At 39.8% G+C, this 131,202-nt stretch overlaps 1 protein-coding gene across 4 annotated transcripts; it reads left to right on the top strand.

The window, feature by feature from the left end:
- The first annotated feature begins 62,398 nt into the window (after positions 1-62,398).
- Positions 62,399-123,987, top strand: SNX7 (sorting nexin 7). Of its 4 annotated transcripts, XM_073356954.2 has the most exons (9): positions 62,399-62,635; positions 77,527-77,709; positions 81,158-81,268; positions 81,682-81,846; positions 82,882-83,086; positions 87,513-87,712; positions 89,969-90,055; positions 113,426-113,578; positions 123,625-123,986. In XM_073356954.2, the coding sequence occupies exons 1-9, from the start codon at positions 62,453-62,455 to the stop codon at positions 123,703-123,705; spliced, it is 1,368 nt and encodes a 455-aa protein (XP_073213055.2). In that variant the 5' UTR covers positions 62,399-62,452; the 3' UTR covers positions 123,706-123,986. The 4 variants fall into 4 exon arrangements, with proteins under 4 accessions (XP_073213055.2, XP_073213056.2, XP_073213058.2 ...); XM_073356955.2 differs by lacking the exon at positions 81,158-81,268 and having other exon boundaries at positions 123,625-123,987; XM_073356957.2 differs by lacking the exons at positions 113,426-113,578; positions 123,625-123,986 and adding an exon at positions 97,666-97,976.
- The last annotated feature ends 7,215 nt before the right edge of the window (positions 123,988-131,202 follow it).

Raw genomic sequence — 131,202 nt, 5'->3', positions numbered from 1 at the left:
ATGATCTTGCCAAAACCCTGATGAATCTTAATGTAACCCTTCTGCCAGGCCGAGTTGATAGCAGCAAGGGCCGGGTTCAGCACACAGGGGTTCCCTCTCAACAAAGCAAATTCAAAACGGCTTGAGCCCCCACCCAGTGACCTGGGAAAATCTTACCCACACCCCTGGGTGCCTCAAAGAGGCAATACGTCCCCTCTCACAAGCACAGAGTCTTGGTGTAGCAGAAAATCTTTAATAACATCAGCATTAAATTGGGAAAACACCACAACTAGGTTCATCAACCAAACCATGAGCAAAGACCCACCCCAGCAGATTGGGCCATGTCCTTTCCCTCTGGTTCTTGAGTCCAGCAACCCAAAGATCACCCGAAGTCCCAAAAGTCCAACAACCCAAAAGCCCAGCCCCAGAGTTCAAAAATTCATCTTCAGAATGTTACTCCCCAGTCTGGGTAAAAATGTGTGTGTGTGTGTAAGAGGTAAGGGGCACCTTACATGATCCGAAGCTGACTGCCCCGCCACTCCATAGGGCTTCACTCCGATCCACTCCACCAACTACTCGGCTCCGCCAGCTGTCCCGCGAGCCACTCCGCTCTGCCCCACTCCACCAGCCGTCCCACAAGCAGCTCCCGCCGTCCCGTGAACTGCTCCACCAGCCGGTCCATGGGCCGCTCCAGCCGGCCCACAAACTGCTCCGCTCCGCTCACCATCCCACAAACTGCTCCGCTATGCTCACTGTCCAGCAATATATCTTCAGGCTCCCCACTACTTAACACATTGCTCAGTAATTTTAGCTCTTTAGTGATTTCAGCTTGTAGTAGTGGGAGCCTCAGTGCTGGTGCACCACAAGTCTAAAGCAAATTCAGCTCAGCACCAGTAGCTAGACTCCTAATAGACCCAAAATTAGCTCTGATATTCCACAGTGGAGAGAGAAAGAGGTGCAACTGATGTTTCAGGCCCTCACAAAAGACCCACACCACCAGGTACTAATACTTGTCCCCAATCTTTCTCAATTCACTGGGTTTTGGAACCCATGTCCCTTGCCTAGCGAGTGCTACTTAGTTGATGGAGAGTCCCTCCATCATAACAAAAGGCCGAGTACAGTTCCACTGTCCTTGATTCACATAATCAGGATAATAACAATTTATTCTTCCTGCCCCAATAACAGAGACACTGGAGATCCCACAGCAGCCAAAGTGACCATTTGGGCAGCTATGGGCTCATGCTAGGTGGGGTGGGTGTGTCTATGCAAATGAGATCAGCCCCTGAGGTTCTTTTCCACAACTTGCCACAACACACCACTAGATGTCAGGGTGGAGCTCGTCCTGACTCTGCATACATTAAAATTCTTGTATATGGGTCCTAGATAATCTGTGTTTTGATGAAATGTAATTAAACAAATGAAATTAGATGCGAATGCATTAGAAAGAGTAAGAGCAAGAGAGATGTTACATTCTTGTCTGTCCATCCTCTGAAAAGCTGGGCACAGATTCTTTCCTCATGCATATTCCCTTTGTAATACGTTTGCCACAAGGATTCTTCCTACTCCCATCTGGCATATAGATATTGTTTCCAAATTTGTCATTCTTTATGTTCCAAAACCTATTTTACTTCAGATGCTTTCATGATGAAACAGCAAAAGCCTGCCATTACTTGATATATGGAGCAGAAATCACATCTGTGCCATGCTGTTTTCTAATCAGACAGAGCACTGCATACCTGCAGTGCTTGTTCTTCTGGCCTTCTGACTAGGCGTACCTGAGTGACTTCTGATGTTACCATTTTAGCTCTTGTAACACAATTGTACTATTAGAATACAAAGGACTGTACTGCATTTTAGCTTTCGGCTAATTTCATGGTTTAAGGCCAGGAGAATTAAAATCATCTAGTCTGACCTCCTGGAAAATGCAGGTTAACATAACACGCAGTGATTCCTGTATGGAGCCCAACAACCTGTGGTTGAACTAGAGCATGTCTTTGAGAAAGACATCTAATCTTAATCAATTTTCTTTGTAGGCTTCATGTTTGCAGCCTACAATGTGTCATGCCACTCAGGCTAATGAGCTCAGTCATTTACTATGGAGGAACCTACTGAAGGGGGAGACAGAGCTGTGAAATTCCATAAGTTTGCCCTTGTGAAGTTTCCATAAAATCATCCTACTAGGAGGATGGAGTTTGGGCAATGGGCACAGAACAGGGAGGAGGCATGAAATCCAGATCTCAGGAATCATAGGAATCCTTCGGAGAGGAGCCTCATTTGATAAGAAAAACAGTCAAATGGAGGAGCTCCCTCTTTGCACTGCTCCTTCACCTGCACCCTGGGAGCACTGTATTGTCACAGGAACCATGTTACCATTGGCTGAGTCCTCTGCAGCTGCACAGCCGTAGCTCTAGGTGGAACTCCATGGGAGTTAATGTCGCTCAAGGTCACACCAGTTTCCAAAAGGCTGTGCCCAGTCCTTGTGGTGAGCCCCAGGAGGGGCTGTTTTGGGATCCCAGACACAGAGATGAGGGACCCAGTGTGGCCCTCCCCCATTCTGAATGCCCAGGGAAATTCCAGGCCTACTATGAATCTCCTCTGCTCAAAATAAACTGAAGGGATAATCTGGGGCATTGATCTTAATATTAAAAAAAAAAAAAGTTTGCTGTGATTTTGAGCCATCCACTGAAGAAATCATTTTCAATGTTTAGAACGTAAGCTTATTTATTTCTGTATATTCCAGAGCAAGTGTTACAGAGTGTAACCATTGCCTCCTTCAAAGACACCAAAAGTCACTGAATGAACAACACTACTTTTATAGCCCTGGTGTCTATCGCTATGCTGATAAATTTTGGCTCTGTGTTTGAATACAAAGGCATCAGCAGTTGGGATCAAGCAGTTCTGGAAATCACTAAAGAAAATGCCTCTGAAACATAATATTTTGTAGTATTTAATTGCTGACAATAGTAAGCACTTAATGAACAGAACCTATCTTTATACTGGGTGTGACTCAGAAATAAGAGGTGTACAGTGCTTGCTGTCTCTTATCCCTGGAGCCCACCTTGTAATATTGCCGGTATCCGTGTGTAACTGATAGTGTTGTGCACTGGGCTGGAAGATAATAAATAGATGGGAGATGATGATTTACAGAAGGGTGCTTGGAACTCCTTGAACCACTAGGGAAAGAAAATGGTGCTGGTACAAGGCTGTGCTATCAACCTGGCAATAGTTTTCCCTCTCTCCTGAGGGCAATTTCTCCAAGATGTAACTTGCTTCCTGTCGTATCATCTGGAAATTCACAAGTCGGGCAAACTGTGGCTCATTACTAAAATGGCTGATCCACAGTTTCTTAGCTGTCAGAGGCTTTTTTTTATTGTTTTTGTCTAAAAGGATTTCTCTTAAGTGATGAAATAACTCACACTAATGCAGATTGCAAAGAGAAGACTATTATGATTATTTCCAGTTGCTTTAAAGAATTGCTTATTTAAAATGTATTAGTTTCTTAATGTGAAGGCGGTTATATTTCTCCAAACAGAGTGAATGAATTTAGACCTAACATGTTCATAACTAAGGATCAATGCATATTCAAGCTAACAATGTCATCTCTGATCATACAGTAGTTAAGTTATAAAATGTAGTGATTTATATTACTAACAGTTTGAAGCTGCATATCTGCTCGGGTGTGGCGTTCTCAATCAATCAGAAACTAGACTTTTTCAGCAATGGGATGATTAAAGTAGTCACTAAAAAAGCATGAAATAGTATAATTAACAATGGAAGCAGAATTGCTATTTGCACAGTGTTATAATGCAGTATAGTATTGAACCACATATAAACTATATTACAGTTTCTAAATGGCACACTCAGACATCCACTTGTCTTAAAGTGTTTAGTATGTATGTTCTTGATCTTCATATGAAGTGTATTTGCACAATAGCTATATAATACAGGTACTATATTAGTCTTTTAAATATTAAATAAACTATTTAAATCATGCTGCCTCTCCAGTTTATTCCAAGTTTTTTATATTAATAAAAAAGAGACAAATAGAAAGAAAAAAATATCATAAGTAGTTTTAAAGGGTAAATTTCTGAGACCTCACTAGTATTATTAATAGTGCATGTGTTGTGATTTAACAACAAATGGCAGACATAGACAGGCATAAAAGTGGGCTAGTACAGTTGAACTGTATTAATCAAACAAAAGAAAAAAAGTTTAATTAACTGCATATTTTATAAAAGCCACATTTCATTACTGTTTGTTTGGTAGATGGAGGCATGCACTGGAAACACTAATTCTAATTATTGCTTCAAGTGGGAGTTTTTGGCCCAAGGTCAAGGAATGATAGAAGAATGTGTGAATCTGCACTATACAGCAGCAGTAAGACTAATCATTCGAATAAAGCCAGTTGTTTTTTTCTTGGACTGTCTGTGTGCTGTTCAATGTTCTGGATGAATCTAACACAATCAGTCTGTTCTCTGGTGTATAGCCACTTCCTGCTGACTCAGGGCAACCTGCTTCTTCTGTCATTTATTAAAATGAAACATTCATATTAAAATTCAGTTTTTCAGAGAAATGACCAAATAGACATTAGTAGTGACATTATTAAAACTATTTTATTTAAAATGAGCTGCCATACTTCCATGTTGCAAAGCAGCATAGACAAATCTATCTCATTTACTTTGAGGCTGTTTTAAAGAGTTGGATTCCTCCCGCGGTATTGCAGAGGGTGATTTCATGTGTGTCTTAGAAAAGAGACAGCTTTTATGGCCACTAACATATATATATATTTCTACTACTCTACATAGCAAATAATATGCAATTAATGGTTTTTCATTAACATGCAAATGTTAGCCACGCTCTCCTAGGCTTGCATCTACTAATAATCTATTATTTATTTTTTTAAAGTAAAGAATAATAACTATTTTGTCTGTGTAACATTTACACAGATTTTGCCATGTTTTCTCAGATTGCTGTATGTGTCCATAGAACTAAGAAACTGTATTGAAATTATTGAGTAACCTATGTTTACAAAATAAATATTTGCTGAATACTAGGTCACATTGTGCAATACTTTCTGATTCTGTAATGAAAGGACCTATTATAATGAGATACCACTGAACAGCTTCACGCTTTGGAAATGTTGGTCCAGATTTAAACTCTGTGGCTAGCTTCTAAGCTTTATTTTAATAGAATGAACTAAACTCCTGATTCAACCCCCAATGGAACTTTAAAAAAATACAGGTTTCAATATGAACTTTGCTGATTAGACCCATCTCTGAATTTCATGGATATGACAAGGAGTTGAATTAAGTTTGCTGTGTGCTCCTTAATACAGAAGTTCAAAGTGAGTTAGGTGCGTAAGCGCTTTTAAAATCCCAGTAGGTGCCCATCTTTTTAGACACCTACATACCTTTTGAAATTTAGCCCAAAGTGATTTACACATGACTAGCCTGAGTAAGGGTGGCACAATCTGAGATTAAAGACTAATGTTCTTTACTATGCAACCATCAGATGTGCATGTACATGCAATAGATTAACTTAGAGTACTCAGACTTTTTTCAGTTTTCCGTATAAGACTAGAGGATGAGGCAAGATTTTATTTCTAACCTAATATTGTCTGGCATTTTGGGATCAGATACAGTACACTTACGTTATTTTAACTGAAGCCTTACAATGGACAGTTTAGAAAAATCAAAACCTGATATTTCTATCTATTGTTAGAGTAACTTTTATAACAACAGTGACAGTCAGATAGCAGTGGGTTTTGTGTTTTTATATTAAAAGTATTAACTGCTCACATGTTTACTTGCATTTCCTCTTACTCTCCCCTTTGCTATCTTCCCTTTGCACAGGCCTCCTTGCTTACCCATTCTTTTTTTTTTTCTTCTCCCATTCTCATCTTTGTGCCTTTTTCTGTGTGGCTCCCATTCCTGTGTGCCAGTCACTCGCCCTTCCCCTGCTCTGATCTCACTTCTTCTCTGAACCTTTTCCACCAATTATTTACATTTTATATTTATTAAAAAGCATGCAAATAGAAACAAACAATGGGCATAAGCTGCTCTTTGGGAAAACAATGCTGTTATGTGACTAATAAATCATTTTAATCAACTAGTGGAAGGAATCTCCTGCAAATGACAGCTTTGGTGATTTTGATATCATCCAACAATCGATGGACACTACTGCAGAACAGAGTCAAGGCTCTTCTAGCCAGTGCTTCAGAGAAGTAGCATCCATTCTTTCACCAACCTCACTCATAAAGTATGTGGAGACTGAGCCTGTGACTGGAGCAGAAATGGACATGAAGTAGAAGTATGGTTATCCTCACATAGCTACATAATGATGTGTGCCATGAATCTGAGATCTGAACCTGACCCTTTGAAGAGAATTTGGAAGAGACAGAGTCACCCTGTGCATGAGATCCCTCTGCAATAAATTCAAGTGATGATAATCTTAAATGTATTCTCCCAAGTCAGGAATGCTGATAGTTAAAGAACGAACAAATAAAAGTTGTCTGCATAAAGATCTGATTATAGATACAAAAAAAATTAGCAATTTCAATAGCCACGTTAAACGAGTGACAAACAAGTTCTTATTGTCCCCATGCTTCTGTGTGTGACTTTATGAACATGAGCCAAGTTCTATTATGTACTACTGGAAGGCTTTCAGATACTACAGTGATAAGGGTGGAATAAGCTATATAGACTAGACTAGAATAGGCCAAGTTACTCTTAAATTCTACATTTTTTAATTCATTCTGGTTAACAGTTTTCATTTTAATATAGAAGGAATATTTGCATGAATTGAGAAAATAGGTACAATTATGTAGGTCAAAACCATCAGGTGCTATATAAGGAGATGGTCTATTCAGCCCAAGAGCTTTGCTAGACATGTTGTGTTTCACATGGAAGCAAATAATTTTCCTTAATAACAAAGAAAATATGAAAAAGTGCTTGTGATAATACAGGAATAAGCAGAAATTTAAAGTCTGTGCTTGAAGTGAATGATAATGTGGATGCTTGTGAATTCAGGAAAAGATTTTACATATAGAATGTGTACTGACATTTTGATTATTAAGGAATGAGACAACCTTAAAACATTGTTTCATAGTGAGCATATTCCTTCATGTCCCCACACTTTATCCCTTCTACTTACTGCAGGCTGACATGTATTAATTATTAATTATTATTATGATTAATTATTAATTGTGTTGTGCTAGACCTAGGAGCCCCAGTCATGGACCAGGTCCTTGTTTTGCAAGGTGCTGTACAAACACAAAATAATGCTCTATTTCATACAAAATTACATGGCTTGTGTCATAACCATACAGCTAAGGGTAGCCTAGAATTCCTCCTTACCTGTAATGGGTTAAGAAGCTCAAATAACCTGGTTGGCACCTGACCAAAAGGACCAATGGGGAAAGAAGATACTTTCAAATCTTGGGGTGGGGGAAGGCTTTGTGTGTGTGTTCGCTTGGGAAGCAGAGAAGCATCAGGTCAGAAAACTCCTTCTCCTATAAACCATCCTAAAAGTCTCTCACATGACAAAAAATGTAAGTAAAAGCCAGGCCAGGTGTGTTAGATTATCTTTTGTTCTGCTTGTGAATTTTTCCTTTGCTGGAGGGAGGTTTAGTCCTGTTTTTTGTAACTTTGAAACTAAGTCTAGAGGAATTTCTGATGTGTTTTTGAATCTTTTGTTACCCTGTAAAGTTATTTTCCATCCTGATTTTACAGAGGTGATTGTCACCTTTTTTTTAAAAAATAAAATCCTTCTTTTAGGAACCTGACTGATTTCTCTGTTGTCCTAAGACCCAGGGGTTTGGGTCTGTGATCACTTTGTAACCACTTGGTTAGGATATTATTCTCAAGCCCCCCCAGGAAAGGGGGGGTAAGGGCTTGGGGGGATATTTTGGGAGAACAGGAACTCCAAGTGGTCCTTTCCCTGATTCCTTATTAAATCACTTTGTGGTGGCAGCGTACCGTTCAAGGGCAAAGAATTTGTGCCTTTAATCTAAGCTGGTAGAAATAAGCTTAGGGGGTCTTTCATGCAGGTCCCCACATCTGTACCCTAGAGTTCAGAGTGGGGAGGGAACCCTGACAGCTTGTATTGCCTTCTCTCAGCCTTCTTGCCTTTTTGCTCTATGTTCTCTCCTCCCTATCTTTTAGATTTCTCTTTGCCCCAGTTCTAGAGGGTATTATCCCCATTTAGTGCTGCACCCACTATTTACAGCAAATATTTTAGACTAGTTTAGCCCCATTCCTGTCTGAAATTCTGATTTTATTGTTTAGAATTAGTCAATGAACAGTTTATGTTAATATAATGCAATCTATGAACAATTTACCATGGTTACAGGTTTGATTATTTGCTAGCTCTGCTGTTTGATTGGCCACCTAAGTCACATGATGTTGTTTATGCTCCCTGAGTAAATATGTCCCAAACTCACAAAGAGCTTTCAAGATGGCTGCTAAAAATTCTGAGACGAACACATGAGCATTTGCAATGTCAAGACTTTTTCTCTTCATGAAAATCTTTTCAGAAATATTTAGTTCTATAAATGTTTGCAGAAAGTAAACAAAAGAAATCACAGAAACTAATGAAATGAATTCATGTTTTTATTGTAAAATATACATATATAATTTATACATTTATAATTTTATTTATACATATATAATTTTTGCAATTTTTTTCTGGGGGTCTTTCTGTATACTCTTGGTCATCTCCAAATGCTAAGTATGTCCCTAGTTATTGATACTGCTGAAGAGACTTGCTCTGCTTCTTCCAGATGTTTTCCAGATGTCTGTGGTAAATCCCATCAATTACTGTTAGTGTAGCATTTGATGGTACTTATGCCTCTATGTAGTTATTGCTTCAACTTAGAGCGCTGCCATCATCAAAAAACGAAGGGGCAAAACAAATATATAAACAGAATTTTTCTAGTGGTTCTATTCTATCAGGCCTACGATGCTTGTGTGGGTCCAATATGTACATGAAAATATTCTCTCATCAATTAGAGTTAAAAAGAGTATATAAGCATAAGTTCATTGTTTGGACAACAATGCATGGATCTAAAATGATTCTCATATAAAAGGATGCTTAATAGGCAAATGATTCGATTCAAGGTTACCTAGTCTATGTCCCTCTTTTCCCATCCATAAGAGCGTGTGCAAAGCAGAATGGCAGTGCAATCCTAGCATTCATAGACACAAATAGCAGTTTTCAGTTATATTGTGCTACACAATTCTTTATGTCTCTGTGCTCTACAACAAACAAGTAATGTAGCTGAGCATGTGCTGAGCAATAGTTGGTATATGTCCACTTTATGAACCAAATTGTCTGCTATTAAGGATTTTCCACAGGTAGGGAAATGGCAGATTGAGCACTTATACAGTTTCTGTCTAATGTGTCCATTGGGTAGTGTGGTTGGACTCTCACATAAGGAACTGGCAGGAGATTTGGCCCCTGAAATCTGAGGATCTTGGGAGATTTCCCTGGACATTCTATTGTCTTCATTGACCTCCCATCTCTCAGTAGCTTCCATGGCAGCCTGACTGCTGCAAGAGATGTGCTAACATGTATTTCCGGCTTGCCAGTTCTCCCAACCCCTCAGTCCCCCATCAGAAGGAACTGAAAGTGTGGCAGGGGAACCAGCACATCCTATCTGTTATTGCAAGTGCTAAATTATACCAAGATGTTCATTCAGTGCCACAGAGATCAGTTGTTCCTCCCCATCTGCAGAACCTGCTGTCCCCAGAAGGACTTCCTTGGGTTGTGGGATAGGCGAACATGTTCTGGAATTCCTTTCCACCCCTTTAATTTGCACCTTTGTGCTCCTCTTTGTAATTTTGGAGTCAGTGGATATTGACTTGTGCCATGTGACATCAATATTAACATTTTGTTACCTATTTCAGAGAACTGGGGCCAGAAAATAAGGTAATGCTTTTATCCACACTCTTGTATGTAACTCCTTTATTACATCCTTTCACTCTTCAAAATGGAGGGGAACATTTGTTCTCACATATTTGTAATCTGTTTCAGAAGTGAGAGCTGTTCTGAGCCTAAAAAAAAACCACCAGGAAAGCTGCATCTGTATAAAGTTAGAGAGCTATTCAGTGTGTCCATCAGGAGGTAGGAGAATCCAAAAATAATTTTTAGTTAGATACATTGACTCATAGAATTATAAGATCATATATTAATTTTTTGGAAGAGGTGGCCTGACATTATAAATAAACAAAACAAAACCATGATGAAAGTGTGACTTTTGCACAACAAAAAGCTTTTTGGTATGAAATCATGCCTGAAAGTTTGCAACTGATTTCTTTAATTAGATGAATGTAACAAGTTAATTAGACTTTATAAGCTTTGAGAAAAGTCAGATTCACTTATACTGAGAAGTTGGACTCAGAATGTAAATTATTCACAGTTGATTAGACCAAGACAAGCATTTCTCAAACATTTCTCAATGCTTTAGAAAAAGCAACATATTGAATTCTATTTTACTGTGAGGCTCAAAATGGCAACTAACAGTCTTAAGCTGCATATAAAACCCAATATGAACCACATTTATGAGAACATTGCATGTGAATTAAATTATGTTAGCTTTGGTTTGAAGAACATAAAAATAATTGCCAGTAAGTATTCCTGTATAGGACCAATTTTCTGAAACAAGTTATTTTAATTACTACTAGTGTCAGGAGTATGTGTGGCTGATTTATTTAGATTTAATGTGTTTAGTGAAGCTCCCTAACTGTAGCTGATGAAGTATATAGTAAGTATTTTTATTTTTAAGTGAAAGTCCAACTTTCAATACTTCTGACATTTTTATTAGTGGAAATTGGTATGAAGTAATGATGTGAGAGTGTATTACGATTTAAGGACACATGGGCCTGTTTCTTATTTATACTACAGCCCCATTATATCACTCTGACATTGCAAAGGGGTCTTAATGTGGACACAAATGTAAAGGGCTGTAATTACATTTATACTCACTTTAAGATCCCTTTACTCTGCCAGTGTGGTGTTAAGGGCCCTTAATATAAAGGTGATTGAGGCCCATATATAGAGATTAAAGGGATCTTAAAGTGAGTATAAATCTAATATATATATATATATATATATATATATATATATATATATATATATATATGAGAGAGAGAGAGAGAGAGAGATGCACACAATTGCGGTGAATGTCTTACTTCTACTATGATATAGCCATGCTGTTTTTAAATGACTTAATTAAACCACATCTCTATTTCTATCTATTTTGCTCCCACTTGAATTATAATAACCAATCAGAAATGCCCAAGTCTGGAACTCAGCCCTCTTAAAATCCTTAGTATTCCAGCAGTTCTAAAACAAATAGCAACAGAAATATCACTGAATGCCCGTAACAAAGAAGGGTATTTGGAGATGTACACAAGTCAGATTGTAAGAAATATGTCAAGCCGCCCTTAAAGTCATACAACTTTATTGATTTGTCTCATTTTTTTTTTGTAAGTACCAATCCATGCTCTGGGTGCATTTATACAGTTTTAAAATTTAAAACATTAAAACAATATTCAAAATCCATATAATAGATTGTAAATCCCAATGTGTGTTCTGTTTTGAAAACAAAAGAGGTGCACTGTACAGGTTTTAGATATCTAGCAAAAGATTTAGTTCATTGTAACTGTTAGGTCCTTCCTTACTCAGGGCTAGAAAGAGCCTTAACAGGACTACTCAAGAAGCAATTTGGCACTAGGTAACAATAAATGTTTTATCTCAGCCCAACCCCTTCGGTAATCTCATTTGTTAATATACAATATCTTGAAAATGTCAAACCATATGAAGATTTTACCGCTATCTGTAAACATTTGTATTTCCAGGAACAGGACGAGAAGAGAATATATTTATACTTAGGTATTTTCCTGATCTCCTATAAATTAAGTTAGCTAGTTTCACTTCCACAGCAATTCCACATTCAAAGAGCTCTTGGTGTGTACAACAACATCAATGTTTTTGAAATAGAAAAAGTGAATTGCAGTTATAAAATAAATCTCTAAAAAGAGAAGAGAAAAGAGACGAATGTTCTAATCTTACCTTCATCATAATCTTATTAGCATTTCTCAGTGAGTAGTTCAAGTATCAGTCTATACTCTTATGAATCTGTCTCATAAATATGTCAACTGCAAAGTACAGTTATTTTAATAGTCTGTGTTGGTGGGCCATCATGGATTTAATTAAGAGACAACTAGTATATGAAATATGACACAAAAAAGCACCAGACTAAATGGAGAAATGTTTTACTGCAGATTTAAATCAGGGCTACAGAATTAATGGTGATCTGGTCTCAGAAATCCTACTTAAATTTAATTAATACAAACTAGTGCAAACCTGTTCATATACGAACAAAAATAGAGACGTAAAAGAATTAATGATGTAACCTACATTGTGTTCTTTATAAAGATATCTACATTAATTTCAGCTGTGTTGTATTGTTTATAAAGATATCTTGGCTTGTGTTAGTTTTGACTTATTGGTTTTTAATTTATTATATAACATTTGAAATGTGAGCTCAATAAAAATCTTTAAAATGTTACTTGCAGCTGTCTTTCCTCTGCTGAACTGGTCACAAAATAATTAAGTAATTTTGATCTTAAATTAATAAGTAATTCTGATCTAAAATTAAATGCATCCTTGTAAGGATGAGACTGAAAAGCCTTGAATTCCTCTTTGTCTGATTCTCCTACTTCTCCATCTCTCCCTCTCTATCTCTTGCTATTATTTGGAAAGGAAGAGCACTGTCATAGTTAGTTCCATAGTCGTTATTCAGGCAAAACTCCCATTGACTTTAACGTCTAGACTTCATGGGAGCTTTGGCTGAGCAAGGACTGCTGGTTTTCAGATTGTGTTGAGATTCATATTTTTCAGAAGTGATAAAAATGCACAAATCTTGGAATTTTCCTTATGGCTTATACACTTTTTCGTATAAATTAAATAATCCTGCAATCACTTGGGACTACTCCATCAGCTTAATCCAATGCCCACTGAAGTCACCAGAAAGATTCCCATTGACCTCACTTGTGTTGAAGGTGGCACCAAGGACCTGCTTTACCACTGACATCCACAGGAGCAGGAGCAGATTTCCAGTCTGAAAAGTCAACCAGGTGCATCAATATTTGCAGGGCTGATGCCTAAATCTATAGTAGAATCTGGCTTCCTAAATGATTTTCATGTCTGAGTCCTTACAATAACTAATGCCTATTGGGGCAGATTAATAATATGTACGTCAACTATCTCAATTTGAGTGGCTTCCAATAATTTAGATTGGATAACCTTTAATGGGGTTGGTTGCTTTAGAAGGCAGCTAAACAAAGTATGAATACATTTTATTAAGCTTTTATTAACAAAAGGGGGGAAAAAAGCAGTGGCAGCAGAATCTCAGCAGCCAGAAAACCATCCTCATGGTCTGAAAACCCAGAACCATGGGCTCTAGTTCTTCTCAAAATACAGTAATTTGGGCTGCCAGAAAGGAAATAAAAATGGCAAACTGATACAAAAATAAAAGTGCTTTTGAGAAATAAATTCATAACTACTTTTATTTTTTGGTGAAAAAGACATCAAAGGGTTGCAATTCAGCCTGTAAGGCGAAAAAGGGATAAAAGGATAGAGCCTATAGTTTCAAAATATTTTTCCCTTTAATGAACACAGTTGAAAATATCCATAAATCGCTCCCAAAATAGTTATGTTTAAAAAGCAGTCAGGTCTTTTATGCCTGACATGTTTCTAGTCAATCCAGTAATGTAATCAAGGGAAAGCATCTGAAGAAGTGAGCTGTAGCTCACGAAAGCTCATGCTCAAATAAATTGGTTAGTCTCTAAGGTGCCACAAGTCCTCCTTTTCTTTTTGCGAATACAGACTAACATGGCTGTTACTCTGAAACATGGGTAAACATAGTTTACCGTTTCTCATTTGGGGAATATGGAGTTTAATTTACCCACTTCTTTTTTTTTTTTACCACTACACCACTGACTAAATCTATTATCTGCCCAGAAATTCAGATAATTAACTGAAATAACCAGACTTTTGGTGACTAACAAGAGCAAACATAGCCTTATTGAGCTAAATTTACACAACTATGTTTAATGTTGCGTGAGATAATCTTAACAAAATGAATTATAGCAGTGTATTTAATGTATAAATTTAGGCAGTTAACGACAAAGTTACAAATAGTATACGATAAAATATCAGGCATGATCACATGGTCACAAACAAGTATTTATAAGGATACCTACCTCATCAAATACTATTGCTAGTGGTGCTACATGAATTATTATTACCTGGATTTATTATACCTTTGCCACATTCTTATAATAGTAAAAATTATAGTGCAGAAGCACAATGTCAAACCTAATCTTTCACCTCCTTTCTCAATTAAAGAGTAATATATTATAAACACAAAGAAAAGACTATGGAAAAAGTACTGTGGTGTAGATGGAACCTGAAATGGATTGATTTACATTTCTTCTGAGGCAGAGCTGCCGTGAGGAGAGAGGAGAGCTGCAGTGTAAGAATGCATTATTTCTTTCTATTGTCTAATGCAGGGATTCTCAACCTTTTTCTTTCTGAGGCCCCCCAGCGTGCTCTAAAAACTCCACAGCCCACTTGTGCCACAATAACTGGTTTTCTGCATATAAAAACTGGGGCCGCCATTAGGGGGTAGCAAGCGGGGCAATTGCCTGGAGTCCCATGCCACAGGAGGCCCCATGAAGCTACATTGCTCAGGGCCCCAGGCTTCAGCCCCATGAGGTGGGGGTTCAGCTTTCTGCCCTGGATCCTAGCAAGTCTGGCCCTGCTTGGTGGACCCCCTGAAACCTGCTCACAGCCTCCCAGGGGGCCCCGGACCTCTGGTTGAGAACCTCTGGTCTAATGGATGCAGGGGAGCACAGTGAACTGCGAGATCTGCTGCACCTTTAAAGAGATGCATCTTTCTCCTCTCCCTCAAGTATTCTGCCAGCACATTGGTGTACAAAGTTGTTGGGCCATGACCTTCCTCTGAGGCCGTGAGGACTGGAGGTAGTACTGGCTGTCATATACCCTATTGTGCTCCCCAGTACCTGCAGCCAAATAATGGCTACCCCGTGCATACATTTTCCAAATGGAAATTCCTTTCACTTTCTCCCCCTCATAATACACCTGCACAGACCCAGACATATTTTAACTCTGTGTGTTTATATAAAACTGCACTGGCAACTTAAGGTGCTCAGCATGTTGCAGGAGGTGCTCAGGACTTTACTAGTTCAGGTCCAGGACGGGAACGCTGAGCTTTGATCTTTCTCAGCAAATACTCTCCAGTTCAAAAGCCTTCTTTCAGGGATAATTCGAGCCACTTTGTGCAGTATTATAATTAGAGCCTAGTATAAACACTGAAACATAGCTCACTTTATCTTATTTTGATTGTACAATATGCATTAGATAAGAAGAGGGCCTGAAGATCTGCCCCTGTATTTGCGGAATAACTAAAATAATAAAAAAAAATGCAGAGTACTTGTGGCACCTTAGAGACTAACAAATATATTTGAGCAAAAGCTTTTGTGGGCTAAAACCCACTGCATGTTAGTCTCTAAGGTGCCACAAGTACTCCCCGGTTTTTTTGCTGATACAGACTAACACAGCTACCACTCTGAAAGTAATCAAGTGTCACAGGGATAAGAAATAGTCACCTCTCAGTACCACAACTAAGGAAGTGGGAAGGACTGAGGTTTTTTCAACCCATATTGTTGTGGAAAACAAACTTGAACGTAAGTAGATGGAAACTTACACCCACACACATATACATTTTGGAGAATGAACATTTATTTGATTTACAGCATACCACATCCCTTGTCCGCTAGCATATCTTCCATGATTGCAATGTCCATGGCAGCTAAAGTTCTCATGGTGCTATATGAAGTTCAATAATGCTAATATAAAATGGTCTTCCAAGAACTTTTATCATATAATTTTACATTGAGTGGGATGCCATCCATGGCTCAGTATCAAAAGCAATCTGTGGGTATTAAAATTTTCCACACAGTTTTTTATAGTAAAAAACAAGTTGGAGAGCTGCATTAATTCAATTAGTGAGCTAGTTAGCATTTAGTATAATATTTAAATTAAATACTGTTGAAAATTCTGTTTTAGCTTCATTTCTTTCATGTTCGAATTAACAGATAAGGTGCCACCACATTTCTAGAGATGGCATATTACCTAGCAATAACAGACAAATATGCTGAAGTGTCTGTACGCACTGTTCTTAGAAAATTTTGCAACTCACTTGCAGTGCTGCAGCTCTAAATTCCTCTTGCTCTCAGGGGATTTACTGCCTTATAGGGTGAATGCCATTGAATACTGCTGAAATCTTGTATCCAAGACACTCCTTCCCTACAGAACAGGTGTGATTTTAAGGGTCCAAGACTGTAGACAGACCTTTACTATTAATAAAGGAATAAAGGGATACTTAATGCTTTATACTGAACTCAGTCCACACCTGATGCAACTTGCATTAACAATACAGTTGACTGACAGTAGCCTCGCTGAATGTCCCTGCCTGAAATTTCCTCTGACTGGTGTAAATGAAGTTATTCAACATCTACCCTAATGTAACTGAGAGAAAAATCTGTTTCAATGATCAGCATATACATAATAAAGAATTTTCAGACTTTTAGAAGTAATTCAAATACTTTAGCAAGTTTTAAAAAACTATTCAGGAATTCTCCAAACAGTGACAATGACACATTCCATTCCTATGCCGTTACACAAGGTTACATCTCTTTTCACAAAAGTGGTACTGAGAATGTTCAACTTGCACGACTGGCTGGTGCTTCTAATAGAGAACTCACACAGCAAAGTACATATTTCATAATGCTCATCCAGCTATGTATTCAGTAACAAAGTCAGAATTGTTGCATATAGTTTTCACTTTAAAAGCTGAGTGTGTTTTGCCTAGCAACCTTGTGTGTCTACAATAAATGGCCTAAATTAAAACCCAGAACCAAACACTCTAAACTCTGAGATGAAGATTAGTTAGAGTCTAAACCCAGATCTGTATCTGAATTGACTACTTGTCCCAATCTCTGCAATGGACTTAACACCCAAACATCACCAGCCCACCAAATTTGGGATGGTCAGCATCTCGGTCTGAACTTGGCAGCTTGTACGTATTTCTATTATTACAACCATCCAAGCAACTTGTACTTTTTTCCCCCTCTGGAAAATACAGTGTATGTTGCTCAGTAAAAAACTCTGGATTACTATTTTAGCACTGTGCAATGTAGTACCAGCTAAAAGTTTAGTAGACCATGTATTACTCTGCCATGTGTAAGAGCCAGTTTCATTTCATGCTAAATTTGGGACTCTTGCAAATTGGCAGACAGTGGCTAGAACTCATGTTCTCATCCTTTGGGGAAGCATATGTGCTTCATTGCTAATGAACACACCCGAACAGTTACCTGAGAGCAGCATTACATTTTCTGAGGCGTGTGTCAGCTCTTTGAGCTGTCAATTCAGATGTCATAAGGTAGGGTAGCAGTGGCATGTATATACTGAGGAGGGACACAGAAGACCAAAATGGCAGTTCTGAATGAAATGGACAGAGAAGAGAGGACCCCGTATGGCAAGGTGAGAGCGCAAATGGAACTCTCCAGGACAAACCAGCCCAGGCTGGCTCTGTATGATGTAGGAATTCCCGTATGCCGATGTAAGCAGAGACAGGGTGGGCTCCACCCTGACATCTGGTGGTGAGGTGTGGCAAGTTGTGGAAAAGAACTTCAGGGGCTGATCTCATTTGCATAGGCACACCCACCCCGCCTAGAATGAGGCCATAACTGCCCAAATCGTCACTTTGGCTGCTGTGGGATCCCCAGTGTCTCTGTTATTGGGGCGGGAAGAATAAATTGTTAGTACCCTGATTATGGGAACTGTGCTTGGAACTGTACTTGGCCTTTTTGTTATGATGGAGGACTCACCATCAACTGAGTAGCACTCACTAGGCAAGGGACATGGGTTCCAAAACTCTGTGAATTGAGAGAGACTTGAGACAGGTATTAGTGCCTGGTGGTGTAGGCCCCTTTGTGAGGGCATGAAGCACCGATTGCACCTCTGTCTCTCTCCACTGTGGAATGTCAGAGCTAATTTTGGGTCTATTAAGAGTTTTGTTATAGGTACTGTGCTGAATTCACTTCAGCCTTATAGTGCACCAGCACTAAGGCTCCCACTACTATGAGCTGAAATCACTGAGAGCTGAAATCACTGAGCACTGTGTCAAGTAGTGGGGAGCCGGTAGATCTAGTGTGCAGTGGAGCCGGTCGTGAGACAGCGGTGTGTTTGTGAGACGGCGAGCTGAGCGGAGCCGGTCGTGAGACAGCGGTGTGTTCGTGAGACGGCGAGCTGTCCGGAGCCGGTCGTGAGACAGCGGTGTGTTCGTGAGACGGCGAGCTGAGCGGAGCCGGTCGTGAGACAGCGGTGTGTTCGTGAGACGGCGAGCTGAGCGGAGCCGGTCGTGAGACAGCGGTGTGTTCGTGAGACGGCGAGCTGTCCGGAGCCGGTCGTGAGACAGCGGTGTGTTCGTGAGACGGCGAGCTGAGCGGAGCCGGTCGTGAGACGGTGAGCTGTGCAGAGCGGAGCCGGTCGTGGTGGAGCGGAGCAGAGCCCTGTGGGGCAGTCAGCTTCAGGACACGTAAGGTGCCCCTTACCTCTTTCCCCCACACCCAGGCACATTTTAGCCAGATTGGGGAGTAACACTCTGCAGGTGAACTTTTGAACTCCGGGGCTGGACTTTTTTTTTGGACTTTGGGTGATTTGTGGATTGCTGGACTCAAGAGACGTTTGGGTTCTGGGACTCAAGAGCCTGAGGGAAAGGATGTGGCCCAATTTTTCTGGGGTGGGTCAGTGTTCATGGTTTGGTTAATGAACACTAGTTGTGGTGTTTCCCCAATTTAATGCTGATGTTGTTTGCCTCATGTTATTAAAGATTCTCTACTACACCAAGACTCTGTGCTTGCGAGAGGGGAAGTATTGCCTCCTTGAGGCACCCAGGGGGTGTGTAAGATTTTCCCAGGTCACTGGGTGGGGGCTCGAGCCAGTTTTGCATTTGCTTTAATGAGAGGGAACCCCTGTGTATTGAACCCGGCCCTTGCTGCTATCAACTTGGCCTGGCAGAAGGGTTACACCAATATAGTCTCTTTGCATTGCCAGCCTGACACAAGTAAGTGGCAAAAGGACTAAAATCTGCCCCCTTTGCCCCAAAGAATATCATCATGCTATTTTCAATAATGTAAACAAATGTATTTTTATTATATGTCAGTGGTTATTATTCCCTTACAGTGAAAGGATATGTTCTCACTGTTAATTTTCATCTTTTTTTCTTTCCTTATACTAGCTTTGTGCCTGATCCTGCAATACATACATGAAGAACCCCACTGATTTCAGTGAAACTACTCCAGAGAGTAAATGTTACACAATCAGGTCCAATTTGTATATCTCCTTGTTTCAATTTGACACACAGTAATAAAGCTTTAATTGGAAAAGGAAATCAGAATAATTGCTTTCAAGGGCAAAAGGAAGCAATGACTGTAAGGGACAGCTGGATAAAGTATTTTATGTCAAATTTTCTCCTGCTGCCATTTTGCTGAACAAAAGGATAGCTCTTGAAACCGTACCACTATGTATAAAAATGTATTTATATGTACTGTTATGACTATAAAAATCAATATTTTGAGATATAAGGATAGCATTTTAACTAGAACTAGTCAAAACATCTGGTTTCCAGGTTATGCAATATTTCCAGTAAAAAAGAAAAAAAATGTAGACTAGTTTAAAAAACGGAAAAAGTGGTTTCTGAATGTTTTTATAGTGTTTAGTTCTACTTGGTTTTGTTTCCTTTTATTGCCAAGCCATCACTTTCCATTTGTTCAGTCATTTTGCTATAACGTTGCAAAAGATTCACTTTTTGCCAACAGCAACTGGTCTCCACAGATAAGAAAACACACCAAAAAAGGGCACCAATGAAAATAATTGTGTTTTTCAAAGATTGAAAATCAGAATTTGCCATTTTCACTTGCCACATGAAACACTTCAGCTAGTTTAGTTCCTTATTTTCTTATTGGTTTTTCATGCTCCAACAACAACAAAATTATATATGTCCCTATCCCATGCAAATATTGGTATAGACTGATTTTATTTCTATTTTATCTTGATGGCAAACACAATGACACAGATTTTTCATACTCCATTCTCAGAATTTGCACCAGTAGTCAAAGTAACTGATTTTTGAATGGCTGTCAGATACCAAACCAGTCACACTTTGCACAATTACCATGATTACACATTTAATCATGGTAATTGTGCTTGCAAATTATGCATGTACAATTCTGAAATTCTGGCCCTGTGTTATTGAAATCAATGACATATTTAATTCTGCCATGGACTTCAACAGAGGCAGGATCAACCCGCCCGAATCTTCAGGGCCATTTTTCAAATATCCAGACATAAATGTGAGGCGAGGATCCTAGGTCTCAAGCATTTTATGAAACCTTATGAAAATGGACTGGAGAAATAGCCCTAGGAATACTTAGGAATATTGCCACTAATTAGTAGGTTCTCCCTTTTAGGAGACGTTTATGGGGAAATGGTCTGTGTAGGTCTGATTCAAAATCCATTAAGATCAACTGAAAGACTGAGCTTTGTATCAGGCCTTGTTTCCTTTATGCTCACCATTTACTTGAGGTGTATAGAGCATGTGTATATTTATTTCAGTCATAGTCAAATCCTTAGGTTTGGACTATCATTGCTTTCAAGCATAAAAATGAGACTTGTTAGTGTCTGTGCTGTTTCTATGATATGGTAAGTATGATATCTTTAAAGGCCATGCAGTATTTCATGTCTAGTCTTTGTCCATGTTCTAACAATGTGCATTGAATGTCTTACTATTGTCTCTTTTTCAGATTAGTTTACAGCCTTGTGGTTCCAGCTGTTTTATTCTGAAACTCTAAAACCCTATCACTAGGGAGTTCTGTGTAATTGCCCATAATATGCACCACATTATCCATTTCAGGAACTGCGCTGAAAGACAGCAGCAATAAGGGGTATTCTAACGGCAGTCTGGTTTACACTAATGGACCTAACAGGAAGGAAATGCAATTTGAAAGAAGCTGATGCATATGTTCTATTGTTGAATATAATGTTTGATTTAATTATTAACTGTCAGTGATGGAAAAGCAGATCCCGCTCAGTTCTGCTTAGCATTTGGTGCTCTGCTACCAGTAAAAATAGACAAGTCTCATCCTTAGAATTCAGGAGTTCCTCATAGAATGTTAACTGTGTTTTAAAAACATTTTCAGTTGAATAACCTCTGGTGCACGTTTCTTTCACTTGAGTCTTTAAAGGTTTTCCTTCCTTTACCAAATCCAAACATAAACAGATAGATACTGCTTCTCCTCTCTCTTTCACTGGTGTAAATCAGGAGAAATGCCATTAAAGTCAATGAACTCATGTTAAATTGTAATAAGTAATATCTGATTTAAGTTCATATTCCAGATTCTTAATAAAATATTAGGGTATTTTTTTGCCCTTCATGTCATACACATGGCTTTGCATTCTGCCTACATACCACCAGGAAAGTACACAACATGCAGAAATGAAGTTTTAGTGAAGGAGCTAAAATATACAGGCATGTTTTTGTCTCTCTCTCTTTTACTGGGGATAGATGATTTGGCAGCCAATTTCAGTCCAATTCTATAATTGGTGTTTTGTGATTTCTTGTAAATTGCAGCATTGTGTTTCAAAGGTCCATAATTCTGTGTGTGGGTGTCAACAAGATGTAAGAAATGAATTCATTATGAAGAACTCTTACCTGAAATTCCATTATTCTTTCCTCACCATGGTGATTTCTATCAAACTCACTGGTACAACATAATTTGGAAAGAAATAGGTATTGATACTAAACTACTGCATTTCAAAGGAATTTAAAGGGTAAAACCATAGCTCTCTTGAATCATTCAGATAGAAACCTGTGGTTTAACACCACTAGTAAACAGAATAATTGAGCTATGTAATTTTAGTTGTGTATTTTGTATCTGCCTGGTGAAATCATTATCTTTGACACTAGCCTAGGCAGAGGCAGGACTGGAGTTGAAATTAAACCATAGTAATGATATTTGGAGTTTATCCAAAACGTTCTTCATCGTTTATGAAAGTGGCTTCGACATCATTATTTGATCCATAATTTCTCATCTTTCATTACTCATACGTTTCTGCATATAACACACACAGCATCAGCTCAGTGGGATGCATTTTCCTTTTCCTTTACAATTTCAAAAGGATATGGTTATTTTTGTTATGTGGATAATAGAAAGCCATGAAGCTTCCTGGAAATACACCACCACAACTCAAATGCCAAATTGATTTAGACAGATTAAGGAAAAATAGAGGGCCTATCTGCCGTGCATTTCCTTTCTTGGTGTTAGAGTCAGAAATGTCTCGTACAGCAGTTTTCAATCAGACAGCAGGCTCTACTAACTGCAGTGTGATCCATCTTAGATCTCGGATTAAACTGGAGATTTCTGATTGTAAACTGTTCTCAGTTTTAACAAATTATGAAGATTGTTTTCTCAAGAAAATATTTGGAGGTTTTTTAAAAAATGTACTGATGGGCAAAGCTCAATTTTTTCGGATGTTTTTATTTCAGAGGAGCATTCAAAAATCCAGATGCATATCAAAATATATCCAGACTCTTTTAGTCTGTATATCTCACAAGGTCGGGTTTATGCTGGGTATTTGCTGGGCCAGGAATATCGTAGGAACAGTTTTTCTGTTGTAGTATTTCAGGATGCATGCCATCAGCCTTGCCAGAAATCAAGAAATGCAGAGGTGTGCAATTTTTTTTAGGTTAACTGAACTTCCCAACATGTTTACATTTGAGTTCAGCTGGCTGCTAGTATTGGCCATAGATTCAGGGGGTTTGCTTATTTTAGTGGTACCATTTCTTCTACTCATAATTAGAGTTCATTGGAGCACTTTGCAAACTCCAGATATGGAACATATTGAAGAAGCAATAGCTTGAGCAGAAAAAAACCTCTCAATTTTGAAAATTGAAAGCGCAGACTACGCATGTGCCCTGTGCAGAACAGCAAAGCATCTAGCAAACCCTGGCTCACCCCGTGAATTACATCACGCACCCACACATATGTAGGTAATCCATCTGAATCATGTCATAAAACATATGATTGAGACCAAACCTTACTCTATGCAATGGGGGTCTGCTGGAGTGGGGTAGAGAGGGAAAGAGCAAAGGGAGTCTCTTCCCCCTGTTCATGCAGGATCTCTCCGTAGCATGCAAGGGAGCACAAAGATGAGGATCCAGACATGGCTGGTAGCCAGCTCACTGCAGCTTTGAGGGGAGATGGCCCCGGACGTGGTGTTCATAGCTAAGCTCCAAGCTGTCCAGCACGTACACTGCAGCATGGAGCATTTGCAAGTCAGAGTGCACACTTTTCAACACTGGTCCTGGCAATGCATCCTCCTACCCACCAACACAGTAGCGCTTCTACCATAAGACCACTCCATATTATCTCCCCACTCTTCTCTACTTTGCACACTTCTGGTAAGATTTCACCCTTTCACCTTAGCATGTATGAAGTATACTAAAAATATAGATGTGTGTTTATAAGGCCATGCAAGTCAGCGAAATAGGGCTGAAAAGATATCAGTGGATATTTGTATAACCTTGGCATCATAAAGAGAAAAAATTGGCTCATGCAGGTGTTTCTTCATTTCTAATGTGATTCCTCTAGGCAGCAAACCAGGTGTGTTTGCTGCATGCTAATGAGTAAAAGGAACATATGAAATATGCATCTGCACAGCAGCATCTGTGCAGAGACTGTCCAGACCAATTCTTGAGTGCATTTTCTTCCTGTGTGGGCCTCTTTTGCACTTCTTAGTGCCAAGAGGCTTATTTTGCCTATGTGGAAAGACCCATATCCCCTAACCATCCGGGATTGCTATTAATGAACAGCATCTTGAATGCATCTGCTGAATGACAAGCTGGCTGAATCTGAGACGATGTGGTCCAAGTTTATGTCTCTCCTGTAAAAGCCAACAAGCTCCTTACCAAATTCCCTGCCAAATTTTGCATGAGGGAGGGAAAGGGAGAATATGTAACCCATGCTCTTGTTCTTCTATCTTCTGTATTTCTTATTCATTCTCAGTCCTGTTCTTCCTCTAGTTACAGGGCTAGTTACTGAAGATGATCACTGGAGAGATATATATGGCATGCTGTTTAACTGCTAAGGTACGGTCTCACAGATGGGTCCATATAAAAGATACATAGAGAGTAGACTGGAGAATTTAGCTTGTGAGACTAGTTAGAAATATTTATGAGACATTTTAAGGTTACAAGATATGCAATATTTTGTAGATGCATAGATTTTGCATTCAGATGTCATGCTAAATAGCTGTGTGATAATGAGTTAGGTGCCTAAATATAGATTTGTGCCTAAGTTTGAAAAAGTTGGCTCTACTTCCTTTAGCTATATAAGGTAACTGCACAAGAGCTAATGTAGAGCTAGACTGTTAACGTAAACTACTGCCTGAGCAGTTGAGGGAGAATACCATTACACCGCTGCATGGCCTACCTAGATCTTGTTCCAGGCAAGCAAGTGTAAGTGGGTGCTGCTTACTCCTCCACAGAGCGGGGGAGTGGAGAATGGGCATAGCTTTGACACTTTTCCACCCCAAAACATGCTGATCCAGTGTGAGTGTGGGTGTCCTATTTGCTGCTGGTATAGGCCAGCAACATATTACTAACCCCTAGAACAAGGGAGAAGCAAGAAGGGAACTGTGCTCAGAGTGATGTCATTGGAGTACAGTAACCCACAGGGCCACTCTTGCGGTAGAGCAGTTCACACACCACTCCTTGCTCAGGGCTGTGTTTTAAGGCACAGTGTAACATGTAGAATGTACGCGATAGGTCTCACTAACATGCAATGGAAGAATACAGAAACCTACTCATGTAACTGATAGCTCAGAATATTCTGTCTGCCTCCTATCTATGTAACAAAAAGAATCAGAGTAACAGACACTTAAAACGTAGTGCAGTGCATCAGTGTCCACTGATAGAATAAAAGAAACAGAGGAACTCTAGCCAGCTCCAGCCCACAGCCAGCCTCACACTGTGGGCACTTTAAATAATCTCTACCACCATAATGCTCCCTGAGATGGCAACAAAATCTAACAGGCACAGACAACTGAAAGAAAACTACACACCTCAGAAGTGTCCCTTGATGGGATTCTTTTCAACCTGTGCTGCTGGGGCAGGGTTTAGCTCCAGACTGCTGAGGAGATTTGGAAAACAGTGTCCATACCGTCAGCTCTCATTCTCATTGTCCCTGTCCATAGGAGAGCTAGTAGCCCATCATCTTCCTACCAGAATCTCCCTTGCAATGAAGGAAGAAGCAGATCATATACTGCCCTCTTTCCTAGAGCCTGGTCTGGTTGGCTCGGAGAGAGAGAAGCCAATCCTATACTACCAGGCCCTGGTCCCAGGCCCCAAATAGAACAGTGTTTTAATTCAGACACCAATTGTTACCCTGGGATCACTTCCAGTATCTGCCTTTGTCATTCTCTATGTCTCTGTCTGAAGTTGAACTCCTGGAATGGGTTAAATTGGCTCCTGAGACTTTCTGCTCTGCCTTAAAGAGCTAGTATACTCTAGTATACTAGTTACACACTCAGACATATAGTAGTCTTCACAGAAATTTCATATTGTCTATATTGGCTCCAAAACCAATGTTTTTGTAATTTAAAAAGTAGATGGAACAATAAAACATGTTTGCATGATGTTTGTGCCTAATACACCTGAGATCATGCTCATGAAGAGATCATTCTTAACAGTAAAAATTAACCTTTATATTGAAAGCAGAGTTAGTGCCTTTTGCAGAAAATGTTAACGTTTGATAATCTTTTGCAGAGAAGACTTCTGTGCAAAACTAAAGGCAATTTCAGTAAGATTAATTTGCTAACTTGACATTTAAAAAAATCTTTTTGCATTCTTCATTTATGAATTTTCATACTTTCTTCTTGCAGTAGGCTGCACTTGATATTCTTTTCATTTTCTGACCCCTTTTTGAATTGCTTCAACTGCCACCTTTGACAGTTTCTAGCCACAGGTCCTAATGTTCACTGAATAATCCATTTAAATGTACTGTATGTTGTGTTTTTTTCCCAGTCATATGGGAGCTGTATCTTGTCATACTTTTTTCCTTTGTCTGAGATCAAAGTCCTTGTCTTTATGGTATAGATGACGTAGTTTCATACTTAAGAAAAAACTCCCTCTGAGTCAGGGGCATATAGCCTGTGTAAAAGCTGTAAGGTCAGTCCCAATAAAGGAACATCAGGTTCTGTTAAGGTGCCAAAACTGTGACCAAATATGCTGCATTTAGTTTCAGAAGAAATCAATTTGCTATGGTTTGGGGACTGAGGTGGGGCAAATATAACCTTAGATTATTTTATTTTTATGATCTTAAAGAGAAACCAAACATAAAGATACCAATTTTTATTATGCCATTTAAATTATGTCTTTCTGTTCTTAAAACTCTGACATGTGACTATCGTAACATTTACAAGAGATATAAAAATGCTCATAAAATGGATAATCTGTTAAAAGGATTTTCTCTGCTCATACAGTAGGTGCTAGCAGCAAACTCTTATTTGTGTTTTACAAATGGGAAATGTTGATTCTTTATCGGCTTGCCCCACACCGGTACCGAAGAGATTTGCTAGGGCAGTAAGAATCTTCTGGTTGATTTAAATGCTCAGGTCCACCTTCCCCCTTGTTTGGTGCATACAACTCTCACTGAAGTCAATGGGAATTTTGTGTACAGACTGATGCAGGATTGTGACCCTAACCTGAAAAGAAAACAAGGGCTTTGAATCATACAGCAAGGGATTTATCACAGAAAGAGAAATGAAATCATTGTATATCAATTATTTTGTGGGCTTCATTGAGATGATTCAGGATTTTAGGACACAGGGACTTCCATATTGAATCAGACTCAAGGCCCATCTAGTCCAGATACTTCTGAGGAAGATTGATGAACCTCACAGCAGGCAGATGTGGGATAATCTGTCTCCCATAGGAGTCTCATCCAGATCTCTAGAGATTAGCTTAAACCAGGAAGCATGAGGTTTAATATCTGTTTTAAAATCTTTGCTGCCATTAATTATGGCTACTTGGGATATTCTTGAAATCCATATAAATGTACAGTCCCTTTTTAAAGCTTGTTGAATTTTGATGGCTTTACAGCAGTGGATTGAAATGGCATTTTTATCTCCTCATTCAGTTAAAACATGCCAACTCTAGCCTTCTGCTCGGCTATCCCCTCGTACAGAACTGTTTGAATGCCATATACATATGTCCAGTTTAATGGCAGTAGATAGACTCCGGTTAGCCTACTTAGGGAGTCCTCTGATGTCATTACAAGGGGGAATGATTTTTCCCAGTGCTGTCTCTCAGCAAGACAGCTGCAGATTTCCTTCAAGTAATAGATGTCTGAAAATAGAAGAGTATTGACTGAGGCTATCTTGCCTATGACAGAAAACAAAATGACCCAGCAGGTATTGTGCAAGGTTAGTTTGTAGCAAAACATGTCTTTGTTTCTGGGTACCAGAGGGTACAGGTATTCTTGACTTTTATCTGAGACTAATGTATGGGAATAAAAGTTTTGCAAGATACAAACTGCCATGACCCATGGGCCTTGAACCCAGGTCCATAGGAGCAGCCATGCTTCAACCCTCCACTTAGCAGCCTGCTGACAACTGCTGACATAGGACCCATGAAACACACTCCAAGTTGAAGCTCCACCCCTGATGTCCTACTGGCAGAATCCCTGAGCAGCCCATTGGCCTGCTAGCCCTGCTTAAGCCAACAACAGGAACAGGAAGCTTTCTGAACAACTGGGATCCCCCTTGCTCTGGATGGGGTACCTTTTGCTTCCAGTGCCTACAGCTTGATTGCCCAGCATCTCGATCTGGCTTGGCTCCTGACCTCTGAATCTCTAGTATCCTGACCCTGCCTGACTCTTGATTCCTGACTGTGGACTCTGGCTCTGACCACTCTGGCTCTCTACAGCCTGGCCTTGACACAATGACAGTAAGGGCACATTCACTGGAGTTTTCCATCCCGATATGCATTTTGGGGGAGGTATCCATAAAACCAACATAAATTGGTTCCACAGCCAAACTTAGCATCTACTAGGAATAGAAGAGTAACTGCCACTAGACAAATACTGAGCTGTTTAGCTCAGGAGTTTTACTGAGTGCAGAGGCCCCATCTGGGACCTTTTGCAGGTTTAATTAGGCCTGGTTGAGCAATCCTTAGTTATGCTGGTGAGCACTTACATGTTGGTAAGCACTTAGGGCTTGATCCACAGCCTACAGAAGACAATGAAAAGAGAAGACCATTTTCTGGGGTGCTGGCACAATTTGTATAGTGGGGGTGCTGCGGAAAGCCATTGAACCAAACTGTAAACACGGCATGGAATGGAATCCACTTCAAGCCAGGGAGTGTGACAGCCCTAGTTCCAGGCTGCTTTGACACTCTAGTGATACCAACTCTATAGCCTTCCATGCTATCCATCTACTTGTGCAATCCTTACTCACTTGGGGATCAGTTCTGCCATTCAAATTCAGGTAGAGTAGTACCTTACTCTGCAAGTAGGTCCCGCTGAACTGAATAGAGCCACCTGTGGAACAAAGTAATACATGTTGAGCATGACATAACAGGGCCCCAAGTGAATAAAGTTTGCACAAAGAAAAGGAGGACTTGTGGCACCTTAGAGACTAACCCATTTATTTGAGCATGAGCTTTCGTGAGCTACAGCTCACTTCATCGGATGCATGCCGTGGCATTCCACGGCATGCATCCGATGAAGTGAGCTGTAGCTCACGAAAGCTCATGCTCAAATAAATTTGTTAGTCTCTAAGGTGCCACAAGTCCTCCTTTTCTTTTTGCGAATACAGACTAACACGGCTGCTACTCTGAAACCTGTCAAAGTTTGCACAGTTGGGTCCACAGTATGTAAGGAGACAGAGCTTGTGTGTCTGATGGAGCTTGAAGCAATTAAAAAAAAAATTAAGACCCACAGAAAAAGAGTCCTTTAATAGCCCTATACAGTTCTTGCCATGCGTTGTGTTTACTGAGCAAGTGACCTTTACAAGATTATTGTTTATGATCTTTCAGTGTGTGCCAGAATAGGAGAAAAGCATATTCCAATTTATTTCAAAGGTTACATATCAAAACTGAATATGCAGTACAACTGCATTATCATATTGTCTAGCTTTTAATATAGATCAGAGCCCGAGCCTTATATGCCTTCAAGGCATTTTTTTCATTCCTGTAGTATAGGGACTAGAGGTGAGTGAATAATTTGTAACAAATTATGCATTCAATACATTTCACCATTTTTCCTTGATTGTAAATAGTCCACAAACAGATTGGGAAATTCTCAAATCTATTCGATATTTTTAATGATTCACCAAATTTCTTCAGTGAAATAATTTTTGGTTTGCAGATTGTTTGAAAACAGTTGGGAATACTCACTGTTTGCATGCTCTGTTGGTTAGTTGCACTCAGATCACTATGAGCTGAAAATGCTCAGCACCTCTGAAAAGTGGACTACTTCAATTATATGTTAAAAATGGATTTAGTTGCTTAACTTAAAGAAACTCAGTTTGAATATTTGACCTTGTGTTTTGAGATGGTTTAAAAACATAAATATTTTCCTAATATTTTCCGGATGAGCAATTGTTGGGCTTGCCAGAGGAGGTTGCATGAGCACGAATGGGAGGGGAGGTTGGTCCAGGAGACATACTCTGTGTTAAGATGTCTTCCACAGTATAAAAACCTTTGGAAACCCCTGATGTAGAAAGTTGAAATTCACAATCTGTTGCTTAGTTACAGGAGTCTTGTGGTATTGTTTCTGTTCTCAGATTGGAGGACAACTGTTCAGCATTAATGGACCCATACGGAAGTCAGTGGGGCTCCACACATGTGCAGCAACATGCTCATGTGGAATAGCTTGCACTATCAGCACTTTGAAGTTCACTAGCAACATAGATCTCAATGCTCAAACTTAATATTTGCTTCTCGCAAATATTCATGCTAGTAATTCTCGAGTGTTTGGATATTCACAGAAAATGAACACAAAGGGTTATAAACATGACCAAATTGGAATTCATTTCTGAATTAATAGGAATATTCATAGACAAATTTTTGCACTATTCCTTCATCTCTGATACAGTCACATTCTCCTCTGATTTACACTGGTGTAAGTGAGGAGTAAATCTACTGCAGTCAATAGTTACACTGGTCTAAAAATTGTGTAAGTGAGAGGAAGTCCATCATTTCTTATCTTCAAAATGGAATAACTCTAAAATTTCCTGTTTATTATTAAAATTGAGGAATAACTTATTAGCTAAAAAGAAATTGGGGTTTTTTTTAGGTTCCTTGGACTTATTGCAAAAAACAAAAAAACCTTTATGAACCATTAGTGAAAAAGGTCCATTGCAGAGGGAAGCAGGAGCTGGTTCCAAACAGTTAGGAAGCTGATCTTTAACGAGTCGGTCATGTGACAAAAATTGGATGCTAACAAGAGAAAAGGTACAGATAGGCTATGTTTACTTTTAGCTTTTAGCAACATGGCTGTGCCAGTACAAGGTGCGCAATGTAGCTGCTGTTTGTCGGCAGGAGAGAGCTCTCCTGCCCACAAAAAACTTCCATCCCAACAAGCGGCATTAACTTTGTCATCAGGAAAGCGCTCCTGCTGACAAAGCGCGGTTCACACCGGTGCTTGTCATCAGCAAAACTTTTGTCTTTCAGGGGGGTGCTTTTTTAACACCTCAGAATGACAAAAGTTTTGTCTTTCACTTGCCAGGATAGACAAAACCATAATTTGGAGACCACAGATTCCTAAGGTTGTGATTCAGCAAAGTACTTAAGCAGGTGTCAACTTTAAATACACAAGTGGTCCTGTTGACTTTAATAAGATTACTCATATGCTTAAAGTTAGTCGCCATCTTAAATACCTTGCTGGATTTCAGCCATTACACAGTAAAACCCACTTATCTGCATCCTTTTAACCTGAAAATCCCTTTTATCCAAATCTAGATTGTCTCCTTTTCCCAATTTGAATTAGTTGCCCAATAATTACCCATTTTATCTGAATGCTCTTGGATAATTCATGTATCATTTTGAATAAATGGGGTTGCACTGTATTTACTAGGGGTCATTTAGAAATAATCAGCTAAGAGACTGGGAGCCCAAGTCCCACTTTCAAAAGTGACTTAGACACTTAGGAGCCTAAACATCATTGAAAGTCAATAAAACTAAGCGTATGTGTACACTAGAAACACTACAGTGTAGATGCTTACTAAGCAGTGGAAGAATCCCTTCCATTGCTGTAGTAAATCCAGGAGGTAGTTAGTTGATGGAAGAATTATTCTGTCGATATAGCAGTGCCTATGTGCGGGCTTAAGCTGACCTAACTATGTCTCTCCGGAGAGTTAATTTTTCATGCCGCTGAGTGACATAGCTAGATTTCCCTAACTTTGTTGTGCAGGCCAGTCCATAGACTCCTAGATCTCTTGAACATTTTACCCTAGGTCCCAATTTACTAGTTTGCCAGAGCAATGTACAAAGTCACGCTGTGACTTACATCATCAAAGCCAACAAACTTGCTTACATTAGCGTCATTGATGGCTAGTTGACAGTTTTAGGAAAAGCCAATGGTTGCCAACATGGCTGCCTATCCTTTTTCTGAAGACTGACCCAAACTGGTTTTCATCTAGCTTCCTAGATTATCCAGGGAGTAGCAAGTAGCATTCGCTCTTAATGGTACCTCTTCTTGTCCCTTAGCTCTGCATCAATGAAGTCCAACAGTTTTAGATGGATTTAATCTCGGCTACCCTACTTATTTATATAGCGCCAATCGTTTTACCACAGAAGTCTCCTGTTTTGATTGATATGGGTGACAGAGCCAAAAGGCTATGTAAAACATATCATGAAGAAAAGAAAGGCTTTGGTATGCTTTTTAGGAAAGCATTTTCTCAGGTTATCCTTATATCTAAAGTAAGTAATCTTTTCCAGTTTGTTTTCTTCAGTACCCAGCCTCTGGTTATGTTTTATACAAGGCAAAGTGAAGATCTGGTTTTGAAGTCCCAGAAAACTCATTGGCCAGGTGCATCAGCAATTCACAGAGGTACACATGAATGAACACAGCAGAGAATTGGTACAGATCAGAGGAAACTACACAAGCTGCTATATCAATGCAGCTTCATTTATTAAAAGGAATTGCCAAGACACTCTGTACTGGACTCTCCGTTATCACTTACAGAACAGTAGGTCAAACTCTACGAGAAATCTCTGCTCTTGTCTTTTGTGGATGCAGAACTCTTAATCAGAGGTTGAATACCAATCCCTTTTCAGATCAGAAAATCTGATCCCATCTGGCCTGACTGTCATGTATGTCCCATTTGTCCCCATTTCTCATATCTTATTCACCATTGTTGCAATAATCTCTAATGACATAAAACTCAGAAAATACTATTGTAACCTGACATATGTATTCAGAAAATTTCCATTTAGGGTTGGAGCATTTTCTGACATGAAGCACACCTCTCAACTAGCTGATTAGCTAAAGCATGTCTCAGCTAAAGAAAACAGTGTGACACATTTTTCAATTCATGCAGCAAAATTCTGCAATGTTCTCTCACAATCTGTATGAGTTATTTCCATTGTGATTATCTCTACTTCTTCATTCTATCCATATCTTCTCTCTCAAACATGGTGTTCTGAAAGTTATATCAGGTGATAGCATACAAGAAGAAGCTATTACATTCACACAAATATTCCATGTAAATCATCTGTCTCTATAGGTTAATTTGTATTTTAATGACTTAGGTGATAGGGAATTCCTTATATCAAGGCATTAACATTCAATAGTAGATCTTTTTGATGTTTTTTGCCAAAATTTTTAATTCTCAAAACAATTTCACCCAGCTCTGCTCAATAATGAGATATGTTTTGCAGAATACGCCTACTCTCCATAATTAAGATTGTGATTTTATCCTGCTATAATATCCTCAAGAAGGGAAATGTCCACATCATATTTTGCATGTGAACAGACAGAAAATGTTGCACAAATGTGAGATATTTTAGAAAAGTCACATTTGAGATATTGGGTAAATCATGTTTTGAAAATTCTTCTGACATTGTTTTGCAATGTAGTGTTGCAAAAATTGCTTGTTCTAGGAACTTTAATCTGTATTTGAGAGATCATGGCAATATTTAGTACTCAGGGCCAATTCTGAAAATCATATCTGGTGCAAGTTTAAGATATCTGCAGCAATGGACCAATGGAAATACTCACAAAAGTAAAATTGGAAGTGTTTGCAGAATCAAGGCTTAAATGAGGAATATCTTCCATATTAATCTGTCACAAATGTGAAAACAATACAAATGGGTAAACATAATCCTTTAATTGGCTTATAGAGACAAAATTCTCTATGCTCTGTCACGAATTCCTATGATAAACTGAATTCAGGCACAAATGAAATGCCTGTGGAAAGCAATGTGAGCTGTGTCCATTTAGGCCAGTGATGAATTATATCTGTACACTTTAGCTTTTCCATTAGAATGTGAGTTAGGGGAAATATGTGTAAAAAAAATAACATAAATCAGTTGTTTCTCAAATGTGGCTTTCAGCACTGGTGCATTAATCAGGGATCACTGACTATTTGAAAGACTGCAGTGTCATGGCAGAGCTATAGTCCTGTGCAGAGGCTGTTGCTGGCCCTTTAAATAGATTACTTCAGTTTTTGATGCTAAGAATGTGCAGATCTAAGATCAGAATCACTAGGATAAGGGAGAGACAGAGAGAGATTAAGCAAGAGATATTACTGCCAAAGCTAGCACAATAAAAACAATGGCCGTAAAACCATAGTGACAACACAATCATTTATGTGATTCCAATTTGAAAGAACATCAGTTTAAAATTTGTAATCATATCAATTTATTGTAAGAACTAAAAAATGAAAACTATGAGAGCAGACATAAATGTAGCTTTTGCCATATTTTAAACTGGTAGCATCACTCTACCCAGTTAAGTCCAGCTTATCGGATGTAACCAGTTGGATTTGTTAAACTTACTTTATTTTAAAAGAAAAGATATTGCCAATATCTAATTATATACATATATGTTCCCAAGGTAAATTGTTCAAGCCATTATCCTGAACATGCCCTTATACAACAGTGTCATCTAGTGGACACTGCTCAAACTAGTTGCCTAACAGGAAGATGGATACTGGGAGAAAATGTCCTTTTACAATAAAAAAAAGAAATGTGCTTTATTGAATTTCATAAACTAAAACAATTTAAAGTAATAACTTCTAATGTTATACATCACTGTAACATCAGATCTTTTGTCATAGTAGCAGAAAAAATAAAATAGTTAGTAGTGACACCAATATGACACTTAATCAAGTGTGGACTTTGGGAGAAATAAAGTAAAGCTGTAGTCGTATATAACAGTTATTAAGCCCTCAGTCCTTGAACCCTTCTCCTCCCATGTGTATGCACCAGGAACTGGCCAGAATTTGTGTGTGTTAGTTTTGAAGTCTCTAGGAATCTAAAGAGGCAATCAGTTAACAGTTAGTAGGTTTCCTTATCATAGTCACATAAAGTCCTGGTCTTTGCTATGTATCTCAGGGATTTCATTAGTCTACATTCACATGTATTCCAAAGAGCTGTAGCCACTTCCATCCAGCATGAGAAACTTCATCACATTGGCCACTATAAAATATATTTCAACCTTTGCTTACATTTCTCAACACTTAGATGATTGCTACTGGTAAGTATTTTCTTCTTATTACTTTATAGTGGCTGAAAGTGTTCGAGGTGCTCTATGGAACACATGAAAATACATTGTCAGTAAGCATTTCTTTTCTAAGTGATTCTGAAGCAGTCAGTTTCTCTCCTTTAGAAAAACATTGAGCTCATTGCTGATTTTTTCCTTAAATGGCCAATATGGTCTCAGTTTAGATTCTAGGGGCTGCAGGTATGTATATCTACTGGTCAAGATATATAGATATTTATTTAAAATATAAGAACTTTGTTTTCTAGCACCAACTGAAACTTCTGGCTGGCAATATCAGTGGTACATGGCCTGAACAGATTTGAGATCAGGACTTAGCCACAACATTTGGTAAACATCATCATATAGTGATGCCTGTCCAACGATGGACATGACCCTGGGACAAAGTAATAACAAAAGGAAAGAGTAAAATATCTATGAAAGCAGCCAACAGTGAACAGCTTTGAGATGTTCATCCCAAGACTTGGTCAATCACAAGACTGCCAAGATTTGAACCTATGAGATTCAAATTCAGTTCAGATGTTAAATTCCTGTGACATCAGTAGGTTTGTAAAACCTTTTGCCAAAGTGATCACCTAGCCCTAAACCACCTTTTGTTAACTCTTAGCCCTCATCATCTTCTTGACGGATCCAGTGTGGCTATACCTAAGGTTTTCTTATTAAAAGCACTATCTAGTATGACCCTTTGTCTAAGATATTTCAAGAGAAAGTGAAAATTCTTGTCTATACCATTAGAAATATTTAATCAGACTCCATTGGTTTCTATTGGTCTCTGTCATTTTTTGCTGGAGGAACGGTAGACTCAGGAAACCAATAGGCCAGTTATTGAGTCCTGAAATGCAGGCCCTCAGTTATTATTGTTTATCTAATACCCAATAATTTGCTATGCACTTTACAGAGCAAAGATACAAGGTCTCTGCCCAGAAGAGTTTGTAATCTAATTTTGGGTGTGATATAACAAGTGAGAGTAACAAGCAATAGCAGGAGTTTGTGTTCAAGAAGAAAAAAGGTTACAATTATTATAAGATTATATGGTCACCCTATTTTGGGATGTGCACATCTTGATAAGATTTGCTTTTTTAATGTTATACACTAAATCTTGTTGGTCACATAGAAATATCAGATCCCGCATCCAATCAGGAAACAGAAACAGCAGTGAAGAGACCAGTTGAACAGCATAAAAAGGATTATGAATAACAAATATTCTAAGCATTAGCCACAGCAGGTAGTTCACTAGGAAATTATAGTGAATTATGCCAGCAAATTGAAGCCTGTCTCCCTTGGTTGTATATGGCCCATATTCATTGACCTTCAGAGCACATTGCAAAGCTCATCTCCCAAGCTATTGAGAAGGAAAAGCATAAATTGAGGGCTGAGATTTATGCATCAAGGACTGATCTCTGATTAGAGAGAGGTTTTTTTCACCCCTTTCTTGAATTTGTGAAGGTTCCTGTATTTTACCAGGTTTTGGAGAATCCAGCATTTCCAGGAAGGGCCTCACCGAGTCAGCAACTTTCTGCAGTGGCCAATAAAGAAACAATGTGGATTTATTTATAGAGCAGCAATGTAGCACTGCAAGAGTTAGTCCTACGCTGGAAATGATCCACAATCCCTGTGTGAAAGAATGCACATGAGCAGTCTGGTGGGCAAAACAGCAGTACACTAGCTCTTTGGCTTTGGTCTTCCCCCAAAGGGGAAGTACTTGTGCTCAGTGTGAACGCTCAGTGATTAATTGCTCATGTGAAAAGAAGGACCTTGCTTACTTCCCTGGGTGTTTATCAGGTTGCCAACCTGGCTTCCATTCCAGATTTTTCCACTGTCTTGCTCTGTGACTTTGGGCTGGATTGATGTTATTTTCCTTGTCCTGGTTTTATGGAGGCTTCTACATGTATTCCTAATATTTTTGTTTCTATTAGTTTGGTTGTAGTTTTGCTACACCTAGATCCCTGGTGTCGTGCATGCTGTATATAAATCTGAGTACCTGAATAAAGAATGAACTATTGAATAATTTCAAATAATGAATAAATCCATAGAAATTGTAGGCTGTTCCTGGACAGTTTGTGAACAGAAAAAAGTAAAGTCACGAAGTACATTTTTTCAATATTAATCATTTACTCTGCTCTAATCATATTGTTGGCAAACTGAACTACCCCTCCCCCCATTTCCATTTGTGAAGGGGTGGCAGTGAGTCTTAAACCTCCAGCAACACATCCCACTCCCGCCTCTCCCACAGCAGAGACATCAACCTACACTTCATGACCACTCACCAGTAAACTACAGAACCCCCAGAATTCTCTTTAAGGGAGTATAATGGGCCTTTCCCCTTGCTAATAATGCCTGAACTGAGTGGCAGCCTTCTGGTGTCTTTGTTAATGGTCCTAGGGATGGAGCCTCATAATGTAAAATGATGGCTTTAATGAATATCTACACTATGCAAAAGTCCTTCCACAAAGTCTATAACTCAAATTCAGCGGGTTCGTTTGTTGTGAATATTTCACACAGCTTTTTATGTGCACTACCACACAGTACTGCATGTCAGATGTACTGTAATGTTTATCAGCTTGTGATTATCTTATCTTTTAATAACTGGCCTGGCTAACAAAGATTTTCTTTTAGATCAAATTTGACAGGTCTATAGTTTTCTGACCATAGGAGGCAACATTGTACTGGTTAGGGCACCAGACTGGAACTAAGAGAACCTGGTTTCCATTCCAGATTCTTCCACTGTGCTGCTCTTTGACTTTGGGCAAGTCACATAACTGATCCGTGCCTCAGTTTCCCCATCTTTAAAATATGAATAATAATGCTTCCCTACCACTGTCAAGCACCTAGAGGTCCTTAGATGAAAAGTGCAATGTAAGTGCATGATTCTGGTTGTTGTTAATAACTTTGAAGAAGATTGTGATTTTCTTCGCCATGATGCATGTGTGTGATTTTTCAGCTGATGACCAATGTGTCTGTCCTGAAGTCCTAAACACTAAAATTCTTCATCATTCACCCCATCTGATTCACAATACTACACAAATCTTAGCTCTACCCTTTCAATTTTTTCTTTGTTGGACATATAAAGTCCACATTTTATATAGTATTTATTGTGTATTAAAGATTTAGTAAGGTTTAGTAAGGAATATCTCAGATCTCTTTGAACTTTCTGCTAGTGTGATGTGTTGGTAGAATAGAAAGACAACTATAACTAGAAATGGAATGATTGTTCCACTTAGTGTTATGAAATATGTTGACTGTATGGTGGATTATATGGTATATGTAAATAAATATAATGCTGGCAAATTTGTATTTTAACTATAATGTGTTGCCCCTCACATACGTAGTTTTACTGAAGGAAGTAATATTGATGTCCATGTTAGCATTATAGTACAGTATATTGGAAATTAATCCCTTTAATAGGAAATGGGATTTTATCATCTGAACTGTTTATTATTTTTTATTATTTTGACAAGCTGAAAAATAAAAATGTGCATGAAGGCAACAAAGAACAGGAGCACACAGGAACCTGTTCACACATGCAGCATTTCATAAAAATCAGATTTAATGTAAAGTGTGACTTGCTTCTTCCTCTTTTGGATTGTGTATTTCTTCATAACCATCACTTCACAATGTAATGTCAGAATGAAACACAAAAGGGAAATTTTTCCATTAATTGGAATTGCCATGGTAACACCCTAGATTTCAGATAAAATTTGGTCCTGTATAGATAGTCACATTAGCACTTGTTTTTCAGCTGGGTGCAGTACTGCATGTGAAAAGCAGTCTATCCAGTTAAATATAGAAGGCATAATTCAGATTATTTCACAAACATCTAGGATTTCAACAACTCCACAAAAGGATTTAACCTTTAAAACCACGGTATTTTCCAGACTGCCATGAATCATCAGGAGGAGATAGGTATAGGTATCAATATTAATGCAGTTGTTTGTGTCACTAGTATGGGCAAAGTGAATAACATTCTACAATCCCTTTCTCAGTTGCTCATACATTTCTCAAGCAAATTCCTTTAGACTGAGTTGTCCATACTTTGTTTCAAGTACAAAAGGTTTTATTTTTGGGGAAGTTAGAATGAAATTAATTGATACATTTAAATTACTGGAGAGTGAAAACAATATACTTTTTCTATGTGTTCTGGTCAGGATTTTTTCTTTCCAATAACTCAAAAGAATGGCTGAAGCAAGTAGATTCTAACCTTGCCTGTTTCATGAATTTCACTGAGAATTATTAATCCATCCAAGTTTTAGGAAAACTAATTAGGTTGTTTTGAAGGATGAATGTTCTACATATATATATTAGAACTATTAGACTGCAAGAGTATTTAGGGCCTGATCTTGTAGTTCTTACTCAGGCAAAACTCTCTGTAAACTGGTGGAATGACTTAGCAGAAACAAAATGCAAGTTAAGTGCCCTTTCTGAACTTGTGATTATTCCTGCTTGATACCTGACTCTCATCCATTCAGGGTACGGAAATATGGCATATGATGTGTGTTTAAGCAAAGCAGTATACATTTCAAAATTCAAATACTCCGGTGAGCTGCTCTCAAACTAGCTACAGACCAAGATCTAGTTACAAAAAAAGTAAGCAAATAATTTTGAGATAATCATGATTATTTCTGAATCAATTCAACAACAAATAAATAAGGAATGTAAAATTATTCATTATGAATTATTTGTTCAGCTCTGTAAGTAGTATAGATGAGGTTGAATTATTAGAAAAAACCATAAACTGGGAATGTCTTGATTTTTGAGTATTTGAAAATTGCAATGAAACCTAGCAATAAAACAAATTTGAAGGCAGGTACTTGATCTGCATGAGGATGTATCACATTTTCAATTATGAGAAAAAGGAGAAACATAATGGGAATACTTGGCAGATGGAGTGAGATGCATCAAGCATCAGCCGGCTGCCAAAGGTCCATTTTATAGCTGCAAATGTTTGTCTGCCAGAATGTAAAGGGCCAGCTATCACAAAAACACGGAGAGAAGAATTCCTGTAGAAGGTCTATTGTACATGAGGGAGTTTCACTGGTGATGGGGCAGTGTTAAAGAAAGGTGCTTATTGGGAAAGGCCTGAATTCTCATCTTTTTGAGGGCATAGAATCTGCTTGAAAGATATCCCCAGAATCCTGGTGTTTAACATAGCTATGCCTTTTTGTTGACATTAGGGGCAAAACTCCCATTGACTTCAATGGGGCCAGGATTTCAACCTAAGTTTCTAAAATAAAAATTGAAATGCAAGTTTGACATCAAATGCTTCCTGTATTTAAAGGTATCTGACAATCTACACCCCCCAAAAAGTATCCCTGCCATCCCGACCCCAGAAAAAAAAATCAGATTCTGCTAATTATGTGTCCTCAACCCCTGTTGAAGTTAATTTGATTGAGGGCTCTAAGCACTTAGCAGAAGCTGTTTAGCAAGTTACAGATCAGGCCCTGAGTAGCCAAGGTATGTTTGATTAGGATGTACTACCTACCTTTGGTTAATTCTGTCCGTGTTAATGCAGCGATGCATTCGGGAATAGAAATGGGGAATTTCTGCCAGATTTCTATACTGCAATTGCTTTAGCTGTTTCCTTTATCATATTGATTTTAATTATATAATGAAATTCCTTTGGCTTTATTATAAAATAGTCAATTTTTGTGAAAGACCTTTATTTTATTATTTAATTACTGTTTAATGGATACATTTAAAAAAAAAAAGATGAAAGGAGTCTTAGAGCATGGTTTCTTGCCCCGCTCCACCCCCCGCCATATTTTATCAAGAAAAAAAGGTGTCCTTGAAGACCCAGATTGGTTTTGGAACATACTTTCCCTGATGTCCAGACAGCAGATTTCTTGATAACATATGTTGCCTCTACCAGGAATGACCATCCTATGTGATATGAGACAACATATTGTGTTGAATTGTGGAAGCTTAGTGCTGAGAGATAGTGGCCCAAAATAGATAAATGGAAGGCGTGGTGGGCAGGGGGGAGACAAGGGATAGGCCATACCACTGTGTCTCTTTTTTGCACCATTTCTTTGCTGCACTGAGATTTTTTCTGTATTGTAGCAGCATCCCCTTGAAGGGAATAGCAGTTTAGGATCCTGTGTCTTCAGGAGCTATTTCTGCATGGTGCAGTTGTGATTTTATTATGCAGTGTTGTGTTTTAATAGTCATTTGAAATTATTCTTAAAATATTTCCTTGCACATTACAATGATTCTTTTACCAGTAACTAAAGATGTGATCTCCAGGAAGTGCTATTTACTTCAGGGGAGCACAGCTGCAACAGAGCAAAATGCCTTGGGGCAGAAACAGCCATAGGGAAGCAGAGGGAACCAGCATCTCCTGTCTATTTGAAGAAGGAAAAAAATCATTCTTTTAAAGTGTGTGCTTGCAAACCCCTCACACAGCTATAGCCATAGTTAAAACTGGGTCTGGGTCCCTCTTGTTTTATTTTTAAATTGTCTAGGGTTTTTTCCTATTCTGTGTTATTTTAATTTTGTTATTTATTTTTTGCTCTCAAGTACTTGTTTCACCAGCAAAATAAGTCACATGACAGGCTCCATTTTTAGAATTATTAGGTATTTGATGATGTCTCCCTAGGTAGCTCAGTGAAAAAGCAACAAGAAAAGAGACAGAACATATCTGGGGGTAAAGAACCTCTGTGGGTGTTGATAAAAGAATGTGGAAAAACAGCAAGAACTGTGGATAATGGAAGATTGCTAGTGCAGGTAGTGGGCTTATCTATATGACAAATTGATGAAGAGTGACTAGGAAAACAATGTTGATTTAACGCTGGCAATTTGAAACATAGACTGCACAGCTGTTTCAGGCAGAAATACTAAGATAAATTCAGAAGCAACCTCTGCTCTGACAGATTAAAAAAATACCAGAAATTCTTTGAGCTTCTTAGAGGAAGAGGTCACTAAAGGACCCTTAGAATACGAGATGCTATACATAAGAATAAGGGAAAAAGCTCACAGCTGCCTGTTATCGAGTAAATTCTTTAAAAGATAGCTTGACTTTTTTAGCAGACAAGACAAAGTAAATATTAGAAGAAACAGAAAAGAGTCAAATATCTCCTGTTGACACAAAACAAAAAGCATTAGAAAATCTGCCAGTGGTAGAAAATATGTGATACCTTCAAAATGGCCACATTAAAAAAGAAAGAGCTAAAATAAGAAAAATACAAGTTGGTCTAATGCTGAAATTTAGAATTCATAAACTCATTAGAGTTTACAGGGATGTTAGCCAGTTACATGGAAAATACAGATTTTTCACACTGGAAGACCTGCAGAAGTTAGACAGGTAGGGAAAACTTGAAATCAGCCAGACTGATGGGGTGTTACCATGTTGGTCATCAATTTAAATGTCCCCTTTTTAATGTATGACTGAATAAGTAGATCCAAGTTCTCTAGAATAAAGAAGTCCATAGATCGGGGTGGCCTAAGCATGGCTCGCAAGCCACATGAGTCTCTTTTACAGTTAAAGTGTAGCTTGCGGAGACCCCTACACCCCCTACCCATTCTCCACCTACCAGACTGGGGGAAGAGGGCAAGAGCTCAGGACCTCTGCCTTGCAGCGGGGTGGTGGAGTAAGAGCTTCTTCCCAGTGTGCTTGGGGCGGGGGGTCTCGGGGCTTCAGCCCCATGGGGCATGCCTGTGGGGGCTTGGGGTTTCAGCAGGAGCATGGCTGAAGCCCCAAGCCTTGGCAGGCACCTCCCATGAGGCTGAAGCCCCGAGCTCCAGCAGGTGTGCCCCAGCTCTCAGACTTCTGAAGATTGTTGTATGTGGCTTGGAGGGTCAGTAAGTTTGACCATCCCTGCCATAGTCCTAACAGTGTTTTATCTACATCTGCCAGCTGTGTATCATGCAGTCCCTGTGGTCACTGGTAATAAAACAATGAGTCTACCATACGATTAACAGATATTTTTGCACATTTTACAAATCAGAAAAATTCTGCATCTTAGCTGGGTTTCTGAGAATGAGTCCATTTTCCAGACATTGCTCCAACTACAGACAATCCAATGTTCACAGCAGGGCCTCAGTAAGTCAGCATCTTTCCACTGGGCTGCCTCAGAATCCAGTGAAAAATAATGAGGATTAATTTATAGACCACCGATGCAGGGGTTAGCTCTTTGCTGAAAGTCCCTCCCTGTGCACTCCCCAAATGGAAGAATGCTCAAAGGGATAGACAAGACAATAGTAGAATTGACTGCAGAGATTTGATTCCCACCCCCCCAAAAAAAGGGACGTACTCTTAGTCAATGTGAATTCCCAGTGATTAATTATTCATGCCAAGGCAGGTCTTGTTTACTTTCCCAAGGGTTATAGCAATGTCAAGTGAAAACATGTCAGCCTGCCAAGAGACGCCAATGATGTGGAATAATTCTTCTGGAGATGATACATTCACCCCCTCAGTTGATAACGCTGATGAAGCCACTCCTTTGAGGAGTATATTTGAAACTCTTACAACATTTATTTACAGACTGTCAAAAAACTGCATGTTTAATTTCAGGAAAACTGAAAAATTAAACCAGCTTTAATGAACAAATTCTAAATCAGTGTTTTATTTTTAATTTATTAAAATTATGTTATATACTATATAAAAACTTGTCACCAATTACAAAGATTAGGAGATTATTCTAGAGTCCATTTTTGAGCACTGTTTCAACAGTATAAGGATTTCTGATGTAAAACTACTTACTGGATCAAAAAGGTAAGCTGTGTGCATGTGCTAAAGGGTTGGAACATACTGCTCCACACGTATTCACTTCCTCACACAGCCTGGAGTCTATTTTGTTGATGCTGGTGTAATTAAAAAGGAGTATCACCAATTTGCAGAAGGCATGTAGCTGTATTTCTCTTGCACCATAGCCCCTGCAGTTTCAGTCTTTTCTCTGGCACAGTGCTTGCATTCTCAACCCTAGTGACACAGAAGGCTGGATGATGGATAAAGGTAGTCCATATAAGTATAGTCCTTCTACCAGGTGCCATTAGAAGTAGTAAAGGGCCAATGGGAAAGTAGTAAAGGGAAGCCCCGGGCGACTGGAAAAAGGCTAATGTAGTGCCCATCTTTAAAAAAGGGAAGAAGGAGGATCCCAGGAACTACAGGCCAGTCAGCCTCACCTCAGTCCCTGGAAAAATCATGGAGCAGGTCCTCAAGGAATCAATTCTGAAGCACTTAGAGGAGAGGAAAGTGATCAGGAACAGTCAGCATGGATTCACCAAGGGCAAGTCATGCCTGACCAATCTAATTGCCTTCTATGATGAGATAACTGACTCTGTGGATGAGGGGAAAGTAGTGGACGTGTTGTTCCTTGACTTTAGCAAAGCTTTTGACACGGTATCCCACAGTATTCTTGCCAGCAAGTTAAAGAAGTATAAGGTGGATAGAAAGTTGGCTAGATTGTCGGGCTTAACGGGTAGTGATCAATGGCTCCATGTCTAGTTGGCAGCCGGTATCAAGTGGAGTGCCCCAAGGGTCGGTCCTGGGGCCGGTTTTGTTCAATATCTTCATAAATGATCTGGAGGATGGTGTGGATTGCACCCTCAGCAAGTTTGCAGATGACACTAAACTGGGAGGAGAGGTAGATAAGCTGGAGGGTAGGGATAGGATACAGAGGGACCTAGACAAATTAGAGGATTGGGCCAAAAGAAATCTGATGAGGTTCAACAAGGACAAGTGAAGAGTCCTGCACTTAGGACGGAAGAATCCCATGCACTGCTACAGACTAGGGACCGAATGGCTAGGCAGCAGTTCTGCAGAAAAGGACGTAGGGGTTACAGTGGACGAGAAGCTGGATATGAGTCAACAGTGTGCCCTTGTTGCCAAGAAGGCCAATGGCATTTTGGGATGTATAAATAGGGGCATTGCCAGCAGACGGAGGGACGTGATCGTTCCCCTCTATTCAACATTGGTGAGGCCTCATCTGGAGTACTGTGTCCAGTTTTGGGCCCCACACTACCCGAAGGATGTGGAAAAATTGGAAAGCGTCCAGCTGAGGGCAACAACAAAGATTAGGGGATTGGAACACATGACTTATGAGGAGAGGCTGAGGGAACTGGGATTGTTTAGTCTGCTGAAGAGAAGAATGAGGGGGGATTTGATAGCTGCTTTCAACTACCTGAAAGGGGGTTCCAAAGAGGATGGATCTAGACTGTTCTCAGTGGTAGCAGATGACAGAACAAGGAGTAATGGTCTCAAGTTTCAAAGTGGGGGAGGTTTAGGTTGGATATTAGGAAAAACTTTTTCACTAGGAGGGTGGTAAAACACTGGAATGCGTTACCTATGGAGGTGGTGGAATCTCCTTCCTTAGAAGTTTTTAAGGTCTGGCTTGACAAAGCCCTGGCTGGGATGATTTAGTTGGGGATTGGTCCTGCTTTGAGCAGGGGGTTGAACTCGATGCCCTCCTGAGGTCCCTTCCAACCCTGATATTCAATGATTCTAAGATTCTAATGCTATCTAAGGATCTCTTCTAAGTAAATAAAATGATTGACTCAAGCCTCATCCACATACTCATCCACTCCCAGATATAAGGAACTTAAAATTTACCCCTCCTTCCCCCACTCGCCGCAAAAAAACCCAAAACAAACAACCATGATGTTTACCAGTGTTTCTTCCTCACTCTTAAGTACTTAGTTGTCCTTGGGAACACGAAGCCATATTTACCTCTTATTTGGAAAAAAAACGTACAATAACCATATATTTACATAAAATAAAATTAGCAAACCCAAACTGTGTGAGGAGTCCGACAACCGCACAGTCCCAGTAAGTAATTGCCAGTTTGCTGAGGCCCAGAGAAATTTGATTTACAAAACAAGATGCACTCCTGAATCCCATTAGACTCAGTGATGACCAAGTAGATGTCAAGATGCATTTCTCTTCAGCTCTGCTACTGCTTGGTTCAGTCGCACAAAATCAGCTCTACTGTTGCCCAGTCCTGCCCCACAAAGTTAGCTCTATGTAGGGCTGTCTGAAAGTCTGTAGGCAGGAAACCCAGAGGAAAGGAAAACCCCGGATAGATTCCCAATCTTTCCAACGGAGTCCCGAGCCCCTCAGACAGCACCCATCCACTCCCCTTGTTGAATCTGGGCTGCCTAGCTAATCAGAGTTCACTATCCGTCACCTCAGGTGACCCACTTATCTCAGGCGATGCCTTTCACAATTTTGCCCCTTATATAAATACATTTATGTGCAGGAGATCATCATTTTGAAAACATAACACAAACAAGCTCCAACTAATACTTAAAGAAGATCGCACAGAAATGAACTGGGGCAAAATTATAATTATGTAAGTTAAGCCTATTAGGGTATGTCTACAGGGCAATTAAAAACCTATGGCTGACCTGAGTCAGTTGACTCAAGCTCACAGGGCTCAGGCTAAGGAGCTGTTTAACTGCAATGCAGCTGTTCAGGCTTGGGCTGAAGCTTGAGCTCTGGGACCCTCGCCACTCACAGGGTCCCAGAGTCCAGGCTCCAGCCCAAGCTCGAGCATCTACACCACAATTAAAACAGCCCCTTAGCCAGAACACTGAGAGCCTTTGTCAGCTGACACGGGCCAGCTAGGAGTGTTTAACTGCAGTTCAGACATAGCCCCAGAGTTATTTTTTCATGTTTCTCCTATAGAGGGAGCAGAGAGCTTTAGCTCTGAGGATTACATTAGGCATATAAGAACTGCCCTACTGAGACAGCCCAGAGGTCTGTCTAGTCCAGTACCCCTCTTTGTTAATTTACTTGGAGGTAATGGATCAGATTAAGAATCTCACTGTCACATTAAGCCAGAGGTGGCCAACCTGTGGCTCCGGAGCTGCATGCGGCTCTTCAGAGGTTCATATGCGGCTCCTTGCCTAGGCACTGACTCCAAGACTGGAGCTACAGATGCTAACTTTCCAATGTGCTGTGGGGTGCTCACTGCTCAATCCCCTGCTCTGCCCCAGGTCCTGCCACCACTCCACTCCTTCTCCCAAGGCCCCTACCCCTTCTCCCGAGCCTGCCATGCCCTTGCTCCTCCCCCCTCCCCACCAGAGTCTCCTGCGCACTGCAAAACAGCTGATTGCAGTGGGCAGGAGGGAAGGGGAGGCATTGATTGGCGGGGCTGCCAGTGGGCAGGAGGAGCTGGGGGCTGAAGGGGGGTAGCGGATAGGGAGCTGCTGACATATTACTGAGGCTCTTTGGCAATGTTCATTGGTAAATTCTGGCTCCTTCTCAGGCTCAGGTTGGCCACCCTGCATTAAGCCTTTTCAAGACAAGCTCCTACATGCTGAACATGGTAGGAAAGTCTTTTTTCCAGTTGTATAATTTGCTCTTACCTTCTGACAATGTCAGAAAGTCACTTTATGACCACAAAGCTTGGTTATTATAATTCTGTCTTCACAGAGTTCTCAGTTCCTCATTTTCAGCTTGTTCAGGATGCAATCACACATTTTCTTAGTCACTGATTTGATCAGCTGTGAGTATAAGTGCCCACATTCCACCCTTTACATTGCTTGCCTATAAAGTGACAGATTGGTTGCCTATAAAACTTGATTGTAAGCTGGCATAGTTGGTTTTAAGAGTGCAGGTCCTTCCTATATTTCAGACCTATTCCTTCTGCATCTTCTTTGAAGTCATAAATATATTATCTGCTTTTTGTACTATAAAAATAATAAAGAGAAACTCTTTTCTATTAGCTACAAAGTCTGTATCTTTTTCAATACACTAAATAATAGTCATTTTTCTCCCAAAGCATTTTGGTTCATGGCTGACATGTTTGCTTTTCTTGTCTGTTGTTTTGCATTCAACCCCAGTAAGTAGAACAATGTTTGATATTATCAGACTTGCAGGTTTAAGGGACAGCCATTGCAGTGGTACACTCCTGTGAAAACAATAGACCCAGTTCATTGCTGCCCCATTCTCCAAAGTATCTGACCACCTCACAATTTGTAATGTATTTATTCTCACATGGTCCCTGTGAAGTAGGGTACAGTTTACAGATGGGAAACGGAGGCAGGGTGATTTGTCCACAATTACACCAGATGTTCATGCTAAGGGGAGTTGTATTTGGGTCTCCCAGAGCTCAAACTAACATTTTAACCACTGGACAATCCTTGCTGACTGCTAGACAGGCTCTTTGGGGCACAGACAACTGAGCACAAAGTAAGGCATTGCTAATGCTGTTCTAACACGTACCACAGGCTGAAATGACCCCCAGCTGACTGCAAGATAGGAGAGGGTACAAAGGTGGTATTATAGCTACCTTTGCTCCATCTCCTTGGACACGGCATCCAGCAGAGTTGGCCTACCACCAAAATTCAGGCCCCCTAAACTTGAGAAACTTTAGGAAATATAAATCAGACTGTCTTGTTAGGTAAACCAGAAGTTGTTCTCAAAGATGTTGCATTTGAAAATGAACACTTTACACCAGCTGCTCTCTGTTCATTGTTGTGTTTAATAAATGGCTGTTTTCCTCAGATATCTTATACAGAATATTGATCTAACATTCTTGCCTATTTCTGCAGTTTAATATAAAACTTAAAAAAATGTGAATAATTCTCCAGTGTAGATTGTTAAATCCACTTAAAGAGGATTCCTTCCCAACTTAAAATCAACTACTGTAGCAAAGATGGCCACAGGCTGAAGAAAATGCAACATGGTAGATAGTCATTTGTTGTCTGAAGTGATATGACATGGAAGAAATGTACTGCTAGGTTTCAGAAGATCAGTCAAGCAGAAAAGTGTGTGGCTCTTCTTTACAGATAAGGAAAGCAGAATTATAAGTTAAAAATGGAAGGAACTGACCTGTCTGCTTCCCAAACCATGTCAGTGTGGAACACTATACATTGTAGTATAGGTTCTGCTTTTTTGGACCATTCAGGTTCCCTTGGATCCCTTTCCACATTCACAGTGGTGTAACATCCCTGTGGCCACCACAGCAATTGCTTACTAGAAAAAGTAATAAAGGGAAAGAAAGCATATATGTATTTTTATCTATCTGTTTTGTCCTTTTGGGAAAAATACTTTTTACACTAGCCACATTTGCTTTTCATTTCATTCCCCCTCCCAGCTGCAAACAAGGAGAGACAGTACTATGGGGCTGTACATCACAAGAAAGTGCTTCAGAGATCAAGACTGGTCTATGGACTTCTCATTCAGAGTCAATTCTCCAGCAATCACATTGTGTGAAAGGCCTCTTAGGTGCTTCTCTACTACATCACCCCTCAGAGACACGGATGGCATCCTCAGTGGGGTAGAGCCTACAAAAATCTCATAGGGTGGGGGATTCAAGAAAAAAAAACTGGGCCTAGTTACATGGTCTCCCAGTCAGCTGGGTCTCTGTGGTCTTTCCAGTTTCCGCTTACCCCTGGCAGCAGAACTGCTGGTACTTGTTCTGGGGTTGGGTGCAAGTGCTTCCACCTTTAAAATAAATTAGACCCACCTCTTGGAATACACCGTTTCCAATCTGACCTAGAGCTCTTGCAGCTGCCGACTCATAGGCCTGTCTCAACCTGCACTGTGGCTTCGGTTTTGTCTTAGTATAAAGCCCTTAAATATAATAAGTTTTGGCAACTTTTCTTTCCTGGGATTTGGTAATATTTGTTCCTGATGTTAGACTGAAAACATCCCAAATTTTTAAAAGCTGATACATTAAGAGTAAAAACTTGTTAATGCAAGACTTTTAGTGGGAATTTTGCTTACAGACTGCAGGATCAGACCCTTAGAGATACAATGTTGTTAGTTTCTCAACATACTGATTTACTTACTGTACTTACTATGCAGTTTGAATCTTGTATATGTTACACTGTTTCTTAGTGCAGGTTTTGAGAATGGACTTAAATCACGAAACTCACTTAACTTTAGTAAGAGGAACAACAAATGTTCCATTTTTAATCTACTCAGATGAAATATTTTGTATTTAGAAATACCTGCCCCTGATGACTTGTGTCTGTTTAGACAATCTCGGGAGAATTCTTACCAGAATGTCAGCTGCTTTACTAACGTACTGATCTCTTGCATTTCAGAAATGAAATAGAGAGCAATGCCATAAGACCACACTGTATCTTGCTATTACCTGGCTACATGGCAAATAGAATCAAATAAGAATTATTTGTGTCCACATAATCCATATAACTATGGTCACTGAAATCTGATCGTCAATATTAATAGTCAGAGAACTGTGGTCCAAAGAAATTGCATTCAGCATGACCCACAAGAAACAGGGAACAGTTTGCTTCTGCATTAGACACATATACATTTCATTTGTTCAAAAAATCTGGAAAGCATTATTGGCTGGAATGCACTCCATTGCCAGTGGAGAGGAGAAAAATGCAGTCAGGATCAACTGCCATTTTTATAGTATGAAGCTGTTTTGCTGGGTTAGAACAGGATAAGAGCTGGAAAACTAGCTGCGCACAAAAACTTTCTGTTTTACACATATATTGATCCACAGAGAGGAGAACTGGAAGCAGTTGGAAGCTTCATGATACTTTTGCCCAAGTAAGGAATGTAAGATCAAGCCTAAAGCTAATAAGCTTTCCATTAGAATATCAACATGGCAGCATTTCTTTAAATTGTATTGGTAATATTTTATACAATTTTAGCAAATCTCATAATAAAACAGCAGAATTCAATCACATTTTAGAAATTTGATTTAAACACAGTTAATTTACTAAAAAAAATGCCTTTCTGCAAAATGTGGACCATGTGAAAACCAGAAATATTTTTCTACAAAACTATAATTTCAAAAAGAAAAGGAGGACTTGTGGCACCTTAGAGACTAACCAATTCATTTGAGCATAAGCTTTCGTGAGCTACAGCTCACTTCATCGGATGCATTCAGTGGAAAATACAGTGAGGAGATTTATATACACACAGAACATGAAAAAATGGGTGTTTATCATGCACACTGTAAGGAGAGTGATCACTTAAGATGAGCTATTACCAGCAGGAGCGGGGGGGGGGGTGAGGGGGGAGAGACCCTTTGTAGTGATAATCAAGGTGGGCCATTTCCAGCAGTTAACAAGAACATCTGAGGAACAGTGGGGGGAATAGGTATTCAAAAATACCTTCAAAGTTTTAGTTTAGTTTAGATCATGTAACATTCTGTTTTGCTGAAGTGGTATTTTTATAATGTAGGAGTTTGTAATTTTCTCATGTAATTCACTCCATGAGAAACATTTTTAATACTTTATATATTAATTAAGGTACTACTTACTGAAACATTGCAGACACCACTGATTTGCCTTTACAGTTAGGGTTACCTGTGGTATCTTGTGTATTTGGTAATATAAGCAGCTCCTTTTGGTCACTTCTGAACCTCAGCGCTTTTCACTTCATGTGAACATCGTTCCATAGCTTCCAATGTTTCCAAAATGCTCAGCTTGTTTGGAAGGACTGGATATTGTCTCAGCATAAACTTACACAAGACATTGCCTGGAAGATGTGAAAATGAGAGTTATTTGTTGCAAATGGCCTCTGAGGAGTCCATGAGGTATATTCAGAATTTATATATCAAGACATTTTACTTCTGTCAGACTATGTGGATCTTGTTCTAACTGTGGGAGATGACAATTGTTTACTTAAACTGGGTATTGATTATAGCTCAACTGCTGGCTCACTTCCTTCAACTGCAATTTTCATTTTGGCAGTTTCATTTATACTACATTGAAATTCCACTCATCAGTTGAAGAGCTCACATTCTAGTCTCTAGTTTACAACATATTATCTAGAACTGACTTTAAAAAAATCTGGTCTTATAGAAAAAAAGGTTAAATTTTTAGCAAGTGTGACCTCTAACTACTTTTGTTTACAATTGATACTGTTTATGTTTGGGTGGGAAGAGGAAATTTTACTGAGGCTGAGCCTAAAAATGAGAGATTTCAGGGCAGTGTAGTCTTGTGAGATATGCTCTTTACACATTTTACAGGAGATAAAGCATCTATTATTTGATACCAATATCTCCACTCATATTTTTCCATTATTAAAAGTGAAGCTTAAAACATTAATTAGGTCACTTGTAGTACCCCAATTTTATGTTGACTGTTAAAGTACAAAGTTGGAATTTGAGTGCAAAAAGGTCATGGATTCTAAAGAGCTAACCTCCACGAATCTAGAGCCTGAAAAGGGGCATATAGTGATTCTGTCTGAAAAACTATTTTTTTAAAAATCATAACTTCTGGGGTTTTAATTGGACCATTATTGTGGCTTTCAGATTGGTTTCAGATTGGTTTACAAAGCTTATCGACCAACACCTACACATCTTTGGTAAAATCTGTTAGGACAATTAAATATGGGTGTGGACAGTAATATAGCAAACTGTTAAATCTTTGTAAGAGAATTTTGTAAAGACAGCTTGCCAGTGACCCTAAAACAACCAGTGGTAACCCTCTGACCCAAAATATGCTGTAGGAATATTTATACAAATAAAATGTTAGTCATACAAGACCACTCACAAACAGCAAATAAAAAAGGAAGACTAGGCTGAATTGAAATCTAGTTTTTCTCATGAACTATTGACAGACATGATTTTACATTAACCTCTGGCTGCGGTTCGCCGCTCCAGGCCAATGGGGGCTGCGGGAAGGGTAGCCAGCACATCCCTCAGCCCGCGCCACTTCCCGCAGCCCTCATTGGCCTGGAGCGGCGAACCGCAGCCAGAGGGAGCTGCGATTGGCCGAACCTGCAGGCACAGCAGTTAAACAAACAGGGCTTTCCCTGAACAAGCGGCACCCCTAGTTTGAGAACCACTGACATAATGCCTTTTTTATGTATTTCTGGCAGAAGCTGTGACCATTTCCATCTACTACAGACCTTACCATAGTGATCCAGACCTTTGTAACTTCAAAGTTACTTTACTGCAATACTGCAATCAGAACTGGATGAATAATGTAAAATCATGTCTGTCAATAGTTCATGAGAGAAACTAGATTTCAATTCAGCCTAGTCTTCCTTTTTTATTTGCTGTTTGTGAGTGGTCTTGTATGACTAACATTTTATTTGTATAAATATTCCTACAGCATATTTTGGGTCAGTAGGCAATATTATTTTAACCAAGAGAAATTTGTTCTGAGTAAATGAAATTCAGTTTCTGGGTAAAAGTAGGTTGGGTCATCCAGTCAAAGATGGTCGGTCAAAGAGTTTGCATAAGGATTTTTGAGCACTGAATTAGCAACTGACATACAGGCCTAATCAATAGCTTAGATATATTCATTAAAACTATATGTTGACCAACTTCAAATAAACAAATCTGCATAAACCATAAGATTGCAAAAACCTTACAAACAGAAGAAGAACTAAATTCTAGTATAAAAGAGGGTATTGGGGTTTTTTTTTTTGGTTCAGCTTATGTTGAGTGGGAAAGGGATTTAAACTAAATTGAAAAAATGCAACTCATACTGGAATAAGAGTGTCCACAAAGGAGTTATACAGGTATAATTACACCATTTAAACTGGTAAAACTTTCTTGTGTAGCCAAGCCCTAAGTGATTTGTGCAAGGTCATACAGGGAGTCTGCAGCAGAGATAGGAACTGAATGCAGCCCCACTCCAGTGCCTTACCCACAGGCCATCCATTCTCTCTACTGTTCCAAACAAGCTATATCTGCAATGCACGTCTCCTTTTGAAAAATTCCTGAAGACTTCAGCTAGTAGAATACAGCAGCCTCACTTTTGAGTGAGGGGTGAGACATTGTAAGCACATAACACCTGTTCTCCACTCTCATACTCTGCCTACATTTTCATTTCAGAGTGCAATTCAAGGTGGTGGTTATGCTCTGAAAAGCACTAAATGGCTTGGAAACCGGTTATTTCAGAAACTGCCTATTTTCTTATTGTAGGAACAGCAGGTTGCTCTCACTGTCAGTATCTCTTGTCAAATTCCCCTTAGCTTATGGCAGAGCATTATTGGTGCAGGGCCTACACCTCCAGAACCTGTTTTCTCCAATGTTTCCCTGGAACTAAGGGCCCAGTATAAGACTTAATTTGTAATCTGTTCATAGCTTTTTAGTTTGGCTGGAGGATTTTGTTATGGAATGAGTGTGGCTGCAAGATGTGGGGTGCTTTACTGGAACTGAGGTACAAAGTCTTGTATTTTGCTGTTCCATAATTTCATTACATTTCATTACGCAAAGCACTGACATTCTTGGTGATTAATATCAATAAACATGTATAAATAAATAATATTAATCACTTTTTGGGTCTTCTTTTTCATGCTGTAGCAAACTGGACTAACAAGAGCCTAATTAGATGTGTTAAATTGAGCTACAGTATTCAAAGCTCTTTTATTTTACTTAAATGGTTGAGCTACATTGTGTGCAGACTAAAAATGCCCTGACACCTTCTACAATTGTACTGCAAGAACATAATGCTTAAGCTCATGAATCAGGTGTTTGAAATTACTCAAATATTAAATTGTAGGATGCTATCACAGGACATATCTACATCCAACTACAACAGTTTATAACATAAACAGTGATGTCTCTAACATGTAAAAAAGCGGGAAGGAACTCTTTCATGTGTGTCTGTATACATATTGTAATCTGAATTAAGTAAATTGTATAAACCATTTAAAACACGTTAAGTATTAATATTGTTATCCGATATCTTTGTACCTTCTGGACTGGAGGACAACATTATATTTCATGATCGAATGTATAGATTACAAAACATAGTATTCATCAAAAAATTAGGAGAATTGTAATTACGTGGACACAAGAAACTGTTCCTTCAGCAGCAGAGCAGATGTTGGATTTAAATGGATGGACTCCATTTGACAAAAGTGTCAACCATTACAAAAATCAATGTTTTCAGTTCCAATGAGCTTGGAAACTGTTTTTAGATCTTGTTAAAATTATAGAACCTAAAAACGTTTTACCTGGAATACTTTCATGTCTAAAATTTGGCAGTGTCACATAACTTAAAAGGATGGTAAGCTTCGAGATATTGATTCAACAAAGGCTTTAAACATCTACAGTGTCATAAAAATTATCTGCAGCTATAAAACAGATAACATGATTATGCTACAATGCATTAAAATGTCCCTCAGGCAGTAAGAAAAATGCAGGCTGTCTGTTAATGTTTTTTCTTGTATAAATTGAAAAATGAAAAATAAAATATGAAAAACAAACAAACCTTGAAGTTACCCATTGCCTGACAGGTTAACTGTTTTATAGTGTCCCAGTTAAAGAACCTTCCAATCTTAAACCAATTTTAATAATAATAATAATAATAAAGGGTTGGATGGTTATCCTTCTACTCAAACATAATTGGTAGTTCAAAATCTGAGCATGCTGACAACTTGCTAGAGAGCTTCAACTATCCCATTCCAGTTTTAGTTTGAGGGCTGAGCCCAAATAACTAACTTTGTTTTGAAACCTCAGATGGAATTGGCCATAATAAATGTCACAATATAAAGGTCAGGTCTTAATCCACTGCAATAGTTGTTGGTGAAAACATAATGACTTCTGTTTGAACTGTACAGATCCCTGACAAGAATTCCACTTCTGAATGTATTTCAAATCTAGGGACATTTTCTCATCCGAAAGGTGCTGAATGTCAACAGATTTAAGAATATGCTTATTATTTGCACTTCAACAGTGGAAGAGAGTGAAACAATTTGATCCCGCTATAGCCTCCTATTCCTGGTTAGAAAGCAGATAAAATAAAACAAGATTTAACCCTGCCCATATACCTGAACAGTCAGTGAAACCTGATAAGTCAATATTAAGTATTCAAAGTGGTATTGTGGCCTAAAGGGATCACATGCAGCCTGCACATGAAAAAGAAGGAATAGTTTGGTTCTGCTTGGATGTTTGTGAATTTAATTTGTTCAAAAACTCTGGAAGGGATTACTAGCTGGCATGAACTCCATTTCAGCTGGGAGGGAAAATTCAAGTAGGAGTGATATTGACAATATTGCTATACAAAATAGTTTTGCTGGTGAACAAATAAAAGGGGTAGGCACTGCTGGTTCAGTAATCACAATTGCATTCTATTCTGTGTTCAGGGATAGGAGGACCTAAAGATATTGGACATTTCACAGTGCCATTACAGCAATTAAGAAACCTATATATATTACAAAATATTAACATTGATTTTAAAAATACGGTTGAGTATCTTTTCTCAATGCATAAATATATCTTTCTAAATACACAGTGAAATAATACTGTTCATGACATGAAAATAAGTCTGATTTATTGTCCTTTTGTTGGATGAACATCTTTTAGGTCTTCTATTAATATTCTTTGGCCATTCCCCTCTACATAGCCACCTCTTATTGCTTCCTAAGACTCCATCTCTTTTTCACTATCTCTAGGCCTAGGAAGGGGGCTGTGATTCCCTCACCCTGCAAAGGGAGAACATTTTTTAATTTTCAAGCAATTGAGGGGGAATGTTCGATGCATTTATTAATCACCTGAGGTAGGATGCATACTTAATAGGAGAAAAACAAGACTCCAGGTTGACAAAGAAAACCTATACAGAAACTACACAGATATAGATTTAGACAATTGAATATAGAATCAGTAATGTTATTAATTATGGTTTACTATTTATATAAGATTGGCCCTTTCAGCAGCATATCTAAAATCACTTTGGTGATATAAGGGAAAATACATTTAACTTCCAAAATGCTGCAGATACAAAATTTGCATTGAACAAAGTACATATTTAACACAAATTATTCAGAACTTTAATTTAAAATACAAACGTGATGTGTTGGACCCCCGTTCTGGGGTGCCACCTAATGTATTGGAGTCCCACTGAGCCTGCCTGTTCCACTAGCCTGGGCTCCCTCACCCTGTCCTGCTGCCACACACACACACCCTGTAGAATCACACAGAGTCCGCAATCAACTCTGGGTGTGAAGTCACAGCTTGGGGGATTGCCCAGCACTCTGGTGCACACACCATCTGGAGTGTAAACCCAAAATTATATTGTCTTGTGCTATATAGAGATCTATATAGTGTAAGCTCGTGAAATTCACTCCCTCCCTCAATGTGGAGGAAGATATGAACAGCTTCCCCCCTTGCAGTTATGATTTCCACAAACTGGGTTTTAGAATAAACAAAAAACAAGTTTATTAACTACCAAAGGTAAATTTTAAGTGATTAGACGGGATAGCAAACAGAGCAAAGCAGATCACTGAGTAAATAAACACGCAAACTAAGCTTAATAAACTACAGAATACTGGCTACAAATAATAATTTCTCACCCTAAATGTTGTTTTAAGCAGGTTGCAGAATTTCTTTGTGGACAGGCAGTTCTTGCTTGCAGCTTAAAACTCCAGGTACATCCTTCACGGGCCAGACACTATTCCCAGCCCGGGCTCAGCCCTGCCCTACCCCAGCTTAGTTCCTTTATTTCTTCAGGTGTTTTCAGCAGTCTTCCTTCTTGGGAGGGGAGGCAGTGGAGAAGAATCAAGATTAACTCACTCCCCAGCCTTAAATAGGATTTACATATGGCGGGAATTCTTTGTTTCCTAGTTTGACCCCCACCCTCTTCCAGTGGAAAAATACCAGCATTTCAAGATGGTATCCGGTACAATGCGACATGATAACATGACCCTGCAGTGTCAAAGCAGCATCCCAGAAAACTTCTCAGGAAGGAGGGAGATTAATATCTTCAAAGTCCTATTGTCCTTCCTAATGGCCTATCCAGGCTGTTTGCATACTGTCTGGTGGGCATTGCCCAGGTGAAAGCAGTTGTAATTATTATACAGTCAATATTTCTAACTCCAGATACAGAAATGATACATGCATACAAATTGGATAATCACATTCAGAAATTCATAACCTTTCCAATAACCTCACATGAGCCACCTTGCATAAAACATATCTTAATTATGCCATATTAATATCATAAGCATATCTCTATGAAGAATATGGGGCGTAATTCTGGCATTCTGAATTTTTCCTGACAGTTATGATACCATCTTGCTGAAAATGTTTCCAAAACTGATTCCATGATGTTCACAGCAGGAATTTGTGATTTTAAATTAATCATGAAGGTCCCAGGTACTTGAGGAACACAAGGAGCCTACTGAAAGTGGGTCTGTGCAAACAAACTGAATAGTTTGGTTGATGAAGAGTGAAGATCCACAGTTATGTGTTTTTTGAATAACAATGCATCAGAAACTCATAAATCCTTTCTGCTGAATGCAGTTCTCTGTTTATGTTATCTACAGTATATCTGAATAACACAATCATTCTGCCATACAAAGTTAGAAGTCTGTCATCCCAGTACAGAAGGATAGCAAACTTGCAGCATACTCCTCCCTCCTCTGGAGTCTGTAGAAGCTCGTTCCCACAAACCCTGGCTGGGCCTGCATGGGTTGGGACGGAGCCAGGGAACTGCTGCTCTGTGTAACAGGCTCCCATCTGACTCCAGAGGAAATACCAGTGGTAACATCTGTGAAGTTGATATGGCTCTAAATTAATGTTTACTCCTCATTCTGTGACCCCTTTTTTGAGGGATCACAGCAGGCATGGAGCCAGCAATGGTAGCATGGCTTCTGGATTTTTATCAGTGATTAAAATGATAATTAAAATTCAAACAACTGTTTTAAGTACAGGGAAAGTACAATTTCTTCAAGTGAAGTACAATGAATACCTTTTCCTCGCAGAATGTACTTCAAATACAGATAAAATCTAGAAAGATAAACACTACCAGTCAGGTTTCAAGTAGCAGCCATGTTAGTCTGTATTCACAAAAAGAAAAGGAGTACTTGTGGCACCTTAGAGACTAACAAATTTATTTGAGCATAAGCTTCCGTGAGCTACAGCTCACTTCATCAGATGCTTTCAGTGGAAAATACAGTGGGGAGATTTATATACACAGAGAACATGAAACAATGGGTGTTACCATACAACTGTAAGGAGAGTGATCACTTAAGATGAGCTAATACCATCAGGAGAGCGGGGTCGGGGGGGAGAAAACCTTTTGTAGTGATAATCAAGGTGGGCCATTTCCAGCAGTTGACAAGAACCTCTGAGGAACAGTGGGGGTTGGGATGGGGCGGAAATAAACATGGGGAAATAGTTTTACTTTGTGTAATGACCCATCCACTCCCAGTCTCTATTCAAGCCTAAATTAATTGTATCCAGTTTGCAAATTAATTCAAATTCAGCAGTCTCTCGTTGGAGTCTGTTTTTGAAGTTTTTTTGTTGAAGAATTGTCACTTTTATATCTCTAATCGAGTGACCAGAGAGACTGAAGTGTTCTCCGACTGGTTTTTGAATGTTATAATTCTTGACGTGGTTCTGTTGTGCGGTGTGTGGTTGCTACCAGTCAGGAATTTTAAAATATAATCTCTTGCTAAACTTGATTAATGAGATCATAAAAAAAGCTATAATACAAAAAAATCCAATTAAAATATCTTGTGAAATTTCTGTCAAACAGAAATAGAGAACCAAAGAGACTGGTAAAACTTTGAAAAATTGGAATGATACACATGATAGCTTTAGTATTTGAGACTACTTTATATCAGTTTTATACTCTCACTGATTGACTGTCCCCTAGTTTATTAGGCTTCTCAACTGCTGATGTGTTGTGCCTGGAATTCTTTATTTTTATTATTTTTTATATTGTCTCACAGCATAATCTCTGAATATAAACAAATTAGTAATTATAGCATAACACAGCATGTAGGTACTTTCTCTGTACAGAAGACATACAGGCATGTGGCACAGTATAATGTATTCTACACCAATGAAAAGAAAACCGAAGAAGAAACAAAACTCACCAACCACTCATATTAAAGAGAAATGAACAGATGATAAACTAGCTATAACTTGTCTTATCATTGATGCAGGAAAGATAAGGTTGAAAAGAATAAGACGGAATATTCCAACATCCTGCTCGCATTAGCCAGCTTTAATCAGTAGCTGGGTTGGGGGATGTTGGCTAATAACATAAGGGAAGGAGCTCTTGGGGTCTGGGCAGGAGCAGAGGGGCAAGAACCACAGGATCAGGAGCAGACTGGAAGGGAAGCAGACCTGGGGCAGCTATACTCCCCTCCAGAACCTGGAACTGAACCTAGGAGTCCTGAGACTCTACTTTTCTCTGCTGTCAGCAATTAGTTGTGAAACCCCCTGAAAAAAATGTGTCTCATCCCCTTCTAGTGGTTGTTCCATAGAGGACAACCACCTACTACTACTACCAATTATTCCTCCGTCTAGCTCAAAGGGTCTATGCTGTGGGTATAAAAGTTTGAACTTTGTTCATGACCCAAGTTGAGGGTCAATATATTTCCACATGGTAGAATTTCTGAGGGTTTTTTGTCCATTTGTGTGTTTATTTTAAATAGGAAATTACATTAAAAACTACATTAAAATGACACGGTTAAGACTGCAATGTCAAGCAATCAAAAATCAGGAAATGCCAGAATTAAGAGTGAGTCTGCATTATGATACAGTCTCCAATTACATGATGTCACACTATTTTTTCTACAGACCCCTATCTCACTGAGTTTTATTCAATGTTTATTTTTATTCTTTTCATTCACTGTGTGGATCAAGATAATATTTAATACACATTACTGAATACAGAATTATTAATTTCCTCATGTCTTTCCTATGGTACTCTCCCGATAATAACTGAGTGCATCACATATGAATAACTTATCTTCACAATACCCATCAGATCAGGTACTATTATTATTATTTCCATTTTATAGCTGAGGCACAAGAGTGTTAAGGCAAAAACGGTGAAAAATGTTTACTAATTTTGGGTGCACAACTTGCGATATCTAGGGCCCAATTATTTAGGGTACTTCATCTTTTTCTAGCCCTTCATGTGTTCAAAACACAGCTCCAATCCACTCCACTTTTCAGTTGCAGTTGTTAGTGCTCAGGACTTCTACAAATCTGGCCCAAGTGTCTGGGCATCCAGCAAATGAGTCACATGCAATTAGTGGCCTGTGGCCAGCAGTGAAATTTGGTTTAAGTGCTTTTCCTTATAGCATCATATAGGAACCCTATGGAAAAGAGAGAGAGATTCCAATTCTACAGGGCAGCATTTAAGGTCATTAACCTTGAGACCACCCTTTCTTTTCCTGTGGTCCTCTGTCTTATTCATTTCAGACCTTCTAACACCTGCAACATATGAGGCAGGGGTTCTATAGGCAATGGCCTCCTCCTCAATACAATCCTGATTCATTCCCAAAGCACCATCCAACCTGTGCATTGTATGAGGCAGGGGACCTGTGGAAAAGCAGCATATAATTAAAGACTATATCATAATGCATGCACAAAAGGTGCCTGAATTAAGGTTGCATGAGTAACCTTAATACTGGCATTTTCTAATTTTGGAGTGCTGGACTTTGTAACCTTCATGTTAATATCCTTCTTTGGGTGTAATACATTATTATACTGAAAGGTGGTGATGGCTGGCAGCTATCAAGTGAGTCTTTGATCTAAAGAACACCTGACCTCCTAAAGTCAGTGATTATGCCAAGTACTCTCTGGGCTCATAGGGAAGCCCCTCACACAATGGAGACAGCTTCAAACAGTAGAGGGATTGCCCAAAGTACATAGCAGGTCAGAGCTCAACCATGTGGGACAAGGGTATTTTTTAAAATTGCAAACACAGGGACAAGAATATTGGCAATGGTTTTCCAACCTGTTTGTGTTCGTGGCAGAAAGCCAGAGAAACAGATGTGACTGTGACGCTGAGATGAAAAAGAAATAGGGCTTCGTAGACACAGAGCTCCGGGAACCACACTTGGGGATTTCTGAGCAAAGAAGATGCCTCCTGATGTTTGTTTCTACTGGTGATTTGGTAAACATGACTTGGCGTTCACATTTTTCGTAAATAAAATTACACCAACCTCCCTCCCCCCTCACTTGCATCAATTTTTCCTCCTAATTGAAACAGCCCTAACAAGACCCCAAATATTAGCTAACTGCTTGGACCAAACATGCAACATTAGCTGTATTTATCCATAAACTACAGAACGAACGTTGTGTTTTCAGCCTGTTTGCTCGTTAAGTAAACTTTGCACAGGAGAGCACGTGAGAAATGGCTGGCGCTAGTGAGGGAGAGGCAGTTCTGCCTGCAAGGCTTTATTAGCGAAACAAGGTGCGGGAAGGCAACATCTTCCTTGGCCCAACTTCTGGCGGAGAGAGACGAGCTTTCACGTTTGCGCAGCGCTCTTCTTCAGTAAGGCTTGATAGCAGCTTTCGCGCTGGCCTTTCGCCGTTTGGCTTGGTGCATTCACCCCGCCAGCCCTTGCAGAGACGCTTCAGGCTCGGGACGCCTGGAGCGCCCGGACGCCGGAGGCTGGGAGTGGCCTGCGGCTAGGGCGGCGGTCTGCACCCCACGGGCTCCCGGATTGCAGCCCAGCCCAGGCGGGGTGGGAAGCTACTTCCCGCCGCCTCCACCGGCGGCAGCGCGGGGAGCCGCCAGAGTGCAACGCGCACACGCAGCAGCTTCGCCAGTCCGCGGGGCGGCTCCGCTCCTCCCGCCCCCGGCCCCGGCTGCAGCCGCTTCCCGTCCTGCGCACTGCGCGTGCGGCCGGCGGGGCGGGGCAGGCTCCGGCAGCCAATCGCACAGGCCGCCGGCCGGGCTGCCGCAGAGGGATGGAGGCTGAGAGCAGGGTACCGGGGCCGCCGCCGCTCTCCGGCTCCCCCGCTGGCAGCGAGGGTGGAGCTGCTGCGCCCCGGCCGAGCGCCCCCGGCGCAGCGCGGGCCCCGCCGCCCCCCGCCGCCCCGGAGGAGCTGGCCTTTGACGACGACGAGGAAGACCTGGAGGTGTTCAGCAAGGTACGGCCCGGGGCCCCGCTCCCCGCCGAGCAGCCGCGAGCCCCCTGCCCGCCGCGGCCGGGCTCCGAAGGGCCGGAGCAGTGGGGGAGGGAGAGGTGCCCGCCCCGCGCCCTTCATCCCCCCCGCCCGCTGCACTTTGCCTCGGGCGCTGCCCCGTCTGGGGTGCCGCTGCCAGGGCTTGTCTGCAGAGCGGCGGGGATGTGACGGGCAAGCGGGGCTCCAGCGCCCTGGAGCTGCCCCCGGCGCGTCTCATCGCCCCCTGCACTTCGGGCTGGGCGAAGCGGTCAGGGCAGCCCGCACCGGGCAGACACCCCGCGCGGGGGCGGCCCGGCCCGGCCCGGCCCGAACGTGATTTCCCCCGTCACCCTGCTGCGCGGCGGGGAGTCAGGTGCCCGGGAGAGGGGGAGCGTTGCACTTATCTGCAGGTTCCTGGGGACGGGTAGTCGGAGCAACAATCCTGGTACAGTGACCTCTGCTACCTGGGCACGGTCCTGCAGGTTGTTAATGGCTCTAGGTAATGGCAATAAAAGCTTGGCAGAGAAATAGCACTAGTCCTCTTCAAAGCGTTGCATGCACATTAACCTGAGTCGTCACCATCTAGTTTATGTTAAAGAGCAGAAAATAGGGATTGTAAATGGAGTAGATAAAGGGAAGATAAAAAGTTAAAGTGCTCGTAGTGTTCTAATTCTTGTAAGCAGCTGTCGTTTTCCACTCATGTTTCAAACAACCACTTAAAAACAAGGAGAAAGGTGCCCCCTCCCCAGGAATTGGCATTTCATGGTTCTCTGGCATGCATAGAGGTGTTTGTGTTTTTCCCCAATGGGGATTCACCATCCATTAAGTACTGTACTAGTTTTCAGAGAAAAGTTGCTAATTTTTAAGTTTCTATTCAGTTTGTGCCAGTAATAGGGTTGGACAGCTGTTACACTTTTTGTAATAGGGGAACTGTTATGGTAATTTTGGATATTGGAAATCTGTGTGTTCTGACTCTCTATCAGCAGTTTTTCCTCAGTAACCAATGATTGGCATTTGTCATTATTATTAAGCAACTAGGTAAAAATGTTTGCTAAATTTGTCTGTGGGGGCAAACACCAATCTATTATTGTGCAGGCAACTGACCTAGAACCCCAGTCTTGCAGGCTGATGTGCATGGGTCAGTGCACAGCCCTAAAGTGGGGGCAGAGGCCTGTCTGTATAGATCTTATTGCAGTATCAAAGCGCTAGTTATTATCTTTAAGCACAGCCCTTGAAATTTACAGTAATATGTCATGTGTACCAATAAAATACAGAACAAATATAATATCTAAATAGTTAATCTACAGGCATGGTTTATATACAGTAATATATTGAAAAATACCAGTATACAAGTTTCAAACTTGAGTTTATTCAAAACAGTTTGAGAGGGTGTACCATTGTTGTGTATGAAAATCAAATGGAGAATAGGTATCATTTAAATTTACAGGTTTCAGAGTAGCAGCTGTGTTAGTCTGTATCTGCAAAAAGAAAAGGAGGACTTGTGGCACCTTAGACTAACAAATTTATTTGAGCATAAGCTTTCATGAGCTACAGCTCGCTTCACTGGATGCACGCAGTACTATGGTGTCACAAGTACTTCTTTTATTTAAATTTACATCTATTTTGATAGAGGAGGGAATAAAATGATTAGTATCTGAAACTTGGTATAGGACCTAGATTGGGCAAACATTATCACACATGATTAACTACATGCATGGAAGTAGTCTCTGAACTAACATGAATCTTGTGATTGTTTTTCTTAACACCACAGCTTCTGAAGTCCAACAGTGAGATTCTCACAGGTGTTTATTTAAAACAAGTTTCTAGCCCTCATGGTTGTGGGGGAAAAAAATGTGGAAACATGACTTGAGTCATGACTTGACAAAGCCCTGGCTGTGATGATTATGTGGGATTGGTCCTGCTTTGAGCAGGGGCTTGGACTAGATCAGTGGTTTTCAAACAGCTGGTTGTGACCCAGTACTGGGTCATGGAATGGAAGGCATTGGGTCATGGTGGCTCTGCTCAGCACTGCCAACCGGACCATTAAAAGTCCCATTGGCGGTGCTAGTTGTTCTGACACCGTGCTGTGCCCCAGAAGCGGCCAGAAGCCAGACCTGCTGCTGGCCACTGCACACTAGAAGCCTAGGAGCTGGACCTTCTGCTGGCCGTTTCTGGGGCGCATGCGGTTTGCAGTGCCAGGACAGGCAGGAAGCCTGCCTTAGTGCCCCTGCTGCGCTACTGATCAGGAGCCGCTCGAGGTAAGCCTGCACCCCATCCCCTGTCCCAGCTCTGAGCACCCCCAAACCTGGAGCCCCATTGTGCACCCCAAACTCCTCATCCCTGGCCTCAGCCCAGAGCCTTGACCCCCTCCCACACCCCAACCCTCTGCCTCACCCAGAGCCCCCTCCTGCACTCCAGCCCCACCCAGAGCCTGCACCCCCAGCCCAGAGCCCTGATCCCCTCCTGCACACCAAACCTCTCATCCCCAGCTTCATTGGGTCACGGGTATCAACGGTTTTCTTCAACTGGGTCGCCAGAAAAAAATTTTTGAAAACCCCTGGACTAGATGACCTCTTGAGGTCTCTTCCAACCCTAATCTTCTATGATTCTACGGTGGAAGCTTAGAAGCCAGAAAATAAAATGAACTCTGTTAAAAACAGAAACTTTTAAGCCATTTTTGAGGTCTGACTCACAATTTTGGAACTCTTGATGTTGGCAATAGTGATAGAGTTAAGCATGTATGTGGGCTCAGGGCCTAATTCCTTGGCTTTTGGGCCCTGATCTTGCATTTGGATTCATGAGAGTTATAGTCATAGCCTAAGACCAGAGGGGACTATCATGATCATCTAGTCTCACCCACTCCTATAATAGACCCATAGCCTCTGGATGAGTTACTGAAGTCCTCAAATCATAATTTCAAAACTTAAAGTTACAGAGAATCCACCATTTACACGAGTTTAAACTCGCAAGTGACCCATGCCCTGTGCTGAAGAGAAAGGCAAGTCTCCCCCCTCCCCTTCTTGGCCTCTGCTAATATCTGAGGGGAAATTCCTTTCTGACTCCAAATATGGCGATCCGTTAGTTGACCTCTGTATCCTCTTGGTGTCCACTCACATGGCTCCAGTTGTAAGACTAGGGCTTTGAAAAAATCTTTGACGCCTTACATTAGGTAGATATCTGTTTTAAAAAGAAAAAAAGTTGACTAAAATATCACAAAGGTGGATTTAAAAAGCAATGATTGTGTTTTTTAAAAAAAAATAAAAATTGGATTGTTTTTATTTAGACTTTTTTAATTAAATTATATTTTTCTTTTTTAAAATAAACCCGTGTAAAATAAAATCTGAATTTAATACAAAATATGTTAAGGCCTAAATTTCTCTTAAAACATTTACATAAAATATAAATATGCTGAATCCATGAGCCTCTGTCAAAAACTTAGATGTTTACCCCTGCTTCTAACTTTTGAGGACAAGCTTTATAAATATGGCACAATAAATCAGCCTGAGTAATTTAGGAGATTGCCATTTTCAAGACTTAGGAAAAACCAGGAACTTAAGTCACTTTCTCTTAGACATGTTTGATTAGTTCAGGTCAGTCTGGGAAAGTTTTCAGTTTACTTCACTGAATACAGTTAATCCCTCTGTTTATAAATCGTTTAATTGTAAGTGCAAGATGTGATACATAATCGTCTCTTAATAAAACATTTGTTTTGTTTAATACAAATAAATTTTATATACTGTTTTGTGCGTTTCCTTAAATTCCAGTTACCATCCTTATGCAGCTTGATCCAAATATGAGCACAAAGTAAATTATCTAGTAAATAAGCAATCTATCATTCACTGTTTCTTAACATACTAAAATGTACAGTTAATAAGACTATGATGATATTAGGCCTTATAATTTCTTAAATAAATGTATAAAGTTATAGTGTATCCTCCTAGGTAGCAAAAAGATTTACCAAATCTAGTGTAAAGGCTCTCTTTTTGTTGTAAATCAACAAATTTGAATTGTTATATCAATCAATGAGAATGTACCTTTCTTTAGAAAATAACTGAAATACAAAAGGAAAAGTTGATTTAAAATCAGTGATTTTAAATTGAGGCTTTTCCACTTGGTGATTTAAATCACCTTAATCCATTCTGAATATCAACGATAAAACATAGATTAATTTATTTTTGCCTTGACTGGTATGTTTTATTATAGTTTTTCAAAAATATCCAGTGCTTGTTCTAAAGTGTAGACTAATACATAAATTTAGAGGAAATAATAGAAGTGTGTGCGGACATATGTGTTGAAGTACAAATAGGCTACCCCTCCATCTCATTAAGTAATTTTTTTTTAACCTGGTATTCTTTAATTCTTCCAAGATTGCAACTGCTATATGAAGATCTGTGTATTGGTGCACTAAATATGACTCAGTTATGGTAATAGTTTGTTTTATGTGTGATTTGGTAAAAGCAAGGTCTGCTGTTATCTTCCTTTTCAAGCAAACCCTCAAACTTGATAAAGAATAGAGCATACACTGAGCCAGTCTTGATAAGGCAAACAGGTTCCAAAAAATAGAATGTGGGGTGAAAACCACCTACCCTCTGAGGCTTCTTAAGTAAACCCAATAGATTGCTAACTCTCTGAAATGAAACAATGGAATGTCTAAGAGTACAGTGGTAGGAGCAGCAAATATTTCGTCCTGAAGAAGAGCTCGGTGTGGCTCAAAAGCTTCTCTTTCAGAAGCTGGTCCAATAAAAGAGATTACTTAACCCACCTTGTCTCTCTAATTAAGTACAAACTCATTTGGCATTGATGTTGCATGTACTTCTATAGCACTTGGATTGTAATTCAACTTTTATTTACTTGAGCACACATTTCCAGTGTTTCTGTAAATAGGCACTGGGCACAGAGGACTGGGAAGAAATTAATATATTAGAATGGTAACTGTAGAGCAGTGGTTCCCAAACTTATTCTGCGCTTGTGCAGAGAGAGCCCCTGATGCATCCGCAGGTTCGGGCAATCACGGCTCCCAGTGGCCGCGGTTCGCTGCTCCAGGCCAATGGGAGCTGCTGGAAGCGGTGCGGGCCAAGGGACGTACTGGTCGCCACTTCCAGCAGCTTCCATTGGCCTGGAGCAGCGAACCGCGGCCACTGGGAGCTGCAATCGGCCGAACCTGCGGACGCAGCAGGTAAACAAACCAACCCAGCCCGCCAGGAGCTTTCCCCGCACAAGTGGCGGAACAAGTTGGGGAACCACTGCTGTGGAGACTTCACATTTACTATGAAACAGTTATGTGTTTGATAGTACTGAAGCAAAATCTTGATATTAATAAAGTAAGGCCAGAAGGGACCATTAAATCACCTAGTCTGACTCCTGTATGCCACACCATACTGTTTACCTCTGTAGTGAGCCCAATAGTTATGCTACCACGTACCTTCCAGAAAGATGTCCAATCCTGATTTGAGGACATCAAGAAATGGAGAATCCATTTGAACAATTTAGTGCAAAAGAGTGCAAAAACATAAAGAGTTATTTGACTTTTATTTGTGTGATCTTGGCTTTTGGCTTTGCTGGTCTAAGCTAGGAAATTTATTCAGGAAGTAATACTCATTTGTCCCTGGGTAGACATAAAAAAAAAAACCCCATGTCTGACTCAGGCTCGTGGCGTTCGGGCTCTGGAGCTGAAAAATTGCTGTGTAGATGTCCGAGCTCTAAGACCCTGCAAGGGTGGAGAGTCCCAGAGCTCGGGCTCCAGCCCAAGCCCGAATGTTGCAATTATTATTAGCCCTGCAGCCTGAACTTTGTGAGCCTGAGTCAGCTGGCCCTGGCTAGCCACAGTCATGCCGTAGAGCTTTTATCCCTGGGTAGATATACCCTATACCTGTTGGTCCATTGTAATTAGTTCAGTTATACTGCTGCTTGCTTATCAAAGAGATAAGGTACCTTATATCAAAAACTTGATATAGAATATGGATAGCTATCCTTAAATATAGATTGCAATAAAAACTTTAAGAATCTAAGTGGCAGAAATGTATTCCCTAATTATATCAAAGAGAAAACATAACAGCTGTTAAAAGGTATGCAAAGTGGTAACTATTTCTATAAACAAAACATTTCACACTATGTTTGGAAGCATGGCATCCCTTTTTTGTCTTGAACATTTACACTTACTGCTTTTGTTTATAGGTGAGGAAGACCATTTACTTAAGATGCAAATTTGGGATCTGATTTTCTGTGGTAGTGAAAGTCTCCTGCAAGGTTTTTAATACTCTCAACTTCTACTGTAGCCAGTGGGTGTTGTGCACGCACAGATCTTTGCAGGATCAGGCCCTTTTACTTGATTCTCAAATCAACTTGCTGCTTGTTTCCAGTCTCTCAGGCTACCTGTGTTGTTAACTGGCTGGTCCTGAATTATACCTTGTACTTGTTCTATACCTACTGTTAAAGGGGTAAGTATGAGGCAGATTTTGGTTTCAGATTTAACTTATGGAAAACTTACTGTTCCAAAATCTATAAAATGTTCCCAATAAAAATAACTAGCTGCAAAGTAGCTGTGATTTTTTTCCTTTATATATAGTCTGTGGAGTTTGTAGCCTAAATAATGTTGTGTTGTGCTGAAACATGAGTATCTAAAAGTGAAATTGACTTCATTTTTCATTTAATTCAGTTGAGGCAATGAAAATAGGCCAAATAGCTAAATGGTGAAAAAAGATTAAAGTTGACAATTCAGAATCTAAAGATATTACTCAGAATATAAACACACAGCATTTATTTTGTAAAAAAACACATGGATGTTTAGCTTGACAGTGTCCATGTCACAGGGCGTCTCTGTCACTACCCAGTGTTTGACTGCATAACCAGTTCCTGTGGTTTCTCGCAGATGCCAGGTTGTTACCTTTTCACCACTTGTGTATTTATTCTTCCCTTGCAAAATATCACGGTATAATGTAGGCTTACAGCAAGATGAGGCTTCCCCACAGTCCTCACTCCGCAGCCCAGACTCACCCTCTGAGCTTTCCTTCTGAGCTTCCCCTTGCTTCTGCTTAAATCCTTTCAATTACATCATTAGCCCAGTAATTACTACCCTGGTGCTCATAATTCCCGACAGAAAGTGTTTAATTGCTGATAGCTGAGCTTGTGGCCTTCTTCATGCTGGAGAGCATTAGTGAACAGCGTGCTACTAATCATGCCATGTCTCAGTCCCTTTAATATAGAAACCTTGACCAATATCTGGAGAGAGAATATCGAAGGCCAGCACCCAGTGTTGTCAGCCTGATTGGGCATTGTGTAATATTCAAGGTGCAGGACTTGTTCTTTTTTACATTAACCTCTGTTACGATGGTTAAAAAGAGTGCTGAAACTTGTTCCAGAGAGGGCAACTTGTCAGGTAAAGTCAAATCAAAGTGTTGTCTTCAGTTTCCCTTCATCCTCTGCTTTCTTGAATTTCATGATACACGTGATACTCCATACTGTCAGTTGTGTTCCACGTTATAATAGGATGACATAGCTTTCACCAGAGCCGCCAGGACTTTGGTTATTGACCAACTCAGATTCTTGACCAAGTTCTCCTCTCAAAACTTCACTAAGCCTGGCCTTCGGAGAAATCTTCTCTGTCAGCCACAGATCTCTGTGAGAGCTTGGAAAATCTATTCAGTTCCGACTGTCTGTTCTGGGGAGTGATCTATTTTATCAAATAGTGTGAAATTTACATTGAGACAGGAAATACTCTTATGTATTGAAACTTGCACTACACTTCACTAGTTGTTGGAACAGTCATCTATAAACTGAACCCAACCGTTTAATTTTCCACCTGAGTTCTTAGCAGATCCTCAACTGGCGTAAACTGCCATAAATTTGCTGAAGTAAATCAAGCATCTCTGACAATTTAAAGCTGCTGAAGATCTACCCCATGTACATATTCAAGATTTTTCTGTAGGAGTGTGATACTCTTCATGTAAATACACAATGTGGAACTGAGTAACCTTGTCTATTTGAGGTGATTTTTGTGAAAGGTATATGATGGAAATGCAAAGAAATTAAGGATTCTTATTTGGAATTCAGAAAAACATCTACCTCTGAAAATTTTTGCAAAACTTTTATCAGTGACAACTATCAAGTTAAATGGCTGTAGTAAGAAACAGCAATAAGTCTTTAGAATTGGATGTCTTGGTAAAAATTATTTACAAAAAATATAGTTTTTCAAATGTTACACACTGTAATCTAAGGAAATAATAAAGCAAGACATCTCTGAGCAGTTAACTAGCATAGACATCGCATTTGTCAATAGTCATATGTTTAACTGTGATGTTAATCAGTTTTATGTATGCATAATATTTCTCCTTATTGACATTCAATTCTTTCTTAACATAAATTGCTTGTTAATTTGGTGGCTTTTTAAAGGGACTGACTTGAAACCATATTCTTCTAAGTGTCCCGTCCTGCAGAAAGCTGTGAACAAATAAAATCTTGATGGATTGCCACATAGAGACCACCATGTCTATAACCTACAAACATTTATATTCTTGAAAAAATACCAATAGTCTTTGTGCTACTTTAACAATCTGAATAGTGAGATAAGCCTTGAGAAAATATGGCAAAGAAATGACAGGGCCTTTAGCGAGAAAATGCATCTTTAAGTTAGATATAGGTTAACTTTACAAATAATAAGAATATCAAGCCTCACATCATCAGTTAACCTGAATAATCAGTGAAACTAACAAGTCATGGTGTGACTAGTATTTTAGATAGCATTTACGCCCCGCTCGTACAAGTGGATGCACCTATTTATTGGGACATCTGTGTCAGATCAGGGCTTTAATCAGTATTCCTCTGTTTGTACAGTAACAAGGAAGAAAACATTAAAAAGAGAAAGTACTGCAAAGTCACAAATTGGCAACGTTCAGCTCGTTTCTGAAGTTGACTAAGCTTCAAACTGACATACAAAGTAAATTCATTTTCTGTTTATACAGCTTGCTTCTCCAGTTTGTCTTTGATTACTTGGGGTGGATCAGAGGCGAAATGTGGTATGGTATGATCACTAATTCACATGCATCTTGAAAAACCTGTATGCTCTCTTACTCCTCTACAAGGAACAGTATTTCATTTATAGCTGTATCTTCATCGATGTGGGTGTTAAAATGCTCTTTTCTCTCACGCTCTATTTTTATATATTTAGTGCACAGGAACTGATTTTTCCCCCTCCCTTTCAGGATCGGAACCTGCTTCTTTCTTCACCCCTAAAGGCCAGAAGCACCAGCCCCTTACCCATACATCATGAAAAAACCTAGTGTTCTGTGCTTCTTCCCCAAAATTATGGCTTCAGTAATTTCCCTTTGCAACTGTGCCTCAGTGGGTCACAGCTGAGGATGTCAAATTCAGGACAAACTACTGAGAAGTAGAGCAGGTACACCCCAAGACTGGTGGCTAATCCCCCATAGGATATACCAAACCAGCAACAAAAGTAAACTTCTGTTTTGCCACACTAACAAAAAGTCATAAAAGCAGTTTCCTTTCATTCCGGTCCTTGTATTATCACCAGAAACACTAGACTTAGAGATGAGTGGTTCTTTAAAACCAATCTCTTCAAATAAAAGGTGGTTCTGATCCCAAAGGACCAGCCACACATCCAAGTCAACATATAACTTAGATCTTACCCCAAAATCACACTGATCCCAATCCTTTAGTATCTAAAGGTTTATTTATAAAAAGGCGAGATTAGTTGAAATTGGTTAAAGGAATCAAATACATACAAAAATTGCAAAGTTCTTGGTTCAGGCTTGTAGCAGTGATGGAATAAACTGCTGGCTTAAGTCAAGTCTCTGGCTGCTTCCAAATCACTGGAAGGTCCTCAGTTCCTTGGTTAGAATGTTTCCATTAATATAAATTCATGGTCCAGAGGCTGGAGCAGAAAAGAGGCAAAATGGAGGGGTTTCCAGGAACTTTTACATCTTCTGCCATGTGGAGGGAAACCCATTGTTTCAAACAAAGCCCTCAGCACAGCTAGTGGAAAATTACAGATGACAAGATGGGAGTTTGGAGTCACATGGGTAAGTCGTCTGTGCATGCCTGATTTCGCTTAGTCATTGCAGGAAGTTATTACCTATATTTCAGATGCAATGTCTACTCAGTGTAGATGGGTGTCTCCCATAGTCCATTGTGAGTTGTGCCCTTTTGATGGGCCACTCAATTTGAATAGTCCCTCCAAGATGTGCTGGCTAACCGCCTTCTGGGCGTTACCCAAGGAGCAAACATTTGAAATACAGGTATAGAGCCAATACTCATAACTTCAAATGCAAAAATAATACATGTATACAAATAGCATAATTATATTCAGCAAATCATAACCTTTCCACAGACATCTTACGTTCCATATTTTGTACAAGATTTGTTGCAAATATAGAACAGTGGTTGCAATAATGATCTATATGGTCATATTTTAATCAGATAACGTCACACCTGTAAAACCATAAAGGCCAAGGCCAATGTTTACTTTTCCTTGTGAATCCTGCTCCTAACCTCCCCAGTACTGGTTTACATACATTTTCCTCCATATTGCCAATATCTTCCTGAACTTGTTTCCCATAGGCTCTATACAAATCCTATACCTGAAATGGCTACTGAAAACTTCCAAATCTCCAAAACATCTGATATTGACAAAGCCAGGTATTTAAGTAGCCTGTCACCAGCACTCCTTTTTAGTAGAACAGTTGGTCAGGCCACTGATGATGATTTTTTTTCTTGCTTCTCTAGTCCCAAACACTTAATCTGCAGAGGCCTCTAATGGCAGCTTCTTTTCCCTCCACATCCGCAGGCATGTAGTGTGAGGCAGACTGCAAGCTCCAGATGCTTGGCTCTGATTGCACTCCTGTTGTAAGCACATCTGCTGTGCAATTTCCAATATGTTGTAATATTTGGGTGATCGTACTACCTGACTTTAAAGAGACTTTAGGGAGTCAACTGAAATAAAAAGCATTAGGAGGATGAAATAAGAAAACTAGATTTTGAAGGAGGATATATTTGCCTACCAAAATTGACGATGACTTTAACTTTAAAACTACCCTACAATAATAACTCTAAGTTGCTGTTTGTTTCATAATCCTGGATAACTTTGTTGTCCCTTCACCCTTCCTATTTTCCTGTGAGTCAACAGAGTTTTCACATGTGTAATATTCCTTCTGTATTCCTACAGCAGAATTGTTACATACTTGAATAGTCTGCCTGTGTTCTTTTATAAGTAGGCTGAGTGATGACAACATAACTTGCCAACCAAAACACAGCTGGCTGTCTAATTTTAGGTCCACAAACTGAACATCCCTTTCAACTACATGGTTACTCAAATCCTTTCTGTGGTGATGTGCTCTTCTCCCCTCCCCAAAAGGCTTGAATTGTGTCAGCACGTGGCCATTTTGTGCTAGTGTCCTGATCTAGCATATTTTGAAATGGCTTTCATTCTGAATGTAAGTTACCATACATAGCCAAATGGAGTTATGCAACTATAAAAACACAACTCTTATTTCTTCCCCCACACTTCCAACCAATGCTGATTAGGTGCCAGAGTAAATAGAATGCTTTTGAAGGCAGTATGCTCTTCAATGAAGAAGAATTGTCTGGAAAGATTTCAGAGTAACAGCCGTGTTAGTCTGTATTCGCAAAAAAGAAAAGGAAAAGAAAAGGATGTCTGGAAAGAGACTAGGTAAAGTCAGTAAAATCACTATACGAGACACACAGTTAAACTCAGGTTTCAGAGTAGTAGCTGTGTTAGTCTGTATCCGCAAAAAGAAAAGGAGTACTTGTGGCACCTTCGAGACTAACAAGTTTATTTGAGCACAAGCTTTCGTGAGCTACAGCTCACTTCATCGGATGCATTAAGTGGAAAATACCGTGGGGAGATTTTATATACACAGTGAACATGAAACAATGGGTGTTACCATACACACTGTAACGAGAGTGATCAGGTAAGGTGAGCTATTACCAGCAGGAGAGAAGGAAAAACAACAACAACAAAAACCTTTTGTACTGATAATCAAAGTGGGCCATTTCCAGCAGTTCACAAGAACATGTGAGGAACAGTAGTTGGGGGGGGGGGGGAATAAACATGGGGAAACATCCACTCCCAGTTTTTATTGAAGCCTAAGTTAATGGTGTCCAGTTTGCAAATTAATTCCAATTCAGCAGTCTCTTGTTGGAGTCTGTTTTTGAAGTTTTTTGTTGAAGAATTGCCACTTTTAGGTCTGTAATCGAGTGACCAGAGAGATTGAAGTGTTCTCTGACTGGTTTTTGAATGTTATAATTCTTGACGGCTGATTTGTGTCCATTTATTCTTTTATGTATAGACTGTCCGGTTTGGCCAATGTACGTGGCAGAGGGGCATTGCTGGCGCATGATAGCATATATCACATTGGTAGATGTGCAGGTGAACGAGCCTCTTACGTTGTGGCTGATGTGATTAGGCTGTATGATGGTGTCCCCTGAATAGATATGTGGACACAATTGGCAACGGGCTTTGTTGCAAAGATAGGTTCCTGGGTTAGTGTTTTTGTTGTGTGGTGTGTGGTTGCTGGTGAGTATTTGCTTCAGGTTGAGGGGCTGTCTGTAAGCAAGGACTGGCCTGTCTCCCAAGATCTGTGAGTGTGACTTGCTGAAGTGAAGAAACAGATTGACAGAGCCAGAAGGGCACCCAGAAGTTACCTACTACAGGACAAGCCCAACAAAGAAAATAACAGAACACCACTAGCCATCACCTTCAGCCCCCAACTAAAACCTCTCCAATGCATCATCTAGGATCTACAACCTATCCTGAAGGATGACCCATCACTCTCACAGGTCTTGGGAGACAGGCCAGTCCTTGCTTACAGGCAGTCCCCCACCCTGAAGCAAATAATCACCAGCAACCACACAACAAAAACAGTAACCCAGGAACCTAAGGGTTGGATGGCCAGAATGACTTGCTGCAGCAGGAGGATGGGGTCCACCTGTCAGACTTGGGAGCTGACACTGTTTGGCTGATATCAAAGAGGGTATTATTGTTGCATGCGGGGAGGCAGCCAAGCTAATTGCTGGTGCCTCCTTGTGGTAGATGTCCAGTGCAGGTTTTCCATAGGGAAGGGATAAAGTGATCAGATAGAATGAATTGGGAAAGGATTTAAGGGTGGCATTCTTTAAAAGAATGGAAATGGGGGTTCAGGACTCCTATGACTGGTACAGCAGGGAGCTAATCCCCTTCTTTATAGCCCCCCTTAGCCCTCATTTGCGGGGTGGGAGTAGCAAGGTCCCGGTAGTGGGTGGGCTGGGGATTAGGATGAGTAAAGGAGGAGGGCTGGCAGCGCACCCCCACCCCCCGATGTAGGTAGATTGATTTTAGAATTACCTGCACTGTGTGCTTTTATCTGCTGGTTACTCCCTAGCATTTAGAAATAAAGTTGTGGCCCAATTAAACCACATCTTGTTGTCTCCTGTTTGTCTTCCTGTATAGCCGGACAACGGAAGTGGTAAATGTGATTTTTTTTTTTATACCCTTATCACTTTCTGAAGAAAGGTGCTCAGTGTACATCTAACTTCAGAAATATGGACTAGATGCTTCCCTTTTGCTGTAAGAACCTCATAAACCTTGATGGTTTGGTTTGAGCATTGAATGAGTGTGAGGTTTGTTGTATCAGTATTGTCTGATTTCTTAACATAAGTGTAGTCTCATGTGTGGCTTGTATTTTGGTGGAAGGGATATTTAGTAGATGTGCTCCTTTCTCTGAATCATTATTAAACTGATGCCCTAGTATTGTGTTGGAGGTAATTTTGTGACTGGAAGTGCTGTCTCTCAGATGAGGCTTAAAACTAAGGTCCCAGCGGACAACCTGTGACCTTGTAAACACGCATGGCACTTTTTTTTTTCTTTTGGCAAGGATAAGACAAATCAGTCCTGACTTTCTGCCTTAAATCTTTCTGAATAATAAAACTTTTTCTAACTAAAATTGGGGAGAATTTTTTTTTATTAGGGCATAGTGTCATTCCATCTTTGTCCTAAACTGTTATTTACCATAGCATAGCTGCATGCTGGTTTTTAATAGCTACTATCGTCATTCCAGAGAGAGCTGTTTTTTCTGTCCTGGGTGTGTGTGTATGTGTATATATAATTGTAATTCATAAACCTTACTACCACTGGATTTAAAAAACCCCACACTTAGTTCTTATACTGCTGATTCTGCATCGTCAAGGATTCCTCAATTATAAACTATACTGAAGGTCTTTAATAATAAACATCTTTAAATTACAAGGGGATATAATTTCATAAAACATCTGAAAGGAAAAGAGGGTAGCTATCTTGGTCAGTTTGCAAGAGAGAATTTAGATTTCAAATCCTGGGTGACTGGCCTCTAACAACTTTAATTAGGTTGGTAAGTGTCCTGTACAGTATAGTGGGTGCTTGGTTTAACTGGTTTGGGTATTTGTAGGTGACTTCTGTTTTCAGCCATCCATGATGTTGTCAAGTGTAGTGTTCTGCTTTTCTCTCATCGGTCTTGTTCTTTTTTTCTTTTTTAACCATTCATTGAATTGAGCACTGAAAAGGAGAAGAGGATGACATGGATGTTTGTGGTATATTTTTGCAGTTTTATCAGCTATCTCTTTTACCATCTTAACTGTTCACTTCAGAGCAGTGGTGGGCAACCACATTGGCCAGGAACGGCAAACCGAGGCCACTGGGAGCTGTGGGTGGCTGTGTCTGCTAATGGGCAATGTAAACAAACCATCTCACGGCCCGCCAGCGGATTACCCTGATGGGCTGTGTGCGGGCCACTGGTTGCCCACCACTGCTTCAGAGCTATTGTTTTTGATGTCTGAAACCTGCACCCTTATATGTTAATAAGAATTTCTTCAAATGTCTTATTTATCTATAGGATACATCACTGACTGAGGCAAATTCATTCAGTCCTTTGATACCAACATCCCCCTCTTCTATGATAAACCAGTACAAGTTTGAAGATGAGCCAGAATTAAGGGATCTCTTAATTAGTGTTGATGATCCTGAAAGTCACATTACTGCCATTGAGACTTTTGTTACCTATAGAGTTGTTACAAAGGTAAGTGTTTGTTAATCGTCCTGATAGTTTAAGTGTAAAGTAAAACTATACAAGTGTTAGTGTTTTAAAGGATTTCAAATAATAACCTTTCTAACATTTCAGAATTTTATATCCTGATTTTGCAGCGAGTTAACAGCTTAGTCAAATTATTTCCAACCCAGGGTTAGATTCTAAAAAACGCTTTTAAGGTTACTCGTGTATATTTGCATGACTGAGTGCTGTAGAGATCATTTAAGGAATAGCTGAAGTTATTTTAATGATTGCAAAAGCAGTCTTTTGTGTGAAATTGGCATTTGCTGTTGTGTCTCTTGACAAGAACATGAAACAAGAGGAAGGCTGATGCAGTTGAAAAGTACTATATTGGCATAAGTATTTGTCGAGCATGGGTAGGCCAGAGAGAAGTGGAGTTATGCTTGGTTGTCAATATGTGGTACCTTGCTCACCACACCCCCTCTCAATTCTGCTTTCCTGTAATTGGATTGTTTGCTAGCACAAAGAAAAGTTCTCCTTCCATTCACAGTTAATAACATTTTTGTTATGGCTACAGCAATTTCTTAAATGAAAAGGTAATATTAGGAAAGTATTTATTTAATGTGTTTTCAGCTGTCTTTGAATTCAGTTTCTCAGCTGGAGTGGAGGAAAGCCAGTATTATGAGACCAGCCAGTTCCCTGGGGATTATCAGCAAGTATTGCACATAGGGTTGCCGACTTTCCGATTGCAGAAAGCCGAACACCCTTGCCTGAGGCCCTGCCCCATCTCAGAGGCCCTGCCTCCACTTACTCAAATCCCTCTCCCTCTGTCACTTGCTCTCCCCGACCCTCACTCATTTTCACTGGGCTGGGCAGAGGGTTGGGGTGCAGGAGGGCTCTGGCTGGGGGTATGGGCTCTGGGGTGGGACCAGAAATGAGGATTTTGGTGTGTGGGAGGGGGCTCTGGGCTAGGGGAGGGGGTACTGTATCTGGGTGGGGTGTGCAGACTCCTGCATGGGGCCAGAAATGAGGGTGCAGGGGGGCCTCTGGGCTAGGCAATGGGGTTGGAGTGTGTGTGTGGGGGGGTGAGGGCTCCAGCTGAGGGTGTGGGGCTGGGGATGAAGGGTTCGGAGTACAGGAGGGGTGCAGGCTCTGGGAGGGTGTTTGGGTGCGGGAGGGGGCTCAGGGTGCAGGCTCCGGGTGGCACTTACCTCAGATGGCTCCCAGAAGTGGCCGTCATTTGTCTCTGACTCCTAGGCAGAAGCGCGGCCAGTGGGATGAGTGGAGCCGGCAGTAGGGGCAGGGGCAACGTGCAGAGCCCCTGTGGCCGAACCTCTGCCTGGGAGCTGGAGGGAAATGCTGGCCGCTTCTGGGAGTCACAAGGAGCCAGGGCAGACAGGGAGCCTGCCTTAGCCCTGCTGCCCAGACTTCAAACAGCCAGGTCAGCGGTGCTGACCGGAGCTGCCAGGATCCTTTTCTGACTGGGCGTTCTGGTCGAAAACCAGACGTCTGGCAACCTTAACTTCACAGCCTACATTTTGAGACCTGCTATATTCATTTATTTTACTCTGACCTTTTTTTTTGCAGAAGGTTAACTTACAACAAATTTTCAAATGAAAATGTTCCCTTTGTTTATGCAGGAGGAATAGGGTTTTTGTAGGAAGAGGGGAGAATGATGAGGAAGGGGAGGGATGTTTTCTGCCTTCTCTCCTATCCGTGATTTAATTTGAAGTATAAATTCATGATGATACAACAGCTCTGTCAACCCTAAGCATTCAGAAATCATGAATCAGGTCTCAGTTAATCAGAGGTTTGCTCAAAAATTACAAGATTAAGTAAAATTGGGTGGGGAGGTTCTTTTTATTTGCATTCTAGTTTCTGAGCCCTTAAAATTCACTTGAGTCATGTTCTAAAGCTTTTCTTTGCAACCACAATGACTAGGAACTTTTTTTAAAATGAAAACTCATATATGCTTGTAATTACTTGGCTCCAGGAGCTGGGGCTTGTTTTAGTCTCCTCCCACTAAAAACCCAAACGAACAAAAAACCCACCAATATCGTGTTTCAGAGTAGCAGCCATGTTAGTCTGTATTCGCAAAAAGAAAAGGAGTACTTGTGGCACCTTAGAGACTAACAAAGATATTTGAGCATAAGCTTTCGTGAGAAGTGAGCTGTAGCTCACGAAAGCTTATGCTTAAATATCTTTGTTAGTCTCTAAGATGCCACAAGTACTCCTTTTCTTTTTACCAATATCATGAGACTGGATTAAATCATTAGAGTTGGCAGCACTGTAGTTTGCTAAAGTTTAAGGTTCTACTGGTGGGTACAAAACTAAAGTTGGTGACTGGTAGTGTAAACCATTAAATCCTGATGTATATGTAGTTTCAGTGCTGCCGAAACTTATTACACAGGAGGGCCACATAAATCTAAGAACAACCTTGTGTGGACCAAACAGATTCTACATATTTTAATAAGATTTAAAGTCACCTGTATTGATTTATATTTTAAGTTCAGCTTGTTTCGTATGTACAGTATTGTCTATTTACACACCTGTGTAAACTCAAATGGTGTAAACATGATTCATTAGTATTTTATCATCGGCCATTAGTATATTGTGGTATCTATGAAATGCTCTGGAGAGCTGCCTACGGACTGCGGGCCATAGTCTATATGAAATGGCAGGGCACCCAGGGTCTGTATGAAATGACAGGGTTTTCATGGCTGAAACATGTGGCTAGGTGATTGATAGCAGCTGATATCAGGGACATGCTTCAATTATTTTCAGTTTATTCAAATACTACAACATGGGCATTTCTTAAACTCAGATTTGTCATCACTTTAAAGAGACCAACCTAAATTTAGAACACGTCTATCTTAACTGGAAGGAAAATCTCACATTAAAGTAATGATTGAAACCCCTTGGAAAAAATTGTACTAGATCAATTCTTATAAGACATTTCTTATGCACAGTTGGGCACTTGCTTTTTTTTCACAGTAGAAGTTCACTTTGTTTCATCTCTTACTAGGTTAGATCACCTTACTAAAAATTGTAATTGGTAAGTTCTGAATGACATTAACTATTTTCCCTCAGAGATCTCATTTTTATTCCAAAATGGTCAATCTACACTATTATATATGTTTAGTACTCCTCTTAGGGTATATGTCTGTTGCAGCTGGGAGGTAGACAGTCATGCATAGTGCTGCTTGAGCAAGTGTGCTAAAAATAGCCAGGTAGTTGGGGTAGCACAAGTGGTGGCTCAAGCTAGCTCCCAAAGTATGTATCTAGGGAGCCTGGGTGGGTTGGTACTCAGGCTAGCTCCAGCTCCTGTGCTGTCCCCACTACACTGCTGTTTTTGGCATGCTGGCTCGAGCAGAGTCAGTGTATATCTGTCTACCTAAGCTGGGAATCTCACCTTCCACCTGCAGTGCAGACATACTTTTAGATTTTTCCATCTTAATTTTGTGGTTATGATTTTCAGACCTCTCGTGGTGAGTTTGACTCCAGTGAATATGAAGTTCGAAGACGATATCAAGATTTCCTTTGGTTGAAGAGCAGACTTGAGGAAGCACATCCAACACTGATTATTCCTGTAGGCTTGCTAGATTTTTGTGTTGCATTTGGTTTTTTGTTTTAAATTTATTTGTAGTGAGCTTTGGAGAAGTCTCTTTCAGGGTTCTGGGTTCTACCAACCATTAAGAAGCTAATGTAGTTTGATTAATCTTTTATGTGTATGTGCAAAATTCAGAGAAAAATAAGGGCATTTCGCTTTTTCTTAACCTATTCTCCGTTCATTTCCTTTCTCTTGATTTTATATCTATTCTGATGCATTATCTATTGCTAGAATCAGATTGAAACACTGTGTTTACTGTGTTAATTTTATAGTTTTTCTGTGTAGTGAATTGTACAAGAATGTGTCTACCATCTCCTGGGTAGTAGGACTACTTGTAATATATGTAATATGCAAAGTTATACAATGTTTTGTTTATTTATTTTCCCCCTCAGCCATTGCCTGAAAAATTTATAATGAAAGGAATGGTGGAACGATTTAGTGATGAATTCATTGAGACTCGAAGGAAAGCATTGCATAAATTTTTGAACCGAATTGCTGAGCATCCAACTTTGACTTTTAATGAAGACTTCAAAATATTTCTTACTGCACAAGCCTGGGTAAAAAAAAAAAAAAAAAATCTCCTGATTTATAGTTATAAGAAATTATGAACTGCCTTACTAGGGGCCTGCATAGTTCAATATCTTCCTACCAACCATGGCTAGTTATAGAAGCATCATAGGAAGGTGCAAGGAATTCTGCAGTAGACAGCTATTGAATAACTTGCCCATAGGAAAAATTTCTTTCTGATACCCATCAGAGTTTGTCTTCTATGCTCTGAAGCATGAGGGTTAGTATCCCTTCCAAAACTCCTATTCTCACTCTTCTAATCCTGGCTGTTCTTGCTATCCCATGTAAATGCCTAAGATTATATAATGCATGTGATTTTAAATTATTTTGTTTTGATATTTCTCTCTTTTTGCCCTTATTCTTTAAAAATAATAGTAATAATCTGTTCATTGACAATGCAGCCAATAAACCACCATTTAATTTCCCACTGTAGCTGTGCAGAATGTATTCACTGGAAAAGAAAGCAAGAATTTTGTCTTCCAAAGAGCATAGTTCTGAACTTAACCAAATGTTTCACTAGCAGTTTATAGAAGTGCAGGGAAAGGAAACGGAGGCGGGGAGGGGAGGGGAGAGGCTGCTTTCCACAGTAAGAACATAATTTTCCCCAATGGATGACTTCTCTCTGCACATGCTTCCCTCTGTTTTCTTTCCCAAAAGTCTGCATACTGGCTGACTCTGCTTTAAGACTGAAAGGGGAAGAGGCTTGTATGGTCTTAATCCTTCCCTTCCTGCATGCTCCCTGCTTCAGCAGAGCATGGCTAGCCTATGACACAGAATGGTTGTCCTTGACCATGCAACCTTCAATCAAAATGTAAAAAGGAAAATTAGTAAAGGGATGGCGGGGAAAGAGAGTCTTATTGCTACATATTTAATAACTTTACAATAAGATCTAGGCAGCAAATGAAAACCTAAAGTAGTTTGTTTTATAAATGCCTGTGTAGTTTTATTGTTTATTTGTTTTGCTTTAATTCTAAACCATGGGTAGAAAACATTAAAATATTTACAAGGGTATGTTGTTCTTGCAGGAACTTTCATCTCACAAGAAGCAGGGCCCTGGCTTGTTTAGCAGAATGGGACAAACTGTAAGAGCTGTAGCATCCTCAGTAAGAGGAGTAGGAGTTAAAAATCGTCCTCATATGTTTACAGATATAAATGACTATATGGAAACATTTAATCAGAAAATAAACTTGATAGACAGAATATCCCAAAGAATTTACAAGGAAGAAAGGGGTAAGTAGAAATAATGAACACAAGCTTGTTTTATTGACTTCAGAAAGTAATATATTGAACAAGTAAATTACTGTGAAAAGTTAGTTTGCTTTCACTGTTCTGCACAAATTGCTGCTTTCTAGCAAGAGAAATGGAGAACAAGAAACTTCTTTTCCTTCAACGGCTAATCCTCGGCGTATTGGCAGATCAGTGTGCAACTATGTGGGGATTAGAGGTCCACATCTGGCAGCCTTCTTCATTGGTTTGAAGTTAGGATGACTGCAGAGGTAGCATGCTTATCTCTCGAGAGAAGGAAAATAACTTGCTGATAACCTCACCTTTCTCTTCCTTGTTACTGAGTCATACCTGGAACTTCCTCGGACATAATCAGCATAAATAATATATTAATAGGGACGGTAGTTTAACTATGCTGACAAGAAACTGAAAACTAAGAAAACCTAGAAGTTTGGCTGGTTTTTCACCATACTAATTGGAAGAACACTATGAATGCTTTTTGTTGTGTACAGATGACTACTACTTAAAGGGAAATATAAACACTTATTTCCTAATGACAATCACACTATGAATTCCAGTTGTTTGTAGATATTCAAACCCCTACAAATTCTTATATCTGTTAACCAGAATCCCTTTCGTATATAAAGTTTTTTGTATCTACAAATGTAGTGTTCTGTACCTGTCAAACTGAGAAGTTCTTTGTACTTATTTTGAACCTTAGTCTGTGTGTGTAGCCAAATACTGGAGCGTATAGACCAGCGGTCAGCAACCAATGGCACCTGTGCCAGAGACTGCACGCAAGCTGATCTGTAATGGCCCCCTGCTGCCTGCCAGGTCCCAGATGCCGGCGCCGCTCAGCCCGCTGCCAAACCCAGGCCGGCAGCGGGCTGAGTGGGGCCGGTGGCCGGGACCCCAGGAGGTAGCAGTATGCCATTAAAAATCCTACCCTCCCCAGCCTGCTCTTCTCCGCCCTGCCCCCCGCTGCCGGTCTGGTGTTCTGGCTGCTGGCCCCTTCCCAGCTGGGGTCTCGGCTGCAGGCCCCGCTCAGCCTACTGTTGGCCTAGGTGAACGGAATCCCAGGCTGGCAGACACCACTTCTGAAAGGTTGCCGACCCCGGTATAGAATCAACAAAGAAAATGTTGAGATGTTAAGGAAGGGATCCCTGATGGCTATCAAAGGATGTCTGTTACTGTAGGTGTGTTGTGATTAACAATATGGTGTAATTGATGAAGGGTGCTTACAATCTAAATATGTTCTGTGATTAATAAGGAATATTTGCTGCAGATTTTTATGTGATTTATGAATGATCCATTGAAGTATATTTGTAACTCATTAGGAATTGCTTATTGTCACCAGGTGTTAGTAATATGATTGCGTTAGAAATTCCTTTAGCTTATTAGTCATGTAACATGACATAGTAAATAATTAGGCAAATAAAAATGTCAAAAACTGAACACAGTGGAATAAGTTGTGGGAAAGTTGCTTTTCCTTCCCTCCGACAAAGGAATTTTGTTTGCCCTAAACCAATATGTAAGTAATGAATATTGGGAAGTTAATTGGAAGTGAACAAGCTCCCAACTCTTCACCAGTTGGAAGGTTTGGTAAAGTATACTTTTCTTTCTGTATTCTGTAAAGTGTTGTTGTAAGTACTGATTGTCTGTCTGTCTGTCTGTCTTAGCCAACACAGTTGAAGTTCTATTTATTTGACATGCCTTCTTAAATCTCAACATGTAATGCTATCACATCTGTTCTTTTGGTTGATTGTACATCTTTATTCGGTGTCACATGAAAGAGAATCATAGAATATCAGGGTTGGAAGGGACCTCAGGAGGTCAGCTAGTCCAACCCCCTGCTCAAAGCAGGACCAATCTCCAATTAAATCATCCCAGCCAGGGCTTTGTCAAGCCTGACCTTAAAAACTTCTAAGGAAGGAGATTCCACCACCTCCCTAGGTAACACATTCCAGTGTTTCACCACCCTCCTAGTGAAAAAGTTTTTCCTAATATCCAACCTAAACCTCCCCCACTGCAACTTGAGACCATTACTCCTTGTCCTGTCCTCTTCTACCACTGAGAATAGTCTAGAACCATCCTCTCTGGAACCACCTCTCAGGTAGTTGAAAGCAGCTATCAAATCCCCCCTCATTCTTCTCTTTCTTCTTTTAAAAAAATATTACCTTTCTTGTTGGTCATAACATCTGTCAGATGGGTTTGTTTGAACTTCATGCTCTTGTTAGAAATTTCCTTGATTTTCAAGAAAAGTTTGTTCTGAATGGAATGTACTTACTTGAATCTTTAAATTATATATTTACTTTTCTGAGCTTGAATCTGATCTGACGCTGATCCTGTGTTTTAAAAATCTCACTGGTCAATACTTTAGGGTTTTCTCTTGCATGTAAAAATACTTTGAAATGCTGCGCTGTGTTCCATAATAACCAAGGCTTTGTTTCCTTTAGCTTACTCTGTCAGTCCAGATCTCTGCATGCCCTGACTAAATTGGGCGTTCCTTGCATAAAAGAAATACATATTGCTCAAAGGGATTTTTTTTTTTGTCTTAGCAGTTCATTCCACTAGGAGTAGTTGGTATATAGTGAAGAGAAGTTCCTGGGTATACATTTAAAGCACCAGCACCAAAATACTGGTGGTAAAGCTTCCTAGAGTTTTATTCACTCTCAAGTGCTGCCAGATGTTTACGTCTAGCCTTTCCCAGCAGTAACCTGCAGAACACTTGTCATGTGCAAAGCTGATTTTGTCTCAGCAGTGAACCATTCGTCAAGCAGTGATGCTTCCTGCTAGTTGTAACCCAATCTGGGATTTTCCATTAAGTTTCCAGAGGCTTTTTAGACCAACTAAACTCAAAACAAGCATCCCTCTCTGCATACACTACTTCATGTGTCTTTCTGTTGGATGTTTCTTCAGTATAAAGTCAACTGTGACCAAGCTGTAGAGGGCAGAAAAAGCGGAGGGACTGTGAAAACCTCAACAGTCAGAATTAAATTAGAAAGACACATTAGAGCAGTGTGGACTTGATCCAACATCATAGCCACTTCAATTTACCTTGGCCCATAACACATGAACATTGCTAATGTGAACACACAGTATAGGGCCATATTCTGCCTCCCTCATCTTTAGTGCCTTACTGAAATTAATGAGACTGCTACAGAGTAAAGGTCTATAAAAGTGGCAGTGTCTGGACCTTACTTTTTCTGAGAGAATACCGTGGCCACAATTACAAAGTTATATTGAGCTACAGAGCTAATGATTGTTTTCTGAAGAGATTTCCAGTACTTAAAAATACTTCCAGAGTGGTAGTAATAAAGCAGTACTTCTGTCATAAATGTAAAGGGAAGGGTAAACCCCTTTAAAATCCCTCCTGGCCAGAGGAAAAATCATCTCACCTGTAAAGGGTTAAGAAGCTAAAGGTAACCTCGCTGGCACCTGACCAAAATGACCAATGAGGAGACAAGATACTTTCAAAAGCTGGGAGGAGGGAGAGAAACAAAAAGGTCTGTGTCTGTTGGTATGCTGCTTTTGCTGGGGATAGACCAGGAATGGAGTCTTAGAACTTTAGTAAGTAACCTAGCTAGGTGTGTGTTAGATTATGATTTCTTTAAATGGCTGAGAAAAGAATTGTGCTGAATAGAATAACTATTTCTGTCTGTGTGTCTTTTTTGTAACTTAAGGTTTTGCCTAGAGGGATTCTCTGTTTTGAATCTAATACCTTACCCTGTAAGGTACCTACCATCCTGATTTTACAGGGGTGATTCCTTTACTCCTATTTCTATTAAAAGTCTTCTTGTAAGAAAACTGAATGCTTTTTCATTGTTCTCAGATCCAAGGGTTTGGGTCTGTGGTCACCTATGCAAATTGGTGAGAATTTTTACCAAACCTTTCCCAGGAAGTGGGGTGAAAGGGTTGGGAGGATTTTGGGGGGAAGACGTGTCCAAACTACGTTTCCCAGTAAACCCAGTTAGAGTTTGGTGGTGGCAGTGGATATTCCAAGGACAAAGGATAAAATTAATTTGTACCTTGGGGAAGTTTTAACCTAAGCTGGTAAAAGTAAGCTTAGGAGGTTTTCATGCAGGTCCCCACATCTGTACCCTAGAGTTCAGAGTGTGGGAGGAACCTTGACAACTCCAGAACTGGAATGAACTTAAGCGCACACACTGAACCTATTGTGCATATACAATTATTTCAAAAAGATCATTTTTCACTGATTTTTTTTTTAGCAATATGTTGGTAATAGCTTAATGAGTACAAGTTTGAGATATTTCCATTGACCAAAAATAACAACAAAAAAGAAGAGAGCTTTTTTTCCTGTAACAACATCTTTTTGAGGATCATTTGGCCAGATTTTGAAACTAGCCTCAGTTTCTGTGCTTTGCATCTATCATTGACTTGAGTACTAATATGCACTAATCTTCGTATTAAGGGTATTATTGTGAAATGAAGGAATATGGTCCAATCCATACTCTTTGGTGTGCATCAGAAGAAGATCTAGTAGATTCATTAAAAGGTGTTGCCAGCTGCATTGACAAGTGCTGCAAAGCTACTGAGAATCGGATGGCAGGACTATCAGAAAACTTGCTGCCTGTTCTACATGAATATGTTCTCTACAGTGAAATATTAACGGTAAGACCATAAAGGTTGCTTACACCAGTGTATTAAGTGACCTTTGAAGAGAGAATCTGCTTTATATGTAATTGATTTTGCAGTCACTGCATTAACTCTTTGAGGGCTACAGTTTCTTTCTGCTGCTAATTGAGAACATAACAAATGAGTTAAAGTGGAAAAAAGCTTTTTTTTTTTTTTTAAAGCAAGAATAATTTTCCTTAGAATGGCTGCCCTCTTGCACCAAATCCTCCCCCTCCCCTCCCTCCCCCCCCCCCCCCCGGCTTCCCTATTAATCAGGTAAGATGTATCCAGTCTCAAAAAGATGATTTCTTTCGCTGTGGCGATTCCTCTCCAGTTTCCTCCTGCAGCTAGCTCCCCATAACAGCAACATTAATGGTTGAGGGGTTGTGTGTCCCTTTCCCTGGAAATTGTCGCACCTTAGGAAAGGTTTACATGCTAGTGGAGAGAATAGTTGTCCTTACTGTAGAAGGGTTCAAGGAACTACAACTCATGATGAAGATTAATACAGAAGAACTGTCTTCACTCTGTCAAAATATTGACTCATCTAGGAATGGAGACTGATACACAAGGTAAGGCAAGGTTTTTCCCTCCTTTGAGATCTTTCTAAACCTTAAGATCCTGACTTCACTTTTCCAGAATAGCAATGAACCTCTTTAATAGATATGCATCTGCCATATGGACATGCAGATGTTATGCCAGGGCCTAGTACTGTGCATTCTGTTCCATTCAAGGCCCTTCTAACAGTTTCTCTTACAGATTCTGCCATTGGTGGGAGACAACTAGGAAAACCTTTACTTTGTCTTGGTGAATAAGAACACATAATACACATATTAGTACTGAAATTATTAGTTTTACCTTGGAATTAGAATAGATATTTGTTATAATGGCGGACAAACAGAGAATTTCTAATAGTTTCTCCTGTAGTTCTATATAGGATAAAAGAGGAAGTAAAAGGGAAAAAAATACACAAAAGAATATTAACCCATTTCTTGTTTCAATTTTACTCTTATAACCTTATATTTTATATTTGTAATCAGACAGGAGATACTTTAAGGTACCGAATGGCAAGTTTTGTTATAAGTATGTACTATAGTTGTATTACTTATAATTGACCAAATACTGTTACTAAAAATTCTGTGTAATGTCTGTTTCAAAAGATACCTTTTTAAAGGCTATCTTATTGAGAATGATTTATCAATGTGTACCAGTCAGGGTGGCAGTGTATTTCCTCTTCAACATTAACGTTTTGGCAACTAGCATAATGTAAAATAAACTTCTAACTAGGACTGGTTATGCCCCATACTGTTCAACATGAACTGTACTAAATATGAATACTGTAAATCTCTAAGCATACCTAAATTAAAGAGTAAAAGTTGTTGGGACAAGGTAAAATAAAAGATTATCAAAGAGTTTTTGAATTTATAGTTACATACTATCTTTCTTCTGAGTCCTCTTAAAAAGACACAAGCTTCACAATAGTTCTATGAGAGAAGTTTAATTTCAGATGGGGAAACTGAGACACAGACCTTTTCACTGACTGACTTGATGTTACACAGCAAATCCACAGCAGTTTGGAATATAACTTGTCAGACTACAGGACCAGTAATTATGACAATATTCCCTGCCTTTTTTATGTTAGTTTTTTGCCATTCTACTAAGAATCAAATCTATTGAATTAGCCTTAACCTTAAATAAAAGTGGGCTTGCTAACATTGATAGATTTAGCTGATGATCAAAATTCTTTATCTGAAGATAATCTTCCTTTTCCTTTGCCACCAGACTGTGGTACATAATACATAAATAGCAGACTTACATTGATATTTCCTATAGTATCTGGTATATCATTTTAGTTGAGTCCTCTCTCTTATGCTATTGCTTTTATTCAAATAAAATACTTCCAATATTGGGACTTCTCTAAATCATGATTCTTGTAATGGATTAAAATAATATGACTATTTCATAGACTGACTTACTGTATAATTCTTTATAATTGACAGCTACATAGCCTGACAGATTATCATAGCATTGGGTTTGGTAGGATTCCTAACAATTTTTCAGTTTAAAAAAAAAAATGGAGGTAATAAAAACAAACCTACAATAGATGCTTTAAAGTTATCTAAGTAAAACCTTTTAAATCTGAGAATTCTATTGAAGGCATAATCTCTAAAGTGTTAAGTACTCTTGATTGCAAGATGTCTTTGTAAACAGATTATTACAATTAAATACAATCTATTTCATCGTAATGTTTTAAAGGGTGTCTTGAAAAGAAGAGACCAAATTCAGGCAGAGCTTGATTCCAAAGTTGATGCTTTATCCAATAAAAAGGCAGAAAAGGATCTGGTAAGTATGTAAATCTTCCTGAATGTTAAATTTTATCACTAAGGACCCTATTCTGACTAAAAATTAGGAGTTCCCCTGACAAAAATAAGCCCTGAAAAGCCATGGTTTGGGGCTGTACACTTCCTGACCGATTCTAAAAAAATTTGTTCATGCACTGCACAGGAAATAAGAATTGATACAGCTGCGGAAGTGCCCTAGAAGAGGTAGTTAGGATGGTCAAACCTGTCCTTGTTTATGCTTTTTTTTTTTTTTTTTAAACGTGCATTGTTTGTTTTTGTTTTGGAGGGATCGTGCCCTTCTGGTGAAGCTAATTGAGCTTTTATCACCAGAACTGGTGGGGCATCTCCATGCTTGTTGCTTCTCCCTAACAAGGGGCCAGAGTTTGACATTTGGCAATAAAGCTGTAAGTTAGTGACTTTATCATTGTAAGACTGCCATTTATTCCTTTAGACTTCCACATTTTAGTGTCAATCTGTTTACCTTGTGAGCCTGGCCAAGTGTCACCCAGCAGCTTCTAGCTACCTTTGTCTGCAGCAGCATCAGTGTTACAATAGTTCGTGTTTATCACTTTTAAGGAATGACCTTAAAAATGTACTTTTGGACTTATTTCCTTGGTAGGCTTTCATTTTGTTTTAGACAATATTTTTGGGCATTTCAAAAGCACTTGACATCAGCCTAACTGCTCCCATTGAAATAATTGGTAAGAGTCCCTGTTGACTTCAGTGGGAGCAGAGTTAGGCCAATACTGAGTGCTTTTGAAAAGCCCATCCTATGACTTTAATGGGAAAATGTCTGTCTTAAATAGTTTCTAACAAAATGACTGTAAGATCTCCTCCTTTGACACTAGATAAGATTGTGAAAGCTTGATCAGCTTTCTTATGTTTGCAGTTGGTAATAAATTTGAGGGTGCAATTGATGTTACTTGGAAATCTTAAGTACCTGATTTGGGGAGACAGTCAAATACCTAGGTGTGTAAATAACAGCTTGTGCAAAATTGTAGGTGCAAACCAGAGGCCTGTTTAAGGCCTAGATTGAAAACCAGGCCCACTGTGTCATATACTAAACTGATGCAGTGCCATTTTGCATATTGCAAACAAGAACAATCCTATAATGTAAAAATCAGCTGATAGTTTTATGCTTTGAGAGAGAATTGTGATTGAAAACTTAATTACTTTCAATTCAAGAATCATTTACCAACCCAGACAGCTATTTAATTGTAGTGCAAAAAGTACAAGTTAGTCTAGAAATTTTATTTTCAAGCCACTCTTGTATTCTGCATAAAATCCTAATATTTGGTTTCAAAACAGTCAGTCAGATGACATGAGCATTTCTTCTATGAGTATCAAGACTGAATGATTGGGTTGTTCCTCCTGCAGGGTAGTGACAGTGGGTAGTAGATAGCTGTCAAACAAGGGGAAGAACAGTATCCAAGCTCCTGCTACTGTTTTGCCACTTCTCAGGCTTGTTCTTTAATATAAATAACTTAATTTTGGTTCCAGCAATGAACTTCAGGTTTTATATTTTTAATCTAATTTCTGGTGTACTTTGAGATCTTGCTCCTTTTGCTTCACTGCCTCAGAATATGTGAGCAGCTGCATTGTAGGGCAGACAAGATGGCTGACCCAGATTTAGCTTATTTCTTCACTGAGGACACGTCTAGCAATCTGTCTCCATGGGTTTTCTAAATGGTTCTTGTTATGGCTCTGTTTGTTTTGGTAGTTGCTTTTCTAGTATACTCTGCAGCTACAGAGACCTTGCTTAGGCTATGTGCAGTCAAGAAGATGGGGGAGTAAGTGTTAAATTGCTTATTGACTGACAGCTCTGTGCTGCCTTCCTCCAGATAACACAGGTTTTTAGAATTGCCAGGAAATTAGCAGGCAAGCCAAACTATTTTTAATGTCCAAATGATCAACCAGTGATCCTGATAGAAATTACTGTTTTGTAAAGGATATGAGTATTGCTAATTTATATGAGCAAATAATAGGTAGAAAAGGTTGAAGGATTGCAATAAAAGGGTAGCACAGTTCGTTCTTTGCAGTGAAGGGTGACTAGCAAAAGCAAGCTAGTGCAGAAGGGGGATGTACTGGAGCTTATTATGTCTTACTGAAAGGAAGAATGATGTGATAGGCTTCTGTTTATCTGAAGTACTTATATGATTCCCTTTCCAATTTGACATATGGAGAACCAAGGCACAGTGAGACTAAGTGACTCGCTGGAGCCCGGGACGGAGGCTGAAGCCCGAGCCCCACTGCCCCAGGCTGAAGCCAAAGCCCAAGCAACATAGCTTCAGAGGGCCTCCTGTGGTGTGGGGCCTGGGCAATTACCCTGCTAGCCAGCTCTGCCTGGGTCCCCAACAGGAGGCCCCGACTCCTGCGCAATCTCACTGTTCCCAGCAGGAGTTCAGCTAACTCACAGGGTCACTGTTGAGTTCAATTCCCTCTAGTGTAGTCCCTGGTGGTGCTCCCTAGCCTGTTGCCTATATGAGGCTTCCAGTGTCTGTTTGCCCTTGCTTCCCCCCCCCCCCAAAAAAAAAAAAAAAAAACATGACAGAAGGAAAAGGGGAAGCTAGCTACAATCCCAGGCAGGGCTCCCCTTGCTACTGGATCACATTAGCAGTCCCTAGCAGCCTCTCCGGCACCTGGGCAAACTTCCTCTTCCATCTTTTTAAGCTCCCCTTCTCCAAGTGGAGCTTGTTCTGCAAGTGCACCTAAGTGGAGCATCAGCAAACACGGCACTGGGAAGACTTGGGAGCTACCAGAGCACCTGAAGCAGGTGGAGGAAGAGAGCTGAACTGGGTTTCTTACCTAGGACCCATATCAGACTGCTACTAGTTGGGCTACATGGCTAAGTGCAGTAGCTGGCAACAGGACTAGGCTGTTGTTCCAAACTGGAGGGCTGGGTGCTGGATGTGGGGATGGTTGCTGGAAAAGAAAAAGCCTACCTCTGGTACGGTCTGTCTCACCCACCCCTCACCTCAGAGTTGAGGGATCTGCAGCCCCATGTGATGCAATGCAGGGGAGTTGGGCTTCTGGAGGCAGAAGCTTTGTTGGGGGGCCAGCCCCTACCCCTTGTGGTGCCCCAAGAGGGGACTTGGGCCACTGGGGACATGTGAAAGCAATTGAAAGTGAGGAGATGCCAGATTTATAGTTGCCAGTGCTACTTTAATTCTGCCCCAGTGTATGGCTGCATTATGATACTGTTTGCTTACATGATTTTTCCTACAGGACCCATGTCTCAATCAGTGCACAGGATGGACGTGCAAGGGGGCAAAATTAAGGTTGCGCTGGAAACGTAATTCTGGCATTTCCTAACCTTTTGAGTGCTTGACTTTGCAATCTAAATAATGTTTTCATGTAGTTTTTTGCATGAAATACTGTACAGTATAAACAGTATATAAAAAATACTAAAAAGTTACAACATATTTGTCTGCACAGCAAAGATTTGACACAAGTGGTTTCTGTTAGAAGTCTCATAATATGTTTAATGTAAAGACAAACTGGGAGAAGTCTCATGTTCAAACTGTTCTGACATTTGAAATGTGTATTTTTTGTATTCCCCATTTGATTTCTTGTCAGTGAATTAAACATAATGAAATATTGCTATCTGGTGTCGTTTGATACCTACGATATCATATTCTGGGATGAGGTACATATGTTTTTTATTATGTAGTTTGTAACTGAACTCTAGTCTCTCTGGAGGCTTTTGAGACAACACATATATTTGGTTTTCATGAAGTAAGAATTTATTTTACTTGTATCTTTTACTGTCCTCCTTTTGCTGCCACTGTGTGTTTTCATCTGTCTTTGATCTGCTCTGTACTTCCTTTCTCTTCTCTCCTTAGTATACACAGCAAATTTGTATGCCATTAAAAATATAGAGGAATGTAAACAAAAAAAATCCTAGTATGCTCAGTGACTGGAGTAGTTGCATGAACTTCAGCTTACTTCAGTTGCTTGGACACAGCAAAGTCTACAATTTCTAGACTGTTATATGATCCTTACTATATTTGAACGACCAAACCTGGATGAAAACTACTTCGAAACTAGAGGCGCTGCTGATTAAGAACCTAGTCTAAGATCATTAAAGTAAATGGAAAGACTTGTTGGTTTAGTGAACTTTGGATCAGGCCTTAAGGCCTAAGTTTTAGGAAGCTGTTTATTAGAGCTGTATGGCGAAAGCTAAGTTCATTGTGTGGAAGACTTCACTATTTTGAAATTTGGTTTCATTCTGATTTGCGGCAAACCCCCCACCTTTAGAAATTATTTGTGAAAATGAATGGTGGGAAGCCCTGGGTGCCCAGACTCTAAGCCGTCCACCTAGCAGGCTGCTTCAGAGCCATGGATCTTGGAAGCTCTGTGAGCCTGGGCTGCCGAAATGGGAAGTTAGTCTGAGGAGGTGGGAGCCTGAAAGCCCAGGCTGCTGAGGAGCTGGGCAGGTGATCTAACCGAAACCTGCCTGAGGGCATGTATTCACTGGCAACATTAAAACACTGCTGCGCAGTGCTTTAACATGGCTCGTGCAGTCACGGTACAGCGCTGGCGTGCGCGCACACACACACGCACACACACCCCAGCCCACCTCTGCTTCGACTCCACCTCCTCCCCTGAGCGCGCTGCCAGGTCCTGCTTCTCCCCGCTCCCTGCCAGTGCTTGTGCGCAAAACAGCTTTGCGAAGGTGGGAGAGGGGGGAACGTGGCAAGCTCAGGAGAGGGGGGTGGGGATTTGGGGAAGGAGACCAATAGGAGCGGGGGGGCGGGGAAGGGGTGGAGTTGGGGCGGGCAGAGGATGCGAACGGGCACTGGGGGAAGCAGCCTCTGGCTGCTGTTATAAATTTGCCACCCCTGCAAATTTGTTGGCCTAGGGGTTAATACGCCGCTGTCTGGTACTTATGTATTTAAAGCTATTCACATATATGAATTGTGCCTTTGAAGTCAATGCACATCTTGAAATCAGTGAGACTACTGAAGTCCTGAATTGGGGCCTAAATACATTTAATCTTCTTGCACAGAAATATTGTCTGCCTCTCCTTTATAAGTTGTATGAAATTTTAATTCTTTCCCAAGTTGCTCTGTGCTATAGTGGAATTGCCAATAGGAAGTATAGAGAAAAATAGTACGCAAAAGGGAAGAGTGAGGAAAGAACCATATTCAAAAGAGGAAAAAAATAAAGGAAAACTGCACCTTTTTTCCCTCAACCCTGTTGTAGGAGCTTATATAATTAGCTGTTATGCAAATAAATTCCCTGATGGAATTTTTTAAAAAATTCCAATTAAAATTGTATGTCTGAACAAATGCATTGATTTTCAGCCAAATGGATGCCATTTGTGATGTTGGCAATGTGCATGCCCATTCAAAGGATCACAAGCCAGTTGCTAACTTGCTCTAACAGTCAAGAGAAACCGATGATTAAAATTTGATGGACAACTGTGCAAAATCCTAAAATAGAATATTTAAAATGTAAAGTTTAAATGCCACTTTTTTTTAACAGTGATGAGTAACTAAAGCTGGTTAGAAACTAGTTTCTCACTTCACCCTGGTCTATACTATGGGGTTAGGTCAAATTTAGCCGCATTAGGTCGATTTAAAAATGACTGTATCCACACAACCAACCCCGTTCCATCAACCTAAAGGACACTTAATCTATTTCTATGTTCCTTCCCGACGAGGGGAGTAGTGCTAAAATCGACCTTGCTGGGTCGAATTTGGGGTAGTATGGACACAAATTGATGGTATTGGCCTCTGGGGGCTATCCCAGAGTGCTCCATTGTGACCGCTCTGGACAGCACTTTGAACTCTGCACTAGCCAGGTACACAGGAAAAGCCCTGGGAACTTTTTGAATTTCATTTCCTGTTTGGTCAGCTTGGTGAACTCAGCAGCACAGGTGACCATGCAGTCCCCCCAGAATGGTAGTGCGTAGGATGTTTCTACGCTCCCCCTATCATCTCCATCCCTGAGGTTATCGCAGATTAGAAGGCAAAAAAAATGCACTCGCAATGACCTATTTTCTGAGCTCATGCAGTCCTCCTGCCCTAATAGGGCACAGCTTAATGCATGGAGACATTCAGGGGCAGAGGCCAGGAAAGAATTAAGTGAGCAAAGAGCGGAGGCAGGACGCGATGCTGAGACTGATGGGGGAGCAAACGGACATGATGAAGCATCTGTTGGAGCTGCAGGAAAGCCAACAAGAGCACAGACGCCTGCTGCATCTACTGTATAGAGAGTAGCTCCCCATGTTCCATAGCCTCCTTACCCAGATGCCCAAGAACGTGGGGAGGGAGTCTCTGGGCACCTAGCGGCTCCACTCCAGAGGATGGTCCAAGCAACAGAAGGCTGTCATTCAAACAGTTTGATTTTTAGTGGGGCTACAATAAGCAATGTGGCCTTGTCCTTCCCTCCTCCCCCACCTGGGCTACCTTGTCCGTTATCTCATTTTCTTTTTAATTAATAAAGAAAGAATGCATGGTTTCAAAACAATAATTACTTTATTTCGAAGGGGGCGGATGATTGGCTTACAGGGAATTAAAAGGAACAAAGGGGGTGGGTTTGCATCAAGGAGAAACACACACCAGCTGTCACACCGAAGCCTGGTCAGTCATGAAACTGGTTTTCAAAGCCTCTCTGATGAACAGCATGCCTTGCTGTGCTCTTCTAATCACCCTGGTGTCTGGCTGCTCAAAACTGGATGCCAGGCCATTTGCCTCAACCTCCCATCCTGCCATAAACGTCTCCCCCTTAATCTCACAGATCTTATGGAGCACAGAGCAAGCAGCAATAACAGTGGGAACGTTGGTTGTGCTGAGGTCTGACCAACAGCGCCAGCGAGCTTTTAAACGTCCAAAGGCACATTCTGTCACCATTCTGCACTTGCTCAGCCTATAGTTGAACTGCTCCTTACTACTATCCAGGCTTCATGAGCCATGGGAGCAAGGGGTAGGCTGGGGTAGGCGTGACTGCATGGTGCTGCCGCCTGGGAGAGCAGCCTGAGGCAGAAGCCCCCAGCTCGCAGGAGAGCAGAGTTGAAGCGGTGGAGACATACACCATGCGCTGGAGGTTGCTAGGAGCCGGGCAGGGAAGATGTTCCCAGAACCCCCGGCCAAGCTACATGTCCAATGAGCAATGACCGCTGCTGCAGGTGCTTCTGTGTCGAATGCTTGGAGGTCCTGGTAGAGCAAGGTACCTCGGCCAAGGCAAAAGAGCAAGAGCCCTGGAGCTGTTACATGTGTCAACCACAGAAGTGCTATGGGGTGTTACAGTGCCGACAGGACTGGAATGTACGGCTGCAAGACTCCTTCACCAGCGACAAAGGACAGGAATATGATGCACCTAAAATCTAAAAAGGCCCTGCACATTTCCCAGAGTCACTACCTTTGATAACACAACATCAATGATTGCATTGGCTACTTGGATCACAGCAGCCCCCACAGTAGACTTCCCACAACAGCAGCAGTTACAGTGAGCTGAGCAGGCTCCATGCTTGCTGTGGTATGGCATCTGCATGGGTAACCCAGGAAAAAAGGCACAAAACAATTGTCTGCTGTTGCTTTCATGGAGGGAGGGGTGACTGATGACATGTACCCAAAACCACCCATGACAATGTTTTTGCCCCATCAGGCATTGGGAGCTTAACCCAGAGTGGCAGAGACTGCAAGAACTGTGGGATAGCTACCTACGGTGCACTACTCCGTAAGTCAATGCTAGCCACGGCAGTGAGGATGCACTCTGCTGACTTAATGTGCTTCGTGTGGACATATGCAATCAATTGTAAAATCGAATTCTAAAAATCGACTTCTATAAAATCGACCTAATTTCATAGTGTGGACATACCCGTCAGCTTCCTGATTGTCATATTACTCAGAATTATGCTCAAATGCTTATTGTATTTTCTGTGTTTAAGAACAATTCCCTGTATAGCCATACATAAATTCATGCTGCTTTGGCTAACCATGCATGCAATTTTTTCTTTCAAGATTATATTTTTCTTAAAACCTGATTAAGTATTCTAACATACTAAAATGGTACTTGTAGCCCAACAAACTCAATTTTGTTGAATTTGTGAGCATTAGAGCTATTTATAAATAAAAAAGAAAGATTTTCTTTATCACAATATTGATTATACGGGGGTAATTTTTTGTAGTTAAAATGTTGCATCATAGCGGTGATCATTTCTATTCTGTTTAAAATAAATTTTTCAAGATAATCCTGTGTACAGCCTGTTCTTTTCTTCTATTTCTGTTTCCTAATTTTAATTCAGATAAATGCCTCGAGCAGTGTGGTAATCAGCGTTCAGGCCTCTGATTCTTTCTTTGAATCCTCTTATTTCTCACACATTTTAGAAGATCATGTTGCTGATCTCTTATTTCTGCTTTGCAGTTTCATTATAGCTTTAGCACAGATGTCCTTCAGATCTAATCTGATCTTGAAATTCCATGTTATCTAATTGAGTGGCAATTGTATTTTCAAGAACTTTTCTTAATTAGAACTTAAACGCCTTTTTCTTGAAGGTAGTCTTGGCTACAAAAATTGGTGCACTGTTTTGTTGACCCTAGAGTCAAACTTAAAATAATAGTAGTAACATGCTATTAGCAGAGGTAGTATTAGAACATTATTGTCGAATTTCTATGTACAAATCAAAATATTCAATATTATGATTGTTGAAACAGTCATAAATAGGTTCTTTTCCTTGGCTAAGATTATGTGTAATAACTTGCAGTATGGCTTATGCTAAGTAAATTTAGGACATATACAGTAGAACCTCAGAGTTATGAACTGACCACACACCTCATTTGGAACCGGAAATACACAATTAGGCAGTAGTAGAGGACCCCCCCCGCCCCCCCCCCCAAAAGTGCAAGTACAGTATTGTGTTAAACGTAAACTACTAAAAAAAAAAGGGAAAGCAGCATTTTTCTTCTGCATAGTAAAGTTTCAAAGCTGTATTAAGTCGATGTTCAGCTGCAAACTTTTGAACAACAGCCATAAAGTTTTGTTCAGTTACGAACAGTTCAAAGTTACAAACAACCATCATTCCTGAGCTGTTCCTAACTGAGGTTCTCATGTAATATACATGCAACTTACCAAGTTATGACTACTGTGAGAACCACAACTTTGTATTTTCTGATAAGGTGTATATATGTTCTGTGCCCAACCATTCTGTAATAAATAAGCATAGTAGTAAAACAAACAAGATGTGTGCTAACCTTCGCTACTCCACCAGTTTTGCTTTTAGTCGCATCCCTTTTCTCCCATCCCTTGGGTCAGGGACCTAATCTTATTTATCTGTTGAGCACCTACCACGTTTCAGGGTCTGTATAAATGTTTTTTCCACTAAATTTCATTTCACAGGAAAATTAAGCACACACCGGGCTTGATTTTGTTCTCCATGAAGTCAACAGTAATATTCTTATTGACTTCAGTGGTACAGTATGGGTTTGTCTACACTGCAATAAAACACCCACTCTGGCCTGTTTCAGCTGCCTTGGGCTCACAGGGCTTGGGCTGTGAAATTGTGGTGCAGGCATTTGGACTTGAGCTGGACCCTTATAAATAAGGCTGCAGTTCTGTCACGGAGGTCGTGGAAGTCAAGTCCGCGACCTCCATGACTTTCACACCTGCAAGGGCCGGTGCAGCTGATCCCGAGGCCAGCTGCTCTGGCACCCCACAGCAGCCACACTGACTGCTGCTTGGGCAGTCTGGGGCGGCTGGCCTAGGGGCAGCCCCAGGGAATGCCCAAGCAGCAGGCCGAGGGTCAGCTGCACCAGCCGCTGCTCAGGCAGCTGGCGTGGGAGAAGCACCCGAGCAGCAGTCCCCAGGGCCTTGGAGCAGGGGTGATTGGAGGCAGTCAGCCCCTGGCCCCCCACAGCAGTGGTATCCTGGGGCCCCCCAGAGCAGCAGCACCCCAGGCCCTAGGAGCTGCTAAGTTTTAGTCAGGCGTATTTATATAATAAAAGTCATGATCAGGTCACGGGCAATAAACAAAAATTCACAGCCCGTGACCTGTCTATGACTTTTACTAAAAATACCCATGATTAACTCTTTGCCTTACTTATAAATAAAACAAACATAAATCATTCAGCCTGTCAATGGAAACTAAGTCAATGACAAGTTTGAAGTTTTAAAATTAAACTGATTTAGCATATTGAGGCATAACACTTTTTGGAACGGTTTTCTTTTTGTAAAATCTATGAAACATTTTTCATATTCAGATGAATTTTAAATGGTTAAGACTTTTACTATGTTTAAAAAAAATATGTTGAAGTTTTTAACAGGGACTTCAGCATAAAATAATTTATTTGTTAAAAAGAAGTGCCTGAAAGCAGAAGCTTATGATTGAGAAGGCACCTTACCCTGCTGCTTTCATTATAATTAATATTCACCACTGAGCTTGGCTCCATTTTTTGTATGGTTTTCAAAGTTTATTTTTAAGCAGATATTATATAGCTTTTGATGATCTCAACTCAGATGTCAGATTGAATTTGTCAGTGCAATCTAGTGGTCAAAAATTCTGCTGACAATGAGTGGCATGAACTCTAATCCAATTAGAAAAGCATTTCTGCCATACATGTCGAATCACAAACTGCTGTTAGTGCTGATAAAAGGCTAGTGCAAAATCTTTATATGAGTTGTTAAATTGTTCTTTGTCACTGAATGGTTTAAAAAATAAGAGGTTATAAAGGGTACAAAATATTTTGAGGTCAATACAGCTGTTACTGCTGAGGCTTTCTGATTTCATTCAAATAGGTTGAGTCACAAAGTGAACTTCATGACATTAAGGTTTTCTGTTTGAGTAAATCAAGAACACAAACTCATTTTATTTAATCCTGTCTCTCTGCATAACAATATGGGATTTGACATATAGCTAAAGAAAGCCAATAGTATAGACTATTGCTGCCCCCAGCTGTGTTCTCATACAAGAGAGAACTGAATTCAGCTTAAGTGTGGGATTTAACATAAGGTTTATTGTGAGATAACTGTTCAAAAAAATCTGGAAAACAAATCTAAAATACTGAAATTGCGGTTATAAATCTTGTTGGAACAAATAAATTAGCTTTTGCTGCCACTATTCTGTGGTTTATATCCACTGATGGACTGATGCCAAAAAGACATGGCCTGAAATATAAAGAGGCTAGAAAGAGTTAAGTCAGATGACAGACCTCTCAATGATGTTATGAACCCAGCTGAGGAAATGCATCAGATGTTTTTGTCAGTTCCACTGAAATAATCATAATTCTTAATTTTATCACTTATGTTATGGAGTCTTACGCTATTTGATTTTAGTGTGTTATATAAATATGCTTATTAAAGGTACTGCAGGTAAAGTATAGTATTTATTATATTTTTTTAATTAGCCAGTAAATGTTCTAGATTTCTAAGGCCTAATTTTCAAGCATCTATATTTCATTCAATACACCGAATAAAGATCTCTTTATCTGTAATCTTTGCTAAACATATTAAACTTATTTAAATGAATACATTTTAAAGCTAAGAATGCATATAACCCTTAAGGTAACTCATTTAAAAGACAATTGTTTTAAAGCAGAAATATTCTGGTGGCTACTTCTGTTAACTTTGTGTTTCTTAGCTTAGAATTCAGAGTTACAGTAGAATATTTTGTTTCCCATTAACAGTAATATACTAAAGGTAGCTGGGCCCTACAGGGTTTCTAGACTTGACTTTTTATATCTTTCAACAGTAGCTATTTGGATTTTATTGTCCATTTCTTTTCCTCTGTAAAATGTGTGAGATTCAGATGTTTGCACTCCAGCACCCCTTTTATTTGTTCATTGGTTGATTGGTTCTGTGGTATCTTCATGATAGTCTGTAGTTTTAGACCACCTTTGTCTTGTCCTCATCCCTTTTGCTTAGCAACTGATTCAGCACCTTCAAAATACTGTATTTTTTAAACCAGAAACATTGCATTATTTATTTATTTTTTTGAGGGACAGTCCCGTCTCTTGCAATGCTTTTGTCAAGTGGATTATTCCTCCTTCACAAACTAGATTTTAGTGTCACACATTACCAAACATGATACAATTTACTGAAATCAAAGTTTCATAAGGTAGAAAAAAGGTATTGCTCTGGTATACTTCCTTATATGTCAGTTCATAATTAGTGAATTGTACTTTGTAGAGAACATAGCAATACACACCTATCCCAGGTTTGTTATTTAGTAGTTAACTCTGCATGCTTAGTTTTGAGGTGGGAAATAAGGGGGAAATCAGAAATCCTTCAGTAGTATGCCTCTTCTAACCTTTGCTGTATTTTACAATATTTTGCAGATTCTAAGCTTTCATTTTAAAAGTATTAATTTTCTGCCATTCTGCTACAGAAATTCAGGTATCACAGCGTGATCCTGTGCTGCTGTTTTCCAAACATAGCTTTACAAAAAATTGTCTTCAGCCAAATAGCAGTGGCAAAGCCATGAACATACCTCCACCCTGTTCAGTTCCACTGAGGTAATTAATTTGGACCATTTAAATGCTAATGTTAACCACAGACAATATTGTAGGGGTTTTTCTTTTAAAAAAAAAAAATTGAAAGCAAAACTATGAATACAACATTTAAGGATGCACAGTTCAAATTAAGTCATGGATCCAGGATTTCACCCATGACATGTGAAAGCTAAGGTTCCTACAGTGTTCCCCAAATTGCACGATACGTCTTACTTTATTTGGCAGCCATATAGTTAAATATACAAACAATAGCATAATCATGTGCTTACAAAAATGGGGAGAAAATTGTTTCATATGTGCAGTGTGCCTGTGAACCTTGCTGTAGCAACGCTAATTTTAGCACTTCTAGCACCGAGTATTTCGGTTTGTTTTTTTGTAAATGTAATTGTGCTGTCTTTCTGTTTGTATTAATGTAGGTTTTGTTTTTAATTTGATAAATTATGAGTAGAGTTTCAGTTTATACTCTCACATCTTTCTAATATTGCAATATGACAAATACTATAATACTCTCCTCTCTCACCCTGCACCCCTCCCCAGAAATCTCTTGCTGTAGTCACTGAGGGGGGAAAGAAAAGAGTGCTATAGCTATACATTATGTCTTGTTTAAAGCCCTGATTCTTATGGATGTGTTAAAGCAATCTCATTCTGAGTCTCATTGATTGCTCATGTGTGTAAGTGTTTACAGGATCAAGTCCTTGAGTACATGAGTACCACTGTTAAGTCTTGTCATAACCATACAGCTAAGGGTAGCCTAGAATTCCTCCTTACCTGTAATGGGTTAAGAAGCTCAAATAACCTGGTTGGCACCTGACCAAAAGGACCAATGGGGAAAAAAGATACTTTCAAATCTTGCGGGGGGGGGGGGGGGGGGAGGCTTTGTTTTGGTGTGTTCTCTTGGGGAGCAGAGAAACATCAGGTCAGAAAACTCCTTCTCCTATAAACCATCCTAAAAGTCTCTCATATGACAAAAATTGTAAGTAAAAGCCAGGCAAGGCGTGTTAGGTTCTTTTGTTTTGCTTGTGAATTTTCCTTTGCTGGAGGGAGGTTTATTCCTGTTTTTTGTAAGTTTGAAACTAAGCCTAGAGGAAGTTCTGCTGTGTTTTTGAATCTTTTGTTACCCTGTAAAGTTATTTTCCATCCTGATTTTACAGAGGTGATTTTTACCTTTTTTTAAAAATAAAATCCTTCTTTTAAGAACCTGATTTTCTATTGTCCTAAGACCCAAGGGTTTGGATCTGTGATCACTTTGTAACCAACTGGTTAGGATGATATTCTCAAGCCTCCCCAGGAAAGGGGGTGTAAGGGCTTGGGGGGATATTTTGGGGGAATAGGAACTCCAAATGGTCCTTTCCCTGATTCTTTGTTAAATCACTTCGTGGTGGCAGCGCACCCTCCAAGAGCAAAGAATTTGTGCCTTGGAGAAGTTTTAACCTAAGCTGGTAGAAATAAGCTTAGGGGGTCTTTCATGTGGGTTCCCACATCTGTACCCTAGAGTTCAGAGTGGGGAGGGAACCCTGACAGGTCTACTACTTCAATGCCTAAATATTGGTAGGCTTTCGGGTCTTATGTGTATGTTTGGAGAACTCCTGACATGTCTGTTCTTTTTTCTTTTTGTGGATGTAATTTTTACATTCAACTTTACAGAGAACCATTTTTAGGAAGTACATAAGTCTTTTATAATTTTAATTGTGGTAAGTGAATTGTTTTAAGTGTTCCATCATTCTCTCACTTCACTTTTTCACTTTGTTGTATAATGTCTGTATTTGTTTCAGTTTACTACTGTGGTATTTGATTCAGCTATACATAAGAATGGCCATACTGGGTCAGATCAAAGGTCCATCCAGCCCAGTATCCTGTCTACCGACAGTGGCCAAAGCCAGGTGCCCCAGAGGGAGTGAACCTAACAGGTAATGATCAAGTGATCTCTCTCCTGCCATCCATCTCCACTCTCTGACAAACAGAGGCTAGGGACACCATTCCTTGCCCATCCTGGCTAATAGCCATTAATGGACTTAAATTCATGGATGTTATCTAGTTCTCTTTTTAAACCCTGTTATAGTACTAGCCTTCACAAGGACTCAGGCAAGGAGTTCCACAGGTTGACTGTGAGCTGAGTGAAGAAGAACCTCCTTTTATTAATTTTAAACCTGCTACCCATTAATTTCATTTGGTGGCCCCTAGTTCTTAATATTATGGGAACAAGTAAATAACTTTTCCTTACTCACTTTCTCCATACCACTCATGATTTTATATACCTCGAGCATATCCCCCCTTAGTTTCCTCTTTTCAAAGCTGAAAAGTCCTAGCCTCTTCAATCTCTCCTCATATGGGACCCGTTCCAAACCCCTAATCATTTTAGTTGCCCTTTTCTGAACCTTTTCTAATGCCAGTATATCTTTTTTGAGATGAGGGGACCACATCTGTACGCAGTATTCATGGATTTATATAAGGGCAATAAGATATTCTCCATCTTATTCTCCATCCCTTTTTTAATGATTCCTAACATCCCGTTTGCTTTTTTGACTGCCACTGCACACTGCATGGACGTCTTCAGAGAACTGTCCATGTTGACTCTAAGATCTTTCTCCTGATTAGTCGTAGCTAAATTAGCCGCCATCATATTGTATGTACAGTTGGGGTTATTTTTTCCAATGTGCATTACTTTACATTTATCCACATTAAATTTAATTTGCCATTTTGTTGCCCAATCACTTAGTTTTGTAAGATCTTTTTGAAGTTCTTCACAGTCTGCTTTGGTCTTAACTATCTTGAGCAGTTTAGTATCATCTGCAAACTTTGCCACTTCACTGTTTACCCCTTTCTCCAGATCATTTATGAATAAGGTGAATAGGATTGGTCCTAGGACTGACCATTGGGGAACACCCCTCTCCATTCTGAAAATTTACCATTTATTCCTACCCTTTGTTCCCTGTCTTTTAACCAGTTCTCAGTCCGTGAAAGGATCTTCCCTCTTATCGCATGACCACTTGATTTACATAAGAGCCTTTGGTGAGGGAACTTGTCAAAGGCTTTCTGGAAATCTAAGTACATTATGTCCACTGGATCCCCCTTGTCCACATGTTTGTTGACCCCCTCAAAGAACTCTAATAGATCAGGGAGACATGATCTCCCTGTACAGAAACCATGTTGACTTTTGCGCAACAATTTATGTTCTTCTGTGTGTCTGACAATTTTATTCTTTTCTTTTGTTTCAACTAATTTGTCCGGTACTGACATTAGACTTACCAGTCTGTAATTGCCAGGATCACCTCCAGAGCCCTTCTTAAATATTGGCATTACATTAGCTATCTTCCAGTCACTGGGTACAGTAGCTGATTTAAAAGGACAGGTTACAAACCATAGTTAATAGTTCTGCAGTTTCACATTTGAGTTCTTTCAGAACCCTTGGGTGAATATCATCTCGTCCCGGTGACTTGTTACTGTTAAGTTTCTCAATGAATTCCAAAACCACCTCTAGTGACGCTTCAATCTGTGACAATTCCTCAGATTTGTCACCTACAAAAGCCGGCTCAGGTTTGGGAATCTCCCTAACATCCTTAGCCGTGAAGACTGAAGCAAAGAATTCATTTAGTTTCTCTGCAATGACTTTATTGTCTTTAAGTGCTCCTTTTGTATCTCGATTGTCTAGGGGCCCCACTTGTTGTTTAGTAGGCTTCCTGCTTCTGATGTACTTAAACATTTTCTTGTTACCTTTTGAGTTTTTGGCTAGCTGTTCTTCAAACTCCTTTTTGGCTTTTTTAAATACATTTTTACATTTAATTTGGCAGTGTTTATGCTTCTTTCTATTTACCTCACTAGGATTTGACTTCCACTTTTTAAAAGATGCCTTTTTAATCTCTCACTGCTTCTTTTACATGGTTGTTAAGCCACGGTAGCTCTTTTTTAGTTCTTTTACTGTGTTTTTTAATTTGGGGTATACATTTAAGTTGAGCCTCTATTATGGTGTCTTTGAAAAGTGTCCATGCTGCTTGCAAGGATTTTACTCTAGTCACTGTACCTTTTAATTTCTGTTTAACCTCCTCATTTTTGCATAGTTTCCCTTTCTGAAATTAAATGCCACAGTGTTAGGCTGTTGAGGTGTTCTTCCCATCACTGGAATGTTAAATGTTGTTATATTATGGTCACTATTTCCAAGCGGTCCTGTTATAGTTACCTCTTGGACCAGAACCTGCGCTCCACTCAGGACTAGATCGAGAGTTGCCTCTCCCTTTGTGGGTTCCTGTACCAGCTGCTCCAAAAAGAAGTCATTTAAAGTATCGAGAAATTTTGTTTCTGCATTTCATCTTGAGGTGACGTGTACCCAGTCAATATGGGGATAATTGAAATCCCCCACTATTAATTAGTTTTTTATTTAGATAGCCTCTCTAATCTCCCTTAGCATTTCATTGTCACTATCGCTGTCCTGGTCAGGTGGTCGATAATAGATCCCACTGCAGACATGCCAAACCCGCGGAAAAAACACAGATATTGGGCTTGGTTTTGGCTTCATTGGCTTGTAAATTGCTTGTTGGCTAGTTTTTGGCTTTTCTCTTTTTTTGATCGGCTCCCAGCGGCAAGCAGGAGAGAGAGTCAGGGGAGCACACCAGGCCCACCACAGTCCCAGATTGGATGCTGGGGGATCTAGTCACATAGTGTTGTGGTTCTTAGCGATTGGCTTGTTTTGGCCTTCTTTTGAAATGGGATTAGCTTGATATTTGGCTTATTGTGAAAGCCAGGGTGCTTATTTACTGTGTGAAAGTTGGCAACTGTGTTCCACTGGCAATTAGGCAGTTACTAGCCACAACAAGTTTAGTTCTCTCTTTCACTAAGAGGTGGAACTGAGGCACTAGATGAGGAAGTCACCTTGATCACCTTGTTCATCAGCCGTCACGGAGAGAGTGCCAATCCCAACACGTCATTTGTGGTGTTCTAGCCAGTCCTTCAGCCACCCGCTGGCCAGAATATCAGTGGCACCAGACACCTGATTGGTATAGGGCACGGCAGCCCAGAAGCCCTGAGCGATCCGCCAGCCTGAGCCTCCCAGGTAGCTCGGATTACAGGCGTGCACCACCGCACTTGACCAAATGAGGAAGTAGGGATAGAAAAATGTGAAACCTCTTGGGACAATATTGGGCAAAGAGAACAAGGAACCCTACAGGAATAGCATAATATGACTGGGTCCCATTCTGTGCTCAGTTGCACTACATGTACCTTTGTTGGTGTTTTGAATTTTTTCATTGCATGATGAAAAAACACATTGATGCAACATTGCATTGCAACAAAATATAGGATTCAGGGGGGTACTGTTCTGATAGGAGAACAGAGCTTTAGGAACAGTCTGAAAAATGTTAAGATTTTAGGCCCTGGAAGCTAAAGACTTGCATTATTTTAAAAAACCTCTAATTAACAAGAGAGGGCATGTAACCCCACTGTTGGCTGGGAACGTGGTGTCCTTCAGAATCCAAGTTTATTTGTAGAATTTACAGATGTTGGCAGTTGTCCCTGTCATGCCCTCTAACGTAACTCAGCCTTGTTCTGGAGAGATGACCTCAGTCTTCATACCTATGTAATTCCTGGCCTCTTTCCTGGAATTACCAACAAATGTGCTAATTAGTATACCTTGTTACTTCGTGAGGAGTTAGTTTGGCCTGAACTGACACTAGAAATTTACTTAACCTAGACCATCAAATAACCATTAAATGATACTTTGTGGTTCTACTGTTCAGGTCTGGATTTGAACTAGTAACACAGAAGTGAGGCTTTATAGCTCCCTGACATTCCTTTTTTTTTTTTTTTTTGTATTTGGGCTGTGTGTTTTACTTTAATACCAGGCTGGAAGGGTTTAATATTAGTATGCAATATAAACCATTTTCTCTAATTTACATGCTACCCTTAAAGCTAAATAGAAATTCATGTAACTCTTGAATGAAATAAATGAATTTTATTGAGAAATGCTGGGTCAGAAGAAAGCTATATTGTGTGTTTATAATTGGGTTAGCTGAGTGTGCATAATGTATTCTTCAGTGTGTTGTGGTTTTGCTGTGGAAACTTGTAGTTCAAATAAAGACTTTTTGTTGTTGGGAGTAACCATTGCTTTCTCCCCTGGCCATTAGTCTGGAATATGAGTTCTTGGTGAGTAATGCAACGTCTGTTTAACTCTGTTTTTCTGCTGGGATCACTCTGTAAGAGACTTAAGCTATCAAACTACTTGCTTCAGTAAGGCTGGCAAAACAAAATATGTTCATAGGCAAGTTTTATTGTGGGGATAAATTGTAACAGCAAGAAAGTATCCTGTAGATCAGCACCATGCTATGTGCATGTTACTGTTTAGAGACCAGGCCTTTATTCCCTGATTTCTACTGTAATGGCCGGCTTGTTTGGCTTCAGAATTTGTCTGCTAAAGTGAGTGGTGGTTCTTGGTTTACTTTCTGGTATGTTTCAAATAGATTCTAAGCTTCGTAGCCAAAATGATAAAATGGAACATACTGCCTTAAGGTCTAAATTCTGGCCTCGACACACTTGCAGCTCCAACTCTTCCATGGACGTCACTGGAAGATGGGTATACTGCATATCTGGAGGCAGAATATAGGTCTAAGGGTATGTCCTCGCTGCAAAAAAAGGGTATGTTCTTAACCAGTGTTCAGCTGGCTCAGGTTAAAGTGAAGATATGGCAACTCTGCTTTTAACTTGGGTTAGCAGCTCAAGTTAAAGCCTAGTGGAGGCCTGGGGTTGAATTTGGGGTACTAACCCTGAGTTAAAAGCTGAATTTCTGTGTTTTCACTGCTGATTTAACCCAGGTTTGCTAATGCAAGTTAGCAAACCTGATTTAAGAACACACCTTTTATTTGCAGTGAAGACTGCAAATGTATTACTGCAAGAATATTCAACATGCTTTCCTAGAAAGTGCCACACAAGTGAAGGTATATCATCAGCCACAGATAGCCAGAACAGCCTAAGCTGCTGCACCTAAAACTTCTAGTTTTGGAAGGATTCTGTTTAAATTGTTAGTTGTCAGTAAACCATGTTTTTCAACTGACACACAAGTTGAAGAAAAAAATACTCATCAATAGAGTTGGCGAGTGCAGTTTCCCCCATCACCTAGTGCCTGCAGGGATGTGGTATCCTGGAGCCTAGGCTGGGCAGGAAGCCCCCTGCAATGCTCCTGTCATGGCCCCCCTCACTCATGCTCCAGCTGGGAGTTGCAGGGGCCATCCACCACCCCTGGGCTGGAACCATTCAGTAGTGGATTGGCCTCCCTGTGGCTAGGGGTCTGTGCTCTACCCAGCAGAACTGCAGCCTCCCACACGGATGTGGTACCTCAGGCCCCTTGGCCACCCAAGGAGTCTCATGCTGCCCTGTGGTCACAGCCGCACTCATTCACTGGCTTGGGAGTGCAGGGGGCCATCTGCCATGCCGGGCCAGAGCCACTCAGTGGTGGGGTGGCCTCTCAGCACCCTATTTTGTATCCTAGAGTCACATCCCCCAGCATATTCCTATTACCAATCCTGATTGTAAAGACTAAAGATTTGCTGATTCGTGCTACCAGTCCCAGTGCAGCTTCGGTGAAACTTGGATGTCTCAGAACAATGTGTGATAAACAGTCTCTATCTTGCAGCAGTTTGTTGCTCCTTCCATCAACAAAACTCCAGCTGATGTCTGTGGGACAATGAGTTTGGACCAGTCTGTTCTGTGATGCCTAGGACTGGAGATGAAGCTGCAGTTCTGCATTCCCTGCTTTGTGGCTTTACGTTTTGAGATCACTACATACAGCTTCTGCTGTCATTAAACAGTTACTATCTGACACCTTCTCTTTCAACTGTGAAAATTCAGACTTGATAAAAATTAAAAAATGCCTAAAACCCATAATATCATACAACTGAGAAAATTTAAAAAATAAAAATAGATATTAACTCTTGAAATTACAAACAAACAAATAAAATTAACTGAATTCTGCCCAGCCTACTTATGAGATAGAAAATTCATTTTGCAGGTATGTTGCTCAGTTCATTAAACTGTCTTCCTGTAACGCAACCACCAATTAAAAATGTGTGGTATTTTGAAGAAAAAAAAACCCCAAGAGTTTCTACCTATATTTTAATTTCTAAGGCAGTCTACTTTAGTGTTTTTGAAAAACACAATTGGATCATACAGGATATGGCCAAAAGAGTAATTTTGGTTCCTTGAGCTTCACCACATATTGAAGTTTTGGAAGCTAGGCTATTAACTGACTGTGGTCTTGTTTTGCTTCATGCTGCTGAATACAAGGCTGGTGTTCTATAGAATTACTGCTGTTCGTTCTTACTGCTGTTCATTATTTGAACAGGGTGGATGTTCAGTCCTGTAAAACTATTATTTATGTACTTGGTGTTGGCTGGGTATTTAGTGAGTCATGAACCAAGAGGAGCCTGGGTAGAAGGATCCAATCTCCAGCATAGGAAACTGGATATAATTAAGTACATTCATCCCAGGTATAAATCTTGGAATGGGGAAAGGATAGGCTTAAAGGTGATATGCAAGGGGAAGTGGCTGGTAAGGCTTAGTGATGTCAATGTCCTCTCAGAAGATGTTCCTTCCAGGCGTTTATGGCTGCTATGAGCGGCGATATGGTTCTACTCCTATAGCTTGCCCCACTGTGGATCTACTTTTGAGTTGAGATTGGAGGTCAGAAAGGTGAGGATTATACTTTAATACACATATCAACCTTTATGTTCTACAGTTTCGTCCCGGGGGGCTCTTATCCATCAGGAAGAAGGACCTGTTTTGATGGTCTGGTTTCCGAGACAGAACTTGATAGATTCCAGATAATGTTAGGGAATGTACTGTCTTCCCAGCAAAATGATGGATTGATTGGCTTTAGAATCATGTCCATGACTATTGATACAATAGCTCTAAATGTCCTCTTTATGGCATTGCCTCATAGGTCATCTTGGTTTTACTGATTATTTGAGATGGTTGAAGCAAGTGGCGAAATCATGACAGCATTGATGGTAGCAGTGTCATCATGTGCCCAACCATTTGTATCATAAAGGACTGGTGAAGTGCATGCTGAAAATACATGGGAAGCAAAGAGAAATTTCCACATAGTCTTTTGTAATGGAAATGTTCCAGGTAGTGGGCTGCTTGACTAATTCAGGTTGTCTCCGCTTGGTTACAGAGGCAGTATTTTTCTTACAGCAAGGGATTTTCATGAGCTACTTGCACCAATGGACACAGCACAGAGTCTTAGGATGGCAGATGCAGTCTCTTGGTCTGTGAGGGTATTAAACAGGGACACTTTCTGAGGTTCTAAAGAAGTATGTTGTGCCACAGGCATCACTTAATTCGGAACAGCGTCCTTCCTGGCTTGTTTAGAGCAGTGGGTGCACATCTTAAGCTCTCCGTACTCTGTGGTGTGGTCTGAATTTTGATTCATACGCATTCTTTGCATGTTAAATTACAGTTGAACCCTAATTATCTGAAGGCCTCACTGGTTATTGCAAACTTTTGGAGGTTCAGGTTAACAAGAGCTTATGCCCTTTGAGCTGTGTAGCTTCAGGGGAATTATTCAACTTTACACCAATGGCGCTCTTGACCTGAGAACAGAGCAGAGTGTTTGAGATGCAGGATGCCTGATAAATGGTGTCTGGGCCCTTGTAAAGGGAACAGAAGGAGGTGGAGTTTCCCCCAGTACTGGCTGAAACTACCAGCTGCATTATAGCAATATTTCAGCCTGACTTTCCCAGGTCCATAGGGCACAGCTGAGTTTCAGTCTTGCAGAATTGCAGCTAAGCCACTATAGAGCTGCTCTTCATCTGTGCTCCTGCTAAATATAGAACATTGGCTCATTAGGGTCTACTGGGGTAACTTGTATATTTGTTTTCCTTCAGTAAGTTCCAGTTACTGTGTTCAGTTTTCTCATTCTTGTCACTTTGCGCATTGAAGAATTGGCAGAAAAAAATTCTATCAAGATAAGAACTTGCACCTAATCTCTTAGACAAAAAAACCCAACAACAACAAATCCTTTCTTCAGAAAAGAGACTATATTACCAATGGTCATTGTGCAATCCCAGAACAGTAATTTGCTCCATGACTGTGGAAGATTTATCAGTTTCCATATTTGCTGCCAGCCAGATTTATCATGCTTGATTCAGAAATTGCAATAGGTACAAAGGTAAGAGCAGTTATTGGAAGGGCTAGATGGCTCATTAGGTAGAGGACTTTACCCCATTAAATGTCTCATATTTCACCAGGCTCAACACTCGGTTTTGGCATCTATAGTAATTAGAAGAAACTATTGGCTCGCCAGTCTGAAGGCTGCAGATCCAGGCTCCCTGAGAAGGCTTCTGCAGAAATGAAAAGTTAGCCTGCAGCAAAGACCCATGTTTTAATTTTTTTTCTCCCACACTGATTAGTTCCTCAGTCAGATTGTAAAGTGCAATACAGGAAAGGGGAAAGTTCCTGCATAAAAGTTCCATTGCCTTCCCTCTGAATGGTCTTTCAGAAAATATAGATCATTAAAGACCCCAGCACAATTTTCTCAGATGGCCTGGCCAAAACTCCAGTTTGGATAATTGCATTCTGCATCCCGCAGAGGTGTGGTGGTGGGTGTGGTTTTGTGTTTTTTATTTTTTGGCAAGGAGGAAATGCATTTCTGTTCTTAAGTGCAAATAATGTGGTACCAAAGACTAACTTTACAATTGACACGATTATTTTTGGTAACATTTAATTCTTTTCTGGATTTTGTGTCATAGTAGTAGTTTAGAAATTGTATTGAGGTACTAAATTTGTATAAAATCTAAGATTAACAACAAAGCACAGGACTTTCTTCACCCTGAGTTTAATATTATGCTATGTTCTGTTCTATTCTTTTCATCTTACTATACTGTGACCAGTAGGTTTCAAGCACGTTTTAAATAATGACTGTCTCTAAATAACTTACTTAGCTTACAGAAGAGATTGGAAATCTTGAAGATAAAGTGGAATGTGCCAATAACGCTCTGAAAGCTGACTGGGATAGATGGAAACAAAACATGCAACATGATATGAAAACAGCATTTCTTAATGTGACCGAAAATAATATCCACTATTATGAACAGGTAAAACAGACCTTTTTGTTTTATTTTTATTACTTTTTATTTATTTCAGTTCCTCTTAGAAGTCAGTGCATTGTTTTTAAAAATAATTGTCTGTATCCTCATTTGAACGTGTTAAGTTCAAATTCAATATTTATTTTTGTCAAATGGGTCTTTAATTGGCCAGTACACATGGTCTGTATTTTACCTGAGCCCAGGCATGCTGATCCTAAGTTCATCATCAACAGAGGGCAGTCTTGTTTTACTAAGCACAAAAATTTGAACATATGTTTTTTTCTGTTCAATGTGAGCTATAGTGTTTCAGTTGGGAAAACCTTTTACTGGGGCTGCATGAGGATGCTTCCCTGAAAACTCACTCATGTAAATGATTTTGTATAAAAGAAAACTATTAATTTTTTTTCTTTCATCTTTTAAAATTAACTTTATTCCCAGTACTTGATGAACTAGGAAAGATCTCTTATGTCCTTCAAATTGCAAACAAGCAACAAAATCAACACAAAATAGTGATGATAAAGTTTTGGGAAAATTACAGGGAGAATGTATTATACACTTAATTTTTTTTAAAGTCTACTAAAGCTGTGTCCTTTTTATATACTAGTGTACAACAGATAGATACTTTGGGACTTTGCATAACTGAAGTCTCCCTTAATCTAGAAAGAGAGCAAACAGTGTCATCCCAAGACTTTTATCAGCAAATGTATGGTTTCTAATAGTCTTTGTAATGATGCCTTTGACAAGTGTATACACGCTCTGATTAAACAGAGTGTATATACTTATTTATAAGGGGAACTAGAAAATATTTGATAGTGTTTGCAGCGTGTTCTGTGAAGCTTCTTCATGATCAAAAATGGTATTGTTAGTGTACATTTTGTAAGAATCCTGGTAGGCTAGAAATTTGAGTGCTTTTTTTCATCTTTTTGTTTGCTTTTTGTTTTTTGTTTTTGTTTAAAAGCGTCTCTTTACTTTGAAAAATGTGCTGCAGCCCAATAAACTATTTGTCAATTGGGAAAGAAATCATTTGTATCCTTTATTAATACAATTTTGATACTTTGCAGTCTCCTTTTTCTGAGCTTTTTGTGGCTTACTCTGAATGGATCACTGTGTCCTGATTTTACAAATCGTCGCAATAGAATGTAATTGAAAAGACAGAACTCATGATAATCAGGTCCACTTAATTAACATATTGTCCGTGGGAGGCCTGGACATTGACTGTCTGCCATTATATATTAAGATCAAAGTATTTGCTGAAATCAGACATTAAAGTTTTTTGGTATCCTCTTGTTTTTCAGTCATCTTGTGACTTCTGACTACATCAAGAATATGTTCAAATGTTAACCATAAAGGAATATCTAGTTAACTTCTGGATAAATTGAGACACAGATACAGTCCCTGGAGTTTCTTTTATGAAAAGAAATGGTCTCAGTTTAGTTAGGACTTTAATTTAAATATTTAAATATCACAGACAGTTTTTGTAAAGGCCTCTATCAAGTACCATCAAACTGATACAACAGAATAAATAGGGCTTTTTTAGGTAATTTCTCACAAAGCTCTTTTTATACAGAAATTCTGATTTGTTTGAGAAGTTTGGGTGGGATGAGGAGTATGTGGCTATCTGAAGCATACAGGAATCTGTAAGCCACTTTTCCTCTCCTGTGAAGATGTCCTAGTGAAAATGCACCACTGTTGGTGACCTGCAGATTATTTTTTTGAAATGGTTTGTGTACCCTTTTCTGCCTCATTATAATGCCTGAAAGAATTTATTTAGAGAGATGGATGAGGGGGGTGAGGTTTGTATACAACATTTATAGCAAGTCCAAATCCAATCAACATCCAGGTCCTCAAAATATTGAACCTAGTTCTTTCATCAAAAACAGGAAAGTCAGAGCCGGGTATTTTCTAATGACATAAACCAACAAAGAACTTAAAAATAAAATTACCCTTACAGCCGCCTAGTATATCATTAAAGAGAAGTGAAGAGTGCAAAACTTTAAGTTTTAAGCATGTTTATAGTTGCAAAGCAGAAGTGCCTGAGCTTAATCTTTTGACATTTGGCACTTTTTTTTTTGATGTTACTAGTTGTGGAAAAGTGTGGTGCAATGAAATACTCAGATCATTCTATCTAATTACAAAATGTAAACTACTTACAAATTTTCATCACTAAAATGGCAGGTCTAATGTAGCGAGATTTTTCTCCATTAGATGGAGATACTGAAACTATAACAGATATTTTAAAAAATCTTTTGTTACAGTAGTTTTATTCCTGAATTGTAACAAATCACAGTTTTTCTTTTAAGAAATTATATAGGCAGGATCAGGGCTCTGTCCACTGATCCCACATTTGGAGCAATGTAGGTAGACTTGTTGCACCGATATGTATCTCCATTGACTTGGGCACAGGAGCCACCTAGGTATCATGTATTAGATTGCAGACTAGTTGCAAAATACTGGAAACATAAAGTTGTTAACGAACATGTCCAAAAGCTCGGCAAGTCACCTATAGCTTAGAACTGATTATGGCCTATTGAAGTGTCAGTTAAATATTTTCTCATTCTGGCGTGTAAAGTTCTTCACAGCCATGCTGGAAAAAAACTAATATTTAGTAAAATAAAACAAGATACAAAAAAAAAAAAAAGAGTACTTGTGGCACCTTAGAGACTAACCAATTTATTTGAGCATAAGCTTTCGTGAGCTACAGCTCACTTCATCGGATGCATACTGTGGAAACTGCAGAAGACATTATATACACAGAGACCATGAAAAATACCTCCTCCCACCCCACTCTCCTGCTGGTAACAGCTCATCTAAAGTGATCACTCTCCTTACAATGTGTGTGATAATCAAGGTGGGCCATTTCCATCACAAATCCAGGTTTTCTCACCCTCCCCTCCCCCCCCTTTTCCAAAAACCACACACACAAACTCACTCTCCTGCTGGTAATAGCTCATCCAAACTGACCACTCTCCTTACAATGTGTATGATAATCAAGGTGGGCCATTTCCAGCATAAATCCAAGTTTAACCAGAACGTCGGGGGGTGGGGGGGTAGGAAAAAACAAGGGGAAATAGGCTACCTTGCATAATGACTTAGCCACTCCCAATCTCTATTTAAGCCTAAATTAATAGTATCCAATTTGCAAATGAATTCCAATTCAGCAGTTTCTCGCTGGAGTCTGGATTTGAAGTTTTTTTGTTTTAAGATAGCGACCTTCATGTCCGTAATTGCGTGACCAGAGAGATTGAAGTGTTCTCCGACTGGTTTACGAATGTTATAATTCTTGACATCTGATTTGTGTCCATTTATTCTTTTACGTGGAGACTGTCCAGTTTGACCAATGTACATGGCAGAGGGGCATTGCTGGCACATGATGGCATATATCACATTGGTGGATGTGCAGGTGAACGAGCCTCTGATAGTGTGGCTGATGTTATTAGGCCCTGTGATGGTGTCCCCTGAATAGATATGTGGGCACAGTTGGCAACGGGCTTTGTTGCAAGGATAGGTTCCTGGGTTAGTGGTTCTGTTGTGTGGTATGTGGTTGTTGGTGAGTATTTGCTTCAGGTTGGGGGGGCTGTCTGTAGGCAAGGACTGGCCTGTCTCCCAAGATTTGTGAGAGTGTTGGGTCATCCTTCAGGATAGTTTGTAGATCCTTAATAATGCGTTGGATGGGGTTTTAGTTGGGGGCTGAAGGTGACGGCTAGTGGCGTTCTGTTATTTTCTTTGTTAGGCCTGTCCTGTAGTAGGTGACTTCTGGGAACTCTTCTGGCTCTATCAATCTGTTTCTTCACTTCTGCAGGTGGGTATTGTAGTTGTAAGAATGCTTGATAGAGATCTTGTAGGTGTTTGTCTCTGTCTGATGGGTTGGAGCAAATGTGGTTGTATCGCAGAGCTTGGCTGTAGACGATGGATCGTGTGGTGTGGTCAGGGTGAAAGCTGGAGGCATGTAGGTAGGAATAGCGGTCAGTAGGTTTCTGGTATAGGGTGGTGTTTATGTGACCATCGTTTATTAGCACTGTAGTGTCCAGAAAGTGGATTTCTTGTGTGGACTGAACCAGGCTGAGGTTGATGGTGGGATGGAAATTGTTGAAATCATGGTGGAATTCCTCAAGGGCTTCTTTTCCATGGGTCCAGATGATGAAGATGTCATCAATATAGCGCAAGTAGAGTAGGGGCGTGAGGGGACGAGAGCTGAGGAAGCGTTGTTCTAAATCAGCTATAAAAATGTTGGCATACTGTGGGGCCATGCGGGTACCCATAGCAGTGCTGCTGATCTGAAGGTATACATTGTCCCCAAATGTGAAATAGTTATGGGTAAGGACAAAGTCACAAAGTTCAGCCACCAGGTTAGCCGTGACATTATCGGGGATAGTGTTCTTGATGGCTTGTAGTCCATCTTTGTGTCGAATGTTGGTGTAGAGGGCTTCTGCATCCATAGTGGCCAGGATGGTGTTATCAGGAAGATCACCGATGGATTGTAGTTTCCTCAGGAAGTCAGTGGTGTCTCGAAGGTAGCTGGGAGTGCTGGTAGCGTAGGGCCTGAGGAGGGAGTCTACATAGCCAGACAATCCTGCTGTCAGGGTGCCAATGCCTGAGATGATGGGGCGCCCAGGATTTCCAGGTTTATGGATCTTAGGTAGTAGATAGAATATCCCAGGTCGGGGTTCCAGGGGTGTGTCTGTGCGGATTTATGCTGGAAATGGCCCACCTTGATTATCATACACATTGTAAGGAGAGGTTTCAGAGTAATAGCCGTGTTCTGTATTCGCAAAAAGAAAAGGAGCACTTGTGGCACCTTAGAAACTAACCAATTTATTTGAGCATAAGCTTTCGTGAGCTACAGCTCACTTCATCGGATGCATACTGTGGAAACTGCAGAAGACATTATATACACAGAGACCATGAAACAATAGCTCCTATTACCTGCTATTACCAGCAGGAGAGTGGGGTGGGAGGAGGTATTGTTTCATGGTCTCTGTGTATATAATGTCTTCTGCAGTTTCCACAGTATGCATCCGATGAAGTGAGCTGTAGCTCACGAAAGCTTATGCTCAAATAAATTGGTTAGTTTCTAAGGTGCCACAATTACTCCTTTTCTTTTTGCGAATACAGACTTAACACGGCTGTTACTCTGAAAGATACAAAAAGTCACTACACAACATTTTATTTTATGTTACTAATACATCTAAAATTCAAAGATCACATGATACAATTTAGTGAAAGCAAAGCAGATAACTGGAAGTACTGAACGCTGGCTTCAAAGAACTACTGTGATTGCTCCTATTTGTTTTCCTCACATGCTTTTTCTCACAATCTCTGCTAGTACCAACAAAATTAAAAACACATTAACAAAACTGCCACCATCAAAAGAAAAAGAGCCTTGGTAACCCATTCCTTCTAGAAAAGCCTGAGTAAAATGGCTGGGCTTTGCAATAAAACCTGAAGGCCAGAAAAATTTGGGCTTTGTGGAGCCAAATGACTGTATGTCCTAGGGCTTGTGTTTTCCAGTGTGTGTTAAACACTCCATTGAGTAGAGGTAGAATTCCGTTCATAATGTACAGTGACAAGTGATATTTAATTAATTTTTGGCACTAAGCGAAAAGTATTTTTTCTTCTGCACGAGTGAGCCTCTCTTTTAAAAGATAGCTTCTAATTTCACCTTTTTCATGTGTCAGACTACTGTAGTCCTGTTCAGCCTTTGCAGATTAGTCAGAAGGAGAGCTAGTTTCTTTGATAGCATAGTGAGATCCTTACCAGTGCAAACATTGCTTGCTGTTCTCAGAGAATTTAAGTAGTTTTCTAAGCTAGCATCTTATTTATTGATTCAAATTTATAAAAAAGTTCCTGTCTCCAACCCAAGGTGCTGTACAGTCAAACATGTGCAGAAATGGGCCAAAAAAGCCACATACCTAACAAAGTAACTTCTTCTCTCCAACTCCAAAACTTTATTCAACCTCCTCTTCTTAGGAAAAACCTTTGAAAAATGGATTGATTTGTAGTGCACCCTGAATGTCTTCATATTGACACATTTGGCTAGTCATATCCTGGCACAGCTATGTTAGCGGCACATGCACGTGCTTCACATCCTACCTTAGGAGCTCCACTTTATAAGCGTAACAAATGCATTGTGTGTGGTGGTTTGTTTTTTTTTAATTTCCAAAGTTGGTTAAATCAAAATCTGTTTTCCTCCAGAAGACAAGGTACTCTCCTCTAAGAGGGCAATTTGGATGACAGATTTCACCTTCCAACCTCCAGTCATTTCAGCTACAGGAATTAAAAGCAAAGCTCTTTTGTTTATAATGGAAAGTGGCTTTTTCCTACCCCTCTGTCTCCCTCACTTTTTTTTTTTTGTGCTCAAGAACTGCTGAACTGTACACGCTCAATCCTCTATAAAAAGAAATAGAAACTCCTCCTAGAGAACATCACTTCCCGAAAATGATTTTTTAAGAACGTCATTAGACACTGAAAATAAGGGGGATGGGAATGGAAACAATTATGCATCTTTAAATACTTCATGCTGTTTCTGCCATTATTATTGTGCAATCTGTTTTTTATATTTTATCGTGAATTAGACATGCAACTGTGCAGTGTGGAGACCTTTTCAGTGTTATTGCTAAAAATAATTCAATATAAATATGTAACTCAGCAGTGCTCTAATGAAATACACATTCATTTTAGCTTCAGATAAAGTAGCATTACTTAAGATCTTGTTGCTTCATTTTTGCATATTTAGCTTTTTGCTCTGATCTAAAGTAGTTTTATGAATAATTGCACTCGAAATGACAAGCCTATATGTACAAATTAAATTTCCTATTAACATTTTTTCTGTCTTCCTGGTTGAAGCCTGTTGAAATTCTAAATAAAGGATCATCCTTTTTCTCTCTACCAGAAGAACTAAATAAGTCTAGAAGAATGGTTAAAGTACATATTTTTAAAGTAATGTGATTTTATGTAGTTCATGTTTCACAGTATAAAAAGCACGAGCCTAAGGCACAGAGACCTAGTTTTGTGTTGGTTAATTATAAATCTTGTCAGCTGTAGCACCACAGTGATGTCTGACAACAAAATGAGCCACAGTAATTCCTATATTTTGGGAAATGAATTTGTTATATAAAAGAATAAATTAAAAATTGAACAACATACAAAAGATCTTTATATCTTTGCTTGAAAAGACTTCAGTGAACTGGTTCTGTAAAAATGATGAGCAAATGTAGTGTGAATTAGTTTAAAAACCTGTTTTGTCTCAGTTTGCAGTGGTAATACGATGTCACTCATCTTCCAACCAGCGCTGCTATTTTTATTTAAATGATTCAAATGTGTGAACTGTGAAGTCTTTAGTCACATGGACAAAATCTAAAACAATTCAAAAAGCAGTTATCTAGTAGTAAAAAAAAAAAAAAAAACTTTTCAGCAAACAGCATTCAGCACGCATCCTGACTGAGCACCCTTCTCAATTCCCAGAAAAAGTTTAGGAAAATAGATGTGCCTTGCAACATTACATGAAGATAAGCCAGTCTTGGCACTGGTGAACCAAGGTGGGGAAACAAATCCCAGAATCTAGGATCATCATTGGAAAGCACCCAGCAAGTAGCCACCCCTTGGTCAGTTTACACCAAGAGGAAGCCTCCAACTCAAGTTTTATCTCAGATATTCTCAGCTGCTGTGATATTATATATAGGGGAGAGAGAGAATCTATAACAACTCCATTTATTTGGGACTCTCTACTGAATGTCAAAACCAACCTTAATTTCCACCCATAAATCAACTGGCACCCACTGCTCCCCTTTAGCACAGTTCTGCTGCTTCTCTCCTCATATTCAGCACTCTTTCGCCATCTCAAAGTAACCTTTTCCCCAATCTAGTCATTCAGTACAGAAATGCAGCTCTTCACATGAATCCTATGTTATGGTTTCATTCCCCTCCCTCCTTTGAAACTGAGGTGCCTATCTCCTGAATGGAGATACAGGGTTACCGCTTGCAGCAGAGAAAATGGGAATCAGTAAAGGATTTTGTCAGCAGGGAATGACCAAGAAAGGGTCAGAGGGTCTCTGAACACAAGGGTTCTTTAGCACAAGGGATGATCTAAGCCACCTTGTGAATAAATACAAACCATAGAGTCACTGACATGTTCTGTAGTAACCAAGGATCCATACAGAATAAGGCTTCTAAATGTTTTCTTTTGTTGCTCTCTTGGGCATTTCGATACTAAGCCTTATATCTTAGTGTTATTCTTTTGAGCCAAGGTTTCCTTCATTTTTCTTGAATACATGGTTCTGGTCCCTTGTGTTGTCATTCATCCCCTGCTCTTTGTCCTCCTGTGCTTCCCTGTGTCCTGACCTTTGGGATCTTCTGTCAAGATTACTTGTGATCTTTTCACCATCCCACCTACAGACGCTGCCCGGGTTATGCAAGACCCGACTTAGGCAAATCTGCATTTACGGAAAAAGTTCCATAAGCTAGAAACAGTGGGGGGGGGGTTTGCATAATGGTCAGGTATATGTTTCCAACTTACGCAAAATTCAAGTTACGCAAGGCGTTCCAGACTGGAACAATTGCGTAAGTCTGGGAGCGTCTGTACTTGCTTTAATGCAGGTGTCGAGGAATACCAAGTTTTGGTCACTTTAAAAGAAAAAAAAAACAACCCTGAAAATCATGGAATCCAGGGCTTTTGTGACAAAGACACATCTATCACTATTAATAAATAGAGATTTCATGGCTGAATTTTGAAGTTTTTTCCGATACATATGTCAGATAAGACAAAAGCTTATTGTTGATCTTTTTACTTCTGCCAAGCAATGATGAATGTTATGTATTTTATTTTATTCAGGTATAGTAAACTACTGTAGCTTAAATAGCTTATTCCAAAAGTTTTTCACACAAGGAACAATGTCATTTTCAGGGCAATTGGAATTAACACAAAGTTTGAATAAATGGAGCATGCTGTTCGGTATTTAATATAAGTGCTTTTTCCTACAGATGTTCAGAAGACTTATTTAATATCAGTTTTGCAGATTCTTCTTGAAAAGATTGTGTACAGAAAGTAGTAATTAAGGTGTGTTACCCAAATATCTGTTAATACAGAAGAGTAAGAAAACTACATTTCATTAAAGCACTCACAATTTCATGTTTTCCTGTAGCATCAAAAGTGGTAAAGCTACCACAACATAATGGCAGCACTGAATGTTTTGCACCTTTGTAATGGCTCACTCTAGGTGACAGAAACGTGAAAAGTTTGAAAGCTTTGGGAAGTAACTGACGGTGCACACAACAATCATTAATCATGGGTTTTCTCTGAGAACTGACATCTTAACATTCACCTGTAGTTTCAGATGGTTTGCCAAGCAACTTTGTGTTCTGAGCTACAGACATTCATACAAATCAACTTGAGCCAAAAAAGGTTTATCAAAGTAGTTTGATACGAATATGTATAACATTGGTTCCTAAAATGAAAAACTGTTTGCAACATTAAAAATATGTTTTGCCATCATGAGGAGTAGATGTTTGTCCTAGAAAAGCTACATTTTTCCTCCTTCCTTTGATTCTATTCCTTAGTACACAGAAAAATCTGTGACTTCGAGTGTTTAGAAACAAATGGATTTGATTTAATTTAACTGAGAAAGGATATTAGATCTCCAAGTATGAATCCTTAGAGATTGATAAGGAACTATACTTACAGTTTGATGTTGCATTCCTTTTAATTTGATGGAGTCTATTTGGAAGATATCTTTGCCTGTATGTAAAGGGAGAGATTAAAAAAGAGCATAATTAATGGTAGACTCCTTACCGTGTTATCCCTTATGCTAATATGTACGCTTATGATGCTTGCAGTGTATGCTTGTCATTGTCTAAGAGTGATATTTATTTGTAGCTCAGCATGTTGGCTAACAGTACATCCTTGATCTGTCTAAGAAACCATATTTATTACTCACTGTAACTCCTCAAGAAGCTGTTTGTAGTAGCTATAGATAGATATAGGTCTTTTCTTATTTTCTCCTTAGCTACCAGTTTTACCAAGAACCCATATTCCTTATTCATAAGTATCTGTTTTCTTTAAGTGCCTTGCTACCTGGGAGTCCTTCCTGACATCTCAAACAGTGGATCTTCATTTGGGAGAGGATTCTGAAGATAAACCTTGAATATATTTCTGATTGATCTTCCTCTTCAGTGCAGTTTCTGCCAACCAAAGAAGTGTTCTTTATATGAGATCAGATACATTATGAAATAAAACTGTAAGAATCAGTGACATCTGGAAAACCAGCCTATTGAAAACTCAGGTATTCTAGTGTCCTGACCTACATTTTTGGATCATGGTATATATTGCTATATATTGCTCAGTTATTATTTTACAGATTTTATGCAAGTGCTTCCATATAATTGTTTTCTTAAATATTGTGTAATTTGGATAAAAATATTTTAAATATGTAAAAACTCAATTTTAATAAAAAGTTTAATACAGAATTGGTTTTAATCCTCTTTCCTAGTCATTAAGAATTAAATTTTCCATTTTAGCTTGCTTTGTTACATTTTATTTGTAAGATAAATTTCCCACATTTTGTAAAACTACATAACAATTCTCAGGTAGTTGATCATTAATTTTTTTAATTGATTATGCTGGTGTCAGTCCATGGTGAAGTGGTAGCTAACTTTTACCACAAGTCTGGTTTTGACTTCCCTAATTCTCTACAAAATGTAGATCAGTCTCCCTGAAATTTTCCATTATGATCTTATGCTGGAGTAGAATTTTTATGGAAGTTTTGAGCCAAGTTGACAATACATCAAAAACTACTTGATTTAGAAATACTTTTCTTTTTTTAATATGGAGTGGTGGTGATTTCTGGTAGCCTCAAAAAACTGGTGCCTGACCTTTTTTAGAGGTGAAAGTAGTGAATTTAGTTAAGAGCAGTTTATGCATATGTTAGGGATTTTGGTGTATACAGAATTTAGTCTATACCAGCTGGATGTGAACTTCTTAAAGTATAAATTGGATCTGTCTTGACATTAAAATCTGCATAGACCTTACAGTAAGTAGAGAGGTGTGAATGGCTTGTCAAATATCATCTTTTGACACTGTAAATTAATTTGAGACCTATTGTCTGATGTCCACCAAAAATAAGATCTCAGGGCAATGAAATAGTACATGACCCAATGCAATTGCATTCCACAATGCTTTGTGTGGGACAGAGGAGCAATTCACATCAACATGTAGTGTGAAAAGTTAAACAGATGCTCTATTAAATGAATACAACATTTAAAGAATTTAGATGCAGTTGAAATTTACTAAGGAGTAAACTTGATGAGTTTATAAACCTGCATAACAATTTTACTTACTATCTGTCATTCTCAGTATTTACGTGTCTGTTAAGCACCTCTCTGTGGCCCTAGGTGATTTTACAAGATTAAAAAATATAATACAAAATGAAAAAGTCACTGCATGTGTAATGAACTAACCATATAATATTATAGCACTTGCTCACCACGTTACCCAATCCTGCAGACATAATGAACTTGGTGAGACTGCAGGATCAGGGCCCATCATGATGTATATTTATAATCCCATATTTGCCCATCCCGTAGTCCTTAACCCACTCCCTCCAAGAACACCTGAGGGGAAACATGAAAGATTAACAAATACCAGGCTCTGGTGATCAAGAGGTAGACAGTGAGCACTACAAATGAGGGCTCCTAATGGAGAATAAAATACCAGCACACTGTCTTCCTCTCCTCTTTCCTCTTGCCCCTTCCCCCCAGCCCCAACTAAGGGATTTCTAGGGCAAACAGCTCTCTGATTACCACTGTCAGGATGCCTGTTCTTAAGTCCCTTGAGTTCAGCTGAAAACTTGCAGACAAGCAGTGAGTTTCAGAAGTCTAAGGAGCACTGGTATGGGCTGTCACACTAATAAAAGGTCAGCTGCATTCTACACTAGCTTCAGTTTCTGGACTGACTCAAGGTATGCCTCGTGGAGCAGCCCACATTAAGCTAATTATTGCTAGTCAACTGCTTAAGCTGTTGATTTAAGTGCTTTATAAAATATTATGAGGACCAACAGTGGTGGTGTTTTTAGGCATCTTTTGGGAAAGGCATGAGCATTGTCTGACCTCAAACACACACACAATAGTGGGATTCCTAAAAGATAAACTATATCAGTGCTCAATATGGCAGTCAGAGCACAGCTCAAGAAAGAGGTCTTTAACACATCTTGGCCCTATATAACACCGATGAAAGATTCAAATAAATGAACATGTAAGCAAACAATTAAATAGAATGTCAGTAATTTAAGCTCGAAAGAGAAGAGGTAAGATGTGTGATCTCTGACAGAAGTGGATGAAGGTACAGAACCTTTTTGTGTTTTCAGCAATGAATTCTGCAAGTTCTGTTAGAATAACATTCAGGAAGCTTCTTTATTGGGCATTGCACAGCCACAAGCCCAGATGAAGGATGAAGATCACTACATCTGAAACTTGAAGATCTGTGGCTATTTGTGTCTCTGACCTCCATAATACAGAGAGGACACTGGCAGCTGTACATCAAGAAAGACATCAGAGACACTTAGTATGTTAACAGATTTTTGGCTTTGGTATATTTTCATAATTTACTTTTCACTTTATTATTGATATTTAACAAAGCTGTGAATTGTGATAGGAAAGTCATCAGGTACATGATGCATCTTCATAGCAATATATTGCTTGTTCTAAAAGTTTTTTTTTTAAGTTGAATAATTTATAGCAAAATTGGTTTTTATGATTTGTTAATAGCATTATTGTAAAGTAGAGACAAGATCTATTCATTATTAAAATATCACTACCATTGTTGTAGGATGTAACACTATTTTGAATACAATTTGAAATCCTTCTCAAGTGACTTTTCAGACAACTTATTGGGTGTTTGGCCCTATTTCTGGACACTTTTAGCTCTCTCTTATTTTTCTTAGTCTATAACATACAAAATGTTTCAACTACTCTATTAACACGCTGGCTTATTCCCTTATATTTTCAGATTTTCCTTGCTGGCTTTGCATAGAGTCCAACAATTTAGTGTGTGGTCATCTTTCTAAGGTACACAGGGTGTGCCTGAGCAAAACCCCAAACTTGTAGATGCTTAGAGCTAGCACCCTCTATTTTGGGGGATTCTGCACTCCTTGCAATAGAATTGTATTGCAGAATCTAAGTGGTCATTTTGAACAAAAATTGGTTTCTAGCCTTATCATAACCCTGAAAATCTAAACAGAGTCTAGAGAGACAAGGTGAGTGAGGTGATAGCTTTTATTGGACCAACTTCTGTTGGTAAGTCTCTGTCTCTCACCAACAGAAGTTGGTTCAGTAAAAGATATTACCTCACCTTCCTTGTCTCTGTCTAGTAGCTGTGTCAGTCTGAGGATACAACTACACTTCATGAACAGAGAACAGACAGATGAATGTTGTATAACTGAGTCTGAGAAGAACCTTAAATGATAGCTCTGAGTGGTATAAAGCTCTCATCTCTGAGAGTTCAACTCTGAAAGTTAAATGAGAATTTTATATCAATATTAACTATTTTATTGCTGATTTTTAACATAAATAACCAGCTAATGTGTTCATAGCACAATCTTCCTGGTACCAAATCTCAGCTATCCCCTACCTCGCTTCCACAATCGTGAGCTTTGCCTGACATCTGACTATAGTGCCAGTGATATTTCTGACAACTATGTTAAAAACTTCCGGTTTCATGCTTTTTTATCATTGTGTCTTCTGCCATCTACGAAAATTGATGATTTGGGTATGGATCAAGACAAATGGTTCCTATTCATTTTTGCCGGAATCATTTTGCCTTTTGTGATTTTCTTTTCTCTATGTTGGCACGTAAAAGAGAGTATACTATGTAAAATGTAGGTCATCCATCCAAGATGTGCCAGCTACATTTTTAGGATTGGCTCCTATCAGCACAGGAGTTGCTTTCGTCACAGCAATGCCATTTCCTGCCAACCTAAGAATGGGGAATAAGTGATCTTTGATAAGGTGTTAGCACCTGAGTGCCAGACCAGTTATTCACTAATAAATAGTGCCCATTAAGCCACTGTGAGTATACGGACAAATGCTTCAAAAACACAAGTCCATATGACAGCAAAAGCCTTCCACTTCCGAGAGGTCAGCTTGGAAATCTTAACTATCTTCAATCCTCTCAGGCAATATTCTGATTAAATAGAGGAGCTTTACAGGATGGGAGATCAACAGACAGACTTTGTTAGACCAACAGGGGAATACCAAAGCCAATGGTCTTTTGTCAACAGTGCCCTGCCTCCATTCCTTCGTGGTTTATATCTAGGACCTATAAACAAAAGCACTGTCCTGTGCTCTGAGCTGTTCTGAAAGTCCATATGGAAACCAGCTGTTTCTCAGGTAGCTAATTCTCCCACCCCCAAAACAGTCATAGCCATGGCAGATTTTAGGGAACAAGTATCCTCCTCTTCTATGCAGACGACAGAGCTCAATATCCCGGTTCTGTAATCAGAGGACAGTCTCTGAAGGGAGACTAGGATTGTAAACCACTCTCTGCAAATGTCAAGTTGAGGACTCTTCCACCACCTGAGTTATTGTCTGTAATGCTGCTCCACAGTCACAAAAAGGAGAGGAAACAAGCCCAAACGGGTGCATCAATTCTGGATGAGCAGTAGTCTGTTGAGCCTAGTCCAGTATGTACAATCACATGGACAAATGCAGGAGCAGCAATGGACACCTGAATTTTCCTAGTGTGTTAGACTCTCCCTTTCCCACTGATGCTTCCACTCTATCAAAATGTAGCTTGCAGGGAACAGATATAACATGCTCCCTGTATAGGGCAACACTAAGTATGTCAGTAGTAGCTGTAGTTACTGATTGGTCTTTAACAATAGCTTAGGGCAGAGTGTGTTGCAACAGTCCAATCTTAGAGGTGACAAAGACATGGATGCCTATGGTGAGATGCATGTCTAGAGAAAAAAATATGTTTATCGGGCTTTTGACCACTGCTGCTATCTGAGAATCCAGATGTATCTCTGCCTTAATAATCAGCACATTCATCTTGCCTTAGTTCAAAGTGGGTTGTGAATCAGCAGGATAATGGGCTAAAATGCAGCCTAGCCAGTTTAGAAATTGTGAAATATAACATCAAAGTCAGGTCCCCCACCTCCCCCCCCGCCTTTTTTTCCAAACTACCCATGGCATTATTGGAGAAGACAATTTATTGTAAATGTTATTACCTGATTTTAGTGGCAGAATTTCAGAAAGAATATCACTAAATAAAGATAGTACAGCATATCTAAGCATAAAAGTAACATTTATCATTGCATGTTCTGGCCAGTGGATTACTAATTTTTATTGTTAATACCCCTCACTTGTATTTTAAAAAATTATATACTACTGTGTAGTATCAGCACATTGATGATTATTGAAGGACTGATGAGAGTAAAATTCAATGTAATAACTTAAGGTCATGTTTGAGGATCCTTATCTTTAAACAAAACACAAACTTTCCTGTCAAACAGCAGAGTGCCTATAACTGGCGAGGGTGATGCTCTAATAGCTGTAATAGAGCATGTGCAGCACTGGTAGTGGGAAGCAACTAGTAAGCCAAGTGTATATAAAGCACTGCTCAGCTTTCTAGTTTTGATTATGTGAACAAGTTATGAACTGTCCATTTGACCACATTTGCCTAGACTTTAACTGTAGCATTATATCCCTGGAAGGGAGGCCTTATCAGTGCAGGAGCCACAGAGGTAGTTCAGGGAGTGCAGGAGAAAGTGACAAATCGGTATTAATGATTTATTATTGTTTCAGTTGTAGAAATTCTGGCCGAAGTTTAAACTCAGCCCTGGCAGCCTGCTAGAATGCTTTTCCAAACAGAGCGTCACACTCCCTTGGCTGAGCCTTGTTGTCCGTTGGAGGGAACAAAGGTATGGTGGCAGTGCTTTTACATCACCAAAAGATATACAACACATCACTGAACCTGAAAGAGAGATGGCCACAAACTTTCAGTGAGTCAATTTAGGAAAGTATTTCTTCACACAATGCACAGTCAACCTGTGGACCTCATTGCCCGGGGATGTTGTGAAGGCCAAATGTATACCTGGGTTCAAAAAAGAATTAGAGAAGTTCATGGAGGATAGGTCCATCAATGGCTATTAGCCAAGATGATCAGGGATGGAACCCCATGCTTCAGGTATCCCTAATCTCCAATCGTCAGGTGGTGAGACTGGACGGATGGATCACTCAAAATTGTCCTGTTCTATTTATTCTCTCTGAAGCATCTGGTCAGAGGACAGGATACTGGGCTAGATGGATCTGTCCCAGTATAGCCATTCTTACTTTATTTCTCCTTCAATTCACTAATCAGGAGGTATCAAAATCTTAGAAGACTGGAAAGTCTTGCAACTGTATTCTGTTTCAAATGCAGGGTGATAGAATATGTACAGCTAAGGAAATGCACAACTGAAAAACCACCTTTATTTAAAAACGAATGGAAATAACTTTCTCCACTTTCTCTTATTCTGTGCTCAGGCAAAAAGATATGATTCTGTTTTAAAAGTTTTGATCTCGTCCACAGTGTGTTAAACTCAGGTATTAAATCTTTGACCGGAGTAATTTTCTTTAATAATTCTATCACCTCTAGTAGATGGTTAAATATTAATGCAAACATAGTAAAGCTTAATTCTTAAACAAAGAGTGTCAAGTAAACTACCACGTGTCAAATTCCAGGCTTAGAACCTTGAATCTATTGTTTGCATTCAACAAAAACAGTTGTCATTCTGATTATGCAATATATCATGTTCACTGTTCAACCAGCAAACCATTTTTAGGCAGATATAATAGTTTCGTAGGAAATATAAGTAAGCTTATTGAATTAAAAGTTAAACATATTGAAACTGCTATGTTTTCTAAGTGTAATGTATGTTTGAGTCCTAAGGTCAATTTTAATATCAGTAAAATAATACGCATATTACTTTTGTAATTGGAAAGAAATGACTTGATTACTTATTTTTTAGTCTCTGAGAGCATGTTTGTTTAAATTGTAAATTAACATTTTTTAATAGTGAGAATAACCATCTATACCTGAGCAGGAGCTCCATATGCACTGAACTACCACAGAGCATGTTACTCTTGCAAGGAAAATTGTATATTCAATTAATGTTTTACATTATTTGGAGGCTGGGTCAGAAAGTTGAAATCCAACCACATCCTGACAAGTGCTGAGCATCTGATCTTGCACAAAAGCCCACAGAAGTTGCATGTGCCTAGCACACCTTTGGATATGACCCTTAAAAAGACAAGGGACATTAAGGGACATTTATCATGCACATCGTAGGGAGAGTGGTCACTTTGGATGAACTATTACCAGCAGGAGAGTGAGTTTGTGTGTGTATGAGGGTGGGGGGTGAGAAAACCTGGATTTGTGCTGGAAATGGCCCACCTTGATTATCATGCACATTGTAGGGAGAGTGGTCACTTTGGATAAGCTATTACCAGCAGGAGAGTGAGTTTGTGTGTGTGTGTTTTTGGAAAAGGGGGAGGGGGGTGAGAAAACCTGGATTTGTGCTGGAAATGGCCCACCTTGATTATCATACACATTGTAAGGAGAGTGATCACTTTAGATAAGCTATTACCAGCAGGAGAGTGGGGTGGGA

The sequence above is a fragment of the Lepidochelys kempii genome, chromosome 8, assembly GCF_965140285.1.
Source record: "Lepidochelys kempii isolate rLepKem1 chromosome 8, rLepKem1.hap1, whole genome shotgun sequence".
In the NCBI taxonomy this organism is placed as follows: domain Eukaryota; kingdom Metazoa; phylum Chordata; order Testudines; family Cheloniidae; genus Lepidochelys; species Lepidochelys kempii.
The sequence above is the reverse complement of the archived record's forward strand: the minus strand, read 5'-3'. Positions and strand labels throughout refer to the sequence as shown.

Coding starts and splice junctions, on each gene's coding strand:
- SNX7 (XM_073356954.2), top strand. CDS start 62,453: ATGGAGGCTGAGAGCAGGGTACCGGGGCCGCCGCCGCTCTCCGGCTCC. Junction 62,636..77,526: donor ACCTGGAGGTGTTCAGCAAG/GTACGGCCCGGG, acceptor ATTTATCTATAG/GATACATCACTGACTGAGGC. Junction 81,269..81,681: donor ATCCAACACTGATTATTCCT/GTAGGCTTGCTA, acceptor TTTCCCCCTCAG/CCATTGCCTGAAAAATTTAT.